Source organism: Erithacus rubecula (assembly GCF_903797595.1).
Source record: "Erithacus rubecula genome assembly, chromosome: 3".
NCBI lineage: Eukaryota > Metazoa > Chordata > Aves > Passeriformes > Muscicapidae > Erithacus > Erithacus rubecula.
Genome location: NC_136689.1, coordinates 100633815 through 100777993, shown reverse-complemented (window position 1 = coordinate 100777993; position 144179 = coordinate 100633815). Strand labels below are relative to the sequence as shown.

The 144179-nt window shown below is 37.1% G+C and overlaps 3 protein-coding genes across 8 annotated transcripts; 2 read left to right on the top strand and 1 right to left on the bottom strand.

Moving 5' to 3' along the window:
• Nucleotides 1–16525: 16525 nt before the first annotated feature.
• On the bottom strand, nt 16526–47798 carry METTL4 (methyltransferase 4, N6-adenosine). 3 transcript variants are annotated; one of them, XM_079300773.1, is made up of 9 exons: nt 47674–47798; nt 46472–46980; nt 45705–45767; nt 42237–42600; nt 40062–40131; nt 38074–38248; nt 37752–37858; nt 37075–37163; nt 16526–22704 (listed from the first exon to the last, which is right to left on the bottom strand). In XM_079300773.1, exons 2-9 carry the CDS (start codon nt 46892–46894, stop codon nt 22649–22651), a joined length of 1347 nt encoding a protein of 448 aa, XP_079156899.1. In that variant the 5' UTR covers nt 46895–46980; nt 47674–47798; the 3' UTR covers nt 16526–22648. The 3 variants fall into 3 exon arrangements, with proteins under 3 accessions (XP_079156899.1, XP_079156897.1, XP_079156898.1); XM_079300771.1 differs by lacking the exon at nt 16526–22704 and adding an exon at nt 30654–30913; XM_079300772.1 differs by lacking the exon at nt 16526–22704 and adding an exon at nt 30654–30910.
• A 76-nt stretch (nt 47799–47874) lies between these two features.
• NDC80 (NDC80 kinetochore complex component) lies at nt 47875–62687 on the top strand. Of its 4 annotated transcripts, none has more exons than XM_079300766.1 (17): nt 47875–47942; nt 49604–49824; nt 50212–50298; nt 51055–51184; nt 51290–51462; nt 52613–52715; nt 52877–52966; nt 54206–54299; nt 55403–55509; nt 56297–56441; nt 56742–56947; nt 58161–58313; nt 58572–58661; nt 59472–59564; nt 61034–61164; nt 61667–61769; nt 62123–62687. In XM_079300766.1, the coding sequence occupies exons 2-17, from the start codon at nt 49724–49726 to the stop codon at nt 62243–62245; spliced, it is 1929 nt and encodes a 642-aa protein (XP_079156892.1). In that variant the 5' UTR covers nt 47875–47942; nt 49604–49723; the 3' UTR covers nt 62246–62687. The 4 variants fall into 4 exon arrangements, with proteins under 4 accessions (XP_079156892.1, XP_079156893.1, XP_079156895.1 ...); XM_079300767.1 differs by having other exon boundaries at nt 47940–48088; XM_079300768.1 differs by lacking the exon at nt 47875–47942 and adding an exon at nt 47943–48034.
• A 12630-nt stretch (nt 62688–75317) lies between these two features.
• SMCHD1 (structural maintenance of chromosomes flexible hinge domain containing 1) lies at nt 75318–141892 on the top strand. The gene is made up of 48 exons (XM_079300705.1): nt 75318–75638; nt 86071–86146; nt 86570–86731; nt 89379–89461; nt 89561–89691; nt 91086–91200; nt 91348–91467; nt 94248–94414; nt 96536–96629; nt 96877–97087; nt 97982–98099; nt 98188–98371; nt 98902–99099; nt 99183–99296; nt 99748–99854; nt 100133–100215; nt 100368–100481; nt 101694–101771; nt 101852–101971; nt 107181–107325; nt 107531–107627; nt 109191–109263; nt 110877–111016; nt 111966–112100; nt 112878–113105; nt 113778–113926; nt 114665–114753; nt 115912–116030; nt 116658–116825; nt 117825–117950; nt 119795–119874; nt 121312–121469; nt 123209–123324; nt 123770–123831; nt 125784–125871; nt 126272–126403; nt 127569–127718; nt 131099–131225; nt 131391–131510; nt 132836–132921; nt 133940–134062; nt 134268–134458; nt 135174–135283; nt 136607–136677; nt 137520–137691; nt 139565–139723; nt 140423–140546; nt 141485–141892. The coding sequence occupies exons 1-48, from the start codon at nt 75459–75461 to the stop codon at nt 141585–141587; spliced, it is 6096 nt and encodes a 2031-aa protein (XP_079156831.1). The 5' UTR covers nt 75318–75458; the 3' UTR covers nt 141588–141892.
• The last annotated feature ends 2287 nt before the right edge of the window (nt 141893–144179 follow it).

The window sequence follows — 144179 nt, the reverse complement described above, 5'->3', positions numbered from 1 at the left end:
TAAGCACTGGGAATAATGAACAAGTCAACTTTAATCCCTTTTTAAGCATGGTGATCAGTGGCAGAATCCAGACCAGAACTGAATGAAGCTGAGTCAGGGTAGGCTTAGGGTGGATATTAGAAAAAAGGTTTTCCACTCAGAGAGTGGTGTGGCACTGGAACAGCTCCCCAAAAAAAGTGGTTAGAGCACCAGCCTGACAGAGTTCAAGAAGTGTTTGGGTAATGCTCTTGAGCCCATGGTGTTATTCCTGGGCCTGTCCTGTACAGGGCCAGGAGATAAATTTGATGATCCTTATGGGTCCCTTCAAACTCAGCTTATTCTGTGATTCTGTGATAACTCAGGAGGTAAGTTCTGTATGCACTCTTTTTCAGGTAACAGAATGATCTGTATTTTCTGTTCACTTTAGAATGAACAGATTTGTAGCAAAGTCATTAAACAGTCTCTTGCTAGTATTTTCATAGTAAGCAATATTTCCACATGATCTGCATTGAAATGAGCCATGTTTCCATCAAACCTTGTATCTATATCACTGCACTGACAAAAAATATTGAAATCCATTCAAGTTAAGTGAGGAAAAAAGCTTTGCCACAGGTATTGAAAGCTGTGGTCTGAATTTCCTATGATTTTATTAAATATCAGGAGGTAATGAGAAAAAGAATAGAAAAGTGAAAAGAGCAAAAATATAAATAATATATACTATAGAGACACAAATGAAAACAGAAAGATTCTTTTTCAGGAAAATTCAAACACCATGTTGAACTGGTGTGAACTCTGTAGATAAAAAGAGAGGTGGAGAGGAAAAACAGGTAACAGATAAATAAAAAATAGGTAAAGAAAACAGAAACAGCTTCAGCCAGACAGACACATCTATGGCCTCCTTGCCTCCAAGAAAGGGCTAAGTCCTTGGGGTGGTTCTCATCATACTCTCACCAGGCATGAGCAAACCTCAGCATTGGAAGGGAATCTTTGGAGCTCTCCCTGGTGCTATAACCACCTTTCAGATACCTAAAGGATTTTCACTCACAGCCCAGGAAATCAGCTGTCCAACATCCTCTGCAGTTATCTGTCAGCCTGTGAGTGTGTGACTGAAGCCAAGCAGGAAAGCCACTGCCTGAGCCTTGCCCAGGGAGACCTTGGTGTCATATCCTGTGCACAGACACCATGTACATGCCAGAGTTATCAATGGGCATTCACTTGTTCCCTAGCACCAAAATGTGGGGGTGAATTCACTGCTTTAGCATTGCACCTCATTTCACACATTCCAAGGATGATGGTGAGAGAAAGTGCTTTCTCTGCTGCAAAAAATTATCAGTATCTGGCACTCCAGTTCCTGCCAAAGCCCATGTTTTCATTATCTGCCAAATCATTGAAGAACTACTTGACAAAGAAGTGCTACTACTAAAATGAATGGTGTGGAAGAGATTAACTGGTCACCAAATGGAGTGAGTGAAGAACTCACATGATACAGAAGCCCTATCTGAGAGGCACTGTAGATGAAACTGAAATAGGATATTTCCACTCATCTTAAGGACCTTTTACAGCACATTTTCAGCACTCTAGATAAAACATTCTCACAGCTGACTGTATTCCAGCTGCAGGACTGGAGTTTGTGTGTTTATTCACACTCAGTTACTAAGAAAGGTGGAGTCTTTATATTAATGAAAACCCACTTGCCTAATGTCTTCAGTTGGGTAGCCAATGTTCCATAGATTAAAGCTAATATGTCTGTATATTGGAATATTTCACTCCAGTTCTTATAGCATCACCTCATTGTGAAATCAGTGCCATTTAATGAGTACAATTTTTTCAAACACCCTTTTTTTGAAATATTCACTTACCCCATCTCCTGAAATACCTGCTACAGGATATAGTTGCTGTTTGTGAGCATTCACAAATAATGGAAGGAGTAAGAAAATCAAAGCATAAAGATTTGGTTAGCTTTGTACAGGCCTTGAGTGATATTGTGTTGTAAGTCAAAACAGCACACCATGATACTCAGAGAAATCTATAAAACAGAGCCAAAGAGATTATTTATGTTATTTCTTCACCCTAAGGATCAACTGTCTTTCCTGACAGATTTCCCTTAAAGGCAATCTGACAGATTCCAGCATTCTCCTGGCAATCTATTTCAGCACTTCTTTGCTTTGTTAAAAGAATTTTTCTCAACCTGAAGTCAATTCCTCAACTTAGTATTCCCTGTCTTTGAAAAGCAACAGATGTAGGAAAAGTTGATCTTCCTTATTGTTTCTCACTTTTTTTTTTGCAGTTTTGAATTGGAAACCTATGGAGAGAGATTAAAAAGAAAATGGTAGAAAAGGAGACATATGCAGCCAATTCTATTATTTTATCAGGTCAATCTTACATCTTACATGATTCTACAGTTTATTTATATAATTTTAAAATTTTTTTGTCCTTCATACACTTACTAAATTTAATACCCATACAAGCCACATCTCTACAGTGGAGGCTGTGTCAGCACAGGCTGTTATTACTTTCCATAATCAGAGGGGTAGTGCACTAGTTTATATACACCATAATGTGATGATTGCTTTACCACAACACCATGACTTATGTTCATCCTGTGAACCTTTGTAACTAATAACATCCTCTGCAGTGTTCTTTCAACAAGTTTGAAATCCTCAGGAACTCTAGCTTTCATAACTTCCATGTTTAAGGACTCTTCCTGCAAAGATAAAGCTTTGCAATCCTTTCAGATCTTAGCCTCATATTCCAAAGAGTCCTCCTTCAAAAAATTCTGAGAAGGAGGAAAAAAATCCCAAACTGATGAAGTTGTGTGTGTATACCAGATGACATTCATATCATATGAAGTACAAAATTAAATATTTAGACATGCTAGAGCAGTACTTATTAATCCAGCCTTGAGAATTAAGTTAAAAGCAGATTTTGTAGATAAAGGCATATTTTGTTCAACCCAAAACTACATATAAAATCTTTCCTGGTATTTCTCAATCAAACGGTCTATCCCTGGAAGACAATCAGAAAATTGTTATTTTTATGCAGTGAATATGCTAGTGTAGTATTTGTTTGAATGCATAAGGAAAATAAAACCTCCAATTATAAAACTATGGAATGAACCTTTTTAATTCTTATGCTGATTTGTACTGAGTATGACCTCACTTTCAAACAGGAGAGGCAGGAACAGAAAATCTGATTATGAGCATTGAACAAAGCATGATCCTCTTATGGTCAAATTCTACATAAAAATGCCTTTTTTCCTTTCTTTAAAATGTATCCAAAGAACAGATGGGTATGGGGTTTTCGAACATTTAAAATGGTCTCTTAGGTGTTTAGAAGCAGTGATATATGGAAACTCGTCAACAAATCGCCTAAGGGGGTAAAGAAGCTTGACAGTAATAGAGGACCAAATATTCTTTCAAATACTTTCAGAAACAAGCAAAACATTTTTTTTTAGACACACAGGACACATAAAAGCAAACACTACATTGTATTGTTTTATATTTTAAATGTGTAGCTTTCTTAACACTGAGGAAAAGCGGATTCTTATTGGATTCTACTTCTGGTTTTCTCTAGAGATAACTTGTGCTATTCTTCCACAGTTCCTTTTCAGATATTAGCAACATCAATAGAAAGGAGAACTAGTGAGCTGAACCATTTGCTCCTCAGGCTGCAAGTAGAGGAGCCCTGCACCCAGTGCAGACAAAGTACAAGTGCTCCTGCGCGTGAATGGAATACACTCTGGAATAAAGTCCTACAAATGGACTCCAGAAGTATCCTAACCATGGCTAGTTTATTTAAAGCTACTCATTATTTCTCTTTAGTATAGTCTATCTCATCCAAAGGAATAAAATTTTCCCTGTCAACATTAGCAGTGGGATGGGCTGTTTAAGTGGATGACTTGGATGTGGTGAGGGCAAACAGGTCAAAAAGAAATTCTTAAGAGTGAAATATTTGGATATTTCTGCTTCATACATGAGTAGTGACAAAAGTGAGTTATGTGTGAATGCAATTCCTGTTGTCTCTCTACTGAAGACAAAATCCTTCTTTAGGAAATCCTTCTTTGCACTCCTGCAGTACCATCAGGACTTTTGGTGAACAGTGGTCATAAGCATGTGCACATGCTGGCAAGCTGTAGTGAAGAATAAACCTCAAATTAAATCAAAGATTCCTGACAGGGATATCTAGGAAAGTCACGAGAATCACTGAAGTTCCGTTGCTTCCTGTGCTTCCCAGAAGACACCCAAAAACCTGTTACCTTCAAGAATATCTGGAAATTACTGCATCAGTATTAATTCTGGGAACAGCTAGGAATCATTCGAGGACTTTCCCTACACTTATGACTGTCACACTGTGAGAAATATACTTGTTTAAAAAATAGTAAAAAGTAAACACAATGGGTATGAAAAAAGCAATATTCTTGTGGTACAATGAAAGTTGTTATTTGTTGGATGTATGCACCTTCTTAAAGATCCTTTTCTTTACATACTCAAGAAAAGCATACAGATGTTACCACAGAGTCATGAAAATATTTCATTGCTTTTAAGGGATTAATGGAAGGCAAAACAAAGCAGCTGTAACTTTAAATCCTGATAATTTAAAAGATGTTGCTCTGTCATTATTACAACTCATAAAAAATGTATTGTTGCCATAACAACCGCCTCATCACATGTGAGACTGCCTGAAAAACTCAAGCTTTCTTTAATCAGACATACACGGGCCCAAACCTGAAAATATTTCACCAATACCTTCATGACATTTACTGTCTTGCAAAATGGGCTTTAATGCACACAATTATTTTTTGACAATCATTATTATAATTTTTAAAAAAAATAAAAAAATAAAAAGAAATCACTCTTACCAGAAAAGTCTAACAGATTCTGCTTCTCCTCCTAGGCAGTAAATTCGTGTCAGGGAATGATTGCATTTCTTCAGATGGAATAGGGTCGATGGATGCATTCAGTGTACATTCTCTTCACTGCCATCATTTTCCTGGGGCTGCACCATATATCATTTGAGTAACACTCCACATAAATCCCAGATGGTGGCAGGACTTGCAGATGATCTAATGTGGCAGCCCCTGCCTACATGCAAGGATTCATTGGAGGGAATTGCATTTTAATGGCCGTAGAACGTACTCCACCTGGCTCCATCTGGTAAAAAGCCAAAAGAACAACCTCATTCCCCATCCTCTGGGCCTGAGACCAGTGGCTGAGCATGGGACCTGCTGCTGAAGTGGCATAGCTCAAGCAGATCCATGGAGCTGTTTGGAAGGATAGCATCCAGAGGGATGGGCAGCACGTCCCCATGCCCTAGGACAGACCATTCCAGAGCTGCTGCACAGCACAGGTGTCTGGTGGGATGGACAGCAGTGCAGTCTCACTGCTCTTGGCTGCCCAGAATCATCTCTGCAGCAGTGGCCATGTCATTCCCAGACCTCCACAGGAAGACTTTCCTCAGATGGTCTCACACTTGTGCTGAAGCCCCCTGCCTGAAGGAGACAGCAGAAGGACTTACACATGTGTTGGAACCCTGAAGCCTGGGACTTTTGAACATTCTGTGCTTGCTGACCCCCAAAAGAACACTTCTTTTCACTTAAGGCCTTGGAGAAGGCTTCCAAATTTGAGTGATGGAGTTAGAATCCCTGGTGTGTAGTTAGAATAGAAGTGTGTGATTTCACATGGTGAAGGGTTTTGAATTTAGGGTTTTAGAATATAGTAATAGGTATGGGATAAAATGGAGGTTCTTGGGCATTGTCTCTTTCTTCCTTCTTGTTCCTTCTTCTTCACGATTCCAGGTAGTAGTTTTTGGTTGGATAGAAAATCCCGCAGTGTGGGTCACAGGTGTTTGGTCATTGGGTGAAAAGTATAAATAATACAGATGTTAGCTCTTAATTGGATAGTTAGCCTTTAAAAAAAGCTTGTAACTAGCTAGATACACCTCAATTTTCTCACTTTTGAGCTTGATAGCTAGAGGTGCTGTAGAACTCTCTGTACTTTAGATAAGATTTAATAAACAACCAATTTTGAACAAGAAATTCTTCTCTCGAGCATTCAATCCTGACTCTGAGTGAAGACAGAAGAAAAAAGTTAACATTTTCACAGCTGAAGTCCCATTCCCAAGGGAGCCTAATCACCAAATTAGTAGGTATCCAGGGACATTGGCTGGGCTTAGAACAAAATTTTCAGCTTTGATGAAGCAGGGCTCTAAGTTACACTCTCCAAATTTTAGTTTCTGCGAACTGAAGTTTTCCAGCAAAGTCTTATTTTCTTGGATTTTTGTCAGTTAGGTCTCCTCCGCCACACAAATGATGTTTAATGTGCTACTTTTGATAATAAATAAAATATAGCCTTTCTTTCCATATGGCTATTTTCTTCAAGTTTTGCTAATTTTCAATCTTAATTCTTCTTAAGTGACATTCAACAAGTAGATGCAATTCTTTTTAACACATTATCATCTTGCTTAATCATGGTTTAATCTGATTTTCTGCTTTGGATTTTAGGGGTCACAGTGCTTGACTCAAATCCTATAGCAACCTTGCTTTCTGTGCTTCCTTTGCTTTTTGTTTCCCGATTTTTTTATCCAGGATATCCCAAAACATCCTCAATGTGCTCATACAGTCACTGGTGCTAAGTGCCCAGGCTAGCTGCATAAGTGGAGTGTTGTACACTTGTCATTAGTCAGGCTTCAGCAAATATCCCTCATAAAAATAAAACAGCCCAGAAAAATGTTTTAACTGAAATCCTACTGTATTCTGCTACTACATCTTTCTTTTTTTTTTTTCCCCATACTTCCACAGACTGTACTAACCTTACCTCTAGAAAGGAGGAGGAAACAAGAAAACAGCACAGAGAATTTATATGGTTCAGAGGAATATGTGTCTAATGTCAGGGAATGGTGGATTAGAGAAACCACAGGTCTGATTCATTCTGGCAGCTCCTCACTTTCCTCTGTTTTTCAGTAGAAATGCACAAATAATTGGTGAAATGCCAGTCCTTGGCATACACCTGCCTCACTGATAGCTCCCACACACACAGGGGAGGTGGGGTATACTTGGGAAAGCTTTAAAGGGAAAGAAAAAGAGGATGATAGGACAAAACCATGAGTGGATTGAACCCACAGTTTCAGGGAATGGTTAAAGGCAGAGTAGGGAAGCAAGATGCAATCCTCAGCCACCAATAAACCATTCCTCTCTCGAGTCACCGCTAGAAAACACATGCTGAGTCACGGGCTCTATATGCAGACATTTTAGGAGAAATGATTGTTAGCTAGTTGAAATACAGTGTGAAAGGTCCCTTAAAACACTAATCTGCTTTGGAAATATTTTAGTTCATTCAAGAAATACACAAAACAATCTTCCCTGAAACCCATCTGTTTGTCCAGACAGTTTTGGATGACAAAGAATTATCTGTTTATTTAGCTCATATTTCTATTAAAAGGTTATATGTTAAACTTAGTACTAATGAGAGGAAAAATAATGCCATTCAACCTCCATCCCCAAATGAAACCCTCCTAGAAGTTTTTCCTGTTAAATGTCGAGATCGTTATGCAATTATATTTCAAATTCACACACTGATGTACTGTGCTTGCATATTTAATTATGTTTTCCTATACAAGACCTGCTTTCTGTCTTACAGACTGAATCACTAGCTGAAATGTCCCTTCTGGCCACCTTTAAAATCCTGATTATAATCCTTGATGAAACAGGGAAGTGAACAATCCTTGTATTTAATCATAATAAATTAAACTAATGAGCTTTCCTGGCAGATTTATTACTTTTCCTATGGATGAAGTTCCACTGGCTGATCATATGCAAGCCAAATAAAGTCTTATATAAAGGGATGGGGTGGGGGAAGGGGTGCATAATATTTTACTTGAAAACAATACATTCCTGATATGTTCCTAAGAACAAATAGGTTTGTGATTTTTTCTTCACACTTCTCTGAGAACCAGAGAGGAAGAGTCAAAGGCAAAGTTCAGAGACTCAACAATGAGGTGGAGAGATGCAGGATAATGCCAGGAATGGCTTTAGCCAATAGCAGTTCTGTCTGACACAAGGAGATAGGCTTTAGTTCATTGCCATTGCATTCATGTAGTACAACAGAGTGACTCTTTTGGCAGCACTCTAAAATATAGACTCTAAAATTGCAGGTACTTATTTAAAGCTATACATGAAAAAAGGCAACATTTTTCACTTAACTCCAAGAAGCTGTTGAAGTACTTTTCCTTTCTCATCAGGAGAAGCGGCTTAGGATGGGATTTGGTCTTGACCCTGCAGAGATTTTTCTCTGTAATATCGAGACAAAGCTGCAAGCAGAATCAGACAGGAGGACTTTCCTCCTTGGGTTTCCTGACTCCTTTCAAAAGCAGACACAAAACAAAAAGTATGCCCTCTCTTCACATTTGTCTCAGGGCTGTGATACTGCTGCCTGATAGCAAACCAGAAGCAGGCATGCCCCAGAGTGAGGTGACACACTGCCCAAGAGAGCTGCGACCATGCATGAGCTTTGATGGGCAATTGTTAGCAGCAGGATCGCAGAGGGTGTAGCAATAAACAATGTTCAGTGCATGAAAGGACACAAAAATCTCCATATCCAAGTCATAGTAATTTGCCCTTATAATTCTTTCCCTTCTTTTTCTCCTGACAATCAGATACAGTGTGGGAGGCCATCTGTCTGCAAGAAGAAGACAATCACTGCTCTGCAGTCCCCAACAGGGTGAACTTAGTCACTGCTAGTGAGAATCACAGGTCTGAGTCAATTACTGCAGACTTTCTACACACAACACACTTGCTTCTTTACTCCACTCAGACAGAAAATTATTTTTTAAATGCAATCCTACGATTTTGTTTTCAGACCTCTTGTAATAAAGTGCTTAATGTTTCTTCTGAAATTTGGTTATTCAGACTCAGTCACTTTAGACCACCTAGCACCAATCCAGGGACATGGCTAAAATTTGTTGACATGCCTTTCAAAGACTGGTCAATTTGCAAGCACCTTGTTAAAAGAAATTAATTCTGTTGCAGATAAAAGTTGTTCCAGACACCAGCAGCAAACTTGGGCAATCAAAGAATTTCTGGTTCAGTGGAGCCCTTACAAGCCTAATCAATACTTCAATTGGACACTGCCTGGCAGGGCACTGTCTCTGTAATAATTTTGTTTTGACTTTCTTCTCACCCCATGAAATATCAGGTGAGAAAAATGTCCAATCCAGAAACAAACCCAGACATAGGGATGTATAGCAAAAACGATGGTGAGAGAGCTGGGCAGCTGCTTCATTACAGTGTTACAGGCTACTGACATTTGACTGACATTCCACAGCAAAAGACAAACAAGCCCTGGCTGCTAACATTCATTTTTCTCCTCCTGCATGCCTCTCTCAGAAATGGTAACCCTCTGATAGCTTCTGTTGGATTCTCCCCTAAGAAATGGGCAAGATGGGGCTCCAAGCACACTATGCAAAGGCAAGCACCACAGAAAGAGAAGAAAATGTATTAAATTTCAGTGTGTTTATTTTCTTCTTGTCTGTTTTTGCTGCTTCTGGGTGACTATGGATTCAGTATAGTATACATGAAGAATTTAGTTAAGGAGGGCCAATGAAAGCAAACCTTTCCCTGCTCAGCACACATACTCTGATTTCAGTTTCAGAAGCTTGCATGATTACTGCAAGAAGCAGTTATACAGAAAAGCAGATTTAGATTGTTCCTCATTCTTAAACTCTGTTTGATTACATCTGGTAAATATTGTGCCCTGAAGTCATTTAATTATTCAGCTTTTCCACTTTAAAATAATATTAGTGCGTTTTGAAAGGTTACCTGGAGGGGCCAATTTTAATGGCTGAATACACCCTGAATAAAACATTCAAAATTATTTCCAAATGTTTACCAACCCCAGCTTTAATAATATTCTTTCACAAGCATAGTTAAATTTCAGTGTGCCCATAGAACTTCATTTATTTTTCTGATTTAACTGCTGGGCTACTCCGGTTGTGGATTTCTGGATATTTTGGAAACAGGTGGCTATTAAACTAAGTTCTGGTTGAGAGGATAGTATTAATCAGTACATTGCAATTTGCAAGACACTTAAGACTTGAATTCCCCATTAAATCCAAATCTACCCTCACAAGACACTAATTATGGAAATGCATTCATATATTTCAGTGATATTAGTTATCAACATCTGCCTCAGACAGACGAATAAAAAAATACTGCTGCAAGTTAAACATGGGGCTCTTATACATATGAGAAGGGAGATGCAGCACCAGGCGACCACCTATTGCAAAAGAATTTCATTTCTATACACTTGCAGTTGTTTCAAAGATGATAGATAATTTCCAAATACAATCACAGAATAAAAACAGATGAAAATCAGAAGTTAGTTGAAACCTTTCAGTATAAAGACCTCATATTTTTACATTGATTAAAGTCTTAGACTGAGCAAATATTCATTTGGAGTCATTAGACTATACTCTCCATCATTTTACACGCTGCTATTTTGTGCAATAAAAAAGTATAGGAAGCACAGCAGTATCTGTCAAAAGTATTGGCAAAAATAAGGCACTCAATTTCAACAATTTTGCTAGTTATAGTATAAAAAATTGCCCTATTACCCAGCCTATAATAAATAATAATCATAATGAGGGTTTGAAAAAATGATATTACAGTCATGTGAATTCATAATTCTTGGGGTATCTAAATGGGAATAATAACTAAGGTAAGCAAAGCCTTCTGGAGCCTTCCCTTACAAACCACAATCATGCAATAAAGACAGTGCAAAGTTCAGCAAAGCCAGCTAGAAGGCTCCTGTGAGCCTCAGGAAGGATTGATCAGACCACGACAAAAGCACTTCAGTCAAACATAAATAGAACTCACATTCATTCAATAATGGTATTTCACTAGTTTAAAAGATGAAGAGCTTTTCTGTCTCCTAAAAAAGAACATCTGAGTTGAAAGTGTGATGTAAAAACCCTTGCAAGTAGATGAATCAAAATGGATTTTCACCATCTATTAGGTCACACATCTGTAACCCAACCCCTTGATTCCCACCAGATTTAGTGTCTCTTCCAAACCATGAGGCACTTTCTTGTTTAAATTGCTAAGGCTTTACTTTTAGCACTGTAACAATATGGGTGGTTTAGGCAAAGGTAAATTTCTTCACAGGAAAAAAGATCTGGTACAGCTTGAACCCAGAAAAAGGAAAAGAAAAAGAAAAAGAAAAAGAAAAAAAAAAAGAAAAAGAAAAAGAAAAAGAAAAAGAAAAAGAAAAAGAAAAAGAAAAAGAAAAAGAAAAAGAAAAAGAAAAAGAAAAAGAAAAAGAAAAAGAAAAAAGAGTGACTTTGACTGACAACAGCCATGTAATTTTTCAAAGTGAAAGGCAAATATTTGACAAGATTATAATAGACTCAGATAGACTTCTACAAGGAATATCATGTGCCCCTGTACCTGCATCAGGACTCTGCTCTGATGAATATATTTATTTCTTCAAGCTGGTTGGGGGTGCTGGTCTTAAGCTGAGGTCTCACCTGGGCTGGAGATCTTGTTTAGAACCACACAAAACCAGTCAATCAAAATCCACCCAGACAAAAGGGACATGTCTACCTTTTTTTTTCATCTCTGAATTGAAATTCTCTGAAGTGATTTGATGTTGTTGAGCTTTCTGAACACCACAAGAGAAGTTCCAAGTGACCAGAACACAATGTGAAATGGTCACAGACACTTCCTCCTCAACACACCTTCTCATACCATCCTCTTCAAAGTAAGGAGGAGAGAAAGAAAATCCTCAGCCACCAGAAATTCTGATGGAAAGTCTATCTGGTTTTGCAGGCATGAGAGAAGCCAAAACTTGGATCTCCTGAGGCTAATCACGGTTTGGAAACTGCATCCCAAATTCTTCACTGTGTTAACACTTCATGTCAGGAAATAAAATAATAGGGAATGAGGGTGAATGCTGTACTTTACTAGCTGAACAGTCTTGGAAGAGATTCCAAGAACTCCTTTGTATACATGAGAGTGCTGCTGGCACCAAAATCATCTTGTTTTACTGTGATATTGCTTTCACCTAGGTGGATAAATGTTCAGCTTCCAGTTTCCAAACAAATATCATCTCACTTGGGAGGTTCTTTGTCTTCCAAACAAAGCTTTAGCGTTTTTCTTTTTCCTGAAGAATTTCAGTCTGATGGATATTGTCAGTGGAAGGCATGTTAAATAATGCATGAAGAAAAGGATGGACATAAGAAGTGTCAGTTTTCCCTTTTACACCCTTTCCCCCTGCAGCCTTTGAAACACATTTTATGCAGTTTCTTTATAATTCATACAAATATATAAAGGCTAACCCTTCACATTAGGTTCTCATGAATATACTGAGCAAATTCACATGCAAAGCAGATGTAACCCTCAGGCCATTGCCACATGCCCAGCTGTAAAAGAGGTACCACCATGTCAGGCAGCATTTTGTTGTTCTTGGCAATCCCTCTGAATTTAAGTCACAAATGAAACAAAACAGAACAGACAAAGGCAGTATATTTTGCACTCCTTTACACTGGAAGAGCAAGTACAGATCAACACACTGCCTCTAACCTTGTGGGATTTTTAGCTGTCTCCAGGGTAAATAAATCAGCCTCTGCTTTTGTTCCTTTTCTTAAAAAATGCCCACGATTCTGTCAAGGATTTGAAAGTAGTGGTGCAATGATTTGAAAGTAGTGGTGTACTAAGATATTTTCTCAAAAACTGATTCTATATGTACAACAAACATCCTTTATTTCAAGCACACATATATTTGCATTGCTTGCCCAGAGCTAGACTATGACAAAACTAATGGGTGATCTCATTCAAGAAAATCTTTTTTCTAATGATATATGTTGGCATATATTTTGATGAAGAAAATACCTTAGCTTACTAAGAACCTGTCATTACACAAGTGTCAATATGGAACTGCAGAGAAATATCTGAAAATGTTTGCTTCAGCATCATTCAAAACCAACTGAAACCACTGGGAAGACTTTCACAGTCTTTCCTGACCACTCTTATCCCTTCCAGACATCACACTCTATCCTGCATTGATACTCCCAGCTAAATATATTGAAATATTTGTGCATCAAAGAACAATTAGTCTGAGAAAAGCAAGAACAAAAAATACTTTCAAATAACAGTTTCTACTAAAAATTTAATATCAGTATTTTACCACTAAGCTAAAACAGCATGATACAACCATGCATGTTGACATAAGACATCCATTAAAACCTTAATTAAAGTGCATTCTGCATAACAGCAAGTCTTGGCAGTGCAAGTCATCTACAAAACACTATGAAGTGCATTTGAAATTTGAAAAGAGCATGTGCAATTCTTTTTAAAAAATACATAATTTATCCCAAGAGATAAGGAAATTTAATAGCATTCAAATTGCCCAGTACTTTAGGTTTGCCTGAAATTACACACACCATATAATTTGGTCCTTATAAATGTTATTATTTATCCTACCCAAAGCTATCATGCTATCTAGGTTGAGGTCCCAGTAAACTGTTTTGGTTTTTTTGCAGAAAGGCTTAACACTTGTAGCTCTGATCCAACAAATTCTCTCACCATAATCTCTTTGGAATTAATAATTTATTATACTTAATGAGACTTCTAACATGCAGAAAATTAGACAAGTCGTTATGTCTTCAAAGGATCATTTCCTGCCAGGCAAAAGTAAGAGAGCAGCAGACAGTAGAGGGATGATCATTCTGGCTTAGACAAACAGCTCCCTTTTTTTAAAGGTATGAATTAATCATCTCCAGTTACCTCTTATGAAGACATTGCTGCTTGGTTTTTATATATAACTGTATGTCTCAAATGTTTATATTCAAGTGTTGCTCATCTGTCAATTAGCATTAATGTAATATAAGGCTCTGTTTGTTAGGGTTTATCAGTGCTTAAAGCAGTTAATTTCACATCAGGTTGCTCCTGAGCATTGAGCTTAACTTCAAAACTCTAAAATCTCACTTTGCTCTGTTAAAGCATCCTTCATTCATCTCTTTGTCAGCAGAAATTCTATTTCTTTTAAACAAATACTGTTGTTTATTGACACCATGACAGCCAATTTGCACAGCAGTAAAAGGTCCTTGCCCTCCACTGCCTCTTCCCTTCCTTTGGATCTCGTGCACCACACTGGATCAAGACTTAAAGGGTCTTCAGCAAAAGAGAATACCCCAAACATCTTTCCTGGGTAAGGCTGACTGGCTCAGATTGCACCCTCAGATTCAGACACACTCAGAAAATTGCTCTTGCTTGAGCCAACTCATCTCTGTAACACACAGTCAGAGGAGGAAGCAGCCCTTGCCATGCAAGAAGAGCTATTGCACCCTTGTGAAGAAGTCATTGTGCTGTCTGTGTTTGGTTATAGTTTCATTTTAGAGTGAAGGATACTCAGTAAACCTGGTAAAAGGAGGCTGTGAGAAAAATGGGAATATGCTAAACCAGGGTTGAGGTCAGCAAAAAGCAGATGCCAATATAAGAAGGTGGGCCAGATTTAGAAACAATAGGATGTGGATTTACACTAGGGAAACCAAGTATGGTAGGACTCAATAATGCAGGTGGGGATAAGGCTCTGGTGTGAGGATCTCAGATTTTCAATCCTTTCTTGTTTCCAGAAGAGATTATTTTTTAGGGTCTGATCTGGTTTCCCCTTTTCCATCCATATATGACAGATCCTGGTTTCACTTCCTTAGTCTGTGGGACCAACAAATGTGAAAGGAAAAATGTGGGAAATGAAAATGTTGTTTACCCACTGGATAGGCTAAATATTTGCTCAGAACTGGCCATTCTTTCCTTAGGGGACTTTAGAGTAAGAGACAGGAATCAAGTTGGAAGATTCATCTTGTTTGTTTCAGCCTCTTACACTACTCCAAGGTAGGAAAAGCATGCGCAGAATTAGGGAAGACCCATTGAGTCACCAACTTTCGTGACCAGCATGAAGTCAGTGTTAGTTGTTTTTAATTTGGGGCTGAAGTATGGGATTTAGCATCTGGGATGATTTTTTGGTGCTATGATTTCTTTAACTACTGCCTTTGCAATTTAGCAAAAAGAACGCAAGGGCCAATGCTTCTTGAAATTTCATCTGCCTTTACCTTTTCTTATTAGAATTTATTTTAATAATCACACATTACACCAGAGCAGTAAAAACATGCCCTTGTTTCTGTCAGAAATACGGCACTTGGTATGCAAAGTTGTTTTTAATCTTCAGATTGGTCTGCATATGTATAGATAGAGCCTTACAGCATTGTTTTTGCAGCCTTAATGGGGAAAATGTACGCACTGGGGCAAAGTAATTGGATTTCGGCTGAGAAGCAGCATTTGAATGAAATCAATAAAGATTCTGTCATCTAATATTTTAAGTTTGGTACAATGTGTATACTGCAGGTCAGCGTAAATTCATTAAAAAGATCAATGCGATGAAATTTGTCTTGGGTGTCTTGAAATATCCTAGGGTGACTTGAGAGGAAGTTGCCAAGGAAACAAGAGATGCAACTCAGAGAAACATTTAGGTGTTTTAAGTTGATGTCTGAATTCTACTGAGTTTCTGAGATAGTATAACATAGGAAGTTGTCATGGTAACAAAATTCAACAAATGGTTAATGACTAGCCAGGCTGGGCAATTACTGCAGGTGGCTGTGTCAAACAGTTTGGACCAGAACATTCTTAAAAAATGAGAACTCTCCACAAGTTGTTTTTTACACCAGATAAAAAGAGGACATTATGCTTAGGCACCAAAATGGTAGATGCATTCTCAAAACTGCTAACAGATATATCTTTATATCTGTGTTAAAATTGGATAATACAAATCATAACTCCTTAACCAGCATCTAGAAGCTCTCCTACAGGTAATCAACCTGCTTTGAAGTTCAGATATAATTCTCTAGTATTATTGTCCATATTAAATGAAACATTTCATGTAAAAATACTTTTAAAACTCAATCTTGATTGGTGTCTCTTCTCTTCCAAAGGCTTTTTGTTTGACATGGTGTTTTGGTTTTGCTCTTTTACCCTAGGTTTAGTCCCATGACTACTTTTCTTCAATAGTAAATCCTTGTCAAAGTTATTTTAATTTCTGTAATAGAACATAACAGTCCTTTTCCAAGATCATGCAAGCATCAATGTTTTACTTCTTTTATTAATCCATTTCAGCTTCCCAATTTCCTCAATTTCAGTTAGGTCTGAGGCATTTTTTAGCATGTGTACAGGGCTTTAGGATCTCAGCACTGAGGTGAAAACTCATCACTTCCTATCAAATTCAAAGGAGAAATCTAAGAACACGTACAGTAGAATGAAATCTGTATTCTTTATTAAAGCATTGAGGAAACCATGGCATTGCATTGGCAGACTCAAGGAGATTAGCTGATACAGGCTCCATAACTGAACATACAGAAGGCATTTCATTCTGTTATATTCAGAAATATATATATATGTATATCTATACATACGTATATATCCATTCTGTTCTATGCAGACAGACTACACCTAATGAATAGGTAAGACAGACAAGGTAATCAAAATTCTTCTGCATGGAAATTCCTTTCACAAAGCTACTTAAAATTCACAGTAATTTTACTTCCCCAATGGAATGCCCTCAAGTAGTTGTTCCTGGGAAGTATTTCCTATCTAACACTCATATTAAGAATATCATGCTATTTAATTTGCTAAAATGCTCCTGGCTCCTAGCTTCAACCTGTCACTTGTTTAAAAGAATGCATTTTCAGACATTTCACAAACATTTTTGCCTGCCTGAAATAGCAAGGGATTAAGATGCCAAATACTAGATGACAATATTTGTGGCTACCTTACCATTTTAAGTTATAGCTTCAATTGTAAAATTTAGAATGTGTCATTTCTGCCAGCTACACACACACACATATATTTCAAAGCATATCTGTGCTTGCACAGGAATGAGGGTAGAGAAAATTTGTGTCATTTGCTTGGCCACTAGAAATGCCACATGTCTTTAGTGAGGTTTAGCTTTTTCCTGAACATAGAAAAATCTTCCCTTTGATCCCTTCACCTACTCCTCACCACTGAGCCACAAGGATGACAGAGGCTGGTGCAGTACCCACACACCCTGTGGTCCTGTCTCCCTCTGGCTGCTGCCCCAGGCTGTTCCTCATTCAGTGCAGCTGCACTGAATGGTTCACCTGATGGTGAACAGGAGAAAAATTATGAAATCCAATACAAAAATACAGTATTTCTAGACCAGCGAGACCCCTCCAAATTGTTATGGGGTTTTTATGGGTTTTTTGATGTAAAGAAAGGGAACATAAGATGGAGTGTTACTTTCAAATATGTCTTCACATGAGCTTCACAGGGTTCAGATGGATGCTTGCATAGAAGAAAAAAGAGAATACAACTTTCACAACCTCATTAAAATTCTGGAAATATCAGCACTTCCCCAGATCTTTGAATAAAGATTTCCAGGAGAATTTCAGCTTTTATGTAAGTTTTGGACTTCATAGTCATGTAGAAAAGTGTTGAGAATGTTTAGATAGAGAGGACTGAAAGGCTGAGCCCTGTACACAATTTTTTAATGCTTTTTTTAACATCAACATATTATTGAGAGACTTAAAGTGAAATAAATGAATGATTGGGACTGCTCAAGAATCAAGACTCCAAATGTGAACCATATTTAACATGAATGCATGCCCTTGGAAACCACACACAATTTCTTTTACCATTATTCCTCCTAGCAGAAAATCAAAATTAGGATTTTACCAAGAAACAGATGATGTCCCTGAGCTGTGAAGGGTACAGTAAGATAAAGAGAGGAAAAACAAATCATTGTCATTCCCAACGAAGTAGTTGAGCCTACCTTGCCCTTAAATGTATTTTGCAACCTGTATGATTTTGTAATTGTACAGCTTTGTGCTAAAGATAATACAATAACCTTGAATAGTGTTTCATAGCAGCACAACCAATTTACTACTTACATATGGACAAACACTTGAATATATTGTATTGTGTCTGGATGCTACATTACACTTCTCTCGGAGACTGCATTCAATTAACTCAAGGCTATTGCAAGTTCCTGAGCATGCTGCAGAATAAAATCCTCCAGAGAAAGGGCATTTGCCTCCTGTGTGTCAAGATATTCAAATTTTAGACTTGAATGAATCCTCTGAAAGTTTAATTTCAACACTTTTAGTGCTAGAAAGTCTCTTTTTAAGGCCTGTTGCCGTTTAAGGCAGCTGAGGAAGCAAATCAGACTCTGGCTCACTGCTCATTGCCCAAAGATGGTGTAGTCAACCAGATAAAGGCAAAAACGCATTTTTGTTTGCTATGCAGTCAAATACCATATCTTCTCTGTATTTTTAATAGCATTTATTAGAAGTTGTCAGCTTCCTGAGATCATAAGTAAAGGGGCATGGGAATAAAGAACTTAAAGTCAGAGGTTTTTTTCTGTTCTCTACTATTTGTATTAGCTAACGAGAAAAAAAGCTGCTCCATTGTAACAGCAGTATTTTCCCAGCAACTGACTTTGCTTGGTGCTCTGAAAATACAAGCTGATAAGATATTAAAGCTGTGGCAGTCCTGGGATACAAAGTTATGCCACTTTATTAATCATCTGTCCTTCATAAATGATCACATAGGTCAGCATTTATGTAGAAATCACTGGCATCACTGGGGTCCTTGCATACTTTTTAATAACCAGTGCTTCTATGTTCACTCAAGGGTAACAAATTAAGCTTTACCTGACTAATACAATCATCATTTCACATTTTGACTACTCACAAAAAGCTATTTACATCCCATACACAAATTCAACGCTTGTGCCTGTGAAACTGCAGCAGCTCTATAAAGAAAACTGATTCCTTAAAAATGATTTTTTCAAACTGTAAATGCAAAAACTCAACCTTAAAAAAATCAACAGCCCTTTTTCCACTAATATAACTTTCAAAATGAATAGGTTGTGAGCTTTTTATTCTTGAAAAACATAGCAGAGAGAGGCCAGAGCTGTCTTCCCATGAGAAGTCTGTTAAATAATAAATATAAACCCCAATAACTTTCAGGCACTTCAAACCAAGCACAAAATACAGAAAACTCACAGTAGTTAGTCCGTACTTCAGCACCAGGGATTCAACTAATTTTTATTCACTTGCACAACTCAGGGCAGTTTGTCTCCCACTGAACTGCTGTTTACACCAAGCATTCACAGCAGAAAAACATTTTAAACATCTTGTGTACAGAACTTCCCACTAGGAAACACAGCTTGTGATATGGCAATTTAACAAAAATTAATTAAATCTATACATGACCCTCTCAAGGCAGAGCAAAGGAAGGTTGGCCAGTGCTTTGGGGAAAATTCTCCTATTGCTTCCATCCTCCTTTAGAAATGTTCAGGTCTCTTCTACTCTGCAGGCCCTCCCTGCAACTTCACAGTATGCACTCATGGGTAAACTTCAGCCTATGGCCAAAAGACCTAGCAGGGACTGAGTGAGCAAATACACATCAAAGGGTGCGGGAAATCCAGTCAGCCCCTCATTTAGCATCAAGGCAGCATCATGCACTGTGGGATGTGAGAGTGAGCCAAGCCTCTTGCAAAGCTGGTGTGGTCTGCTCTTGGGGAGCAATGAGGGGCACAGAGATAAGGCTGCTAAATGCCAGTTGTTCCTTGCTGAGGGGCTGCAGCATTTGGGGTGAACACCTCCAGCAGTGACACCTGCTTCTCCTCCAGCTGAGAAACCAGACCACCTGGTATCAAACACAGCTGGTGCAGGGTCTGCTAACCCTGACTGGGGCATCCTTCATTCCAGGTGGAGCAATCCTTGCTTTCTTTCTCACCCAGCACTTTTGAGCTATTCCCTGCATTGGACAGGCTGCATTGCTGAGTTGGGCCACCCTTCAGAAGAGACCTTGACTTCAAGCTGTGCCACTCACTGGGACAGCAAACATCTGTTCAGAGCTCATATAAGCCCAGGTGAAAAGTTTAAGTGTGCTGCTGACAGAGAGATTTGTACTAAAATGTAGGTAGGAGCCTGAGTTAAGCATGTGGTGAAGGCATGGTCTCAGTCTAGATATTCCATCACCAGAATGACAGATCCAACATGCATCAATGCACTGGCCTAAATCACACTGTTGCTAGTGTCAGGAAAGGAAAGCAAATAAAGCAAGGAGGTAAGGATAAAACATGATGAGTGAAACTATGTCTGTGCATCTGTAAGCACGTGTGCCCACCCTACACACACACTGCATAATGTGATTGCATTTCCCATGATAACAGCTTCAGGGAGATAGCTCAATTTCAGCCATGAAATATAGCTCTATTTTTTGGTTATGCCATACATTTCAACAGGCAGTTTACCAGCTGATTGTTTGAGGTTGAAGGAAACACTTTCATTCATTTCACTGAGGGTAATCATGGTGTGCAAAGCCACTGATTAAAATGACAGTCTGAAAGAGAGAGAGAAATGAAAGAAAACCTCTCTGCTCCCTCCTGCCTCTGGTCTCTTCCCACTCCTCAGCGCTGGATTCCTCAACCTTTGCCACAACTTGCTGGTAAACAGTCTGGGCTAAAATTAGGTATATAGCAAAGGGTAGGTGTTACCATCTGCTGCATGTTGTTAATTCTTGATGGCCTGATAACATCTATTTTTGTTGTTCTTTATTAGCTTTCTGGGGAGGAGAACAGAGGGATAGGGCTCTAGTGCCACCATCAGTGGTTTGCAGTATTTGCTGCTTTTCTTCAGTTAACAGCCACCTCTGCCACAACAAAGGAGTTTTAGAAGAACATGCTAGGTAAGACATGGCAATATCTGAGACACTGTCCTTCAATGAAATCATCACTGCTTTTTCTCATCTGGTTCTGAACTCTCCATGTTCATTCTCCACCGACAATCATGCTCCCAAAGATGGAGTAAACAAGCCAGACAAGTGACTTAGCACACATGACTCTCAGCCTCTTAGTAGATAGTGAGCATGTAAAAGATGGCTCTGTAAAAACAACAGCTGAAGGCATGAGTTGCCTTTCTGATCATTTACATTATACATAGCTAACTATTTTTCATCATGCTTGGCTAAGCATAGTGCAAACAAAAAATGGGAAGAGAAAGTAACTCAAAAATTAGCTCAGACCTCTCAAACTAAAGAGAATCTTCATCATAAATCACATTTTCAAGTGAAAAGTTCATGAAATATTTTAAAGGTTAGTAGTGAAGGGTCCCTTTTTAATACAAGCTTGGCATGCATTACAACTTTTCACCTGGAATCCTAAGCTTTATATTGACCCATTATTTTGGAATTCTGACTTTATGTAGACTTCTTACTCTTATCTTGCATATCCTCATAAAAGTTCCTTCATCACATGCTACCAGCCATCTCTTCCTAGAGTCCATGTTGGTCATACTCAATAATTCTCTTTCTTCTCCAAGGTGCCAGTGATTCACCATGACACCAGCTTTGACAAGTAAATGCTTCATCCTCTAATGAACCAGATGATGCAGCAGTCCAGCTCTTGATGCCATTGAGCTGCTCTCCTGGCTGGGTGCCTCTGCCATCTTGACCTGTCTGTCCAAAGCCCTTCCTGAGAAAGCTTGGCTGTCTTCTTCCAACTGCATGAAGCAGCCAACAAGTCAAGCACCACTATCAGGATTGGCAAGTATATTTGTTTTCAGCATCTCTGTGGTGAGTCAGTGAGACAGATGTACTCTTGAGGGCTAGCAAAGTCACATTGCCTTTTTATGAATAGCTGAGATATTCAAAACTGCAAAACAGCTTCCCAGAGGAGGCAAATGTGCCCCAGCCTGAGTCGGCTCAGGCCCTCCTGGAAGGCTCAGTGTCTGGAAACATTAGGAGATAAGAAATATCAACAGCAACTGTAAATGTCAGCAAAGAGAGTTACTACTCACAAGTGATACATTAAAGATCCCCATCCAGTGGGAAAGCTGTATCTGATATTAAGCTCTCCCCAGACACAGAGCTCTGCTACATGGAATACAGATGGAATACTTGTAACTGGAATAGATAAACGCTCTGGCTGCTTTTAGAAAGCCTCCTGAATTATTTGCCTTTTTCAATCTAAAGAGATTTATATCTCAACATGAGTAAGCTATACTAGGACAAGCAGTAAAAAAGGGAATATCTGCAGGTGTTACCAAACTCCAACACACCACGTGACCTAGAAGCAAGAATTGTTAGATACTTAGCTCAGTATTTCTAAAATTGTGGTCTGTGATGTTTCTAAGGGTCAATAAAAGATACAAAAGAAGTTAGAAGTGTTAGATATCAGGAGCAGCTGTTGTTATTTTCTAAAGGAGATGGGTTATGGATGTGGATTAAAACATGAAGCTACAACATTCACAAGATAGGGAACTCAAATATCCTTAGCTGCTACTAGCAGTTCAGTTCCTTCAAGGCAAAGCATTAATTAAAATCACATGTAGCTGGCAATTATAGTTTGATTTGATACCCTGTAAGACATGGAGGCAGCTATATCTGATGCAGTGAGTAAAAATGCTGGGATTACATGGAAAAAATGAGTCAAAAAATAGTCACAGATGGTTTAGAAAATACTACGCCTGTCTTATAGGGAGCTATCTGTTGTTTTCTAGTCTGAATAAGCTGAGAAATTCACAGAAGGAATGATCAGTGATGAGAAAAGTGGACACCAGAAGCTGTCAGGCAATGGCTTTGTTTGTGTAATCTAGCATCACTTGATCAGTTTCCAAGAAAATTCACAAGTTCATACCAGCTGAGGACCATCACATGTATTCCTGCTATGAAGAAATAGAAAAAAGAATAAAGGTCTTGTTAATATGAAATCATTGCCTACAGTACCCACTCAGAGAAAGAAAACTAAATAGTTGTATCCCTAAATCTCACACAATACTCCCTTCTCTCACAAACACACAGACACAGAGAGTATGCAGAAGGACAAGGACTGCTTGCTAATCCCTGGCTATTGCAAAGGAAGGTAAGTAATCCTCTGTAATCAAATCTGTATGAAGCTTTCGTTTTTTCATAATAAAGAATTCATGTTACAGATGCCCTGCCAGATTTTACCATCTTGCCATTATATTGATTCTTAAATAGGAAAGCTATCATACTTCTGACTGCTTCTCATGAGGAGACTAATTAGATTATTTCATCATCTGGTTCATCAAAGCAGGAAATACTTAAGTGTCACAGCTGGTCTCAAACTAAATATCTAGTACCAAGATTTTTAAATTAAAACTATTACATCTTCAGTGGGCAAGCATTTCATAAATGGCTAGACAGTAAAAAGTGATGAAGGTAACAGATATGATCTCACATCTTTGGGCTGCAAAGCGAGTCTTAACTCTACAAGTGCATTTGGATTTATTTTCTCTTGCTTTTGCTAGTACTATCATCAAAGAGGTTTTGCACAATGAACAGATCTGGAAAACTGAGAGAGCTATTTAGATTTCTGGCAAAGATTTATGACTGAGAATTAAAAACTCTGAGGCAACACCTTTATTTTAAGTAAATCTCCTGTCATTGATGCAACCTTTCCAATAAGAGTACTCACCACTATGGAAAGATCAACTAAAAGGAAGTGCATCCCTCTTGCAAAGGAACCATCCCACTGTCCAATCACTATTCACCAACAGACACTTAGGAAAAGGCCTAGGCTTTGAAGGTGTACTTAAGACCTCAAAAAGGGCAGCGTGATAATGGGTAAATAATTTCCTTTAAAGAGCATTCTCATGAAAATCATATGTAAAAGCAGAGTCTCCGCATTATACCAAAACCTCGGTAACTTTGTTATGGGATAATATAATCCTATTCTCTTACAGACCTATAATGTCATTATGTAAATGGCTATACAAAGCCATGATTATATCAACAAAATGAAATTGTTGTGTAAGACAGTTCCCAGTCTCTGCAAATGAGGGTTTTCAGTACTGTAAAACCAGAAAGATTCCTCCTATAATGCTAGAGCTAACGTTAACATTGTTGATTTCTGTGGCATTTTTTACTTTGAGGTTTATCACAATTAACCTTGAAGAGCACAGGACCAAAAAATAATATATATGTGGAAGTTGCATCATGCAGTGAAAATTATAATAATATTTAGACTCCTCTTATATTCTATACTTCCTTGACCTTATTAGAAATTCAGAAATCCTCATAACTTTGCCAACCAGTTTACTTGGTCAAAAATGGATCTTTGTAATCTAAACTCTCTTGGATTTTTTGAAAAACTTAAGCTGTAGGCCTCATAAAATTTTCAATAGAAGTTTTGACTGGGTCACTTTGATGTGAACAAATGTAATTTTTATGTCATAACAATATTTTTGAAGTTATATGAACCAATAGATGAACTATGAACCTCAGAAAAGGACACATACTTTCCTTCTGAAGTCAGCCTAACTGTTGGAGTGCACAGAGTAATGAAAGATACAAATTGTTTAAAATACACATAAGCTGTCTCCTGAATTATTATCATATAGCTCTTAAAAGACAGTGCTATTAAATAAACCTGTAAAATTTAGCTACAAACTTCAGGTAATGATCCTGCAAAATAATGACCCAAGATGCTGGTATTTTTAGCCTATTACATTATTAGCTATTCTTATCTTTCTAAATTATTTCTGCCTTTGTGCTGGTTTTACCTTGGATGCATTTCATTTTTTACATAGCAGCCAGCATGTGGCCATACTTTGTGCTGAAAAAAAAGGCCAGTAATGAAATTCAGATTTTTGCACAATTCTGCAGTTGACATGTAACCAGCAGTGTGCAATGTTTGTATGCTAAAAATGCTGGCCAGGGGGCTGCACCCACTCTCTGAGTTGAAAAATGTCTCCATCTCCAAAAAGGTGAAGAGATGGATCTTTACAGATCTTTACAATAAAGCCTAAAATGTGTGCATGAGCTTGTCCACAGCAATGAGCACTGCAGTGGCACTAGCTGTCACATATACAATCCTCATTATTCCATCGCATTTTGAGCACTGTTTTCCACTTTTGTCTGTTTCTTCCTCTTTACAGACCCTCACTTTCTCATACAAAATTCATTTTGTCATCTCCTAACTATATGTTACAGAAATATTCTTTAAGGAAGAACAGGGAAGGCAAAAAAGTGGAAGTCTAAGACAGGCCAAAGTGAGTATTCCACCGATCCCAGGTGCTTAAAGGACTGTAGGCTCCACAATTTGAGGTAAATGGAGGCAATGTTACAGACAAAATGAGAATGTCTGACCTCCTTCTCCCTCAGCAAAAGTTATTGTTTGGGTTTTACATGAGAAAAGGAAAACTGAATACGGGTGCCCAACATTCCAACTAGTGATAAGCAATACTTCTATTTTATTTTAAGACAAGTTACTTACTGACATGGGAAAAAAGAAGACATACCACTGCATATTGAACAATAGAGGGGGATATCTTACTCAAATACTTGTCTTCACAGCATTTTAGTAATACTATTTAAACCATTAATACTATCTCCCTAGCTGATCTGAAAAAATACTATAACAATCAAATTCAAACCACGCAATTTTACAGAGAAACCTTCCTAACAGCCAAAAGAAATCTAAAGGCACCTCCAGTAAGAAATAATTAACAAAATAAAGTTACGAATGTGTACATGAATATAAGACTGAAGAAAACCAGTTGAGAAACAGAGGAAGGAAGAAATAAGCAGCAAAAAACCAGAGCTTCTAGAAGGTCATACTTACTTCATTGTTAAGTAAATTAAAACTACTAACTGAAATAAAAAAATTCTCTGAAACAAGTAATGAAAGTTTCAGATTTTCTCATCACAGGGCCAAAATGAAAGATGACACATTTCTTAAGAAGGCACTGTGATTTCAGGCACAGTGCCTCCCAGCCCTTCTTTTCATAAGACAGGTAGCTAAAAAGCCACAAAGGTGGACCACTACAGAGCTCTGCCTGCAGTTTGGCAGCCAGAGTACTTCCAAGAATGCCTGGATGTCTCAAGACCAGAGGCATTTTGAATTTCAGCCCTCAGAGCATGGCCCATAATTCTTGAATCCCAAAACAGTCTATGTGGCAGGCTCAGACCCAGGGCTGAAAGCCCTGGCTCTGAAGCAAATCAAGAGTCCGGTAAATTGAATAAAAAATGTTTGCAAGTAAAAAAGCAACTTTCTTTAGAAAATTTTCAGTCTACTTGAAAAATAACCCTGACAAGGTGGTAACCTCAATTCCTTCATGCCAGCAATGAAATTCCTCCTAGCTAGACACAGCAAAGTGACCCAGCCTCATTGGAACAGCTCTGAAGTCGTTTTAGTGATGTCAAGGCACTTTGAAACTGCCTTGGAACCCATGGAACCACACACCTGCCCAACCCCCTTCAGGCTTCCCATGCTTTTAAGATGTGGCCAGGGTCATGGGAACACACCTTGGCAGCTGCTCTGCTGTTCACTTATCAGTGTCAATGTTATGCTTCCACAAGATTACCAAGCAAAAATACACCAGGATTTCAAACCACGTATGGTATTGGGGCATCTCTAACCAAATAAACAGTACCTTTTCCCCAGAAAATGGTAACATTAGGACACTGACTAGTAAAAATTCAGTGATATTCCATTTCTAGCAATGCATATAACATTGTTATTCAAAGCACCGTATACCACTGATTCACACTACTCCAACATGTCAGCTTTGCCTCCACACACACATACACAATTCTCTCCACAGAAAATTGGCAGACCCAGCCCTGGAAATTCAAGGTCATGTAGGAGGGTCCTCTTGGTCATCTGATCCAGACGAAGATGTCGCTGCTCATTGCAGGGAGGTTGGACTAGATGGCCTGCAAAGGTCCCTTCCAAATCAAACTATTCTGTGATTCTATGAAAAAACCCTGCCAGCTGGGATGCCACAAGACTTCTTTCAACAACTGGAACATACCTCATATCCCTTGGCTATTCTGTAGCCACCTTCCATTCTCTCCCTGTTACATCCAACTCAAAATAAGCAGTAGGCAAGTCTTTAATGGTAGTATGTTGAGGGTAATGAACACAATTATCAAGGCAGACTAGCATTTATCTCCTGTAATTTATAGTTGTTTATGTACTTTGGAAATCTATTTTAAGAAGTCAACCCTTTGCTGCTGATGATACCTATCCAAGCTGAATGCTATGAAGAAGTATGACCTCCTCACTTACCTCACCTCTTTAATAATGTTTAATCTTGCAAAAGAAGTTTTGCTGTTTCCACAGGAGTACATGCCTAGCAATCATTATTCCAAAAACATATCTTACTGGTGTAATTCTTTTTACTTCACAGAAGTTTAAAAATACAAGTAAAGGTCATATGCTAATTTGACATTTCAAAATCATACTCAAACCTGAAGATTCATGAAAGTAAGTTTGATTACGACACTTGATGTACTCTACGTATAGACAAAGCTTAAAATTACTTCTTTTTATAATGCAACTGAGTTTTTTTGCAGTAAGACATAATTTAAAAGACTTTAAGTAGTAGAGAACACCTAACCAAAGAAACATTTACCCTTGTCCTGATAAAATAACAACAGATATATCAAATAAAACACTTTCTAAAAATTCTCGAGTAATCACAATTGTCCCCTCTCTAAGCTGACACAAGAAGAATTTATGGCATTAAAAAACCATTTCATTTTGTTAATGTTGTAAGTAAAATACACACTCTACCTTTATTTCAATTTGAATGTGTGATACCAGAATACAAAAGAATAAAATCCCATTTAAAATAGGGGAAACAACCTGACCATTCCTTAGGAACACTGAAGATGCGCATAATACCCAGGCTTGCACTTATTAACACACCTTTGACATCTCATTACTATTTTGTATTCCTCCATCCTTATCTTCTCCCTTTTTCTTCCATTTCTTACCAACTCTGTAAACTTCAGAGCAAGTTTTCTTTTTTACACAAGGCTTGACACAACAGAGGGCATTCTTCCCCCTGAGGGATTGACATATATAACATAAAAGGAAACTGGATCTTAAATCCTGTTATATTAGCTGGTTTCATTCATCACTGATCTTCCAGTATGCTGCAGATTCTGCCTCAAAATAATCTTTTGACAGACACTGAATGATGGCTGGTTAGGAAGAGCTGGGGTCTTGGACAGCTGGAAAATTGTAAGGAGCTAAGAATGAATGAATGAAGCATAACAGGTAAATAATCATGTTTAAAAGAAGATCCTAAAACTATCAACTACTAATACCACCATGAGATTTCCAAGTTAGCAACAGGCTTTCTCCTCCTGAGAAAATGCAATGGTTTCAGGTTGGCTGCAGGTGTGGAACCTGTCGTATTTACAGGGTTTTCTTCATGGCTAGAGCAGTAGAAAAGCAGCAAGCAGCTGTCCAAGGTACAATTTTGTAATTATTTAGGACAGGATCAGGTATGACATAAATTCCAGCCTTTAACTTCTGACTTAGCCTGAGAAGATTAGAGTCTGACTGCACAAGTCCTCTATATACAAGCCATACTTAGGAGGCTGGATTCCCAGGTACAGGAAATAGCTGCTCAGCTGCTGTTTAGTGGTGAACACAGGGATGGTAGCTGGACTTGATCTTAGAGGTCCTTTCCAATCTTAATTATTCTAGGATTCTAGAAAGACACTATTTGCAAAGAGACTCCACAGAAAAGACAAATTAATAAGGTCACCAATTCTTAAACAGCCTAAAAAAGGTTATTCCCTTAGCTCAAAGGAGACAGGTGGTTTCCTGATCTCTGAGACTGTTCATCTTTCTTTTAGTTGTAATTAAAAAGATAATCTGGAGTTGTTCATAGCAGCGGATGTGGAACAGACAATACTGTCATTTCTTGTGCTGTTCTGTAGAAAGGGAAAACAAGGTAAGTGCAGCAGTTATCATTTATTTCACACTGGAGTCCCATACATCATTTAGTACCAGACAAGAGCATCTTGGAAGGGCAGGAGAATTCTGACTGGGAAAGCAGAAGCTCCAGGTAGGGATTGTCTTATAAAACTAAAAGCAAATAATGAGCCTTCTATTCCCTTGTAGCTAAGATTGCAGGTAAGATTACCTAAGTATTGACAGTTTAAAATGCAGACTAAATAAAATCATGCAGGAAGAAATTTTACCTGGGTAACTACTTCCACTGTTACATTATTTACTTATTTTGAGTATATGTTTTACTGTTGGGGGAGGGAGGAAGAAAGCATTTTCCTTGTTTTATTAACACCACTGCTCCAATTGGCAAAGCATGAAATTGAACAGTAATATAGAAACTGGGTCTGCAAATAAGGCACAAGTTTTCATTTTCATTTTATTATAAAATTATCAAAAATTCTCTGCTAACATTTTGAAGTTTAACTTTAAAAAATCTTCACAGCTCACCAGGCTACCAAAATGGGTCCAAAGGTAAAGAAATTAGGCAATGCATTTTGTTCTCCATTATACACAGTCAGAACTCAGGAGCCTGCCATCAGGAAAATCAGTTTGTCCAGCACCTCTGCCTCTACTGCTGCAAATGAATAAGTGGCAGAGGCCTCATTACATTTTCTTTGTATTTTTCAAAATAAATCTAAGCACAGCAAAGGATACCAAAGTGTACCATTCTTTAATTTTTTTAAAGGGATCATTTTCATGCTAGCTGAAAAATATAGCTCACTGGCATGGCTTTATAACATTTCAAAATGTAAGGAAATATTTTTTTTTAATACATATAATCTTAAAATTTCAGAATTTTTAAGATGTTGAGATTTATCATTTACAATGTTTTCAAAAATTACACCATATACACAGAGAGAATTACCAATTGTTTTAGAAGTACAATTTTACATAGAATATGGTCAGCCATGAATTCATGTGCCAATAAACATAAGCACTGCTCCTTTTATTTTCTCTGAGGCAAACACATACAAACATGTAGGAAGACACACTACCTTCGTAACTATTTTGTTCAACATCCATTGTTTAGCAAAAAACTCTTTAACATGCATCATTCAGAACTGTTTACTTCACATTGACTCTTTAAAACAATATATTATCATTCTTTAAAAATAACATAAGAGCTACAGTACAGCAGTAGAAATATGCTATCAGCTCAGATTTGATAGCTGCAGTGAAAATACTTTAAAATATCTTTCTTTTCTTGAGGTTTGAAAAAGAACAGGGATGAACTTACAGTCTAACATTGTTGGCAGATGAAGAATTGGTTGCACCTTGTGGGTTAATATGATTATTCTTCAAAAACCACATAGAAACACAAAATCCTTATTCTTTAAGGTCATGTCAAACATTGACCAAGGAGGAAAACTGCAGAGTAATCAGCCCAGTTATGCCAACTTTTTACCAGTTCACTGGATGGTCAAATATGATTTTGGGGTGGCTGACCACCAAGAACAACCAAAGAAACCTCTGAGACAGAAGAACATGTACAAAAGGGAGGGCACATATGTTAATGATTTTGGGGAAATTTTTATCATCTGTATGTTATTCAGAAAGGTCAATGAATATGTATGCAAAAAAACAATATATAAACAGGAGCTTTCTCTATAATAAGCATACACAATATTTCAGAGGAAATACTCCCTCATGCATCTGGCCAAATAAAGAATGCCTGCTTCTTAATGCTACACTGCTGTTAAGGAGGTATCTTTACTGATGTTTGGTAACAACATCAGTATTTAAATATGTTCAGATCATCAAAATATGGGACCACCTTGCACAGAGGGGAGATAGCATTGAACAGATATCTCATAACTTAAAGAATTCCAACTAAAATGCAATTGGTTTTATTTCTGTTACCTTTAGGTGCAACATCAGTAATTAAGTTAAGTTCAAGAGCCCTCTGGGAAGATGTGGAATTTCAGAAGGTATAGATAGCTAAGACCCAGCTCAGTTCTCATTCTGCAGAAGAGTGAAATAATCAATGTGCTGAAACTTCAAGACCTCATTTCCCCAGCTGGTCCAGCCAGGCTGCAGGTTGCGAGCAAACAACTCCAAGCATTCCACATCTGGCTTGATAAACTCTGCCAGAACTGCTGTGCAAGAGGAAAAAAAAAAAAATACAACAACAATGACAATGGTACAAATAACAACAGTAAACAAGTAAAACCTCCCCTGTGATACTAACAGATGAAAAAATGGATGTTTCATTAAAAAAGGGAGAGACAGCAAATTAATTTCAAAGGTTTCATCAAACAGCTGGACTATTTATAGTGAGAAAGTAATTTTAAATAAGTGCCCTTGAGATTCTGAACAATACTGTCAAGGCCTTCAATAGCCTTGATTTATTGGTTTTCATTTAGAGAAAGGGAAGGAGGATTTATTTCAGCTTCTGCATAGATGAGTTCTGAATTTTTTACTAATATCAACCAAACACCTCCTAAAGCCTCACTTAGCTCCAATAACATGGGGGCAATACTTAAAAAAATAAGAAAATAAATAAATCCTTTTCTTAATTAAGACCACACTCTTTTCCTCTGTACCTTAAAGTGGATAAAGGTATTTTTGTAATGACAACTGTTAAAAGATAGAATACAAAACACCAGTTAAATAAAAGGCTAAAAGGATTATAAAAATGCAGGAACTATTTTTTGCCCCAGTATCAACCTGGCAGCTGAAGAGGTATTTCTATAACTGTTACTGTTATTCAGTAACATAAATCTCAAATTTCTTTTACAGTTAGGCATTTTTACTGCCTAAATCCAAATAGGAAGATGCCTGTCATTAACATCAATTGTGTCACTGATCATGACTGGTATTCTTGGAGTGATAGAAAAATATCTTGCATTTTATTTGAAAAGTACTATTGCAAAGAGTTTATTGTTAAATGTGCTACTTGTCATACAGAGCCATTTAGTCTGTGGCTGGTTCAAGTAACTCCTTTGCTAGGTTTCATGAAATGGCTACAAAAATATTATTGTGTACAAAAAAATGCATGAGAAAAGCAAAGGTTTAAGGAGCACCCAACAGAGAAGGCAGAAAGACTGAAGATCTTATCTATACTAAAAATTGCATGTTAAGTTTTTTGTTTTGCTGCTGAAGATAAAAGAAGAAAAATTATAGAAACATATCGCTTTCCAAACGATACCTTGGCCATTTTTAGATCAGATCTGCCAGTAATTTCCGAATCTCTGTCACTTAAACATACAGCTCATCAATCCCACATTTTGCTGTTTCACTCAGGCTCTTCAGATATGATCATTGCAGAAAGCAAAATACGTCCAGTCAGCATACATTAAAGTATAAGAGGAAAAGTTTTTCTTTTTTTTTGGTGCAATCCAAGTACTGACTTATTGCATCAAGTTTGCAGTCACAGATGCACTATGTGAGACTCCAGCTGATCAATCATGGATTGCTCCTGCTGCAGAAAGATGAGCACCCACTCCACTTTCTAGTGTTAGCCAACCCCAGATGCATTTCCTACCTATATGATTACGTCTTCCAAAGGTACAATATATTAAAAACTTTTCTGTAGATATTTTTTAATGGGTGTTTCCAGACTTTATTGTATTTTGGCAGGGCATAAAAATCTGTTCGCCTTCTCCTGATCTTTAACAAATGTCACACGAATGTCTCAGATGGGTTATCATGAAGGCAGCTTTTAATCTAAAAAATACTGCTACCAGAAGGAATCTTATTCCAAAAATCTGCTTCTATTTTAGAGGCAAGATACAATGTTTAAACAAATCTAGCACTTGTAGAGAAGAGTCTGGGATGTTTAGAGGAAAATGTACCTTCTGACAAAAATCTCACGCAATATTTGGCATCATGGGAGTTCATCTAATTAGACATCACTTATGAGTAGCTGCTTAATACCATTTTGCAAACCCATCATAATAAAAAAAGTGGTAAAATTTATTGTTCTTTTCACAGCTCCATTAAGGAAAGAATTTCTTATGTATAATTTGCTGACAATTTGATCAGAGGGCTAAGCACCTCTCCTAGGAGGACAAGCTGAGAGTTGGGGTTATTCATCTTGGAGATGAGAAGGCTCCAGGGAGACCTGATTGTGGCTTTTCAATGCTTAAATGGGACCTATAAGAAAGAAGGCAACAAGCTTCTTTTAGCAGAGCCTGCAGCAGTAGGACAAGGGATAAAGGTTTTAAACCAAAATAAGATCAATTCAGACTAGATATAAAGAAACCATTATTTACAATGAGGGTGCTGAAACACTGAAGACATTGCCCGAGAGGTGGTAGATCTCAAAATTCATAATTAAAAATATTACCATAGCACTAGGCTCAGTATTTCAAAGCAGTTTTAATAGGCACCAAAAACTTTTATGCCTAAAATAAAAAATTTGAAAAGCACACTTCAGAGATTCAACAAACCTCAAAGACTGGTCCACCAGAAAGCAAAAAAAGGGTAGCCAAGAAACCAATCAGTTCAGTAGAAGCAGGAAATACGTGCCAGTCTTTCTACCAATTTGGTTCTAGAATTTAAAAAGGAAGTCGCAGGAATCTTCCCCTCTCCTTCTGGCAGAGAGAGCATTTTTTAAACTTAGAGGGCTTTTTATAAAAAACAAGACATAGTACATGTAATTTGAGATCACATTATAGTATGATTCTTCATTGCCAGGTTGTAGGCATTTACATAATCACATCAGGCAATAACTTGCACTGCAATGAAATTACCATATCAAAAGAGCTGAATTTTGTTGGCTTAAAATCTCATTACATTGGTTTCCTTAAAATAGGAAAAATCAGTGTTCAAGTTATGAATTATGTCTTCATTGTTAGATCTTTGCATCACCAGTAGGCTATCTAAACACATGGATCTCATCTGCAGCCCTCAAGCAAACCCTTGGGGTCTTTTCCTCTGAAAAAGCTTAGAGGATTTCCATCAGTAGAAAAATTAAGTATTGAGTTTTCCTACCACAGGAACAGATTGAAAAACAAAATCAGCACACAATTCTATCCACTTACAGATACCACTGACAGGAAACAAGCTAAATAGATGATAAACAGCCTATTCTTTATCACTTGCAGCTGTCACAAACACTATTGCAGCAACTCATACTTGAGCACCTAATGCCCTAGGACATCTGAAGTGAGCACAAAACCAGCTGGCAGACACAACAGTTCCAGAAAACCCATTTCATTCTGAAGCACAATCCAGTGGTCAGGCAGGAGACCTGCCACACCTGCATACTCCTAATCCAAATATGTATTGAAGATGCATGCTTCTAAAAATGTTTAAATGAGCAAAAGAAAGAATTCTCTTTGGAACAAGCAACAGTTTCTCCTTATTTTTTGAATTTCCACTGCCTAAAAAGTAAGCTCTGCATTGACAAATTGGATATATAAATTGAAAATAACTGTGTGCTTTTTCACCACCTGATCAGTGAGCCATGCAAAGCACAAAGCACAGTTATCTCAGTTTAAAATAATCCTTCAAAAGAGTTTGCAATGTAGAGGTCCTTATTGCCCAATTTGTCCAAACCCTGAACAGAGCAGGACCAGAAATCCAGCTCAAAGATGGCTTTAGAGCACTGCATCCTTCCTGATATTAAACCTAGATGCTGATGCATCTAGGTTAATAGATAGACTAATTAGTCTTACAGCAAGGGCTCACAAGGCATGTAAGGAAACAATAGGCATTTACTTTTTTTAGTTCCAAGAAAACCTTAATAGGATGGCCTGATAAGCCATCATTGCTACAGGAGGAGGGAGTTCCCATGACTTTTCTCACTGCACAGTTCAGCTGAATATATGCAAATTGGTTAGAACATAGCCAAGAACTAATTCCAGTGCTTTTAGGCAAACTCCTACACAACAGTATTGTTTTCTAATAATAAATGCATATACTTAAAAACTGGAAGAGCAATGGCTATAACAAGGACAATCTATAATACAGGAAAAAAGGTGATGCGAAGTTATGTAGAACTTCATACATATCTGTAACAGAGTATCTTGAGCTCTCTGAGAGCAACATTGAATTGAATTAGGAAGAAAACCTGCTGTTATTTGAATCAAAACCTGGAGTAATAAAATCTGATTTTAACACATTTGCATAAAGCAGCTTAAGTACATTTACAATGACATATTAGAGCTCTAAGCATTGAACACAGGACATGCATCACCAAAAACCCCTACAGTTGCAATTTCATGGTTAAATGCACTGTAGGAATACAAATACCTCTTTTTGATGGCTTACTTTAATTTACATCTTTCTCTTCCCCCAGAGAGATAAACTCTTATAATCACTCATTAAGTGGCTACATATGTACCAACATACAACCTTTATTGTAGTAATAAGAAACAAAGTGCCAGACAGCATCAGTAAATACTAATATTTTTGGCTTTGTTACTACTTAAACAAAGCATAAAGAATGCATGTGACTCATCAAGTGTCCTTCTCCCCCCCCTTGCCAAATCTCTGCTTCTGTTCAAATTTCTTCTGAACCCCTCTAGGATGTAGCTCAGCTGCTCTCTACTGGCTGCTTGAGAATATTGCCTGGTCATGAAAGCAACACCTTGTACAGCACAGAAGTCAAAGCATCAGCAATCAGCTTTTGCTTTATGGTCTACCTTTTCATTACACAACCATAATCTGCACAGACCTGCCAAAAAACTATAGGTATATACAGGATATGTGGATTTTCACAGAAACCTTTTCAATCATTCATATTAAATCATTCACAACAAGTCCATATTTTCAAATAAACATAAATGCTGCACGGTGGTATCAAATTCCATTACTCAAGTGAAGACTCAAGAAATACACACAAGAAATTAGAAAGGACAGTTTCTTTCAAAGACCACTCAGGGTTATAATTTAAAAAATATTCTCCAATATGGTTTCTAGATTCTGCCCTACAAAAGAATTGTTCTGAGGACCATTGTTGTACTAAAATTTTCTGTAAGACACCCAAACTACTGGTTTGCACCCTTGGATACCTCATCACAAGTTTCCTGTTTGTGTCCAAGTTTGCTGCTAAGTATTGGCTTGCTAAAGAGACCCTAGGTGACAGCCTCATAAATAACCACTCCACTGTTCATTAGCTTGAATCAACACATATACCTCCTGCTGTAGCCCTAATTCTTAAAGATGAGGCTTCAGGATAGCAAAAAGATCCTCCTAGAACTGCCCTTCTTTTTTTTCTGCTTTTAGTAAACCAAAGTATTTCCTTTCTACTAGTTTTTGAATGGGGAGTGTGTGTGTTGGTGGGTGGGTGTGTGTGCATGTATGCATATATGGTAATTTAATAAATGCAATACCCCAAACAAAGATTTTAGAGCATGTCTGGAGGTACAACAATTGTTCAGATCAAAAGTACTTTCATCCCTTGGGAAGAGAAAAAGAAAGCATATCCATGAAGTAAAGTGTGACACCTCTCCTCTCCAAGAGCATTAAACATCTCTTCTACCTGTCTTTCCTGATGTGAATACAAAACACCTGGAATATTTGCAGACTCATAGTGAGCTTCCCCATTGGTGGAGGATGAAACAGGTTTTGTGGGAGGTATTAAATGTATTTCTTACTGCAGCCTTGTAAGGTTCTAAAGTGCTGTAATGATGAAAGAAGCACCACTTCCTATTGACAAAATTAGTCAAAGTGCTCCAGAATAATTCTTTGGACTAACTCTAAAAGGTTGAATTTATACCCACACATAAAGGCTGTCTGGAATTACTGCATCAATTCCAGTGAGTGAAATACAACTCCAAAGAAACAAGCAGGGCATGCCTTATTTGTTGCCTCTTATTAGCAGTCTTAAAATAGTTACATTTTTGGACTTAAAGGCATAATTGTACTACAGGTATATAATCATTTCATGCAGATATGTAAACATTAATTTCAGGATGACATAATAAAGAAAGAGGTTTCTGCTCTCTCATTTTATGTATTCCCAAAGTTCTCTTCCTCACAAGATACTTTAGGTAATTTGTCAAAACCTCATACGTGAAGTATCTGTAAAACTGTTTTTGCAGTATTTAAAATATATATTTTCAAAAATGCAACATTTTTTTCTACATGTCTATCCAAAATGTTCACACATTACTACCTGAAATTCTAGTTTTCACATTAATTTTTGGAGACCAAGACTGAGGTGCCTCAGAACATTTTTAAAGGAACCACAAGTTCTGTTTAGTAAAATTGCATGGCAGATGGAAAATTAAGGCATTTCTAGGTACATGCCAGAAGGAGGCATTCAAAATCACTGTGCAACCATTAGACAAAAAAAACCAAAACATACCAGCAAGAGGAGGTTTATGTGAATGCAGACTGCAGGGTATGCTGACAATTAACTGATGCTCTGGAATTGGAAGAACACCTTCAGATTTCCTGTCATAAAAATCACAAAAGAAAAGAAATATGAGAATGAGTATTACCCAGTGTGATGCTACAGCTCTTGGAGAGTTATCTCAGATGGGAGAGAACACACAGAATGTTTATTCACAAACTTCAGGGAAGTCCAAGGGAAGTCAAATGTTGCTCAGACATAATATAAAAAATGACAGTTCATTAAATTATTGAAGCTTTAGACAAAACACAGTTTACAATAGCCAAGCAAAGCCACTGAGAACCATGTAGTCCTGGTATGTCTTCATGTGTGGAAAAATAACAGCATCCTCAAAATGGCATCAGCCTGGGACAAGGACTCATGGTCCAGGAGAACCTGTCAGCAAAGGAGGCCCTGTCCACAAGGCTTTTGTCCAAGACAGTTGCCCAAGACAGCAGATGCAAGAACAGACAGGGGGTTCCATTCTTTAATCTCACTAAGGGACTCTCTTATTCCAAAGCTAATAAGGCTACCTTTAGGTCCATAATCAGCCAAGTGATTTTGGGACATTATATTGCATTATGAGTAAATGAAACATACAAAGGGACTCCTAGCAAAAAAAGACATTTTCCACAAATATCCTGACGTACCTTAAGGCTTCCTTTACATCTCCTTGAACTCTGCCCAATACAAGAACTTCATAGGGTTTTTTGTGCAAAGAATCCAAAGGCAATACAAATTCTCCAGCTGTAGTAATCTGACACAAGAGAGTTAAAAACAAACAGTAGGAGATTTTAATATCTTTTATTTTTCCAAGACATTCTCCTTCATAAAAAGGAGGATACTGATGATATCATAGCTTTCAAATACAGAAACACATGGTAGTAAATAGACAAATTAGAAGAACATAAAGTGTGATAGTGCAAGTCTTCTCAGTCTCCAAGAAAGCAACAAAACAAATTGAGAACGTACTTTTACCCAGTGCCACTCAGCAAGTGTTTTCACTGACCAGTGAGGATAAAGTTCATCCTTAACAAAACGAAGGTGCTTCTGTCTGTTAGTCACCCACATGACTACAAGACAATCTGGAGCAGCTAGTGCAGGTACAGGAATCTGCTTGATTTGCCACGAAGACAAGTGGCTGTACCTATGCCAATACAGTGAGAAATCAAATTAGCATATACCAACCATAAAAATCACAAAGCAACACAAATGGGTAAAAAAATTACACAGACCAGTCACTTCAAGAATTATCTCCTGACATCTAAGTCATAAAAGTAGTTCAAGACTGACACCCAGTGGACAATTCTGAAGGATTTTATATAAAATCATTTGTGTATGTACATAAGTTTTACTCAGCAGAAGCCTGAACTACTTTCCACTATATTTCCACTATCTCTTAAAATAAAGTATTATTAGTTGTGAGTCTGAAGAATTTTAAAAGCCCATGTTTCATTTAAGAACTATCAGATGTAACTCAATATTCTCATATTTGCACCAGAACAAAGCTATTTAGTGAACTGTAGCTTCTTAGGCAATCTAATACTATTCACTTCTAATAACAAACTCTCACCTGAATGAAAATTACAAGTGAGTCACACTAATTTAAGTGACAAGCTAAGAGGTCATTAAAGATACTAACTTCTCCAATTATTTTCAGAAGTTGTTCATTTTTTTAAGTTACCAGCCACAGTAGAAGTTCTCTAGGTTATTCAAAGCCATTATGCTCTTCTCTGAGCTAATTGAATGCTACACTAGTGAATCCAGGATACTTTCCAGACCCTATCCTATTCTAGCTTTTTTTTTAATGATGTAATTCTACACCATTAATAAACTGCAGTTAGTGGAATCTACACATTGCAGCACCAAAAATACTGGCACACTGCCTAATGAAAACTGGCAGACACTATGGGGATACCCAGAACCCTACACAATGCTACAGTGAGAAACAGCAAAAAAGGATAAAATCCAAAGTAACTCCTGGACTAGACTGTCCAGAGGAAAAAAGATTCATCCAGACGAGACATGCCTCACAATGATTAGCTGCCAACAAGATAATTAAGAGCATTGATAGCTTCTCCATTTTTTGCTTTATTTTATGAGGGAGAGAGGATCTTGATGACTAACTTATGCTAGTAACTACAATTCTTCTCTGAGTACCTTATATACTCAAGCAAGACATTTGAATCAGTTTCTAGAGGTTTCTGAACAGCTTTCAAAGGAAAGCCTACTCATCAGTCTCTACATCTTCAAATTATGTCTTCATAACATAACATAACTTCAAAAGCTACAGCAAACTTTCTAGAATTAAGTTGTAAAGGCCATATATCCTGCCTACCCATCTTTCAAAGAGACACAATTCTATGGTAATCAAGAGGACTCCACTGGCATAGACATGATGTTACTCAGCAGTGAAGGAAGCCATAAAAATTTAAGTTAATAACTTCATAAACTCAGAGTTCCTATTGCACCAGAGGATTTTACTGCTGCATTATAACGTTCTTCTAAACATTAGACAGAAGCTGAAGCTACACCTCAGATTAAATAAAAATCCACTCAAACTTCTGAGCAAGATTTTAGTCCTGGAAATAGTTACACATTTATCCAGCTTTATGCCAACTGAAGTAACCCTATTAATTACAAACTAATATCTGCAATATCTAGGCCCTACAAAACAGCTAAATCCATACTTTCTTTGTAAAAGACTAACGTTCCCTCACCAGCCAGACAATTTAGGATCTACTCTTGCAAATATTTTGTATGCCAAGTATTCAACACATTTCAGTAAAATACCTAAGTCAGTCTATAGATCTGAAGGTAAGCAAGTGTCAAAATATTTACAAGGTTAAGCTACAGTCTCACAGTTATACTGGTCCTGGATTGGATCAATATACTAAAATGTTAATTATCCTTGATAAGCTACGATTGCAAAGTTCGTTTGATTTTACTATAAAACATACCTGTTACTCCTTTTAACAGACTTGTTCTCCCATGGTGGATCAATCACAATTACATCATATTTTTTCTTGTCTGGCAAGTGAAATTAAAGAAAAAAAAAGGCAGTAAATTAGCTTTAAAATATATCTATGGGTTAAAACAGATATACAGTAAAACTGCAAATTTCTTTTGTTCTTTCCAAATAAGAAGTTAAAAGACTTTTTACATGTCTAATTCAGATAATCATATCCAGAAAATTCAGTATTTTCAGGCTGATTAGCTAAGGAAAGGACTTATATGTGATCTGTGTCATATCCCTCCAATGAATTTTGAATATCTTTAGGACTTTCAGGAAAAAAAAAAAAAAATAAAAAAAGGATAACCAAGTGCAAGTCTCAAAAAAAATTTTTCAAGTTTCCCAACAGAAGCTATGTAATGAGGCACCCAGCTGAGTGAAAAGCTTAGCCTTGAATACAAAATTCCTGTCCTGTTTGATCTTTTATCAGGCCAGCAGGGACATACAGAGCTTCAAGCCAGTCCTAGAAAACTGTTTCCACTACTGGAAGTAAAGAGAGACAGATAGCTAGACAGAGAGTATCAAATGGGAATCAATGAACAAGAGTAAAACAATTGAAGGAGTTTTCATGGGAAAAGCTGAGTTTACTTTTGCTGAAGGATAGAAGATACAGAACACATCCACAAAAAACACAACTCCCCAATTCTGTTTCTCCAGAGAACATATTTGTTCTTTCATTGAGTCTGATGGTAAGAACAACAGCTTAGTATTTGATGCTCATGAAATGAACATGAAATACATCTTATTCATTTAACACTGGAGGTATTATCCTTACAGTGGACTGACCAGCAACAATTCCTTCTCTTTTGGCAGGTGAAAGGGAAGAAGAAAAATAATAATTAAAAGGGACAGCTGACTTACTCAGAAAAGAAGTCTATAGTCAGGGCATTATGTTAACATTCACTGTTGTTTATTTCAAAAGCATTTGCTCAGATTTCTTGGACTGCTCTGTAACTCCTTGGAGGATCTGACATGCTCAACTGTGCAGAGTGGTAGCAGAATGGTAATAATTTTTCCTTTCTCCAGATGAAAACAGCTAACTAGCTAGATTCTGGACTTCAAATGCAAAATTATTATTTAGATAGTAAGATTCTACCTCCTGAATATCTTCTCAATAGAAAACAAAATTTTAAAAATATAACATCTAAGTTACATATGCTTCTTCTCTTCTCATGTGCAATTTAAAAATCCAAAATTACTGATTAGAGGGTAGAGCAGTAATGCTCAGTTCTTGCTCAAAGGCAACATCTTTCCTGTAAGACTGTCTGATAAAGCCTAGCTGTGACTGATAACAATAAAAATAATAGCAATAATAATAATAGTCTGAAATTTGAAAGCTAATGGCACTGAAGACTGATGCATGCTGTCAGCTTAGGGCTGGGGACAGTGGCTTGGACAGCTTTAGATCTACTTTTGCAAAGGACTTGTTTATTCTAAAATCCCCCCCCATTTCCCTGTAACTGATTTTTCTTAAGCCAGTACTCTCAGCTGTGAAACACAGCAGCTGAAAGTAAGTCATGCTTGCTACTGGTGGTCTTGCTGAACTGGTGTTGCCCTCCAGTTGAGTGCAAAAGCCCCTCATGGGATATTGACTTTGTTCCATAACCAGCTTATCCCAATCTAAAAAGACACTGCCACTGAACAGGATGAGTCTGCAAGTGAACACTTGCTTTAAGGTGCATTATCTCACTCCTCCCTCATGGTCTAATCTAGCTAAAAATCAAGACAGCAGGACCACCACTCCAGCAGCAGCATGGACCTACATATGCTAAAGGTTCATCCTGTGGGACAGGGACCCTGCAGCACAGCTAGTCTCAAATCAAAGTGTTTACATGACTTCAATGCTGACAGTGGCTCAAAACACGCTCAGAAACCCTTGAGATTTTGGCTGAGATTTTTAAAGGAGCCTCCTGGAGACAAATAAACAATTAAGATTTCTTAACCACTCCTTTGAAAGTCCTCACCTATTTGCACAAAGTCAGAAATATCACCTTGATATTGATAAATGCAGCAGCATTTGCTATTAGTGAGATGTTGTATGTTAAATCTGTTCACTGAGCCATCTTGACATTAACAGTCCTTCTTGGGCAGGAGAAAAGAGGTAAATTCTAAAGATACTTACAGTTCAGCAGGGGCTGTAAATATGAAATATCAGATAAGAGGAAACTGCTTTTTGGTGGTACCAAGTATTTCTGCCCCATTAACACAATTATCTTCGCATGGTTTGAGTTGTTCTCCATAACACATGAAAGCAGGTCCTGCTCTGCACTGGAGGTTTCCTCTAGCACACCTACAGCTTGATGGTCACTTCCATTCCCAGCTGGAAGCTGCTTTGCCATTTCACATAATTCAGCCAACCCACAGGCAATGTGGTGAGGAACATTATTCTTCCTGCAACTGAGTTTTGCAGTAGTATGGTGAAGAAAACCACTTTTGAGTCCTTCTTGGACTAAATGCAAAGTGCCTTCCCAAATCAGCTTTCTAACCTGTACAGTCACAAAAAAAGAAAACCAAAGGAAAAATAAAAGATCTTTCAAACATCTACTTGACCAGGGAATACAACTGAAATCAAAATATTTTCAATCTGCAGGTGGGAAATGGAGACAATTACTGAGATCACTGTCTCAAAAGCTACAAAGGCATGATAATAAGGTGTGTGTCTTGGTCTAACTGCATCTAGCAACCAAGTACCACACAGTCATTCACTCACACCACATGCCTCCCACTCCCTGGTGGGGAGAAGAATCCAAGGAAAAAAGCAAGAATCGTGGGCTACAGTAAGAACAGTTTAAAAATTGAAACAAAATAAATTATCAACATAATTTTTATTATTAAAAAGCGGGAGAGAGAAAGAGACCCAAGAGAAACAACTGATGCACATGATTGCTCACCATCTACTGACTGATGTCCAGCCCATCCCTTAGCAGCAAATCCATGGCTCCTGCCAATTCCCATAATTTACACAGTGAGCATGGCATCCTATACACAGAACACCCCTTTGGCCAAATCAGGTCGCCTCTCCTGGCCATGTTCCCTCCCAGCTTCCTTTGTGCACCTGCTCACTGTCAGAGCATGGGAAACTGAAAACTCCTTGACTTAGGGTAAGCACTGCTTAACACACTGATGCTTGAATTGTTGCTGTCAACATCATCCTCGTGCTAAACCCAAAATGAGAATTTTTGATGTTTTCTGATCTATCCTGACCAGGCTGGAAAGGACAAAACAGCTGGATGTGGGTGCAGATATCTGGGCAATGTATCTACTTCAGCTTCCAGTATGCTGACCCAGGGGCTTTTTAAAAAACTTGGGTTTATTTTTCATTTGGAGCATTCCCACTCCATCAATTCTGCATTAGCTGTCCAGCTACCAGGCAGAAAACTAACTCTATCCCAGCCAAAACCAGGACACCATGCTAACCTCTGTTATTGGTTTACATTTTTTGATAAAGTTATAATAATTAGTAAACTGAAGAAAGAAAGAGTGAGAAACTACTGAATAAAACATTTCAGACAACAGACATGGAACATCATTGTTTCAACCAAACACAGCTTTCAAAGCAATTATCCGAAGTTTAATTTTAAAATTCTCATTTAATTTCAAGTGTGCCTATGAACATATTTTTAGTGGAAATGTATACCAGGATCTAAAAATCAGTCATTTTCCACATTTCAATTCACTTCATAAAACAACAGTTTATACATTTTACAGTAACACAGAAGTACAACCAGTAAATCAAATTAAAGTACCAGAATTTGATTTTTGCAACTTTTCTAAGTGGCAAACCTCTCAAATAGCCTGTTACTCAGTCCAGGATGACACGATTCTTGGATCTGTATACACTACCATTCATTTCTCTTCACAAAATTTAGAGATCCATTTTATTTCCAAATCATGGAGCCTTTAAGAGTTTTGATTGTCAGTGAGGTGGGTTTATCCATTTGTCCATTGTCAGTCACAGTGGCTTTATAAAAGGTTTCAAATTCGTATTGTAGTTTCAAAAACTTCTGATTAAGGAATCTTCAAGATTACAAGAGGAATTTACAAAACACACTTTATTACAATTCCCAGAGGGTGGCAGGGGAAGAAAAGGACTTTTTTTATAAATTAATAGTGCCACCTCTAGCTATCAGACTACAGAGTCATAATTTTTAGTACCTAGATTTCTGATAAGAGAAGTTCATATTGCTTCAACAGAATTAATAAACATATCTTTAGAAATTATACCTTCTTACAAGCATGTGTTAACTCACAGGTGGACAAAGTGGACAAAGTCTCTTGACTATGAAGCAATCAAAGCAGGAGTTTTAACAAATGGCTGCTTAAGGAATTTAGTATAGTTTGTAAAGTTTCCTATGTTGATACTGACTGAAATTCATAAATGGATTCAACAGCTGAAATTCAGAGATTCACTTGCAGAGACAAAACTGGGGTTGTTTGGTTCATTTTTGATGAGTCTACAGATATGTGTCAAAATAATCTGGGTTGACTTGCAGAGCTATAGCCTTTAACAACACAAATACAGTAAAAACCCAATGTTTTTTAATCTGTGAATGATATAAGAGGTTAAACGGGGTCACAGATTTTTCCAAACTCTGTCTTTACCACATATTCACCAAATATCATTAGAAGTTACACAAGCCTCCAAGACATCAAACTTCTTCATTTCTTTCCTCATTTCTACTGCAAAATGATTTTATTTTAGCCTTAACACTTTCATACCTCAAGTTGATGCTCCACTTCAAAGTCTCCTCCTTTAAAGTAATTCTGCACATTCACAGCTTATTCACAAAAATAATCACAGAACCTCTACACTGTATCAGCAAGCTGCACATGTTTACTACAAGACTGTTGCCATGTGAAATTAAAAAAGCACCAGGCATCTAAATGTAGTTCAAGTGAAACAGATTTAAGCAAAAAGCCCAATATGACTAACACCTTTGTCAAAAGAAAGAGAGCAAGTGTAGCTCCTAGTTCAGTTTTATAGTATTATTTGGGAAAGCAGTAAGAACACATCAAACATTACCTACAGATTGTATTTCAATGATTTCCTATGATGCTTCATTGTAATTCAGTTGTATCTTCACCAGTAGATCACTGACATAATCATAGAGACTAGAATTCCAATTAATTCATAATGCTTTAGCAGGACAATATAAAATGTCAGAGAAAGATTTTTTTTTTTAATTGCAGAATAAGAGATTTTGAAGCATATCTGATCACAAAAGCTTTGAGTAATTCCAGCACAGTGTCCTGAAATAGAGGAGTTGATCTTCAGAACAGGTTATACTGCCAATTTCAAATCAGTCACTTCCTAATATTCAACTCATCACAACATAATGTTCAGCTGTCTACAGCAGTCCAAGTTACTTCATGAATGCAGCTTGCAGCAATTTCACATACAGAGAAGATCTAGTCTGTAAGCAGGAATTCAAATAAGGATTGGAGAGACTGACCTTCCTTTCTCTTTCCTTCTTTGCATCAGTGGAACAAGCTACAAAACCAGAATTTATTTGCAACCATGCCCTCCACTCTGCACACACCCAAAGTCAAGTACTATGTACTTGCAAAAGATACATTTTTTCCAACTTACCTTTGAATGGTATTCCAAAGCATCCAGTTCACCTTGGTTGAAGACATATCTCCTCTTACGTTTCTGCAGAATTAGCAAAAACAACAACAAAAAACTGTATCATTCCACAATGAAAGAAAAGGGGAGAAAAATCAAACATACCTGAATTTAAAATTAGCTCTTTAAAAGCAGAAGAAATTTTCCACCTATCACAAGTACAAGTCAAATAACCAAAAAGATCTGAAAATACCTAACCTACTGCAGACACTCACAAAGTATATAGGCTTAAAGCTGTTTTAAACTATTAATGGCACTAGGATCCGAAGGTACCTAGTCCACAGTTTGTGCTCATGCCTCCTTTGGGCCCACATGAAAAGTTTCAGCTGCCAAGCACAGTTTACCAATAAAAGAAAAAAATTAATTGTATCTTCATGATTACATTTGTTTACACCAGTGACTTCTATTTTCTTTTGTCCACATGGAACAGTACTGAACAACACTAGAAGTAAATTCATACTGTCCTTCCTAACTCATTGATCTGCACAATCTCAACAGCTACCACAGTTTCAGGCTGTGTACCTGACCACAAGCAGTGTCAGGAGATTTTGGGAGCAATTCACTGCTTATGAGACACAGAATGCACATTACTGACATGAAGGACACAAGAATATCCTCAAAAGCTCCTGCTCTTCTGCACTATCTCAAAAGACTCAGATGTGCAAAGCAATATTAATAGTATATTATTTATCAAGGCATTACTGTAACTTACTCTGTTACAGAGTACATACCTTCCTAGCAGTGGCAAGAGAATTTCCAATGTCACTCTTTGCTCCTCCTTGGTATTCCTCTGTGTTGCTGCTGGCCTTTATTTCTGTCAGACTCACCTCAGGGCATCCCTGACACAGCTGCTCCTCAGGAGCTGCAGCTATATGGGGCTCAGAAATATCAAAGAACTCCTCCCGAAACACGTATCTCATTTTTGCTCTTTTACCTTCTGCTTCTATGGCATCTCCAGGATGGAGACCATTGCTTGATGAGGGGGTGGCAGCAAAAGTAGAAATACTGTGAGAGTCTTCAGCAGATGTGACAGAAGTACTGGGAGTGACAACGCCAGGGTGTGCAAAGGAGTCACAGATCTCATAGCCACACTGGTTGATGAAAGAGAGATGATCCACAAGCCATCCTGCTGTCAGACGATGGACCACGGACATCCTAGGTCTCCCCTTCAGGATGAAAAATCAGCTCCCCAAAACCACAGCCTTCACCAACCATCCACACTTCCTGGAGCAATCTCCTCCTATGGAAATTTTTATAAGAATTCACTTTACAGAATTATCTCTGTTTAATAAATTAGCACCTCCCTTCTAACAGACATTTCCATGCGACACATGGCACACTGCTTCTGAGTTCAGCTGGTTTCCCCCTTATGTTCATCCCTATACCACTACTTTTTTTATAGTAACCAAATTTTATATGAGTTTTTATACTTTTATACTCTATGCACTTACTCCAGCTCTTTTTAACAAGTCAGAAAACTCTATGACACTGATTATGTCTAAGAGTGTATGTGTGTATATCTATATACTATATATATACCACATATATAAGCATTTACACTATAAACATTTACTACGTTATACACACCCTGTATAGACTATGTATCTGCGCACACTATATATACACACATACGCTATATTCATACACTCACACATAAACACGAGCATATATACACACTATATACATAGGCATACATTGTATCTACACACACACACATATATATACCATAAATACAGCTAGAGACACAGATCGCTATGAGGACAGTAATACAGGCACAAGGAGAGGGGCAGCCGCGGCAGCAACGCTGCTGAGGCCAGGCGCCGACTCCCATCCCCGCGGGCACACAGGGACCGAGAGCTCGGGCTTTTCCCCAGGAAAACTCTCGGCGGATGGAGAAAAGCCCGGGGCTCGCCGTGGCCCGGCACGCACTCACCACGGGCGCCACCATGCCGGTGTAGGACCATGGCCCTTCCCCGAGCCCTTCCGGGGGCTGGGATCCTCCTCCCCTCGGGATCCTCCTCCCCTCTATTCCTTCATCCTCTCCTCTATTCTCTCCTCCCCTCCATTTCCTCCTCCCTCCCTTCCCTCCGCCCCTCCTGCCCGCTCTGCTCCGCCCCCGGCCCCGCCGTGACGCAGTTCCGTGTGACGCTGCCGACGCATCCGGGCGGGCGGATTTGAAATTGCGGGGAGGCGGCGCTGGCGGTAACGGCAGGAGGGGAGCGGGACGGGGCTCTGCGCGGAGCGGAAGAACAGCAGCAGCAATAACACCCTCACTCTCTCAACCAGCGGCACAAGTGTTCCTGCGGCGGCGGTGAGTCCCCTTCGTAAGGTTTAGACGCGGTCTCAGGGTGAGCGGGTGGAGCTGCGCCCAGCTCTGCTGCGCTCCTACCCTTTTTTTTTTTTTTTTTTTTTTACTTGCTGGCGTGTTTGCTCTGGCAAACTGCTCTTCAGTCTCTGCTCAAACTCCGCTCTTACAGCGTATGTCAGCAGCAGTGTGGCCAGCAGGAGCAGGGCAGTGCCGTGCCGCTGTGCGCGGCGCTGGCGGGGCCGCACCTCCAGCGCTGTGTCCTGTTCTGCGCCCTCGGCTCAGGAGGGACATTGAGGGGCTGGAGCGTGTCCAGAGAAAGGCAACAGAGCTGGGAGGGTCTGGAGAAAAGTCGTAGGAGCGGCTGTGGGAGCTGGGGTTGTTTAGCCTGGAGAAAAGGAGGCTCAGGGCTGACCTTATCGCTGGAACCACCTGAGAGCAGGCTGTGGCCAGCTGCGGTCGGCCTCTCCTCAAGCAACACGGGCTCAAGCCGCGCCAGGCTTTGGTGAGACAGTCGGACAAATCTGTCCACAGAAGAGGTGATTATACATTGGAATGGGCTGCTGTCATGAATGAGTGTGTTAAGCTTGCTTAAACACCAGCACGGTGGTGCAGTCAGTGTCTCTGGAGGTGTTTAAAGAAAGGCTGGAGGTAGCACAGTGCTATGGCCTAGCTTACAAGGTGGTGTTTGGTCATAAGCTGGACTTGATGATCTCGCAGGTCTTTTCCAGCCTAATTGATTTGTTATTCTAGAAGCTAATCACTTGCTATGTTTGTGAAAATTCAATCTCTCTGTGGTTGATCCTAATTAAAGTAATAGAATAATACAGCTTGTTCACCAGGCACAATGAAGTCATGAATATGATGCCCTGTACTTGAGCTTGAGCTAAACTTCTGTTGTGGTTTGTAAGCAGTGGAACTGGAAGTAAAATGAAGCAACAGTTTATATTAATAATGTGTTTTGGTAATGTTTGTAGTGGATGGGATTTTTATTAGTTATAATTCAGTCATTTAAGACCACCCCACAAATAAGATAAAACCTCTGTAGAGGGCAGAAACTGGCATTTTATTCCTGAGTTAATTCTGTTTACTACAAACTTCCCCTTAATTCTCCTGTGTGGGGGCAATGGTATTAATGTTCCAGTTTGATTTATATTCTGCATGCATGGTCTGAAGAGAGCCATCATATTATCTCAGAACAGGTTTTCCAGTAATTTATATGATACTGGGAGGTCAGTTGCAAATGAATGGGTAGGCTCAGAATGAGCAGCTCAGGAGCTGATGTATGGCTAGTGCTGTAGGCAGTACTTGTGTACTCGTGGTAGTGTGGCATTTTTTCTAGTGGACTGAACTGAAAAATTTCTCAAGCTCTTTTGCTTTTGGAACCTGTGGGTTTGAAGTAACCAAATATAAAGAAAGGCAAAACAGTAGGTTTGGAATAACTACTGACCCTTTCAACAATAAAACAGTCAATTTAAAAGTCTGTGGCTGTTCTTATGTATTTCTGGAGTCTAAACATAATCTTATTTTGTTCTTTTTTTGTTGTTCTTTTGTACAGGTCTACTTGTTTATTCTGAGCCTTTGCAAAATCATTGTGGCATTTGGAAAAGACCCTTAGATCCTGCACTTTCTTATACTGCTGGGATACTGAGGGATTGCAATTTACAGTAGAGTCACAATGAGGCGAAGCTCAAGTACTGCTGGAAGCAGCAGTCGACAATCTATGATGGCACTGAGAGTGCAGGATAACAAGAAAATGGGTCTTCAAACACCTCAGATGTAAGTCTTCCTGGTCACATTGCTAAAAATAAGCATATAAAACTAATTCTCAAGAGATTTATCATAGTATGTTAGAGTGTGTGAGTTGCAGCCAAGGGAAAGAATCTTTAAACAGTGAGAAGGCTTCGTACAGCCAAGGATGTTTGCACAAGTGCTCCAGTTTTGTAAAAATGCTTGCTTTAACCTTTTTGTGTACCCATGTCACATTTCAAATGGTAGCACTTTGTACCATGTTTCTTAGGATGTGGCTGAGTGCATCACTTGACCTTTCTAAGATGTTGCTGTGATGAAGGTGCTTAGGAATATATGAGTGCATGTACAGCTCTTGTGCAAGCAAAAGATGAATTAGTAGAAATAGTCACTTGCATCCTTCTCTCGATTTCTCAGGAAGGACAGAAGCACCTTTGGGAAGCTGAGCATGAGCAGACCTACATCTGGAACTTCAGAAAGAAAAGTCAGCTGTTTTGGGAACAGGTATAGATAGCTTTCATTCTCTGCACTATAAATTAAAACAGAAATGGTTCTACCTAATTTTGTGATTTTTCTTTCTTGACAGATTCTCAGTATAGGGAAAAATGGATCTGAGGCAAGCAGACTTTCAGGTCTGCCTTCTTCTGGTCCTTGATCACTAAACAATAATGCTGTTGAGCAGGAATTGCTTTGGGAGCTGTTTGTTGGTTTTTTGTTTTTTTTTTTCTTTTGGGAATGATGTGCACTGCAGACCATATATGTATCTCAATGCATTTTCTTGTTTAAGGAAGAATGACATCTGAAGTATACTCTGCATTGGTTTCTTCTCTGTAAGATACAAACCTTCCAAAAAACTATAATATTTGTGCTTAGCAGTAGGCTTTCTGTGTTGTAGGTATCTTCTTTCATAGGACCCCAGTGTTGCAGGGGTCTTTACCTTTTAAATATTCTTTAAATATTTTAGTGGTTTTTTTACAGTCAACATGATTTTTTCTTCATCTTTGGGGTGTTTTTCTGCTCTCTGGAAGTTTATTTCTTTCAATAAAATGAAAGAAATGGGTGCAGTAATCCCTCTGTTATACTTGTGGTATCCAGGCTGATGTTTTTGCAATCACCTTAAATTAAGAGAGAATTTCAAGTATCACTTTGTATAACAAATGCAAAGGAAAAATAAGCACAGCAATTTTTGTGATTTAAACATGGAGAGAGTTCTTCTTTCTGAGTGCTGTCACAAGACCTGTATTTATTGTCTGTCCTTAGAATGAGTGGGGCTGGAGGGTCACGCAGCAGCCAGTACGGTGCGTTCATGCTCGGGACAGAAAAGATAAAGGATCCCAGGCCCCTTCATGACAAGACATTCATCCAGCAATGTATCAAGAAGCTTTGTGAGGTAACTTATTCTGCATGCATGTTATGGGGTGTAAAATGTACTAATCAAAATAGTTCTTTCTCTTGGTTTCAACTCTAAGTTGTATTCCATATTTCTTTTGCACAGTTCCTCGCTGAGAATGGTTATGCCCACAATGTTTCCATGAAATCACTACAGTCTCCATCAATTAAGGACTTTTTAAAGATCTTCACCTTTATCTATAAATTCCTCTGCCCTTCTTATGAATTGCCTGACTCAAAATTTGAAGAGGAAATTCCCAAAGTTTTTAAAAACCTTGGGTAAGATGATTATTCTTAGTCTCCTGGGCTGAATAGATATGCTATGGCTAGAAATTTAAAAGCTAAGAATTCTACATTCTACGGGGGAGAATGGATAGATTGCTTTATTCAGATAAGACTCTGAAAGTATAATGTTCTGATTGGTTTTGTTTCACTTTTGTTTTGCTCTAGGTTTAATCTGATTTTCAGCATCTATTGTACATTTTAAATTTGAACTTGCAGAATTATAAGCTCTTGAAATCTTGCTTTGTCATGTAAAATCTAATTGTTTATTTGTATAAAACTTTGAAAGACAAAACCCAATTTTCTTTTACAGACCTTTCTGTTCATTCTGTTAGAATCTAAGAACTAAAATTTTCAGAATTTTGCATTGAGTTAGTTTAAAATGTGTTTTCCTGCAGTTTTTCTCATTCTGCTTTTAAAGTAGAATGTGGAAATAACAAAAATGACTGAGGTGAAAAAAGCACTAAGTATCTGAGTGGTTTATTGTAGAATTTGTTCAGTGTTTGAAATCTTTAATGCCCCAACATTTTCCAAGAAAAAAAATTCTCTGCCTGTTGATAATTGAGACTTTTCAGTCTCATTAAAAAAAAAAAGTCTATTTTACTCCTGTTGATTTGAACCCATTATTGTGCAAAAGTGCCAGGGCTCCTCAAATGTAGATGTAAATCTGGTTTTTTCACTTCTCAGCATTTTAATAAAATGTTGTTTTAATCTATAACATTTGAATCTGTTGACTGAGCTCGAGGTGTGGAGAAGGATTACACTCAGCTACACCAAGAATGTAATTCTGGATAAAATGACTAATTCTAACAACTCACTGAAGATTTGGGAGCTCAAGGAGCATCTGGACAACACTCTCGATCATATTGTTCAGTTGTAGACAGTCTGATGAGGAGCAGGGAGTTGGATTTGTTGATCCTTAGGGGTCCCTTTCAAACCAAAGTATTCTATGAATCACTGAAATGAGAAAGCCATGATAATTGAATAAAACAGTGCTGTAAGAACTCATTTCCTTTGAAATACAGTATAAAGTACAATTGAGTTTGCTCTTCCTTCTGTGCCTTCATCTACATATAAAAATGTGCTGCTTTATTTTCATCACTGTCTGCCACAACTTCTAAAAATGTATATTTTTTTGGCCTTACAGGTACCCCTTTCCTCTGCCAAAAAGTTCCATGTACACTGTGGGTGCACCCCACACCTGGCCTCAGATTGTGGCAGCTTTGGTTTGGTTAATTGATTGTGTCAAGGTAACATTTTTCTTAAGATAAATATTTCCACTTTCCAGGCTGAAATGTTAGTAAATATTTTCTACAAATCTGTGCTTCAATACAATACTCTGCTTCTTATCATGAGACCAATATGAAAACTAATTTCACATTTGCTGTGTGTGTGCACCTCTGCTTTTCAGCTGTACAGTGCCATCAGGGAAAATGCACCATTGTTCGATGACAGGCAGAGCTGGGAAGTAGAGACGGATGATGGAATTGTACATTATAAGGTACCATGAAAAGGAAATTAGAATCAGAATTGCTCACATGCTGCAACAACACAATTTAAATACAGTTTAGCTTCCTGTGTCATGTATTTATAGATTCTGTTCCCTTTTATATTCACAACACTTTCTAGGAAGAATAGTAGCATTATATAAAAAGCCTGATCAACTATTTCCTGAGCAGGCATCATGGCCAGTCTATTGATGAAAACTGGGTATTAAACAGAAATACCTTATTCTCCAAATATCTACTGCTTCAGTTCTCCTTTGTGAAGAAATGGAATCATTATGCTATTTATTATTTCAATACAGTTTCTGGTATATTTTGCTTTAGTACTCAAGACTTCTGAGGTTAACAGCAGTGCAGTGTAAAAGCAGTGACTTAATTCTAAATATAGTGGCTTCTGCCAATATCTACTCAGTTTACTAAGTAAAAATTGGTTGTAACATTTTATTTCTGAGCTACAAAATAGGGTGGCAGTGTAATTCAGGCTCTTAAAAATCCAACAGCTTGCTTTCTTTTTAATTTATCATGGATTATTAGTACTACTGAGATTTAACTCAGTGTAAACTCACAACAGATGTTTGGAAGGGGTTGCATTATAGCCAAAACATTTAATTAGAAAATTGCAAAAATCAACCAAAATCATCATTTTGGACTAAGGTTACAACCTGATAGTTGGCAAGTAAAAATGCTTTCAAACTAAATATGTTCTACACTGACTTTTATCCATATATATTGATACAAAATTCAGAATACTGGTGTAATTGCTTCTGAAACATCTGTAACTTAGTGTCTAGCAAATTTGTTCTGGGTTACCTTTCTTTGATTCTAGAATAGTTCTTTGACAAATGCAGATCTGAATTTTAATGGTCATATTTACTGAAGAGGTCCATTAAACAGATCTCCAGTTTCCATAAATTAGCCTGAGAGAATCATATCTGTCAAGATGAAGAATTCTTATATATTGTACCTACAATCCCAGATTGTATATATTCCAGAAAAATACAGTATTTCCAGACCTTTCATAATGTGAATTATAGGTTCCTCCTTTTGCCTGAATACAATCTGTTGACATTCTATGTTCGAAGATAGGAAAACAGTTTAATTTGACAAAAGTACAATCAAAGCATTGAAAGATAATTTTGATCACTTTAATTCCACTGATTGAGTAGCTTTAGACTATGCAGATATTTTACAGGCATTGGAATTGTTGAAATGAAATATTTTTAAATTATTTTCAGCTTTTCATGGACTACTGTATGAAGTGCTATGATCTTTTCATGAAAGGGAGAGATACATTTGAGGAGGTGGATGCTGAAGTGCAGTCAAAATTAAGTGAGTTTTAAAGTCTTAATTAAGTCTTCAATTGTGTTACTGGTTTCTTTTCTCCTAATATCAGTTTGTTCACCTTACAAGTGAAAGTAATCTTAGGAAATCTGAAATTCCTAAGTACATTTCAGTTACTTCAACTTAATGCTCTCTTATTTTATATATATTTTAGTAGTACAGATGGCTAGGTCATGATCTGCTATCAGCTGTAGCTGTATCACCTGTTTATTTTAATGGTTTTGTCACAGAAAACCAGTATACAATTCTTCAGATGTGAACTCCATCTATGCAGATGACTCTTGTTTGTCTGGCATAGCTAACAATAAAAAAAAAAAAAAAAAGAAAAGTATTTTTAAAGGAGGCACCTGTTAAGTCAGTTCAGATTTTGAAAGCTCTGAAAACAGACTCCAAGAGTTCCAAACTCTATTTTGAGGGTTCCTGTATATGATTCAGCATGCACCTGTGTTTGTCTTCAGGGAGGTGGAATTTGACTCCCTCATCTCACCACCTACAGAAATACAAACAGAATGCAAGAACAAGGAAGAAAAGGATTTATTACTTTCTTTGCTCTCCTGTGAAAAGCCAGACTAAGGGCCCTTTGTTTGGTAACTGGAGCCATCCATTGGAGAGGAAATAAGCTACCACACTGTTACTGGATATTAGGAAAAAATAATCATTCCATTGTTTGGTAAAAGCCAAGTGAAGTTAGGAAAAAGACATCTCAAGTAGCAAGGAAGTATATGGATAAAAAAGAGGTTGTTAAATAGGTTTGATCTGTCCTAGCTTCACAAGCTAATCCTGACTAACATAATCTCCTGTGGTGTGGGCTGTATGAGAGTTTGGAAACCATTACCTCTTGGGAGTGACTTTGAGGACTGAGAAACCCATTTCTTTTCTTGATGGTTTTGGGGTTTTTGCCTGGTTGCACTTTAATGAAAGTTCTTTTTGGTAAGTTTCTTGGTTGTTTTTAGTTATTTCTGTAGTGTAAAATAATTATCCAGATAATGAGTATTTATTGTGCTGAAACTAAAGTTCAGATACTCAAAATAGGTGGTGATATTAAGTGAGATTAATTTGTAACCCTACTCTCTCTTTTTGCTCTCTCTCAGAGGATTTATTTAATATAGATCCATTCCAGATGGAAAGTTTAGAAGCTGAAAACAAAAGACTTCAAGAAGAGATTGCAAGACTAGAAAAAGAAAAGGAAAGTGAGCCGGTTAGTAAATTAGGTCTCTGTTTTTACAGTGGAGTTGAATTTTATATTAATTGACCATTTCTGAAGGAAGATACTTATGATACATAACAAATGGAAATTTTCAGTGCTTTGAGATTAATTAGGCTGGGTTTTTTACAGACTCTATACAATTATAGAACAAGGCTTTTCCTGTGGAATCTTCAGTCACTATTTTTTTGATAATATGCATATATTTCCAGGTAGTAAGGTCTTGTATTGACTGAAATATTAATAAAATACCTGAACCACTTTTTTAAAATATAAATTTCAACATTGTTTTTCAAAAGTGTTAGTATGACACTGTGTTAACAATATATTTTATAGAAATTTTTTTCCTTGAAAAGCCAGATTCTGCTTTTAATACATCATGAGTTTAAAAATTGGTTAGTGGCTGCCCTGGTGGCAAATTGAGAGTCCTGCCAACTGTGCAAAATGTGCTGGGTTTGTTCCTGGCTTTCCATGCCCTAGTTTTATCTGCCCTCCTTATATAATTAGAGTTGAGTTGTAAATTACCTATAGTAAGAATTGTCTAAATGCAGTGTCAGATGCAAATGAGACTTAATGCTGAAATGTAAGAATCTTTTCAGACTTCCTTGCTGTTAATTCAAAGGCGTTTGACTTGACTCAGCTGTCACAGAGAAAAAATTATTAAAGTTCTTTAGTTTTATATTTGTGCTATTGATACTGACTAATTACTGTCTTGTCTGGAAAGTGAAGTCATTGTTTTATATTCATCTAAGAGTGGTTGTTCTTTTCACCGATTTCCTAGGATCGTAGAGTAACGCTACGAAACGTGAAATCGTCTCTTCAAGCAGATGTCCAGAAATACCAGGCTTATTTGGCCAGTCTGGAATCTCACATAGCCATCCTTGATCAAAAACTGGGAAGTCTGAATGATGAAGTTGAGACAGCAGGTAAGAAGGCCTTGATTACAGTCAGGACAGTGAAGCTAGACATGGTCTTCAAATAATTGTAGTTCTTAGCTTGAGGACAGAGTGAGATACCTGGAGTAGGATAATGCTGCAAATAAACTGTCCAGAATTGATTGCTATTAGAGATTTTTTTTTTTTTTGTCTAATAGCTCTTTATACACTAAGTAATGAAATGGTAATGATATATAATAATTGCATTACTTACGCATAAAATACAGAGGTGAGGTTTATGTATATAGGCTGGTATTTTATGTCCATTTCACAAATATTTTGCGAACTTAGAAACGGAAGTAGAAGCAATGAAGCAGGAGAATGCCCGGCTCCGACACATCTTGGATAACCAAAAATACTCAGCTGTGGATGTTGAGAGAATAAAACACGAGAGAAGTGAACTGCAGCAAACCATTAACAAGCTGACTAAGCAACTGGAAGCAGAAGAACATCAGCTGTGGAATGAAGAGCTAAAATATGCTAGGAATAAAGAGGCGGTATGTGAAAACCCCACTATACTCAGAGATGGCTGTCAGTTTTCATCATTCAACCTTAAAATTGGAGTCTTGATAATTTCGTTTCTAAATAATCTAACAACACTGTACATGTATCTAACCAGGCAAAACTGACAAGAATGGCCTCTGTTTACAAATCTCTGAAAAATGTTCCTTTACCCCCGCCTTTTTTTCTGTTTTGTAATAATGGGAATGTTTGGTTTTTTTCTGCATCATAAGAGATGTAGCCAGAATATGAAGCACTGTCAGCTCTCACTGCTATAGCATTAAGAGCTTTGGTAAAATTAGCATGCCATTGCTTTGATAACACAAGAAATTTCAGGCTAATGTTAATATTTCAGAGCAAGGAAGTAAGGCAAAACTAGGTAATTTTAATCAATAGCTTTGCATGCATTTAGGGCCTGATCAGTTCTTCGTATAGAAGTTGTGATATCTTTCAAGGGCCAAGTTCAATCCCTTCAAATAGAATGTAGAGATATAGTGTGTGTATATATATATATATATATATATAGATATAAAAATGATGGGATTTAAAAGATTCTGCTTTGCCAGTTGGAGAACTAAAGAAAAAATTTTCAAATATGTGATGGGTTACCCTTTATTAAGCACCTGTATTAACTTAAATTATCATGTGCAAGTGTGAAGCACATAAAACTGGGAAAAAAACCTAGGTTCTTTAATGTTTGCATATAAATAGCACTCATTAATTAGAAATTAGAGCATTTTAATAAACTTTGTTTAGGGGCATGCTCAAGTTAGTTTGTAATAAGAATGTAGCCGTGTGGAATTTCCTGTCAAAACTAATGAGAAAAGCCATATTGACATGATGACTGGCCATTGGTTTAGTATTATTTTCCAGCATGCTTTTGGTTACCTATCAGCTAATTCTCCAAAACTTGGGGCAGGAAAAATTATGGCAGATGAATATGGAAAACCACAGGTGAAACTGTTCAGCGTCAGCCACATACCTTGAGAAACCTGGCTGAGCAAACTCTGAAAGAATCACAAAACAGTACCTAATGCAGCAATCTGCTGGACTGGCATTACATACAGCTCTTGAATACTGTGGTGTAACAAGAACTCATGTCTATAGAGAGCAACTCAGGAACTTGTTTAAAGTACTATATGAATACTTCTTGCAAAGGTTTTCACTTGTATCACTTCTATGATTTCTGCCCTTTTCTCCTCTGAGCAGATTGAAACACAACTGGCAGAGTATCATAAACTGGCTCGAAAGCTGAAATTAATTCCAGTAAGTGCTGAGAATTCAAAAGGCCACGACTTCGAGATTTGGTTTAATCCTGAGGCAGGACCAAATTGCCTAATCAAATACAGAGCTCAGATCAAGGTAAGTAGAGTCAACACTGAAGACTTTAGTTACCACTCACAAAAAAGATGTTTCTTTGGAAATGCTGGAAAGGTCTCTCAATCTCACAATGAAATGTCATTAAAAACCTTGTGTGATGAGTCACTGTAATAACATTGTAATATATGAAATAGATTTGGTATTGGAGAATACAGTAGCCTAAAAAAAAAAGAAGGAAAAGATGTACTGGGGTGTATCTTGGTTCAAATAATGTCATATCTTCTTGTATGCATATTATAGGCTCCCCTCATGGAGATCATCAACGAGACTGAGGAAGAAATTAGTAAAGCTACTCAACGGAAAATGTCTTTGGAAGATACTTTGGAACAGGTGTGTTGGTTAATGAACATTAGGACTAAGATACCAACCCTAAAACCTTATCTGCTGCTTTCATTCAACCTTTTGCATGGGTGAAGCATGGTGTGGTGGGTTGATTTTTTGGATTGGTTGGGGTTTTTCTGAGGACAAGCAGAGGGGGAGAAGCTGTGAGAAAATTGCTTTAATTGTGATGGAACCTAGAAGTTTTTCTAAGAATTGGGGTCTTCGGTTGAAATATTGTGTATTCTCTGAATTCAAGTTTATGTTGCTTACATATAGTTGACTATAAACATTGGAAATACTTGTTTTTAATAAGTTGCCTATTCCAGTTAATTGTGTGGCTTACCATTGCTGACAAATTGTCATCAGGAAGATTTTTGGCAATATTGGGTTTGGGATGGATTGAAAGAAGGAAAATTTTATTTCCCTATTCTTCTATCTTTACCTCAGTTTTTATTGCTAAGCATGATCTTATGTAGCATGGAATGTCCTCTTGCGCAGCTGGCTGGTCTATGTACCTTCCTAGTCCCTTGCCCATCCCCATCCTACTCAGTGAGGAGCTCTATGAGGGATAGAAAGCCTTGGAATGCTGTGCTAGCCCTATTCAGCAGCAGCCAAAACATTGGTGTGTTACCAGCACCATATTAGCCCTTATCCAAACAAAGCATAATACAGGCTGCTATAAAGAAAGGTAATGCCATCCCAGCATAGCCTAGTTTCTTTGTTTTTTTGGAGCTACCAGGTGTAGTTTGTGATGTCACAGATTTATATATGTTGGAATTTTTTTTAAACTGTATTTCTGTGATGATGTTTTCATCCTAGGTGAATGTAATGCTCAAGGACAAAAAACGCAGTGTGAAAATGCTGACAGAAGAAGCTGAAGAGCTGGATGATCTTTACCAGCAGAAGCTTAAGGTAGAACTTCTTACAGCTTGATGACAAATTATCCTTAATGATACTGTTAGCCTTAATGTTTGTATTTATAGATAAGTTTTTGGATTGCATTTTTTTTGGGCTTCTGCCTTTGCCTTCTTCACTTCCTCTTACAGCATTTTTTTCAGTCTTTCCAGAAAAGTGATTTGATTGCTACCTTAACTGAATCACTATTCACTTTCTTGTAAGAGAATCTGTCGTGGTAATGTAGCAGATCCTGTAAATCACAAATTACTGCATCCAGTAATAAAAGCAGCAACAATCATCTGACCTTAGCATGTCTCCAAGCATGTGCTTGAAGGAGATTTTAGGATTAACAGAATCTGCCTTGTCTAATCAATTTGTATATAATAAATACATTTGTAGTCTTTAATCAGCTTCTGTAAAACTAAGGAAAACACTGATTGACCAAAAGCACGTTAAATTGGTTTAATTATCTCCAACTGTTGCTTGCTTTAGCTTCCTTTCCCCGCATAGGAGCAGTCCCTATCCTTTTCTCCACTCACAGTTCACCAACAAAACATAGCCCTCCCTGTTAGCAACTGAGTGGCTATTTTGGTATTTCCCAACTTCTCTGACAGCACTGCTTTGGTGGGGCTGGGTGCTCTGCAGAAAAGGGTTCTTTGAACTAAGCCATGCTCCTGTAAACCCAAATTCCTGTCCTATAGCCATGAAACAGGGTTATTTCGCTGCTTATATCTGCTGAGTTGTCTAAAGGCAACTAAATTGCTTTATATTTTTTGAAACCACATGATACTTAGCTTTTGGTCTGTGCTCTTGCATAATCTTTTCTCTAAAGTTAATCCCATAAAACACACAGTTGCCACTGGATGTTTATTATAAGACACACTCATGTAATTCCTCTTGTAATTTTTAAAATGCTGTTTGTAAGTCTTAAGTATTAAAATTCTTTTTGAAGGATGATGTTCCAGTAATCTATCAGAATTGCATGTTGAGTTGATGGTAGAATTTTATTTGGTTTTGTGAATTGTATAGCATCAACAGTGCCATTCTCCTTGAAGAGATGATTACTTGGAATTGTATGCCCTTTCAGACAAAAAGGGAAAGTTGTTTTCCTACTCAAATGTGGTTATAATTTAACCTAGAAACAGTTGTTCATGATGTGGCATTCCTAAGCTATTTAGACTGTCTAAGCAACACTTTTTGAGTTTAACTCTGAATGGAAAATAGCTGCAACACAGACGTTTTAAATATGGTTAGAGGAATAAGGAGATGGTTAGGCTTATTCTGTGATGGGGATGATATAGAAAACAGCTGAGACTTTAGGTTTGGGAAGGGATGTCCTTTAGGATTTTTTTTCAGTTCTGAACTTGGAGTTACTTGTGAATTTTGAATCCAAGCATTAGGATGTAATCAGGTAATAGAAGAAAAAAAATCCAAATTATGCCTGAGCAATGCAATTTTTTTCTCTTCTTTCCTTATGACTGTAGAAGATAGAAGAGGAAGAACAAAAATGTGCAGATGAACGGGAATCATTGAAGAAGCATAAACAGTTACTTGAGAGTGGTGTCTGTGAAGGTCTCAGTGAAGCCACAAATGAATTGCATGATGTCCAACGAGAGTAAGACTCATAACCTCCATAATTGCCTCATTTATTTTGGTTTTTAGAAGAAAGATATTCTCTTGAATGTAACATAAAGTTGTTTCAGCACGTATCCATCCAGTGTGTTAATTTCGTATGAAAGATGTTTCTCCTCAACAGTATTTTGCTAAAGTATTTGTCTGCTGTATCAGATCTCCTGTCTTACATGTAACTTTTTTTATATACATGATTGGAGCAAAGAAATTAGTTTGTTTCCAAACTTATGTGACAATTACATTTTATATCTCAAGGTCTGGAAAGAGTATTGAGACTATGGTACATTGTTTCTTATCAGTTAGCTCAACAGAGTATTTTTTTTTTTTGAGTGTTAGTAATTGTAACTTAGTTCAAATCAAACCAATACTAATAGAAAAAAAAAGTATGGCTAAACATGACGATAAATCAGAGTTGAAGTGGTTGTTTTAAATGTCAGGAATTCTCTAATTATGGGCATGACTTTCTGAGTATCTTTACCTTTTAGATATCAAGTTGTTTTGCAAAAAACAACAGAAGAGAAGAGAAAACTTGAAGAAAAATTGAATCGTCTTACAGAAACAGTTGCTAATCATCTAACATCTGTAGTGGTAAGCTACAATTTGATATTCAAAATTAAATCTCTTTGAGAAATTTGCAGTTCAACACCTGGAAATAAGAACTTTCTTTCTGAGGAAGTATCAATTATTTAGCTGCTGTACTGAGTCTCTGGATTCTAGTTAAATTTTCTAACAAAACCTTTGGTATAAATAATCAGAATTGGTTAAGTTTAAGCAGTAACATCCTGTCAGGTTATCCTACCTGCTTCTGGTAGATGTCTTTTGGGAAAGTGTTTTAACTGGAATCAGTTAACCCGTGCAATGACTGCTTAAAATGCTTTAGCAGAATCAGTACAATAAAGACCATGATAGAGCTAATAAAGCTTTCTGTACCTCTTTTCTAGAAATACCTTGATGAACAGAATGCAAAAATTAACAAAGACTATGAAGAATTCATGTCTAAAGATCTACTGTCAGACTTGACCAGCATCCTAGACAGTTATAAAAAGAAGGCTGAAAGTGTCTAATCACTAGAAAGGTGAAGATAAAAATAGTGCATTTCTGAAGTGCTGGTATGGTGCTTTCCAAAAGGATGGGTACTACCTGTGTTTAGCACTGAAACTGGTTTTAAGTTAAAGGAAGTTATTATGATTGTTGTTTGTTTTGTTGATACAAACACATTAAAGAATTAAACAATATATTTGCATTTTCTTAAAAAATGCTCTGCTCAGACTGTGCTTTCAATAACATATGTATGCATTTAGGGCACACACGACAGGCAGTTCACATCCTTCCCCAAGCCTTATTTTACTAGCAAGACAAAATGTAAATATCTGTCTCCTGTTTGTTCAGTTACCTATGAAACTGCACATAGACACCTCTTACATGAGTGAAAAATCAAAACCTCATTTGAAAAGATGATTAGTAGTCTTGTATAGTAATCTTGTAAATAGGAGAATAGAAAAAGAAACAGTAGTTTGAAAATTAAGTTTTGTCTTTAGCTATCCATACTCCCACATAAAACTTCACCGAACTTCTTGAATATGTATACCAGAGAAAGCTCCAAGTAGGACATCATATGAATTCTGGCTGTATATCTAATCAGTTGTAGGTTTGGTTCATGTTAGATACATCAAAATGGTCTAAAATGTCTGTATTCTTCTTGTTAAGTCAGTTGGATAGACTCTATTTGACTTCTTCATCAGGAAAGCAACAGTATGTCCTGGTTTAGGACAAAGGTGGGAGAAAACCTCTGAATGGGGGTCCCTCTAAGAACCAGATTCATGCAGTCCCTCCCCCAACTGGTTTGGGGAAAAATATTTCCTTGGGGAGAAGTGGGAAAAAAAAAAATAACCTCTTTATTTAGCAGACAAAACACTTTCCAGCACAAAAAAAAGTGAACAATACCAAACAGCAAAACTTCTCACTGCTCCGAAGGATTTGACAGAGTCTCTTCTGTGGTATGCAGCCTGGCTCACTGAAGCTGTTCTCAGTCCCTCCAGTGCTGGGAAATGCTGCAGCCTGGGCCATGCCTAGTGGGCCACAGGTGTGAGCTTCTGGTACTCCCCCTGGGTTTTCACTCCTGAACAGGTTCAAACAATTCAAAAAAAAAAAGAGAAAAAGAAACAACACTGTCCAGGGGCCTTCTTTGTCCCAGCTAACTAACTAACTAGAAAAACTAACCAAAAGCAAAAGAGCTCTCTCCTGCTGTCCACTGCAGACAGCACAGTCTTTGTGAAGAAAAAAACAGAGAAGAGCAAGTGCAGTCTCTGATAACAAACTCTGCACCTCTTCCCTCCCCCCCCTTCACTCCTGGACTGCAGAACTCAATATTCAACAACAGCAGAACAAATGATTTTGGGATATGAGAATCATAAAGTCACCCCAAGATACAGTAAAATGAGTGTATGCACAGCTCTGGTCCAAATACTTTGAAGAAAGCAGATTGATGTTATGTGGAAGTAGTACCTTTTTAACTATCTAACTATGTTAAAAAATAAATAAATGAAACCCAGCATTTGTATCTTGGAGAGTTTATTATGGTATTTCCCAATGAAAGCTTTGACCTATTTAAGTATTTGTTTTTAAAGGTCAAACATTCAAATACAAAAATATTTTTTTTAATTTTGTGGTTGTTCAAAGGCTTTTAGCATCTGACCGATAAAGGAAACTGCTCCTTAATTCTGCAATATTTGAATGAAACACGGATCCCTAGGATGTACAACAAAACTTGAGTTAGACCATCTAAACACAGACTGCAAATAAAAACTGAATTGTCTAATTCTGGGCTATTTTTGCAAAATGAGTTTAAAACTCAGTTGTCCTTAACATAGTACATGAATCTTCCAGCCCTGGTATGAGTGTTTTGTTTCAGATATGATAATGATGACATTATTTAAGCTTCTCATTTTCTGTTCCTTTTTATAGTCCAGAATTTTAATTTGACATCTAGAAAAGACTTCTGACAGGTGGGAAGTTTTTATGCTGTCTTTTGTTGTCCTCTTTTATCTTTACAGAATCTTTCTTTTTGTTTTCTGTAACAGACTAGTCTTTACTACATCCCAGTTCCTTCTCTTTAGAAGTTTTTTCCTTTTGTGATCTGTTTAACATTTTTGTTATCTAAAGCAACATAGCAATCAAATGTAGCAAAACTATGAGCTGTATATGAGAGCCACATTCCTTTAAAGTATGTGCTTATTTAGGGGCTATGCTGTCTCTTGACTCCCCCATACCTATTTGTCTCTGCTTCTGTAACTGATCTTTCTTAGCATCTGTAGGTTCCTTGCCATGTCAGTAGTCAGCTGATTAAATGAAAGCAAAATAAATGGCATTTCCAAGGACTTTATATTAACCCTAATGTGTCAAAGAATCAAAATCATAATGCCTTTGCTTAATGCTTTGGTCAATGTAATATTCTGAAATTAAAGTAGCCCAAATAATAAAAAAAATCCATGTTAGTAACATTGGCAATGTGTTTCTATTAGCAGTCTGTATGCCAGTTAAGCCTAAACTGCCTTTAGAACCACCTCAAATATGGATCTAGGTTCTATAAAATACTATGGGGCTGTTTGCTGTAACCTAACAGTTTAATGTCAGCCAACATTTACTAAGTACTATGTCTTAGCAATTTAAAAATGAAGGGAATTTTTTAGTCTTTGTTAAACATATCTCCTCTGTGATACTGGAAGTCAGGTAGTTGTTTTTGATTTGTATTCTGGAATATGGCTTTTTAATTCAGCCAGTAGGCACTAGAACATAATTACTGCTCTTGGTTTTGTTTCTTTATCAGAATATAGAGTCTTAATGAGAAAATACCACAGCACCTGTACATTTCAGTAGTGTGAGTCTTTTGTAAATTTTGGTTTTTGTGTGGATACAGTTGCCTCATTTAGTGCTATGTACCTTTTGTACAGTTTAATGTGTCAAGTTTTTGTGTTCTTATACTTAATAAAATGTCTTATGCCAGTTTCTATAAAGGACTGATTCTTACTGCAAGTGTAGAAATATGACATAAAATCCCAATTAATCTGACTTTCCTCAAGGAACTAAACAATCATTTTAGCAGCAGATGCTAATTCTCTGGCTCTCTTGGCTGAAAAAAGAAATATAGAAACATCTTCATGTAAGTTTTAGAGGAATAAAAATTGCTTTAACCTTTTTAAAAATAGATGGCTTTTTAAAAATTCTTAGGAACATAGGGCTAAGCTGCTTTGACAATGATTTATGGGGTGTCCTTTTAGCCACCAATCAACCTTTTGCTATCTAAATATTACAAAAGTATTTCCTTTACATGACCACTCTTTAATTTTTTTTTATTATTATTTAGCTATAAAGAATAACACTTGATGCTGTAGAAACATGGCTGTAATAACTCTGTAGCTTTCTTCTTTTACCTAGGATATGTTGGGTTTTTTCATATTTTGTTGTCAGATGCTCTCATCACCATCAGGAACGTGTTAGTTCCTTTTTTAGAGTATTTCTTGAGTGCATCATGCAGATTCATTCACGTTGGAAAGGGCTTCTAATTTCATTGACTCCAACTGTTAACCTAACACTGCCCAGTCCACCACTCAACCTGTCCCAGAGTGCAACATCCTCATGATTAATAAATGCTTCCAGGGCTAGTGATTCAACCATTTCCTTGAGCAGCAGGCTGTTCCAATGCTTGACAGCTCCTGCTGTCAATAAATCTTTCCCTAATATCCAGTTTAAGCCTCTCTTGCTGCAACCTGTGCCTGCTAAGGCTTTAACTCTGCTGTTCAGCTCACTTGTATGAGGCTTCTGCAATGCCCTTCGTTGGTTTTGCCAATGTAAAGCATGGCATGCCTATGCAAGCCTGGGTAATAATTTGTGCTCTGTGGTTCTGTAATATTACCAATAGTTTGCCTGCTCTGGCCTTTTATGGCAGTTCTCATCCCTGGCTCTAACTTCTGTGCTGGAATTAAAAAACCACCCATGTTTTCTAATCTTTTGACACAACCCACCAGACCTCAGGCAGCTAGTAGCTCTTCAGTGTGGCTCACATCTAGCATTGGGTGAAGGAGGCAAGGGAGAGACTCTCCACACCCGAGATTTCAAAGGGTTTAAAAGGTTCAGAGGCAAAAAGCCCCAAACGCTCCTGCGCTCCGCATTAAACACAGGGGCAGATCAGGGGATGGATACAAACAATTGGCCAATGTAGCGTCCTTGGGGGAGGAATGGAGACAGGTTCTTACAGGGTTACAACCAATGAGGAATACAGGGGGAGGAGAAAGGGTCACATGGACCAATGGGGCATCAAGTAATAGGGGATTTCCAAAGGGGTGAAACACCTAGGGCTTGGCCCAGAGTAAGACTGAGAAGGAAGGGGCTGAACAAGGGGCAGGGTTACAATGACGGACAAGGAAGGTGGAGAATTACAAACAAGATAGTTTCAGGAGTGGATGCAACTTGGGGATAAACCAACTGGGGAAAACATAGGAGTACATAGGAACAAACCATTATAATAATAAATTGAATAAAATAAACGTGCCACAACAACCTTTTTTTTTGAAAGAGTAAGAAAAGAAAAAGACAATAGCTGAAGACACTCCCTTTTCATTAACAGGGGCAACTCCCTCAGTGCAATACTAGTCAAAAAGGAAGACTGGTCTCTCATGCTAAATGATTGTAAAGCAATGGACATTTTGTGAACAAGGGTATTGCCTATTCATTCCAAATCTACAGGTTATTTGGTATGCAAGTATTTAGTACACTGCAAACAATCTGAAAACACTGTATATATAACCTTCTCATTCCTCTTTGGGGTGCACTTGTTTGCTTTAATACTGGAAACCTTAATGTGTCCTTTAGAGCCAGTTAACCTTCCTCTTTTGGCAGTAGTACAGAACAGGGGATTTGCTTGTTTTTTCATTACATTGTGTTTACAGATTTTTGGCTGTGAAAAGATCCCCATATGATGAAATCATGTATCACTGAGACTTTTTTGCCTGCAAAGCTCTCCACCATATAGGGCTATTGAATCTTCATTGGGATTTTACATTTTAGGCACCTCTTGGAAGTTTTGATGATATTTATTCCTTTTTAAGAAATGGAAGAAGCACTGAAGATACAAAAACCTCAGTGTCTCCCACTGGATGATGGACTATCAATGCCTTAGCCAATGTCACATCTAAGGAATGTGCACTGACATCTTCAGTCCTGTAGGAGGAGATCAGGAGATTGGCAGAGACCAATCACTCAGCTTGAGGAAACTTAGTTTTGCAGGTGGTTTTGTTTGTTTGTTTTTTGGTTTTTGGAGGGGTTTTATTGGTAGAACATGATCAGTTGCCAGGATTTTTCTAGACATGACAGAGGCCAGGTCTGTTGTCCACTACTGCCCGCTGGAGAGTGGACCTCTTGTGGACCTTGGTTCATAAATGTCTACCAGTCCCAGTGTTTGTCTGAGGTAGACAAGATCACATGTCTGTCTACAGGATGATTGGCTGCACTGTCCCTCCATTAACAGAAGTTCTTATCAACAGCTTAATGATAACAACAGCCTTTGTGATGTGTGGTCTATATGTTGATTTCCCTAGCACATCATGCATGAGACCACAATTTAAATTGGCAGTGACCTGATAAGCATTTTAGTCTCAAGAACCCTTTGCAAAAGGAAAAGATTTAAAGGCATATAACATTGTATGTTACTCTAATTGCATCTCTAAAGAAACATTTATCAGTCTGGCAAGATTCCAAAGCTGAAAAAAAGACAGGTGGTGATGAAATATGCACAAATATTTTGAAACAAGTGAGATGTATGTAATTTTATTTCACTTTTCCTACTAGGATTCAGAACATGAATGCCTTTGTCTTGGTAGAAGTCATGTGGTTCTTCTGAGAACATCAAACACCAGCACAGTCATGCATGACTACTGGTATGCCCAGTTGAAAGGTAGTCACTATTCTGCCTGGAAAAGAGCATCTGGAGTTACTAGTTCTAATAATCTGGAAGGTCGTGATTAGCAATGGAAATCACATTATATTTGAAGTGCAGCATGGACACCAAATAATGGGGTCTGCCTGACTACTGCTGGGTATTGACTTACCATCCTCTTCCCCTCTCCCAAGGGTTAGACCATCACTTGTAACAAAGTCAATAAGGAAAACTGAAACAGTCAGAGGTTGCACAGTTCAGACACATTTAGTGTTTTAAGAGGAAACTAACTTGAAAGATAAAGAATTTTAAAGGTATAAGCAAGAAATGAAGGAATGACAATTCAGCATGAATGAGGATCTCTCCCAGCAACTATGGGATGGTTTGATTGCTCAAAAGCTACTTCTCAGGTGTTTTATTATGGGTGCTGAGAACATAAATCCTTAGCCTAAAAGCTCCATAAATACCATCTGTCTTTTGTGTGTGCTTGTCTTGGGTTTGCATGGCCAGGTTTTGGTGGCAGAGGAACTACAGGGGTGGCTTCTGTGAGAAGCTGCTGGAGGATTCCTCCATGTCCAGCAGAGCCAATGCTTGGCAGCTTTGAGATGGACATGCTGCTGGCCAAGGCTGAGCCAATAAGAAATGATGGCAATGCCTCCATGACAACATATTTAAGAAGAAAAAAAAAAAAAAGTTATTGGCTACTGAAACTGTAGCCAGAGAAGAGCAGAGTGAGAATATGGGACAGGAACAACTCTGTTACCAGCAAGGTCAGTGGAAAAGGAGGGGAAGGAGGTGCTCCAGGTCTGAGATTCTTCTGCAGCCCACAGTAAGAACCATGGTGAAGCAGGCTGTCCTCCTGCAGCACACCCACGGGGGTGCTGAGATCCACCTGCAGCCCATGGAAGAGACCAACACCAGAACAGGTGTTGGCCAAGACAAGGCTGTGAACCCATGGAAACCCATGCTGGAATAGGCTCCTGCCAGGAACCTGTAGAGAGAGGAGCCCACACTGCAGCAGGTTTCCTGGTACAACCAGTGACCCTGTGGGGGGCCTACACTGGAACAGGCTGTGCCTGAAGGACTGCACACAGTGAAAAGGTGACTCACATTCCAGCAGTTTGCAGAAAACTGATTCCTGTGGAATCGACCCCACACTGGAGCAGGGGAAGGACTCATCTTGCTGATCAGCATCAAGAATAATGTGTGATGAACTGACTGTAACCCCCATTCCTTGTCTCCCTGTGCCATGGAGAGGAGGAGATAGAGCTAGGAAGGAGAGAAGCATGGAGAAAAGGTGTTCTAAAGGTTTATTTTACTTCTCATTTTATTTCTTACCTGCTCTGACTCTGTGAGTAATAAATTCAATTAATATCCTAATTTGGGTGTGTTTTGCCCATGACAGTATTCGGTGAGTGATCTCTCTCGGTCCTTAGCCCAACCCATGAATTCACTGCATTTTCTCTCCCCTGCCCAGTTGCAGATGAGCGTGAGAGACTGGCTTTGGTGGATGCATGACATCCACCACAGTGCTACAGCAAAAACTGTGATACATGCTCCAAGAGTCTCTGCATGGCAAAACACACCCATAGTGACAAAGAAAGGGCAAAGAAAGGTTACTGTGTTACCATCCCAAAATCTCGAGTATGAGGCAATGCTGTGCAGAGACGTATCACAAATAAATTAGTCAACTGGGCTTGCCAGGGCTTGCTTGGAGTCCATGGTGCCACTGCTACTGAAGCTGGTGATAAAATCACTCCTTGAAGGTTCAGGAGAAAGCAGGCAGGGGAAATGGAAAGGGTAAAAAAAAGGGTGCAAAAAAAGAGCGTTTAAAGCAAGGTGATAGGAAAAGGGAGGAAGCAGCCTTCAAAAAAAAAAAAAAAAAACAAAAAAAGGAAATACTAGTGATGCTCAGCTACAAAATGCTCAGAAGACACTCAGCTAAGACCATAGAATAGCAAGAGCAACTGGAATGGAAAGCATAGGGTCTTACATATAGGATCTTATATAGCAGGATCTTTTCTGTAACAATGTATTTACCAAGTTTTCCTATTTCTTAGACATTTTACAGGAGAGAATGACATATTTTATCCAAATCTTTTAACAGAATAATGTTGGAGGGACTTCTTCAGACATAAATCTTTGCAATCATAGCATCAACAGTGTTTTATTAGAATAGTAATGCTTGAAAACAAATCTCCACAGTCTTCCCACAAATTAAAAACTGTTTTCTCCCAATGTGCATTTACCAGATGCATGAGAACTCATGTATCTCATGTATTTGTTCAAGAATCATTCATGTTTCTTTGTCTACAGAGGAGGAAAGTTTCTAAGGTTTGATACATCATTATTAATTTCCCATGAGGGAGTTGACTCTGGAACTCACAAGGTTCAATGGATTGCCATCAAACTTATTTCATAACCACTGAATATTTGTCTGCATTCATTTGCCCTTGTCAAAGGTGAATGACAAGAGCTTCTTGCTGGTTCCCTTTTCAGAGAAGTTCCCTGCTATTGCCATGGTTTCCCACAAATAGTTCCATGACAATTCCTAGGAGAGCAGACCGGCTAAATCCTACAAGTATCCATCTAGTGTGGTGTCCTCCTTCCAAATACATCTTTGGAAAATAGTGCAAAAAACTACATTGATCAGATAGAGAATAACTTGTTTTCCAACTTAAACTCTTCTTATTCAGTAATATTTGGATATTTTATTCTAAGACCAAAGTATACAACTTGTATGTCTCCTGGAAATAATTTAATTCTTAATCTTTCTAGTCCCTTATCTCTTTCCTATTCATATGAAGAAAAAATTGTTTTATACTTCACTAAATTAATCATTCTCATTATGTATTTCATAGTTCAATCAAATGTTTTATGGAAAGTAGATCTTCTTGTCAGTTCTGCATGTTTCTTAATATAACTCCATGTTCCTTCTTGCTTTGTGAGATATATTAGAAGGTCCTGATTATCTTTCCTATTTTTATACTTTTAACTATAATACTTTCTTAGTTTGAAAATCCCAGTCATCTTAGGCATGCTTTCCACAATTATTTCTAGCCTATCTGCAGTCGTCAGAGCCTTTATTTCTATTGGATTTTAATGAGCATGTCACTTTGCATTTATGTTAAAGAAATACACAATGAACAGTGAGAATTTACATGAGTTTTACTCACAAAGCCTAGCTGACAGAGTTAATTTAGACCACAGGAGGTTGAAATAATGGTTTGTTGTCACTTCTCCTTCTTCACCATCTCCCTCTCAGTTGCCTTCCAATTTTTAAAATCTCTTATAACATCAGTCAAGTATTTCAGAACCATGGACTGTGTTTACAGACCTCTCAACTTGACTAAGTGGATTGTTTTTCACAAATTTAGTCACTTTATTTGCTCACTAATTTTTGCCATGTTACTGAGAAGCAAATCTAAAAAAATACTAGATAGCATTTCACTAAGGCACTTCACCATATCTACCTTAATTTTCATGTTATGATGATAATTCATTGTTTAATTCCATGGTCTGGTTTCTGTCTCTCAGATGGCTTTCTGAATATTGATGCTATTATTTCACACCTCAGTGACTCAAGTAATGAGCCACTTTTTGCTCCACACCTCAGGGGTTCTCACTAAGGTACTTCTAAGAGGCTGGGTCAAAGGTCCATAGAGCTCTAAATCCAAGATGCCACCTCTTCTTACATATAAAACATTTGTTACCTTAGGGAGGAATAGCACCTTTTCTTGGATTAATTTGAATTGGTAGCATTGCACCTGCAAGGCATAGGTAGGCAGTAGCATCCAGTATCACTCATGCCATACAACAAGCTACTAGAGAGGCTGTGCACTTTCTTCTAGTGAAGACACAGCAATTTTCATTATGTGTTTACAAAATAGTTCCTATCTAAAAATGTCCAGCACTGGAACTTAGTTAATATTTGCCCTCATGAAAAAAAGAAATCAGATATTGAACTTACTCCTTGAATGACAAAAACTAAATACACACAGGATATAACAATAAATACATCCTTGCACACACACAAACACAAAAAAAAACTTTTTTGAGCATCATCTGAAATATCAAATGGCAAGATGAACAAATTATTGGTTAGTCTACTGTTATTATTGATTTTGAAAAATAACATGATATCTGACTTTAAAATACAGTAGATAAATTTCTTTTTCCAGAAAATAAATTATTTTCCACAAAGATGATTATTCAGTTGTTCAAGAACAAAATACTTCATACTGCAAAATGAAAACTTTGCAACTGCAGGCACTCTTTAAACCAGCTTGGAGATAGGCTGAAAGGTGAGGAACTTATTTTCATGTAAATTAAGTGCCTGTATTTCAGGTAGACCCATCCCTTCCACCTTGCAATACTAATGTTGAAAGTAGATTAAATAGTTAATTGAGGGGGTTTTTTCCAAAGTACTTAGCATTCCAAAATGGAAGTACTGTCTCAAGGCTAGAAACATAAGCACACTGCAAAACAAAATTTTGTTTGATGAACTCATGAAGTAACATGGTTTGATACACTATTCCAAATTTCATCGAGTCATCATTTAGAGGGGCTCAGAGTCACAGCCTTAATAAGAACTCTCAAGAGACCCTTCCTCTCTTAACTGGTTACTACAAATGCTCTTTATTCTCACAAAACTCCACACTGCTCAGTTCCACTACACAATTTGCTTTGTAGTCTAGCTGAGCCCAGATAATGGTGGAGTTGTGTCCAGATGGTGACCAGCCCTAAGCAGTGTCCTGCAGGGCTCGGTGTTGGGGCCTGTCCTGTTTTATATCTTCATGGACAGCCCAGGTGACCAAGCGAACCCTCAGTCACTTTGCACCAAGGTGTGCAGAAGTGCTGATCTGCTGGGAAGAAGGCTCTGCAGAGAGACCTGGACAGGCTGGATCAGATTGAGGTCAGTGGTCTGAGGTTCAACAAGGACAAGTTCTGGATCCTGCCCTTGGGTCACAACAACGCCAGGCAGTGCTACAGGCTTGGGGAAGAGTCACTGGAAAGCTGCCCGGAGGAAAAGGACCTGAGGATGCTGGTGACAGTGACTGAACAAGAGCCAGGGTGTGCCCCAGTGGCCAAGAAGGCCAAAGGAATCCTGGCCTGAATCAGTAGGACAATCTACCCTGTACTGGGCACTGGTGAGGCCACACCTCAAATCCTGTGCTCACTACAAGGACATTGAGGTATTGGAGCATGTCCAGACAAGGGCAATGGAGCTGATGAACAATGTGACACACAAGTATTATTAGGAGCAGCTGAGGGTGTTTGGGTTGCTTAGCCTGAAGAAAGGAGGCTCAGGAGAGACCTTATTTCTCTCTCCAACCACCAGAAAGGAGGCTGCAGCCAGGTGGGGGTCAGTCTCTTCTCCCAGGAAACAAGTGGCAGGACAAGAGGATATTGCCTCAAGCTGTGCCAGGACAGGTTCAGGTTGAACATCAGGAAGACTGCCTTCACTGAAGAGGTGGTCAAGCATTGGAGATAGCTGTCTAAGGAAGTGGTGGAATCCCAGTCCTTAGAAGTGTTCAAAAGGCATGGGACAAGAGTTTTTTGCTACTCATTTGTCACCTCTACTGTTTTACAAACTTCCTCTATATGCCATCACAATCCTTTCCTCAAAACCAAGACTCCTTAAAACAGAAGCAGCTACACTTTTGTGAGGATTGGATGAGTGGACAGTGGGGTGGATTGAGAACTGGATGACTGGCAGATCCCAGAAGGTCATGAACAGTAGCACAGGGTCTAGTTGGAGGCCTGTCATTAGTGTTGTCCCCCAAAACTCAGTGCTGGGTCCAGTACTGTTTAACTTCTTCATCAATGACTTGGATGAAGGGAGAGAGGCCTCCTCAGCAAGTTCACTGATGACACAAAGCTGGGAGGAGTGAATGATACCACAGAGGGCTGTGCAGGTCTTCAGAAGGATCTCAACAGGGAGATATGGACAAAGAACCTTCTGAAATTCATCCAAGGTATACACAGGTTCTGGCACAGAAAGAATAACTCCCCGCACCAGCACAAACTGGGTGCTGGCCTGTTGGAAAGCAGCTCTGCAGAGAAGGGCCTGGTGGTCCTGGCGCACAAGCTGCCCATGAGCCAGCAGAGCCCTCGTGGCCAAGAAGGCCAACGGGATCCTGGAGTACATTAGGAAGAGAGCATCACTTACAGGTCAAGGAAGGTGATGCTGCCCCTCTACTCAGCCCTATTGGGCCACAATTGGCATTCTATGCACAGCTCTGGGCTCCTCAGTACAAGACAGGGAGATCCTGCAGTGGATATAGTGGAGGGCAACAAAGACAATTAAGGGACTGGAGCACCTCTCTTACACAGACAGGATGAGAGATTTGGGCCTGTTCAGCCTCAGGAAGAGACAAGTGAGAGACGACCCCATCAATGTGTTCACGTATCTGAAGGGGGTGCCAAGAGGATGGAGCCAGGCTCTCCTCGGTGGTTCCAAGCAATAGGACAGCAGGCAATGGGCAGGAACGGACACACGGGAAGCTCCACCTGAACATGAGGGAGAACTTCACTGTGTAGGTGAATGTGCACTGGACAAATTGTCCAGAGAGGGGTGGAGCCTCCCCCACTGGAGACACTCAAGAACCATCTGGGCACCAGTCTCTGCTCTGGCATGGCCCTGTTTGAGCAGAGATTTGCCCAGGTCACCCACTGCGGTCCCTTCCAACCTGACCGTTTCTGAGGTTCTGTGATTGTGTGAAGCAACAGTGTGGGCATTTGGCCGCTTTGTTTTAAGGCAGACTAAGCGGGACTTCACACCTCCGCTGCCTGCCTGGCCGCTGCCCGGGCTGGGCGGGGACGCGCCCGCGGTGACAAGAGCGCGCCCGCGGTGACAGGAGCGCGCAACGGCGGGCAGCACGCGCAACGGCGGGCGGCCACAGGCGCAGCACGCGCTCCCAACGCCCAGCCCGCTTGCGCCTCCTGCGGCGATCCCGATCCCAGTCCTGCTCCCCATCCCCACCCGGCGGCGGAAGTGCCGCGAAGCGGAGGGCTCCAACTCATTCCGAGGTCGCAGCGCCGAAGCGGCGCTTTTGTTTCCAGTCCTTTTGCATCTGCCTGCGCAGCGCCACCCCCCACGGCAGGCACCAGAGTCGTCGTCGTCGTCGCCGCCGCCGCCGCCACCCCCTCCTTCCTTCCTTCCCTCCCACCCTCTTTTTCCGGACCCCCACGGCGCCTCCTTCCCCCGTTTCCGGGCTGGCTCCGCCTTCCTCCTTCCCCGGCCGGGACGTATTTTGCCGGGCGGGGGCGCTGGCGGACCCGGCCGAGGAGCTGTAGCTGCCGCCATCGCTGCGGGACGGTTTCTGTCTTCCCGGCTCCCCAACATGGCAGCAGCGGCGGGAGGCAGCCGCACACCTCGCAGGTCGGCGCTGCTGACCCCTCGCGGCAACGGGGACCGCACCGTGTTCCTCTTCGACCGGCGCCGGGAGCAGGCGGACTCGGGCGAGAAAGTGCTCAGCTACGGCAGGGACAGCTACCGCGCTTTCCGCAGCGCCGTCTGCCAGGTACGCGGCAGGGCGGGCGCGGCGGTGGCGATGTTCCTTCGGCGAGGGTCCGTGCCCGCGGCGCCGGGGCTGGGGGGCGGCCGGGGCGGGGCGGGGGTGTCACAGCGTGCTCGGGGGCCGCGGCGCCCGCCGCCTGCTCGCCAACTTTGTTGGCGGGACAGGTGGGCGGCCATGGAGGACCGAGCGCGGCCGGCGTGCCAGCGTCGCCTTCCTCACGGCTAGAGGCCGGTGCGGGCGGCGGCGGGAGCAGCCCCTGGCGGCGGGCGGGAAGGCGGCGGGCGGCCCCGAGCGCCCCCGCGCGGGGAGCGGCGGCGGCGGCGGCGGGCGCGGTGCCGCGCTCCGGAGGCCGCTCGTGGTGCGGCGGCGCTCGGTGCTCGGTCGCGGCGCCGGCTCGGGGGCTCTGAGCTCTCTGCCAGCCTCAGTGGCTCTGTGGCTGCGTTTCTGCTGTCCGAGGTGTTGGTGATAAGCGCCGTTTCCTGTCCGCAGCGGTGGCTGCCGTTTAAATCCCGTGTCTGGCGGCGCCTTCGCCCTGTCGCGTTCGGTTCTGTTTCCTGTCGTGACGCGAAACGAAACTTAATCCATCTTCACAGCTCGGGGAGGTGGAGATTGTTTCCCGCGCACGGGCCGTTTGCTGTAGTTTGCTGGCTCCACCAGTAGGCATTGTCCGTTTCCGTCACGGTTTCGTTTTCTGAGTGCGTGATAAATGCCATAAATCTGTTAGCTGCCTGCGTATTTTACCATGTGAAATGCGCAGGAAAATCAGATCTAAATTTCTGTACTATTTTAGTCTGGTAAAAAAAAAAAAAAAAAAAAAAAAAAAAAAATCTTTAGCCGGTATGATTTGCACTTAGTTTTCTAGCATGTAAATTCTATATTTTACATATAGATGGGATATAAAAATGCCTGTACTCATAAATAAGGGGGTTATCGAGCACATCTCCTGGTCAGATTCGTGCCCCTAAAGTTGATCAGACTGGAAGAAACATGTAACAAATAAAGAAAGAAAGAAACGAGTACACTACAGTGTAACATTCTGAGAAGCTGAGCAGTGGGGTGGGTTCATGACCTTCCAAGGGTTTGTATCTCCTATGAAAAACTTATGAGTGATAATTTTTTCCATGAATTGTTTTAATGTATTCCATCACAGCTGTACCTAGCAGATGAGTTGCAAGAATACTAAATATTTTCAGTGATCAAGGCAAATATGTGCATGATGAACTCGCCTCTCATTTCTCTTAGATTTGTAATTAATTGATGGACTGAGTTTAACACTAATTTACAATTTGTTTTGAACAGAATCTGTCATTTCTGGTTTGTTTTTTTTTTTGTAATACTGCACCCTCCAGTGATGATGTTTCCATACGTCCTCATGGTGTTCAGTAATTCACAGAACTTTTGGCATATTTGTAATTTTATTAAGAAATAAGCCATCATCACCACTGTGGCAAATCTCGGGTACAAATAGCTTTAGGGATTTTTTTTACCTGAGAAATGTATTAGCATTTTGAAGTTGGTGCCTTTATGCTGTTAAGTCAGACTTCTTGCATGAGCAGCAGAGTGTTTGAGAAGCCTGGTGCTGCAGAGCAGACCTTGCTGTGTTTGAATGTGGTTCCTGTTATAGTAAAATTTTCAAGTATAGCTATTTTAGTATGTTTAGTATCACAAGCCTTGTCACCAGTCCTGGTGGCTTTTGGGGTGTTAAGGTTAATAGGGTCTGTGCTCTTACAAACTTATGCAGCAGGAACGTGTTGATATCTGTGAGTGCAGTCAGAGATGCCTCTGTCACTGCTCGTTTCAGTGTGATGACTTCACTTTGGAGCTTTCATTATCGGATGTGTGGGACACCTGACTCTGAAAGGATACTGAAACAGGTGGATTGGCATGACCTGTAAATGTTGGTACAGTGAAAACATCTCCCAGATGATTGGGAGTTTGCTGTCTCATGTCTCCCACACCAATAATATAGAAGTTATAGGACTTCTGGAAGAACATTCTGACATCTCAGTGCTCCAAGAGCTTTGTAAATTTTGTGTTTCTCTGAGTGTTGTACTCCAAAATTGTCAATTTCTGGCATTTTGAAAGTGCAACTAGTCATTTTCAGGAGGAAGTAATGAATGGGTTCACCAGCTCGGGACAGGCTTTCCTATCTTCCTGGTGCTGAAAACGCGGCAGGGAAGTGATGGAAATTCAGGAAGACCGATTCTTTTGTTAAGCAGATTTTGAGTTGGTTCAGACTGAGGTAGAATGTTGTATTCGCTTTTCCACAGTTAACGCTGTTAGGCACTGTCAGATGCTGGATTGGGCAGATACCGTGTGTGCAGCAGTGTTGTTTCCGCGGCTCTCCTGTCTGTGGCTCAGTTTCAGTTCAGGCTCAGCTTTCAGTGGACTTTGATTGGCAACTTGTCATGCAACTGAGTGATGTTACTGCAGCAGCACAGGTGCCCCCACGTGGTCGTGGCTGACAGGGCTGCCAGGAATATCAAGCTGTTGGAAGTATTTATGCTGTGAACATCCTCCTATGGCACAAGAGAATTCTTTTGGATGGAACTGGATGTGTAGGAGTCAAATCCTGCAGAAAATTATGAAATTAAACCTAACTGCAGTATGTGATGATCCTGAGTTGAAAATACTTGAGTACCTGAAGGAGCTCAAGTACTTAGGCTGCCACTTCTGAGACTTACGGTTTTTTTTCATGTCGCAGGGAGAAGATATTTTCTTGTTTGTGTAGCAAAATAACTGACTCAGCCACTTCAGAGGTTGATTTAGGAGCTCACTCATTTTGTGGCTGCTGTCATATAAATATTCCTCTATTATTACTAAAATATTCTTAACTAATTTTTGAAATTTAGTTTTTTGGGATTTTTTAAGAAAATATTTTTTTAACTGTCCCCTAAGCAGTTAATGCATGTCTGTGTAATTGGAAGTGGCTTTATATACTGATAAATTAGTCTTTCATTGTCAGTGTTGGAGGAAGAAAGATTTAGGGAAAAAATCTTTTAAAAGGGTGGAACATATATGGTCTTCATTCTTCATCTTTGTAGTGATCAGTCCTGAAGTAGAAACTTCTTAATTAAGAATAATGCTAGTTTGTATATTCCATTGTGTGCTGTGGAGCAATTGTGTAATTTCAGTCTACAGAACCATGACATTTTAAGGTGGATAGTTGGGTTCAATACTGTGTTCTGCTTCTTGGCAGTCAGTACTGTTTCTTGTGCACCTTACTGTTGCCTTCTGTTAAGTTTATGCTCCACTGCTTGTCCTGATGTCGAGAGTATAATTCAAAAATAGTGGCAATAAGCAAATGCAGCTAAACTGTTGCAACCAATCTGAGATTCCTTGCTCACGTTACACAGTGGAGCTGGAACGCTTGAGTTTGTTACTGAGATGGCAGAAATTCTTCAGGCACTTAGGTCACACGCCCTTTAAAACTGAAAGGTGTCTGTGCTGAAAGCTGCTCTGTGTGAAGGGATTTTTGAGAGGCTTTGAGGTAAAATACCAGTCTGAAGAGAGTTCATGCTACTAAGATTAGTGTTATTGCTTATATGAGAACCAAACTCATTGGTAAAACCTTCCGTAGTTCTTTTGAAACTTCTCATTGTTCTGACCTCCTTGTGTTAAAAAAAAAAAAAAAAAAAAAAGGCATAGGTCTGTAATCTGTATAAAAAGTAACCATCTGTAATTAAAGTAAATACTCAAAAAACATGAATCACAATAAAACAAAATTTTTTGCTTTTAATATTTTATCATCTCTTTTGTTGAGCTTCCCGTTGTATCCAAACCTGTCTACTTACTATTTAAATAGATTATTTGGCCTGTCCACCCAAATAAATTCCAGTGTCTCAATGAGACAAGGCAGAAAAGGATATTCATTAAGATAGTGTAGGGAAAGTAAGCATAAGTGTAGTATCAAATCAAGACAAGAAATACGTGAAATTTTTGGTGAATATTTTCTTAACAATGCCTAAGAAATAAAGTATAATCAAATTCTTTGCAGTCAAAGAATTAAATAAAAAAATACTAGAAACTTCTGCAAGTTTGTATCACCAAACATCATTCTGATAAATTCTCAATCAAGATACTTCAATTAATGATGAAATCAGTCCATCTTACAATAATTGTATTTTTGTGTTTTAATGTTTGTTTAACAATTCTGTATGACCAGAAACTGAAAACAGAGGGATTTTAAATGTGCTGTGCATATGCAGAGCAAGTTTCTCTTTGATTTTTAAAGACACTATTGGAAGTACAGTAAGATTGGTGTAAGATGCACCAATGCTTTAAGTTTTTTCCAAAACTATCACATGGTATTTAAGGCTTCATTGAAATTCTTATGTATAGCATCTTTGTTACTGATGTTTTGGTGGGGAGAAGATATGCAGTTTGCACATCTTTGTGCACTTAAGTACAACCTTATGGCGTAGCAGTTGATTTGGAGAGCTGAGAGGCTTGTAGGTTGCTGGTCAAATTTGAGTGTTGGCAATACAGTCAGAATCAGAATATCTGCAATCTTTAGGATTAGTTATCCAGGTGCAATTGTTAGATGTGACCAAATATTTTTTGGTTTGAAGAGTGGTTTCTGAATTCTTGTTTCTTTAACAAGTGGTGCTATACAAAGGTTTTTTGGTAGAAGAAGTTGGCACGAAGTTAATGTTAAAATTTTGACTGATAGCTGCACTGAGTATTTGTGATTGTGATCTTAGATGGTGGTTTGTAAAGGTCTTGTGGAATTCACTGTCTAGACTCAGACTAAGTCTAGTGATGATAACATGCTTTTTGTAGAAATTATGGGGTCCCAAAGTTCTTTCTGCTTGCTAAAAGATGCAAATCTTGAAAAGATGTCTGAGTTAACACATCATTCTGGACAAATACCCTTGTGACTTCTGTAGAGATCTTGTGTTGTACAGTTTGCCTCTTTTTCTCTCTGTTTTTCCATCAAATATTTAGTAGAAAATATGAACTCAACTGAACTTCTGAAAGTAGTAAAGCTTTTAAATACAATAGAAGGCAACGACCTTCAAGTTCTGCAGATGTTATCATCTGTAATTTGTTCTTCAGATGGAGATGGCGTTGTCAATAAAGGATTATTGGAAAGTATTCTAGAACATTAGTGTTCGCTGCTAGTTTTTGTTAGTAGATAGTATCTAAAAATCATTTGACCAGAAGATATGGGCTCCTGTGTATTCCTGTATTTCTGCAATATATAAATTTTTGCCTTGAACTTCAAGAAAAGCTTGGAAATAATTCCTAGGGGTTCTTTTGTTTGTTTGTTTTTAATTTCAGCTACTTTTCTAGAGATTTTTGGATTCCTCTTTCTGTTGGTGTCCAAAGATGTCATATATAAGTTTATGTTCTGACAGTGAAGCTCATTGGGATTATGATTAGAGATGGCTGTTATCATACTTGCCCTGCTACCATATGTGCTTGGTCCCAAGTCCTCACTAGGAGATACTCAGCAAGTTGTCATCATGTTGAGAACTGTCCTAACAGTTGATTGGAAGAGTTTATTTTATTAACATTCTTACCAGTTGCATACAGTTCTTCTTGTTTACTTCTGGCAAGGTGTTCACTTAATCTTTTTATATTTCATTTTTTTGTGTTTGCTGCTTCTATTAATTACCTTAATATTATATAGTTGTATGAATAATTGAGAGAGATAATACAAAAGACAGTTCTTGTCTTGAAAATCTGTGATTTGAGAATTAAATAGTTTCCCTTAAATGCGTACTATCATTTCATCTCCTACCATTTTCATTGATGTGAGAGATTTCTCTCAGTTTGGACTGATAATTATTCTTTAAGTGGGATAGCTAACTGATAAATGCATGTCTTTCAGATACTAATTTGGTAAGTAGTGTGGGATATTCAGTTAATCACTGCAAAATTACAGAAAGCTACAGGCTTCTCATTGTTTGAATGTGGCTCTTGTAGCTTCATTTTTTTCAGATTCCTGGGCACATTTTTGCAAAGGAGCTGCTGGATCAATTTGAAATACTGAAAAACCTATACTGCTTTTTGTCATGTTTGAAGGACAGCATTATGAAGGACAGCATTGAAAATTAACATTATCAGATTTATTTACATTTAACTGATACAGTTCAGGCTCTCCTTTAGAGGTTTGCATTGACAATACAGTTCTAGTCAGAAAAGGTACTTCTTGGCTGTGGAAGGTGGCTCCATGGATATTATGTCTCTGTTATCTGTTGGCTGCATCACCAAGCTCTGAGGCCATTTATTGTCATAATTCTCATGCACTGTCAGCTTGGATTAGTTACAGTAGGAGGATACAGTATTTTAAGAGTACAGAAGTTATATATTCTAGAGAATAACTGTGTTGGAAAGGTTTGAATTCGTGGAGGTTAAATGTCTTTTCTAAAGATACTGTAATTTTGGCTTCACTGTTCTACCTTTGTCATGTTGGAAGGTGTTCCATTCCTTCAGTTTTAAAAGTAACCACCAAAAGTTCTTATTTTATGGTAATAGACTGATGGACCAAAGGAAGCAAGCCAATGACTCTGTCCTTACAATGTGTTATTTCCCCTTCACTTACCACCTCAAGCCTATTCATGTGACCACAAGCGGTGGTGGTACACACACAAAGTTAAATATTTGCTTGTTGAGCACCTTATCCAAGGCAGGTAGTAAATCCAGAGGCAAAATCTATGTTGACTTCATGCTGAGTGTTTTAGTTGGCTCAGTAGCCAGGTAAGCCTTGCTGTGCATGTGCAGATCAAGTAGCAGTACAATTTTTGAGCTTTTGTGCTGGTACATGAAAGAAAATAAACAGAAGCCTGTTTGAAGGAGTGTAAGCTGCTGAGGAGTTATCTGTGGTTTGAGGGATTGTGTTTGTTTTGAGGTTTGTGGGGTTTCTAAGTTTATAAAGAAAACCAGTGACTGAACCTAATACATAAACTGAACCTTGCTTCTTAATTCAGATTTAAAAGTTAAACATACCACAATTCATGCACACTTGCACATGCCATACCTGTAAATGCTCTGCTAAAAGCTTCTTGGGCATGTGACATTGTCTCAAGCTCCTTTGGCATTGTATTAATCTCATGTCATAAACATCTACCAGCAAACTGAGAGTTATTAACTTTATTTGTCATGAAGCATAGGTTTTTATTTGTCATGAAGCATACTGGTGCTCCAGAACCATCCTCCAGTTCATAAAGAGGGCATTTCTCTTGTTTGTACTGGCAGTTTTTTTTGCTTCTGTATCATTCTGTGGGTTTAAGGACTGATACCCCGCTGTGTGCAAAGCAGACTCAACTCAGGGTTTTTGTTTTTCTTAATTTAACTTATTGCCTGGTAACACAAACTTCTCATGACTGATTGGGGGGAAGATTAATCACTTAGAGGAATGCCTTTCCTTCCCCTTTTCCAAACTCATCTGTCATGCACTGTTTTTTCCCTATTCCTAGTCTAATCTATCCTTGTTCTCCCAATGCACACTGCATGGTCAATCCCAATTCCTTTGGTTAGACTACAGGTGGTGTGAGATAGCAGGGCATGTACAGCATTTTATTCTGTTGCTCTTACTGTATTTATTCCTGCTATGATGAATTTGCCATAGGTCACAGTTCCATAGGAATAGGAGGAAAGAGAGGAAATTCTATGCCTGTCATGGGTTCTCCAGTATATTTGGGGCCATCCCTGCTCTGGTGTGGAGAAGGTAATTTCAGACAGAATGTGTCTGTCCCTGGCAGCATCTCCTAATGCATCTCCTCTGTTCCTTCTCATTTGTCTCTTCTATTTTTTCCATGATAAGTTTGAGCAGAACCACCATGCACCCTTCTGGGTGAAGAGTGAGTTGTTTCATGGATTTGAGGGCTATCTGGAGCTGGCTATGGCTGTCTCAGGCAATTAGTTGCCTCTTCTCACATGGGTCACCCCTACAGCTCTCTGACATCAAAGCCTGGCAGCATACGCTCAGCACACTTCCAAATGTGGTTTAGCAAATAATTTGGTTTCCAATCAACAGCTATGGTTGCTTTCCCAGAATATTAAAAATCTGGTTTGTTGACATAATCTATACTTTTAAGGCTTTAGGTGTCATTTTTATCTTCTCTGTGCACATAACTGTTCATCTTTGTAGCATTTTAGCTCTTGCATTTGCATGTAGCAATAATATGTAATCAGCTGTTTAGGGATCCTTGCTTATTCACATTTCTGCATTTTCTAGCTTGTGGATTTATTTGAAGCTTGTCTCTTTTTTTTTTTTTTTTTCATCAACATCTCTTGTATACAAAAAGATAAAAGCTTTCCACTTAGTAGTTTGAACACAATAACCTCCAAATGTGCTTTCAGTATGGATGTTCAGAGGCATTTCTGAGCATAGCAATTGTACTCTTGAAGATTTTGATGACATGACTAACTTCATCATGGTTGTGTGTCTGGATTATCACAGAATAACTCACAGATTTATCATATGAAAGTGTTTCTGGGCTGTCTTGTGAATTTTATCAAATTAAGTTGTGTCATCTTCAGTATGTACTTGGAAAAGGGCACCATGCTGGGCTGAAAAAGACATAGCAGTGAAACCTGAACTTGTTACTAACAAGAGATGTCATATCTCTTACATGCACAAATCTTACCAAGAAATGAAACATTTGACTGAACATTGTCTGTCAGAACTGAATGAAAATCACTGACTGCACAAGTAAATTGGCCAGTAGGTTCACTTTAATTCAGGAATGACCAGCAGTTTCTTGTTCTGGAAATCACATCCACATACTGACACAGCTGGACTATGGCATGGACAAGAAAAAGCAGTTATCTGCAACTCAGATGGCCAAGCTTGGTGTACCTGCCTAGTAGCTTGTGAAGTGGAAAGGACCTGCTGCCAGTGGACACAGCAATGCTGGGTTCACCCAGGCAATTAGAGCGTGGCGTGCCAGGCTGTTGTGGTTACTTTAGTTGAAGTTCACCCATGGAATGGGGGAGAGGACCAAAAAGATGAGGCTGCTGCCCTGCTGCCATAGCAGGCTGCTGTCTTGTACTTGCACTAGCTGATCCTAACTTCTTGCTGCCTTAAAGTAAATACTGCACTCTTCATTAGGGTTTGACAGCAGAAGAGCCTTTGGGAGATTGAGAAAACGGGGAAGCTGTAATTAGAGCTGGAGGGAGAGATGCTTATCTGTGCTTTCAAATGTAAAACCACAGTTACTCTGCATTAACCACTGACCTCAAATGGCACAGTAGGGTGTTAGCTTTCTAAAATCCATATATTTTAATGCTTACTTTTCTTGCTCTGAGCAATTTTACTGTTTTTCCTGCACAGATTTGCTATGTGGAGTTTTGTGTAATGTGAGAAGTAAAATTGATCTGAATGTAGAAGAGTTAAAAAGTATTACTCCAGGTTCTTATGTCAGAATATCAGTCTATCATTTGCATTTGTTTTACTTGCACCAAGTGCTATGAGAAATTCATAATTTTTTCTAATTTTACTGATGGATAATAACTATGCTTTTACTGTGGTCACAGAGAGAAAGTAACTGAAATATGGAAAGTAGGCTTCTAATGAAACCATAAGTAGTGTTTAAAAATATTTTCATGAGTTTGAGTAATAGGGGTGTAAAGAGATGTGGGAAATGATGAGGGCAAGCTGCTGCAGAGAATGCTACAGCTTCTTTCAGGGAAGAATCTGGTTAAAAGTGCATAAAGCACCTATCTGAGGTGTTACTGCTAGACAAACCAGGGTTGACTTTTACTTGAGTTTCAGAGACCTGGAAAGGCAGGAGAAAATACAGATATTTATTTTATTATTTTGGGACCAAGATTAGTGTTGGACATTAGGGTGCAAAAGTAAGGGCAAAAGTAGAGGCATTTAAGTGCACGTAGAAAGAAGGATAAAAAGTCTAAAGCTGCAGTAAACACATTCAAAAGAAGGCATCAAACTGACAAAGATTGTTTAGGTTCAATCAGTCTTTTAACAGTAAAGAATTTTTCTGAAAAATCTTTATTATTTTTGTAGATGTATGATGTATTTGAAGAACAAAGACTTTAATATCCAACGTTAAGAAATACTTGGTTGATTTGGTATCTCAAGAGTGCAGTTAAACATGGGACACATTCCAGATCATAACTATTGATGTTGTAGTTGTTGTAGTCAGAAGTAGAGCTGTTCAGTCTCATTCCTCTGCCCTCAAAGGGATTATCTATAAGACAATTCTTCCTCCTTAAAACTCCTGTTGCTCAGTAGAGTGTATTTTTATTTTATGCAGGTAGAAAAACAAACTACTCTAGTCTGGACAGATTTGGCTAAGTTGAAAAAACAAGTGATGCTAAGTTCAGCTGTGTTCTAAGAGGTTGTGTGATTACTCATCACTAGTAAATAGACTGCACCTTTTTTTTTTCTTTTTTTTTTTTAATGAATCTGAATGGTTTTTGGACTACTGTGTTACCATAACTAAATAACCTTCAATTTTTGTAGGCATTTAACATATCTTCTGATGAAACCTTTGTTATCACGACGACAAATAGGAAGGAAATTACAGAAGATAACTTCAGTAAGTATCTTAGATGGCAAAATAATTACAGCTGTTTCTTATATTAATCATAAAGGCCACATGATAATTATTTATGACGTGCAATAATTAACTGAAAGTACATATCCTGTAATAGTTTGCAAAAAATTGTTTAAAAATTACTTTCACAAACATGTTTTTGACCAGTTAGTGTGATGACAATTATACTTAGTATATCTTCTGTCACAGATTCTATAAATGATAGGAAAAATTGTATGGCCATAGATGTTACCTGAGCTTGGAAATGTGAAAAGATATTAATTTAAATGTTGTTGTTAAATGCTGAATAGGCAGTGCCTGGGAAAATAGAGAGATTACCTGCGGTTAAACCTGTACTTGTTTAGAGAGCAGAAGTTGCCTGATGCAGTGCTCTTCAATGTACTTTGTATTTCATCTTCCCTGCAGGGGACCTTGTTCAGGATGGAGTTACTTTATATGTGCTACAGTCAGTTGATCAAATGTTGCTTTCAGCAACCAAGGAACGAATTGACTTTCTTCCCCACTATGATACACTTGTCAAAAGTGGCATGTACGAGTACTATGCCAGCGAGGGCCAAAATCCTTTGCGTAAGTACCTGCAGAAGTAATCTTGTGTAAATGATGTTTATATTAATATAATGTGGTTATGAGCAATTCAACTTATAATTATAGCTGCTAAAAATAGTTTTAACTGTAAAAGAAAAATTAACTATGTTCTTCATACAATTTTTTCTTTTAAAAATGATTGCAAGTAGCCACCTAAGACTCCAGATTTTTAGAGGTACCTTCTCAAATAATTGTTCAAGAATTTTGAATATTTTAGAAGCAAAATAACTTTAGGCTGAATAGTCTTGTGCATGTCATTCAGACAGGTCAGTATTTGTGTTATCACGTTTTTGTCTCCTGTACTAAACTGTCGACTTTGTGTTTGAATTTCATAAATGGTTTTTGTGTGAGCTACTGTAGAATTGTGTGCCCTCCAATCTGGGGTGCTACAGGGCTTAATTTAGCAACAAGAACAAGTATTTTTTCAATATAAAGATGCTGCTTTAATTAGTTTTTATCTAAGTGGTGCATGAAATATGTAACCAGCATTTAGTGTTGTTTTATTGAATAAATTGCTTTCTGTTTAGGGCTCTCTTAAAAATTATGTTTGTGTCTGTGATTACCTTCTCAGTACTATGACTTCTTAGGTACAGCAGGTTCAAAACTGCACAGAAAAAAATGCAAAACAAATCAAGACTCGGGCATGATACCATTCCCATTGTTTTAAAACAACATCAAAAATGTCTGTAAATAGCAGCTGTAATTTTAAGGGCCAGTCTTTCCCCTTTTCTCTTTGTGCACATCATTTGTTCTGAGCCCCAGTGGGCACTGTTTGGTTTGGGTTTGGTGTTACTGTGCTCAAAGTGCAGCAATAGTTGAGTTGGTGTTGCATGTGCACAGGAATTGCTGTGTGAGGCCACACAGAGCATTCTGTGGAGATGTGTGATTTATTCCTGCCAGCAGCTATTAGTGGACCAACACAGAGGAACTGACTGGAATGGCCAAGCTGGGCCTCTTCTATAGTGACCATACCCTGGTGGAATTTGATTAAATAGGCAAAGTGTAAAGTATTGTAAGGACTCTAAACCTTAGAAAAAGACCTTTCAGTTGTTTAAGGGTGGTGGATCAAATACAGAGGGGCAACAGCACTTTTGGGAATAAAGGAGTAGAAGAGTCTTTGCAGTTATTTAAATTACCTTTTAGAGCGCAAGAACTGTTGATTTTTATGTGGAAGAAATTTGGCTTAGGAAGCAGGAGAAGAGCATGGCTGAGTAAAGACCTCCTGGCCAAACTAAAACACGAGGGAGTTGCATAGGTGGTGAAAGCATGGGCATGAATACTGAGAATAATATGGGGATATTGCCTGGGAATGTACGGATGAGATCAGGAATGCTAAGGCACAGCTGGAGCAAATTGACAAGGGATGTGAGGAGGAATAATAAGGGTTTCTACAGATACATTAGAAAAAGATGACAAAAGAACCCTAAATAAATTAAACATGAGGGGGTCTATTGGCAGTTGACATGGAGAAGACTGAAGTACTAAACAATTTTTTCCGTAAGTTTTCACTGGCAGGAAGTTGTTGCGTTGAGCCTGTGTAAGTGTAATGCAGCTGATGCTCCTTATTTGCAACATCTCTAAGGGCGATGCCTCACCAATTTTGAATGTTGATGAAGGGCCATTGTTTTTTGATATCAAATACTAAATATGGATCACATAACTGATTCTCAACTACTCTGCAATGAGGAAAGTTGCAAAAAAGTGCAGAACTGTTTTTATACTTTGATAGCAGCTTGAGGGAAAATGCCAATTGCTTCAATGTTGCTGTGTTACACTAATACTTGGCGTTTTCTTTTACATGTCTGATATATGAGGCCAGTGTAAATTGCACTGTAGCATTCTGAAGAACTCTGCAAATTATGGGAAATAAAAAAATCTTTTTAGAGAGATTGAATGGAAATGTCTATTTACTAAAGCTGGTCAGTCAGATTGAATTAATTAAAACTTGATGAGCTTTTTTTAGATTAAATGCAATTTTCCAGTAAACTTAGGCAATTTTACTTTAAATAGGTAAGAACTCCAAGTATTAATGGTTAGAAACAAAAAATTTCTGCATGCAGTTTGCCTGACTATTTCTGCTGTGCATTGCCATGGATCTGATAGAACATTGGTTGTATTTACCATTCAGTGAAATCCTTCAACCATTTCTACAATTTTCTTTGTTTTTTCTATAAACAATTAATATTGTCATTTTAGATGTTTCATAAAAATACAGTTCAGGTTTCTTCAGTTAATTCATTCTTCCCTCAGTATTTTAACAAGTTAAAATCCATTTTTTATGTACTTTTTATGTACACTCATGTGACTCATAAAAATTAATTCCTAATTGTGTAAAGGACCAGTCTGTCTTTTGGTAAGGAGACAGTTAGTTTATCATTGCACTTTCAAGTAATTGTGTTCTTACCACTAAGAGACATGAGAAATTCGGTGATGAGACAAATCATAAGGTACATATACAAAAGCTATTTTATTTTTTAACAAGATGTTACGTGCTTTTGATTGTTCTGACAGGTCTTAGGTTTTGTCTGTGTTTAGGTAATGTGTTATCCTAATTGCTTGGAAGAAACTGTTGTAAGTAGATGTCTCTTTTCTGAGTGCTAATAGGGTTATTTTTCTTCATTTTCTTTAGCATTTGCCCTTGCTGAATTGATTGACAATTCTCTGTCAGCTACATCTCAAAATACTGGTATTCGGAGTATTCAGATAAAATTGGTAAGATAGAAATACTTTAATTTTTTTAGCCATAGTTTGCATTATCCTTTTTTTCTTGTTGCTCCTTGTTGATTTGTGCTGTTTGCCTTTCCCCAACAGTTGTTTGATGATTCCCAAGGAAAACCAGCTGTTGCTGTGATTGATAATGGAAGTGGAATGACTTCTAAACAGCTTAACAACTGGGCTGTATATAGACTGTCAAAGTTTACAAGACAAGGTGACTTCGAAAGGTTAGCAAGCTCTGTGAATGTCCACAAAATATGCCCTTAAGACAGCTGCATGCCAATACTTAGCTAAACCCTGTCATTTTATGATTACATAAATAGACCCATACTTTTTCTAGGTAGGAAATAGAGAAGCTTCATAACACAAAACTGCTCTTCAATTATTGTGGCACCAACTGCTTTTTTGTTCTTGTGACTTTTTCTAAACTGTCTTTGCTTGCCTGTGTACAGTTAGGGGTATGCTATGTGCTGCAGAAGATTTTTGTACTGTGTTCATCTGTTACCTGAAAACCTTTAGTAGTGGTGCATTAAATAATGCATGCATTAACTGTTGAGCTACTAGAATAACAGATAAACAGATACATGGTTTTAGTTTCAGTTTTCTTTTTTTTTTATTTAAACCTTAATTCTGTAATTATATTGCAAATTATACATGAAGATGTCTATTTTTTGATGCAGGCTGCACAAGGCTAAATGCTAGTGTACAAAATTCCACAGAATTAGTTATGTACAGTTTTTGAGCTTCAGTCACATTTTAAATACTTTAAGCCTAGCATTGTAAATGTGAAGATGAAAATTAGAGCCTCAGTCATAACTAATTTGTCATATGAGCAGGTAGTGTAAAAAGTAATGGGGCTGTGGGAAGTGGTAGTATAGCTGGGGGAAGTTTTTTTGCATTGAAAGCATGTCCACATAGAAAGTCAATGTCTTTTAAATATCTGGAGATAATTGCATAAAAAGTGATTCTGGGTCATTTGTAAAGAAATTCACTGCGTTTTGAAATTGCTGTAGGTGAGTTTAGTAATAGAAATATGTAGGATTCCTAAAATGCAGATTTAAACTGGATTACTACCACTTAATGGGAGCATAGGTGTAAATTATAGCAGGATACTATCTACACCTTATTTTTATTTGGGACTGCTGTGATTTAAAAATAAATGCTTGTCCTAAACTAGATAAGACTGTTCAAGGTGACTTAAAAGACATGGAATTTCACTACTGATAGCATATATTGTCTCTCCAAGTCTTCATTTAATAATTGGTTGGCATTATTTCCCACTCTGACTTCAAAGTATTTTTAGGAAAGGATGCTGTCAGAAAGATCAGGTTTGCTTTATAAGCCATTTTCATTTTAAGATTTTGTTTGTGAGAAGGGTCAAAAAATTTTATAAGATGACTTAGGAAAATACATACTATGTCATGATCCATTTAAAAAGAGTACATCAAGAATTTCAGACACGTGTAGTTTAATGGTGCAGTTTTAAAAGGTATAAAGTGAAGAATATTTTAACAAAATTCCAGGAGGAATAATTTAATAGAAGATCTAGATCAGAAGTATCTTTGAGTTTTTAAATTACTTTTGTCTTGAAAAAATTTATTAACGACACTTTTATTCTCAGTGATCACTCAGGATACGTGCGCCCTTTGCCAGTGCCTCGTAGTTTAAATAGCGACATCTCATATTTTGGAGTTGGAGGCAAGCAAGCAGTGTTCTTCGTGGGACAGTCTGCCAGAGTAAGTCAATGTCAGACTTTCATTTTAGAACATTTGCACACAATCAGATTGTTACTTCCTAACTTTTAATCACAGCACTAAAGTATTTTACAATGTTTATTTTAAGTCTTATTTTGATTTTAAATGCTGTTTCTTTAATAAAATTAGATGATAAGCAAACCTGCGACATCTCAGGATGTTCATGAACTTGTCCTTTCTAAAGAGGATTTTGAAAAGAAGGAGAAAAACAAAGAAGCAATATATACTGGATTCATTCAAAACAGAAAGGTAAATAGCTGTAAGAATCTCTCATTTATAAATAAAAGCCTTTCTGAGGTTAATGTGATTTAACTGTGTAATATTCTTGTAATGCTTATCTGGGGATATCTTCATTTTATTCAATCATTTGCACCCTGGAGTGTAAAAGGGAGTAACCAAGAACTTGAAGACAGTGTATCAAATTGCCTATTTTTATGTGATGCTTTTTCCTCTTTTCAGTTAAGGTTAAATGACAGAAATGCTTTACAGTTTTACATGTCAGATTGAGAAAATATTTAAAAATACTTGTCTAAGCACAGGAAAGTTTTTCAGTGTGTATGAAACTAAAATTAATTTTCTCTGAAGCGGTAAGGAATATATTAGGGAACCAAATTCTACTTTGTTAGAAATATGAAATACTACCCTGCATGTGGGAGAAAAGTCCAGCCAGACCAACAAAACCCAGTTGGTCTTTATTTTGTAAAATAAATGAGCTGTTTAGCTGAAAACTGAACTCAACAGTCCTGATGCTTTTCATGAAAAAAAAGAGCCTCAGTAAAAAAGCTTTAAGATAAGGAGGAAGACTGAAAGTAACTGTTCTTTGGAATTTTTTGGACTAGGAAGGAAATTTGTAGCTAAGGGTGTGGATGGGAGGAAAAAGGGGGGGTGTGTATGACAAGGTAGTCAGACCGTGAGCTGATATCTAGTGGGTTATATCAGTGTTCTTGGTGTTTTGTATGGATGAGAAAGGAGCAGGAGGTAAACAAGATTTTTATCATGCCAATCTTGGTCAGTGAGTTGCAACAAAATATGAATTGCCAGAGTTTTGTTTTTATTCTCTGTACAACATTGTTAGGAATGTCGACTCACAAAAATAGAAACTGAAAATAAATGCAGACAAAATCGGCTTTATTGTAAAGGGTACAAATGCTTTCCCTCCCTGTTTGACATCAAAGAGAAAGGGTGGATGATATAAAGTAGAAGACAAAGTAGCAGGCATAAGTTGGAGGAAAGTAGCTGAATGAGATACATAGAGTTCAGGAAGGTGATGCAATCAACTCTTTGCAAGTTGTGGTAATAATATAAAATTAACATTAAACTGACACTGTTAAAAATTCAAGTAAAGTTCTATTAGAGGTAAAAGATAACTTATAACTATCCAAGAGGGAATAAATGATGTGAAAAAATCAAGTAACAGAAGTGAAGTGTGGGTTTAGGAATTTTTTTTGCAAATCACTGAAATACCTAGGCCAATTCATTATATTGGTGTGAAATAAAATGTATGAATTCATCTTGTTAACGACTTGAAAAATTATCTGCATGGCCCATACATCAAGAGAATGCTGTGGCAGAAATAGAAGTTGTAAATTGATTGCTAGTGTAAGAAGAATAATTGAGCCTTTGAGCCATTCAGTTGGTGAAAGAAGTTACTTTTGTAAAGAAATTGAGATATAATTAGTGTGAAACAAGAGGCACTATAGAACAAGGCCACACTGAAGAGAAGTGGCATTAATGGTGTCCCTGCTGGTCATCTTTCCTTGATGTAGTATAGGCTCCTATCTCCACTGCAGTCACTTCTCTGGACCATTTAATATTGCAAAGAAGTAAATAGGATTTTTCTAGTTGAGATAGATGCTAGGAATGTAGGGCAAGGTGCCATGGGTAGTTTGTCCTCTGGGAAGACAGCCACAGAGTATGGGAGTGATGATTTTGGAGGATCTTTCACACTGTAAGTTTCTTCCATGCTGTGCAGAGTGGCACTTGTTCAGCATCAGTGTGCAGCTTGTAGGTTTGTCAGGTCACATGGGCATGAGGTGCAAGCAGCTCTGGCTTTTCTTTATTATCAGTGATGCCATCACTAGCATAAAATAGTCTCTTGTTTGCATTAAATCAGCAGGACACTTATGTTCAAAAGAGGCTATGCTGTGGGCAGGAAAGAGAGATGTAGTCTTCTTTGATGAAAGGTCTCAAAATGGGTTAAATTATCCTGTTGATTAAGGAGAACTCTGATTCCCTGGGGAAAGTAAGTCTTGATAGAACAGTCTTGATTAACTATTTCATCTAACTGTGGTTAGGTAGAACATGTCTCCTTTCATGCCTTGGTGATGTGGGGTTTTTCTGCTTTCCTGCAAAATAAGGCATGTAGCTGCATTTACTACAACATATCTTCTCAGTTGTAGCAATTGTTTACATTCACTAGAAAGATCTTAATCTTTGTTTTAAAAATAGCTTTTTTCTGGATGTACCAAATATAAGGGATTACCACTGATCCAGTGTAAAGCATGACATCAACCACTGTCTCTCTTCAGTTTAAAAATCTGACAAAAGAATAAAGTTCATCCAGTCAGGAAAAGACAATCAGTAGTTTCTGGAATCTGGAATCTCTCTCTCTGTTGAGATACATTTGGGTTTCTGTTATAGAAAGCAGGCTATCCCTTTAAAACCAGTCAATTTTCTGGCTTTGTTTTCTTAAGAGGACTTAATGTCTTGCACACTTAGTGCTTCCACCTGATGGATGAAAACATGCATATCACACAGTGCTACATGAAACATGATTAAATATATTTCTAGACTGCACACTTCAAGCACTGTAATGAAGTGAGTTGAAAATGAACTGGATGAGTGGTGTCACATTCTCAGCTTGTTGACTTTATTTTGGAAGCTTTTATTTTAAGCTTTAATCCTTTGTGATACTTAGCATCATGTGTTCTGTATTACTTTTCTGTTATGTTTTTTAATCCCTTTCTAGTTGATGGGGGTTCAGAAATTCAGTTTACATCCCTGCTCTTATTATTTTACTTTTTTTGTAGCCATCTGATTCTACTCACATCACAAGTGATGATGAAAGATTTCTTCATAATCTAATATCAGAAGAAAGGGATAAAGAGAGTTTCACAGCAGTTGTCATTACAGGTGTACAACCAGATCACATGCAGTACTTGAAAAACAACTTTCATCTTTGGACAAGGCAGCTGGCGTAAGTTGGTGATTTAAAAGATTTGATTTAAAAGTGGGCTAATATCAAAGTCAGATAATTATGAGCTCCTTCCTTTTTGGACTTTGACATTGGCCTTATTCCTGTTAACTCTGTTGATACTACATTTAGTCTCCTAACCGATTTTGCAGAAACTAACATAACTGAATGGGGCACCCCCAACCAAAAATGGGACTTGATGATTCATACATATTTATCCACTCTAATTTTAGTAGCCTATTCAGCCTAACAGTCTATTACTAATGTAATAAGTTATTCATCTAATTGCTAATAACTTCATCAGTTACTTTGTTCCACAGCTGTGCTCCTGACCTTGGTACCTTAGCTTTGTATTTACAGTTTTAGGGGATCTTTTGGTTGGTTGATTTTTTAAACAATAAAAGAAAGTACTGCTGCTTCATCCCAGTTTAAGAGAAAGATATATGACACTGTCTGCTCTGTACTGTAAAAATGTCATCAGTGGGCCAGCAGAGCCTGGAGATACCTGTGAATAGTTTGGGCTTACCTGTTAAGATGATGGATCCATCTGTGAATGTTAACTGAAATACAAAGTCATAGACCAGTTTTGCTTGCAAACTATGATCTTATTTTTGTGATACTATAATCTTATAATAATAGATATACTTAAAAAGAGGATTAATGTAAGTATTACATAATATCTTATTATGGGAAATATCATTCAGTGTTGCACACAAACTTGTTGCTGAAACCATTTTTAACCTCATGAAAATATAGGGTACATCCACATGCAGAGAATAACTTAGGTTTGTCATTAGCTTCCATGTGCTCGTCAAGTGAACGCTCATGTTTAAGTGTGTGTTAGTTCTTTCCAATCATCTCTTGAAGTGAAAGAGCTGCCTTTATTTGAGATGGAGCGCAGGTGCAATTATTCAAATACATACCTTGTAGCTGTTACAATAAAACCTGTCATTTAGCCTTTGGGTGCTACACAGTTATGTGTCACTGTTTCAGCTGTAATGGCCCTTTTCCCCTGGAGCACCTCCCCATTCCCTTCGGCCATGGCTTTTGCCACACGTGCACGATACAAGTTTCGTTCTGCTTTAATGCGCTGCAGCACAGCCCTCATTATTTTGGATGCTTTGAAGTGGGGATGAACCCCTAAAATAACCATGTCTTAAGGCTAGGAGAATACCTTTTGAAGTCTGGAAGAAATGCAGACAAAATACTAAGCAATTTGGACATACCATAAAGTCCTGAGCAATGAGACCATGAGCTTTTTTTCTGGGAACCAGGATTTCTCTTTGGAGGACATTTAGTGCAGTGGATGTCAAAAGCAAAGCAGTTACAAACTTGCAGGTGCATTTGGCTTATGTTATGCATTAAGTCCCCTTGACTGTACAATCCCATTTTTCTCCAAACCATCCCCTGGAGGTTTAAGCATTCAGTAATTGAAGTTGGAAGAACTAACTAGCTTGCTGAAAAGTGGACGTAAATGGAGTGAAGTTCCTCAGTTTTCACAGATTGCATATCTCTATGAAATTATTTAATCTATCTGGCTATGTGGATTTTTTGAAGTTTCTTAAATGAGGAAAAATGCCTATTACAAAGCAAGGTTTATAACAGAAGACTTGTTTATATTATGCAGATCACATCCATGACTCCTACCTATATTCAAATTTTTGTAAATCATGTAAAGACAGTGATTGATTGTTACAGGTTTCTATTAGATGACTGATATAAAATTGGTATCAGTGACAAAATGTGGAAAGATTTGTGGCTCTAGTTCTTTCTGATTCCCAGAGTGCAGAACAATTTACAGTAGCTTTATTAGTTTACCCTTTGATGTAAAGGATCTGTAGCCATGTAACAATTTTTTTTCACTTATGCATGTTTTTTCAAATTTGTTTCCAATTATTTTACCCAAAAATTGGTCCTCATGTGATTGTGCATGACAGAGATGAGAGAAGTCACTCAGTTGAGTAAATCTTTTGTGCCATATATGTTGTCAAGGATTTGATTTATAACAAATAAACACTTAATAAAAATAAAAGCATATTTAGAAATTTTTAAGATTATAATGTGCAATTTTTTAAAATTTCACTTTCTAGTTTGATTTTTTTTTTTCCCTGAATTGTGTTTTAGACATATCTATCACTATTATATTCACGGACCAAAAGGAAATGAAACTAATGCTGTAACAAAAGAAATAAGCCCTTTCAACAACATCGACATTCAGGTAAGAGATTTTATACATGTCAGTCAAAAGTCCTCTTAGGTAGCACTTTATACCATCATGTGCCTGTTTCTCTGTAATCATGCATTTTAAAATACAGCATTCAAGATTGTATGTAGTTTAATTTTTTGAATAATTCTGTTGATCATTGCAGTGTAGGAACTAATTCCTTTGCTAACAGTCAATTGCCAAAGTGCTTAATACTGGCTTTTGCTCTAAGGAGAATCAACTTGTTTTCCTTTTTTTCCAGATTTCTATGTTTGAAAAGGGAAAAGTACCAAAGATTGTCAATCTGAGGGAGATCAAAGATGACATGCAGACTTTGTATATAAATACTGCAGCTGATAGTTTTGAATTTAAGGCACATGTTGAAGAAGAGGGTATAGTTGAAGGCATCATTCGATACCATCCCTTCCTTTATGATAAAGAAACATACCCTGATGATCCTTCTTTTCCATCAAGTAAGTAAAATGTTTTGCTGCTTGCCAGTCTTATCATCAGCAGTTCTACTACTCTAAATATTTTAATGAAATAAAAAATAGAACAATTTTAAGTTGAAGTGCAAATTATTATCTGATTTTGGTTGTGTCAAAACAGAAAATTTTGCATTCTTTTGGATGAACAGATCCTGTGAATAAATTTGCTTTTACATGTAACTCATTTCCATAAACCTGATCTTTGGCATAATATCACTTGATTTCGAATTATAAACTCTTAAAGGAATGTTGTACAGTTGAAATTTCACTTCCCTGACTGCATGTTTGCCCCAACACAGTAATAAAATATGTGCAGTTAGATCCAAGAGATTCTAGTATTAAAAGACTTCAAAGGATAATATGTAGTCTGAAGTCTTTAATTTTAAATTTGTTTTACTCAGTTGTGGTGAGTTTTCAAATGCTGGGAGTTTTAAATTACTTTGTGCTGGTATTTTTTTTCCCCCTTTTTTTTTTTTTTTAATTTTTTTTTTTTCCCCCCCACCTTTTTTTTTCTATTCTTGACAAAACAAATCCTGAGTTAATTGGGACAAGATTTCATTATACTAGAAGAACATCAGTTGAAACTAAGGAAAAAGTAATGATCAAATTTGAAATTTTCAAATTTGGTAGATTTGGTAATATTGGTAATATTCTGAACTTCTGTTTAGAATTTTTCTTTGCCTTTCTTGGTATTTTCAAAACAGGACAAAACCCTCTAATATTGTATAAAATGAGCTTGATATAATGTGCATTGCTGCTGTGCTGAACTTAATAACAATAGCAATCTTAATTAAGAAGGGCTATGGGTTTTGCTATGATATTATTCTTTTAAGCAAATATATTCAAGGAGACTGTCTCTTTTTTTCTTTTTAAATCAAGGATTAAGTGATGATGATGATGACGACTGCTTTATAGTAGAAAAAGGTGCCAGAGGAAAAAGACCCATTTTTGAATGTTTTTGGAATGGAAGATTAATACCATACACAACTGTGGAAGAGTAAGTGGTAATCTGTTTGTACAGTCTCTTTCTATAATGTAAACCTCTCTGTATAAAAAAGGATTTTAATTACTTTCTCCTTTTTAAGTTTTGACTGGTGTGCTCCTCCAAAAAAGAGAGGATTGGCACCGATGGAGTGCTACAACAGAATTTCTGGTGCGTTGTTTACCAATGATAAGTTCCAGGTCAGCACAAACAAACTCACTTTCATGGATCTGGAGCTGAAGCTGAAGGATAAGAATACTCTGTTCACAAGAATCTTCAATGGACAGGTAATTACTGCATGTTAAATGTTTCTTCTTGGTGAAGTTGAATGCATGTAATACAGAAGCCTTTGCTCACTGGTTATTTGTTCACGTCTCTCTGGTTTAGTGAGTAGTAAAGCTGAATATTTAAATCTGAAAAATTAAAACTCAGTGTTTTTCTTTTTATTTTCATAAACAATTACTGTGTTTAGTTGCTGTATGACAGTTTTTGTGGAAAGGTCCTCTTCCTAGAGGAGTATGGCTGTTGGGAGAACCACTGTTTTTTTAAATTTGATTTGAAATGTTGTTTTCCTAGAATTTTTGATGGTTTCAAGCTGTAGAATCCTTTTTTTCTTTGTTTCTGTTTCTTTATTTCTTTTTTTTTTCTTTTCTCTTGGTTCTTTTTTTCTTTTTTTTGTGTGTGTTTTTTTGTCATTTGGCTTTTTTATGTTTGAGTACAGTATCTCTGTACTCTTAGAATTGTTCAGGCTTCTAATGGAGTCAGATTTAAATTTTGTAATACATTAAAATGTACTTACTTTGTAATCACTTTTTAGGAACAGAGAATGAAAATTGACAGGGAATTTGCTCTGTGGCTCAAAGACTGTCATGAAAAATATGACAAACAGATAAAATTCACAGTCTTTAAAGGAATAACTGTACGTCCTGATATACCATCCAAAAGAATGCAGAGCCCTTGGACAATGTATGCTGCAATAGAGTGGGATGGAAAAACATACAAAACTGGACAGTTGGTAAGTTAGTTGAAGCCTATAAAAGGTAGATACTGTGCATTTGATGCAGGAATAATGTATTAATTGGTGTCTTCTGCTTATAGGTTAAAACAGTTAAGACTCATCCAATACTCTATGGAAGCATTGAGAAATTTTACTTGTATGGAGACCACGATGGGGATATATTTGCTACTGGGGGAGAAGTTCAGATTGCTTTGGTAAGAACAAATACAGAAAGGATTCACACAGCTAGTCTATATATTATATATTTAAACATAATCCCTTGTCCGACCTGATTGAATTCTATTTAAATAAGAGTCGAAAATTATGTAATTTTTGACAATCAGCAGTCTAGAAATAATCAATTTTAGCTTTAATATATTAATTAACATATTAAAATTATTACTCATTATGAGCAGTCTGATTTATTAAGATTTGTGTATGAAATAAAGTATCACAGTTAGTATCATTAGTATGTTGTGCATCCATTTGTGTATCCCTTTTGATTTCAGCAAATTTTAACACAGTGTGTTGTGGTTTCACCAGGTAATATTCATTAGTATATTGCATTATGTCTGTTGACTTGTCTAGTCCCTTGACTGGGAGGTCTTTCTTCTCTGACATATTATAAAGTCTGCCATTTATAACTGCCCTGAATTTTTATTTCAGGAACCACAGGCATTGTATGCTGAAATGAAAATTATTCCAATCTCAAAACTTGACAGAACAGTGTCTGACAAAGTTGTTAAAAAATACATCGAGGATGAAATGGCAAGGTAAGTACTAAGTAATTACATAATTGTGGCGTTCTTAATTACAGTTTTTGTATTTAATCAAAGTTCCATTTTATTCCCAAATGGAAAAGCAGTCAGCTGTTTCAGTAGAAGCAGAAAATATAAACCAAGAAAAATAGCTTGGGATTTGGATTTGGTTTTTCTTTCTCTACTGCTAAAGTAGCTTAATGTCTGTTTAACTAAAGAAGAATTGCCCTTTATTTTAACTTACTGAGGAAATGTTCACCTTTTTTTTTTTTTTTTTTTTTTATTATTATTAGACTTCCTGACAAGTTATCAGTAACATGGCCTGAAGGAGATGAGTTGTTACCAAATGAAACAAGATTTGCTGGTACACCAATAGGTATGTTCTTTTCTTCCAAATATTAAAACATTAAATGCCAATTTAAAAATACATCATGCACTCCTCTTAAAAAGACAAGTATACAGACATCTCTGATCACTTTTAATCCGCAACATATTTTAAAAGTCTGTCATTTTTCATTTTAAATTCAGGAGCATTAAGAATAGAAATTTTAAATAAAAAAGGAGAAGCAATGCAAAAACTTCCAGGTACAAGCCATGGAGGTTCAAAGAAACTTCTTGTTGAACTCAAGGTTATTCTGCATTGTGAGTATTTCATTATATTTAATTGCATCTTTATTATTTTTGAAGTGCATAATAAATAATAAGATATTTCATTGTATAATATATATATATATATCTAAAATACATATTCGAATTGGATAAATGGATGTGGTAGTTAGACAATACTCCATAATTTGCCATAAGTTTCTCTTCTCTTTTGAAGAGTGGAATACTTGGCAGACTGTACTATGGTCTACCAAGAGAGCTGAGCTATGAAAAATCTGGTCAGTTACTGGGGAGTCTTACATAGTAAGATTTGATTCAAAATTAAGGTTTGAATTAGGGTTAAGAGAATGATAAAGTCAAGTTGACAGCTCTTACTTTGTCTTATGCATGCCATTTAGTGCATTTCAAGAACAGGATCTTGAAACAGTTTTGGTTAGCTATAGAACAATTTGTATTTGTACTGTATTTCTTTTTATTCTGTGAAGTCTTGTTACAGTTACATTCTATATTCTGAAGTATATTTTGGGAGAAATAAAGTATTAATACTTTTTGACGCTTCCAACAATAAGTCTTCTATATTTATCTTAGGTTATAGAACCAGTCACTAAAACTGCCTCAGAGTTTGTGTGTTCTGTTTTTGTACATGTCTTAATTCTGCAAAGGTTTATAAAGATGTATAAAACAATTTGGAGGAAAACAGGAATGTTCTTTTTTTTTTTTCAGTTATATGTTCTGTCAACTGCACATTTTTATCATTGCTCCCATTTAAGCAGTTTTGCTGGGGTCATTTGTCAGGTTGATCCATTGCCAGCATGGAGTGCAGAATGCTCATACTTAACAGGGAACACACAATCAAAGAGCTAATAAAATTAAGCTTTACAAACCTGCTGCTTTCAGTGCAGTGTGCCTGAGGCTAGCAAGTTTTAATTAAAATGGGATTAGACAGGGAACTCTTTTTGGTTTTTTTTTTTTTTTTTTTTACCTCTGATCAATGTGTTTAGTTGTAAAGCTGAATTGATGTTTATTAAATGCAGAAGTGATAGTAATCACTTAATAAGTGATACCAGTGCTTGAAAAAGTTAAGAATTATGGTGTTATTATTAAATTTAAATACATATAGTGAAATGTTTGTTTTGCAGCACCTACTGAGAATAAAGAAATAATTTCCCATATTAGTGCTTGAAAAAGTTAAGAATTATGGTGTTATTATTAAATTTAAATACATATAGTGAAATGTTTGTTTTGCAGCACCTACTGAGAATAAAGAAATAATTTCCCATATTAGTCAGCATGGAGGCAAGTGGCCATACTGGTTTAAAAAAATGGGTAAGTTTGCATATTCAATATCTTCTGTTTATTTATTTATTTTATTTTTTCTTTCTAATTGTACTTTTATATCTGTCTAGAAAATCTTCAGAAACTTGGTAACTACTCCTTGAAACTGCAAGTAGTATTGAATGAAAGTAATGCAGACACTTATGCAGGAAGGCCTCTGCCATCTAAAGTATTTAAATTTACTATTGTAGGTAAGAATTCTAATATTTTTTCCTACTTTTAGTGTTTCTGTTTGATCATATATATCAAAATTTGTCATGTTCTAGTTGAGGTGGTTTTCATAACTAAAATGTAGCATTTGTACAACAAATTTGAAGCATTTCCAGGAAAAAATGTTTTCTTGTTGCAGGCTTTGTAATCACATGTAGTGTGTTGGCTCTGCAGCAGGTAGTTTTACCTAAAAAATAAAGTTTTGATGGAATCTAAAGGTTCCTGATGTGAACTTTCCCCAATGTACTTCAAAAAATAAACTTCATTAGAATCACCCACTTTCCTCATGCCATTGACATAAATATTCTTTCATAAAACTAGTATTCATTAGGCCAACTTCTACGCATAAACCAAAGAAACTCATTAAAAAACAGGTTATACATTTAAAATAAACATGTTGAGATTAAAGTATTTTTTAATTTATTAAGGTGGGATGCTTTGCAAAAGTAAATTATCATTTGGTTGTAATGGATATGTCTCTTTGGATTTATGATCATAAAATTCTTACTAGAATACTCACTTGAGAAAGGATCTGTGTGAAAGGAGAGGTGGTGGGGTAGGCTGGGGGTGTTCAGACTTTTTGGAGCTTGGTGATGGTGACAATGTTGAGTGTCTGTGGCTAAGAGAGTGGGAAGGCCAACGAGGCAGAATACTGTGGTGGGAGTCTGTTACACACCACCCAGTCAGGATGCAGATTAAATACACAAACAGCTGGGAGAAGTGTCACAATCACTAGCCCTTGTTCTTGTGGGGAGCTTTACCTTACCAGATGTCTGCTGGAAACATAACACAGCAGAGAGGAAATGGTCTAGGATGTTCCTGGAGTGTGTGGAAGAGAACTTGCTGACTCAAGCTGGTGAGGGAGCCTCATCTCCTTTGTGACTTTCTCTTTGTGAACAGAGAAGGACTGGTGGGTGGTTGGAGGCTGTCTTGATCCTCAATCACAGAATGAAAGTTTACTGTGTTTGCTGTTCTTGATGTAAGCAGAACTGCTGCCTTGGACTTCAGAGGGTAAAATTTGGCCTGTTTAGGTGAGTGGTTGAAAGAGTCCCTTGGGAAATTGTTCTGAAGGGCAGAGAAATTCAGAAAAGCTGGAGGAAGAAGAGCAAAAAGGAAGCTCACAAGCTGAACTTTAGGAGAAGACTCTGGCCTCTTCATAGATCTGCCTGGTAGAGTTGGAAATGGAAAGAGGCCCTGAACAGTCTGAAGCCCAAGCAAGTTTGTTAATATTCACAGGTCACCTCCAAGCTCAGTTCTGGTTCATCTCAGTGAATAGGAAGCCAGACAAAAATTCCTAGAGGCCTGCATGGATGAACAAGGAGCTACTGACAAAACTCAACACAAGGAAGCATACAGAGGGTGGAAATGGGAACAGGGAGCCATGGAGGAATACAGAAACACTATCCAAGCGTGCAGGGATGGGGTTTAGGAAAACCAAAGTCCCATTGGAATTGAAAATGGAATCACTAGCAAGTGATATCAAAGTTAACAAGATAGGCTTGTTTACATACATAGGATGTGGAAAAGGCTGAGATACTGAAATAGTCTGCCTTAGTATTTGCTGGTAAGACAGACCTCAGGAATCCTAGGCCCTGAAGACTGGTGGATGCTCTGGGGCAAGGAAGATACACCCTTGGTGGGAGATGATCAGGCAAGGGAAAATCTAAGCAAACTGGTGATGCATAAGTCCATGGGCCATGATAGGATGTACTCATGAGCCAGAGAGATGTCCTGGCTGATGTCCTTGTGAGGCCACTCACGCTAATTGAATAATCATGGCAATTGAGAGAACTGCCTGTTTTGAGGAAAGCATCAGTCCCATCTACAGAAAGCAGAAGGAAACACAGAGCTATGGGCCAGTCAACTTCATCTCAATTTGTGGGAAGGTGATAGAGCAACTAAGCCTAAAAACCATTTTCAGGTATGTGAAGGACAAGAAGATCATCAGGAGTAGTTAGCATGGATCCACCTTCTATGGTAAAAGGACTGGCTTTGTAAATGATATCTAGCTAGACTTCAGCACGGTTCTGATCAGTAAGGTCCCATAAGATCCTCACGGAGAAACTCATGAAGTTTGGACTGGATGAAAAGACTGAGGTGAATTAATGAACAGCTGAGCCCAGAGAGTGTGGCTCTAAGTCTAGTTGGAGGGCAGCAAGTAGGGGTTACTCCAGGGGTCAATATAGGGTTTGATCCTGCTCAGTGATCTGGATAACAAGTCAGAATGTACCTTCAGCAGGATTTCCTGATAGCACAAAACTGGGAAAAGCAGCTGATACACCTGAGAGTTTGCCACCATCCAGAGGGACCTAAACTGGCTGTCAGGAGCCTTATGGAATTCAGCATGAAGGGGCAAGTCCTGCACCTGCAGAACAACCCCCCATCTGCTACCCAAGTATCTGGAAAGCAGCTTTCCAGGAAAGTCCTGATGGGCAGCAGATGAACACAAACCAACAATATGCCCTCACAGCAACAAGCAGCAACAACCTCTTGGGCTGTATTAGAAACAGGTTGAGGGAGGTAATCCTTTCTCTCTACTTAGAATTGATACAGCCAGCTGGAGTACTGTGCCCAGAACTGGACACATTACATTACAACAAAGAGAGGTGGATGTGCTGGGGAGAGTCTAGCACAGGCCTGTGAAAATGATAGACTGGAGCGTGCTGAGGCAGTGAAACAATTTGCCCAGAGAAGTTGTGGTTGCCCCATCCCTGGAAGTGTTCAAGGCCAGGTAGGATGGAGCTCTGAGCAGCCTTGTCTAGTGAAAGGTATCCCTGTCCACAGCAGGGGAGGTTGAACTGGATGATGTTTCAAGTTCTTTCTGACTCAAACCATTCTGTGATGCCATGATCTTTTACCTGAAGAAATCTGGGGTCAAAGTGACCGCTCTACCTAGTGAAGACTCACAGGGATCTTCCCAATGTCTATAAACAAGTGAAGGGAGTATAAAGAAGGTTGACCCAGGCTCTTTCCAGTGGGACAGGACCAGAGCCAATGGGCACACACTGAAGCACAGGAGGTTCTCTCCAAACATTAGGAAACAGGTTTTTTTCACTATAAGGGTGACACAGTGCTGGCACAAGTTGCCCAAGAAGTTGTGGAGTTTCCTTTCTTGGGGATATCAAAAGTTCTCCAAACATATTCCTGGGCAACTGACTCTAGGTGCTCTCACTTGAACCAGGGGCATTGGATAGGATGACCTCCAGAAAACCCTTCTGACCTCAACCATTCTGTAAACTTTATCTGCAAGGGGGGTGGGAAGCGGGAAAGTAAAAAAAATGCTAATTTCTTTGCATGTAATATTAAAATGGATATTTTTGTCACAATTTTGGGAGGTACAGCTAACATCTGTTTTCAGAAGACCAAGGGAAAAAAAAATCAATGTTTTCTGTAGCCTGCCATTTCTTGCAAAAATGAGAGGCTTTAAATGCAAATTCTTGAGGCAGAGAAGAGTTCTTTGTATGTAGTATATTCTTTTAAAAGCATCTGCTTATTGGCAGAGTAGAAAGAGGTATTCTTTTATGATAATAAAGGAAAAAAAATGTTTGGCACTACTTGAAAAGAGTAGTTATTTAAATATATGTTTGAAAACATGCCATTGAAGGCTCAAGACATTTTTGTGGACTTGTAAGAAGGGAAAAAAAAAGTCTTATTTTCTGGACAAAAATGAACCTTGACTCCTCTTTTATCTCTTTATCAAAGTGAAAAGAGAATCTTACTACTGTACAATACTGGCTTCCCCCAGTATGGCAACACTCAATTAAAGATTCCTTCAGCTATAACAATTGAAATTAACAAATCTCATTGGAAAGGAATAAAAATTTGAAAAATCTATTCAGCTAATAGTATAATACTTTTATCACAAGGGATTTCAAAATCAACTTTAGCTATTTTTTTATTTAATCAGGAGATAATTCAACATTTTTAACATTTTCAATTTTTAAAGGTAAATATTTCAATTCTTTATTTTTGCAATTGTGTGTTGTATTTTCTCAGAGTCACCCATAAAGCTTCACGCTTGTTACTCCAAAATATTAGCATTTGTGTTAACAAACATTACCATTTATGATGTAGATTCCAAAAATCCAGAAAAGAACAGTCTAAACTGAAAAAGCATTTTTGGCTGAGAAACAAATTATTCTATTTCTCTAACAGCAGGTTGTCACTGGGTGTTTATAGTTGTTCTCGGTAAGCTAAAAAATTACCAGAAATGCTGGTTAAAACTGAGACTCCTAGGTCAATCTACAAGGTTTGTGGTTTTACTTCAGACATGTCCTTTTAGTAGTTACTCACTTTAATATTGCAGATGTTTTTCTACTGTTATTTTCTGAAATCAGTTTTACCATTTTATCCATTTACAGATTTATCATTCAATTATAATGATAAATAAAGTTGTGGACACTGTAAGGTTCAGGTCTTTTTCTTGTTATAAACAATAATTTTGGCCAATACAAGGTATCTCTCACCTCTTATGCAAAGGAAGCTCTCTGACAATAGATACCCTTAGGATTTGAAAATAGTTTTTGAGTTCAGAATTGTTTGGTAGGATATTAATTTGCCATTTAGCTTAGCTTACATTGCTTCTTTTTTTCAAAGGCCACTTGGTCAAGACCTTTTGTTAACACAAAAACATGATTATTGATTTCCATGCTCCACTTGATACACACTCCACTTGTTACCACTGTTTGGTCTTGTTTGCCAGTGCCTAATTGGAGGCAGTCTGATGGGGCCAGGTTTCACAGGAAAGTTACACTCACATTTCCTTTTCTAGTACTTGTCATTACATATCTTTATCTCTCAGATTTGGGGCAGTTGTAGAACAAAAATGTTCTGTTGCATGAATTACTTATTTTACCAGAATTAAAGCAATTAAATATTTAGGAAAAGCTGTCCACACAGAACTTGTTCACTTTCAGGTACTGTATTGGTGTCTTGAATACTTTGGAAATTTTGACTCTCATGTTTCTTATACTGTAGTCTCCTGTTGCTTTATTATTACCATTGTTTTTATTTTAGTGTAAGTTAAAAAAGGAACATAAATCAAAAAGCATAACTTTGTTTATAACAATATTCTGAACAACCTGTTTACTTTGCATCTGAAAACCACTTGATTTAATTGCAGCCGTAATCAAGAAAAAGCCAAGGAGTACACATAATTATTTCTGAAAATGTATTATTCTTTTCTCTTAGAGGGAAAACCAGACAAATTTTTGGTGGGTCTCTTGGAGCTTCCTTTTCGAATTGGAGTACCTTTTAGTATTCCTTTGGAACTGCAGGATGAATTTGGTCATTCAACACACTTGACAAATCGCATTAGACCAATTCTGGAAGCTAGGTAATTCATCTATTTTTTTTCTTTTTTTTGTCCTTTCTTCATGTGACAGTAGGATTTATCTCAATGATATTCTAGGGATTTCTCACATAAATTAGCTGATATTTGTCCTTTTATTTTCATAAGAATATCTGAAAGTATCTTGTATATTAAAACACTGCATTTGTTTTTAAATTGATTCTCTTGTGTTTTCTGTGTATTTTTCTAGTGGATTAACATTGAAGCATGATGACATACCTGTGGCAGCAAAGTGTGTCATTAAGGGTGTTATTGCTAGAGGCTGTGTAAATAGTTGCCAGGGCAAGGTAAGCTAATAAATTTAAACTTTTGAAGTAACATTAAAAAAAAAAATACAGAGAAAATAATTTTTGTGTAAAATGGTGTCACATAGTGTTAGTTTGAGTTTGGTCTACACTAATGACTACAGATATTTCTAAATTATCTTTTAGAGCTCTGCATGGAGCAATTTGAATTTCCCATAGCTGCACTCTCTTCAGCTGATGGGACTGGAGCTGGATGGGCTGAGCAGCACATGGGTGTGTGATAGTGTACCCAGCACACCAAATCAGCCTAGTTTGAACTGGTGCTGAGATTGGTTTAAGCCAAATCATCCTGGTGACTTCTGCACTGAAAGATGATAGGGAGCTAAAGAAAATGGAATCTTTCATTCTTAGTTGAGATGATGAATAGTAATAGCTAATATGCAGGGTGTCTACTTGAGCTTCCTTAAATGTTGCCACTATTCTGGTTGCACTTCCACAGTGACTGTGTTATCCAAATCCAGGCTATTACTGGTGAATTCTCAGCAGCCTGTCACGCTTCTACTTTACTGTAAAACCCAAAAAATACATTGCATGCTAAAAAGATTTTTTTAAAAAATAAAACAGGTCTTAATGCTTTTGATTAATACAGATTTAAAGATTTTTTAAAAATAATTTTAAAATTATTTAAAAGGCATATTTACACAGTATTTTAGCCAGGTCGCTATCCTTTAATTTTGTCTCGTAGTCTAGCATTGTGAAGACAAAGCTAGGAGATGAGGTACCCCATCATACTGTTGATATTATTGCTTAGAAATTAGCAAATAATGTTGCTGGTGGAAGAGGAGAAAGAACATATACCTGCTTATTGAAAATTAAAGGGTGTTCACTATAGTAGGTTTTTGTAGGCAAAGTTCAGAATTTAAGATGAAGGGCAAGAACAATGACATAAGATGGAGTGGATTATGAGAAATAAAGTGTATAGGAGCAAATGTGCCAGACTTTAGCAAGAGATAAATTTGGGGAGGGGCAAGACCAAGAATAATTTAAGGAACTTGCAATACAGAAATAATATTGTACGATAATAATTTTAAAAGGGTGTTACTTTTTTATTACTATTTTTATTACTATTTTTCATTCTCTGATTTTTAATGTGAAAATTTGTTTTAGTGATGCAGTTTACAGCAGTTACTTTTCTTACATCCTTAATCAAAGACAAGATGAATGGTGGTAGTGGTGCCTTGCTAAGGATTAACAAACACAAAACTTGAGGGCCCTTTCTTTAAAACCACTGGGATTTTTTAAACTGCTCTATTTTTCCCTATTAAAACAGCCTCTGAGCAGGACACCAAAAGTTATTATAGCTCCTTTTTCTAGTTTCAGAATCATGTCATTTAACATACAAATCCTAAATTGAATGTCTCTGGTTATAATAACATGGAAAAGACAGATTTCAGTACAGGGGGGCAAATTTTCTTTATGTTGTGTAGCATTGCAAGGCAATTTCTAGAGACTTCTTAAATTGACATATATATGAATTGACATAATTATGTGACACTATTATATGGTTTTGTTTAAGGTTAATAATTAAAATACTCTTTTCATTAGAACTTTAATCTGAAGATTACTCTTCCTGGTTTGAAAGAAGATACACAAGTCATTAAAATAAGATTGCAGCCTGGTAAGTGTCCTTAAAGTACTTAGTGAAATTCTGTTTAATTTTATTCTGACACTATTAACTAAAGCTTCTCCCAAGAAGGTAAAATATTTAGTGAGGCATGAAAAAGGATCCAGGTGATGACTAGAATGGAAATAAAGCCAAGAGTATGTAATTCTTGGCAGGAATATCATTGTATTCACAGACCAATCTTACCTACTATTCTAGGAGCTGGAATTTTTGTCTGCTTATTTGAGACACATTTTTCTCTTTTAATTGCTTTAAATATTTTTTCTAATCTAGCATCACTGAACAAATGAATTTCTTATCTTTTTGTTTTTCTTTAGCATTAAGACTTTTAACGTGTGCTTATCTGCATTGACCTATTCTCCCTGCATAAAACATCTTGTAAATGAATAAAGTGCCCATTCAGTTACTTACCTCAGGAAAGGGGGATGCTTTGCAATTGAACTGTGTCTGAAATTTTAATGTTACATGTTGAATTTATCATAATGCAAGACAGACATAGAGGTCTGTAAGGACTGCCCTTACCAGAATTCTATGTTTTGTGAAGGTCGTGATTCTGAAGATACCTTTACATGAGATCTGTTATCCCTTGTTATCTGGGTTTGTCTGGATTTAGGATATAAGCATGAAAGCTAAGTTTTGGCCTCCCAGATTCCCAAACTTCAATCTTGCCCATTTTATTTTGCAGAGATATTATCTACTACTTTGTAAGACCAACAGTGCACAGTTTAGTCCATTATCTTTTGAGGAGTTAAGGGTTTATGTAGAAAACAGTGAAATGATTGGACTTGAGACAGACTGTGTTGTGTATTTACCTTGGACTGAGGGCAGCTTCATCCTTCATTTTGCTTTTGGGATTGTAGAGATGCTTCCCTACCTCTTTCTTCTCACTTGAGTATATCCTTGGCTTCGTAAGCTGTTTTTTGAGAAGGGAAAAATGAAGCTGTTTCAGTCTCATTCTTTAACCAGTGAGTTTAAAATAGAAGCTGTAATAAATCATGCATAAAGGATGTTTCTGAAAAATTGCAATCTTTGTTCCTTCAGAGCCTGTGTTTTAAGAGTAATCTGTTACTTCCTTCTCTTTTTAAAAACTGATAAAATAATTACGTGTTCTAGAAAATAGACTTATTTTAATAGTTTCACTTTAGTATCTAAGTAACGACACCAAAATTTTCTTTCACATTTCTTTGCATGCAGATTGTAGCTATGATAGCTTTGGCAATTAATTGGATATCTCAACATTAATATTTTTGGGTTTATCATGTCAGAAGAAAGCTCCAAGTTTCTTCTTTGATGAATGTGAATCCATATAGTATGTAAATAGAGCTATATCATGTGTTTACACCTTACATGTTCTGTATTTCGTCTTGTTTGTCTAAGTGTTCTCTACTAAAATAATTTAAAGATGGTATGTATTGAAGGACAGAAAGTGTCTAGAACTTTTCAGTACAAGCCAATATGTATACATAAATTGTTTGAAATGGTTTGTTACCACATATATTTTGGTAGCTTGGCTTTAAAAACTCTTTGAGATAGCAAAAATTGAAATTCAGTGTCTCACAAGTTATCTAAAATATAACTATTGTTCTGCAATTGTGCATTTTTTACAGGCCCTCCTTGTCAATTGAAAGTAAAACCAGATTCGGAAATTCTAAAGATTGAAAATGGTACAGCTTTTCCCTTTCAGGTTGAAGTACTGGATGAATCAGGAAATATAACAGCACAGCCAGAGTTGATTGTTCATTGTAAGGTAAACTGCATTTCATAGTGTGCCATAAGGATTTTGATTCTTGCTTTTTAAAGGGCTGGAAAAAGAATCTGTTTTGGAATCTGTGTAGAATTTAATATCTTTAGCAATGCTTTTGAAGTTTCTACAGCTTACTAGCCTTAACTGTGACTCTCTTACCTCTTATGAGCCATTCAGTAAGTTTTAGAATCTGTGGAACCTGGTCTTAGAAATGGAAGAGAAAATTGTGTGAGGGATCTATAGGTTCAATTTTAAGGTATTTTAGGCCATATTTATATGCAATGCTAAAATTTATTCAGAAAAATAACTTCAGGAAGCTTACTTCTGGTATTTTTTAAGTTGAAACTTCAAGTCTAGTGCCTAAAAATAATCTTAGATAAGACTATTATCATAAGCACTGATACAAGCTCAGAATGGAATGTATATCTTGACTTTAGGAAGTAAAAAACTTCTCCTTTTGGCCCTCTTTTTTGACTCAAGCAATTCTAGTGAAATCAACAAGGATATATGAAAGTGTTTTCCTACTGCAATGTAGTTTGCATTCCATTTGCACTTTACACGTGTGAATGCTCTTCCTGTAGTCTGGGTCTGCAGTAATATCATGATGTGTCGAATGTGATGTTTAAATTCCTTTAATGTATCGTGTTGGAATGGAAGTTTACTTCACAAGTTAATTGAATTTATTGCATAATGGCAAAAGAGTCTAATTAATGTGTGTTATTAAAGCAAGTGAATAGATAGAATATTTTATTTCTATAACTTGCCTCTTTCGCCCACACATCTCTTATCACCTGCAGAAAAATACAGGTGGTGTTCTTACAGTTGTTGGAAATACATTAATTTTTCTGTATATAATTATATATATATTTGGACTTGTGCAAATAATAATTTCTGAAATAATCATGGTAGTTCCCTAAGAGAAACTTGATGTTTAATCTTGCATTTTAAATAGTTTTTAGGTGCTTCAGACCTTCCTGTGTATTCTGTGGACTGCAGTAATGGAGGAACAAACATTTTAACTGGTCCAGTTATACATGTACAGAATATCAAGAAAGACCAGATACTGAAAGCAAGGTTTGAAGTACTTGTAAGTATTGGTTAGAATGTTTGGATTAAAAAGATTGAAAAGTTTGTTGTACTGTCCTGCCACCTCATAATCAGATGGTTATGCTTTTTATCACCAGAAAATCATAAAAAGGCAAAGAGTTTTTTCCATTTTTTTCCCTTTACTTCTTACTCTATTTGTTAAATCCCTGAGGTGCTTCAGAAATATGCATGTTTTCTGGGATTTTTCTTCCTCTTTTTAATTACTATATTATTTTGACAAATTGCCCTCATTGCATAAACATTTAATGTAAGAATAGGTATGGCAATAAATAGGTTTTTTTGTAGCATTTCAGTTTCAAAACTCACAAAGTATGAATTTTTTAAAATGCTATTGAATATTCCAGTTTTTTGGTGGTCATAAGAGTCACAGTGCTGGAGAAAATAAGACCCGTGTGTTTTTTATCCTGGAAAAATGTGTGAATAAATACTAATATGGCAAGATTAATTATATGAAAGGATTTTTTAGGATTATTGTTAAAAAAGTATTTTGTAAATTTTATAACCTACTATTTCTGGAATAGGAAAAAATCTAAACAGCTAGCATCAATTCTAGTATCTGTTAGAAGTTGTAATTATATTGGCATATCCTTTTGTTTTACTTTTGACAAGTCAAGCTGATTTTGTATTTGGACACCTGGTCATAGCTGGTAATCCTGAGTAGAGCCATAGGATATTATGGCATTGTGTATGGGTAGCTAAGTTTAATATCCTAATTATATGTTGTCCTTTTTTTATTTTTTTCCCCACCCATGAATAGAATTGCAAAGATGTGCCACCAGTGGAAAAGATTATAAAACTTCTCCCTAGCAGTCATGTTGCAAGACTACAGGTCTTAAGTATGAATGGACAAAAAGCTCTTCAGATTAAACATCAAGATGAAATCAGTTGTGTTGCTGGCCAAGTCATGAACAAACTTATATTTCAGATGTATGATGAAGCAGAAAGGGAAATACCCATAACTGCAGCTGCTGCAGAAAAAATCAAGGCAAGTGCTTTTGAGTAAACAGCAGTGTAATATGGGGAAAAGACACGCAGCTGATACCCTTAAAATCCATAAATGTCAGACTACGAAATAATATTCCTCGAAACTGTGTTAATAAACATGGAAACTTAATTTTCCTCTCAATTATATTTTTTAATATTTTTATTAATTAAATGTTAAGTAATGCTTCAGGGTAATATTACAAAAACAAGTTAGTATTTCTATTGCTTTTCCTAAACACATAAAATAATTATGACATAGTTATGATTCCTCAGATCCAGGGTCTTCCCAGCATTTAGGAACTTTGAATAGGCATGTTCCCAATGAAGGCTTGCTTGCCTATCTTATCCACCTGTCTGTGTACTTACCTGGAGCCTAAGGCAAGCATAGAGATTCACCAAATATATCAGACTTGTATCTTTCCTAACTCAAGTTCAGTGAGGGAAATCTAATGTGTGTTTTGATCTGCTTGGGGGTTTTTGGGTTTTTTTTCAAGTAATTGACTGTATTTCAACAGGATAGCACTGATTACTTCTGGGAAATGTCCAGACTTTCCATTGAAAACTGCTGTTGTCTGTATGTTACACCAGCATATTTAGAATGGCTACAAGGTGTATTATGTAGCTAGTAATTTATAATTTAGCTTCTGATTAATTTATAAAATATTAATTTTAGGTTAACTGGACGCCTCAAATTGACAGAGAGCTGTTGATGCAGGGATTATTACCTGATGTAAAAGTACCAACTTCAGTAAAGGATGTACGTTACTGTCTAATTACTTACCTTGATGAGCATGTGTCTTTGGAGAGTGCATTCACTGTCAGGTCTGTTCCTTTGATATATTTCTATATTAATCATGTTATTGGCATAGCATTGTAGATATCATTACTGTGGGGTAAAACAAAAGTCTTTCTACAGAAGCTGAAATAATGAAAGTGGTTAGCAAATTAACAGGAGAATGTAAGCTTGGGAAGTGGGAAGGGTTTGTGTAAATTTATTCTGTGTGAGAACATTACCTGTGAAAGACTCCATTGTGATTACTGGCTTGCATCCAGTCCTGTAATCACTTGTGTAAGTATACATACAGCGAGTGAAGAAGATTATTGATGTTTTTGTGAACTTGCAGTAAACATTAGCTCACAGAAGAACTAGTTTTACCGAAGTGTTTACTGATGCCTGAGGAGAACGAAATATCACTGCAGTTAGTTCTCATCTAGTTTCTCAGTCAAAACTGTCAGGCTGTAAATTGAACTTAAGTATTACCTATTTATTGCTCTTAGTGAATTTAAGACTTGTATCTTACAAAATTTATTAAGAGTAATCTGATTCTAAATTGCTTTTGTGTATTTCATGTGATTTTAATAGGTTAAAATCAACTAATTAATTCACAGCACTCTGATGCCAGGGTAAATTTGCAGCAATTAGTAATTTCACAGATCTGTAGTAGGAAAATAAAATACACTACATGACCAAACGTTAAGATTCTTCAAGATATTTATCATGCCTATTATTATGTTGTATTTACCTTGATGAGAGAATTAAGTCAATTTTCATGTGTTCAGACCAGTTCCTGATGAACCCAAACACATTAAATGTAAACTAAAAGGCTCAAACATACTGCAAATGGGTGAAGAACTGCAGAGTGAAATCGGTGAGTGTTTGCAAATTCTTCATTTTCTTCTAAGATACATTTCTTTTTCTTGACAGTTTAAGACTGTTATATATACAGTTGTCATCAAGAGTAAATTACCTTTAACTATTTTAATATAAAGAACAGGTTTACATTCTCATTCACAGAAAGATGATCAGTCTTCTGAATTGCCATTTTACAGTTCTGGAGTTAAATGCTGGCAGAATTTGCCTCTTTCTTTGTACATCAGGACCTTGCTCACATTTAGTTCAGATTGTTCATAAATTTTTGTTTAGTTCATGTATTCTGAAATCTTAAAGGCCATAACAGCATTCAGACTATTGCCAAGACATGGATTTCAAAGTGGCACATTTTAAGGTTAACTTGAACCTAAGAGGAAGGCATGTTAAGGATCAGTCTTCTCATTCTCCTTTGGTTTCTGTATGCAGTTGCTGCATGACATAGGGAGAAATTCAAAATTCTTATATGATTATGGGACTTTAAAAGTTTTTGTGTGACTGAAGAAAGCACATAGAGCAAACTAAGAGGTTGAAAAAGAACTTTCAATTTTAAGAGGTTTTTTAAACTTTTTGGTAAGAAGTAATTGTTTTATTCAAAAAAGTGGGAAGCACAGATATGGGATATAACTATATAGATGCATTTGGTTTATACCCACAAAACAGAGGGTTCTTATCAATGTATATAAAAACCTGAAGAGAGTGTAAAGAAGTTGGAGCTCGGCTTTCCCTAGGTGTGTTCAGAAACAGTAAATAGAGGCAGTGGGCACCAAGTGAAGCACAGGATGTGCCCCAGGAAACATCAGGAAACACTTTTCCACTGTGAGGATGGCTGAGCACTGGCACAGATTGCCCAGAGTTTGTGGAGTCTCCCTCCTAGGAGATACTCTGAAGCTGCATGTCTGCAACTGGCTCAAGGTTGCCCTACTTGAGCAGGGGATTTGAACCAGGTGACATCCAGAATACCATTCAACCTCAGGCAGTCTGTGATTCAGTGATAGTTATTCAGATTTTCTCTATATTGCATCAGTGTTGTGTATGTTTATATTCCATATGTTTAATATTATACATTATTATACATTCCATATATATAATGTTTCATTAAAACAGCTGCTGAGGTAGTCATCCTCATAATTGTGTTAATCATCATCTTTTTTAACAGATGTAATGATTACAGATCAGTTTGGAAATCAGGTTCAGACAATGACATCTGCATGTGTAAATTCCCTAGGAGTTTCTGGTCCTGGACTTGATAAATCAAATCTGAAAATAACTTGGCAGGTATTTATAAGATGTCATATAGTTTGTTTCTTTGTGGCATTTGTGTGGTAATTGTCTTCATTCTGTTACACAGAATTGAACCAAAATTGTGCAAAGGTAGTAAAATTACACAGAAGTTAGTTGCTTAAAGCATTAAAATGGCATGATTCTGTTCTAAGGAACACAGCTGCATCTGTTGAAAACCTTATCACTGCTGCAACTATACAATGTGGAGGCTAGTTCCCTTTGTGCTTGAGTCAGGTTTGCTTTGTTTCTAGTTCATTGATTATGTTTTTTCTATCTTGCTTTTAGTCTACTGTGGTTGGTACAGTTGATTTTAAGATCTTTTGAAGAACCTTGTAGAACAGACTAGTATCTATGCCTTTTAAAATATGCTGGATATAATCTAAAAAACAAGTTTCTGAGAAGTTCTTGAGTTTTAAATGGGTCACCTCTTATTCATGAGGTTCATTTAAATGTAACAGAAGGAATAGAACTTGTAGTTTAATTTTTAGTCCGCTGGTCTCACAGTAAAAACACCAAATAGTATTTATAGCATAACTGATAAATGCTGTATTGAAAAAATACCAATAAATTGTACTTGGCTTTATTTGTTCTTGATAAAATCTTCTCTTTGTTTCTCAACAGGAAAGTACTCAAACAATCAAAGTAAAAGGTATTCGGTATAAACCCTGTTTACTCGGAAACAAAGAACTGTGCTTTGCTTGGCGTGAATTTTCTGACTTCATCAGAGTGAATTTAGTAGCAGGATCCCCAGCTAAATTGCAGTTTGTGGATTGGCCAGAGTTAGAAAAGGTAATTTGAACAATTTTGGTTTGAAAAAAAGGCAACGTGGTCTCTAGTGAGGTATTTTTATTCCGTTTTTTGTACAATAGCTAGCTACATTAGGCTTTTAAAGATGAACTTATTTTGGAGTAATCTAACTCATATGTGTATGTTTACAACCTTAAGTATTGTTAGATTTATACTGCCCCATTTGACTTTCTGCAGAAAAAGTGTAACTTTTCTTTGGTGCAGTAATTTTCCTGTGGGCTGGATCCTCACACCCGTCTTTCACTGCTGTTTTCCAAAGATACAATCCTTAATGGTAGTAATGGCTGGCAGCTCATCTCCCCATCTCTTGCTGAGATTTTTTGATGTTCAGGATGTAGGATGGCAGTCCCAAATTTACTTCATTTTACAAGTGTTTACTGTCAGAAAATAAACACTTAAAGGAAATGGCTAGAGATTTTTGGTACATCCATTTGCCTAGGGATTTTAAAATTAGTTTTCAATGATTACTCTGGCTATTCCAGTAATAGTGCTTAACTTGCTGCAGAAACCAGAATAGAAAATTGAAGGCAGGAAAAAGAAAATTGTATCTCTCAATAGAGTACAGGAATCAAGATTAGTGTTTTGGGAAAATGGAGAAGGAAAATGAGACAAAAGTGAGTTGCATTAATATTTTTGTTCTCTAGACAGCAGTTTAAGTATATCAGAAAATAAAAGTTTTAGGCCATAGCTCTTTCTACAACAAAGACATGGATAAGGCCTTCAGAATCGTGTCCTTCCTTTTAGTCACATCAACATGAGTAACCCATGCCATGTAATTCAAGTAGTGCATTTTAGTCTATCAAAAGAATATCAACAAATTCTAGAAATACATTCCTGCCTACCATCCAATCACAGTCTAGCTGTTCTAGGAGACAGATAGTGTAGAAAAAGTGGGCACTGTTGTTCTGGGGATTCCTGAACTGCCATGAATGTCCGAGATATGTAGAATTGAATGTTATCATGCATTTGTTTCTCTTCCAGCCTGTTGCAGTGATTAATGGTAGAGAATTGCAGAGGCCCCTTATTGTTCAGTTGTGCGATCAGTGGGGAAATCCAACTCCTGAACCTAATGTCAAAATCAGCCTTATAAAGAGTAACAACTTAAAGGTAAGCATTGGCCTTACTAGGTGAACTTTGTTTAACACAAATTTTGTTGTTGTGTCTGCAGTATCTTAATTTTCAGGACATTTTTGGAAACATTAATAAAATACTGTAAGAGCACAAAAGACTAATTAAATCTATAAGAATAGTGGCAACAAACAGGTCTCAGGACAACAACCACAAATATAACAAAATTACTATAGGACAGTGTCTGAGTATAATTTGAATACATTCCAAATCTTCTATGGAACTTTTTTCCAAATTTTGCATGCACATCACACCAGCACATCCTTCGTGTTATCAAAGGTAATTTACTGAATGATGATGATACAGTCTCAACTAGCAACCAAATAATTTTTATCTGATGATTCTTCAATTTTGATTCCTGAATGTATGACTTACTGGTCTGTTTGTAAAGCTGGACAGCAGGTTTGGGCCCTATTTGATTATCCTGTGAAAATCATTGGCAGGATAAATGAAATCTAAACAATAACGATGCAAATCTAGCCCAAATTTAAGTGGTTACTGTCTGTTCCATAAGTGATATATGACTATCAGATGGTTTTCACATCGGTCTGTACAAAGGAAGGACTTTGACCAAATACTCCCTTCATTAAATTTTTTATTCCTGTTTTTGGAGAAAAGAAAGGAAAGTCAAGCTGTCAAACATTCCTACCTGTTAGTACAGAGAATGTTACATTGAATATATATATTATCAGCACAGGATATATTCATCCACCTCTGGACATAACATTTTTTCATCCAGGCTGGTCCTGTTCCCTTTTTGTTCCTGCTTGCAGTGCATTTGTGCATTTGCTAAGAACCTTCTTTTACTCACTCCTCCAGAGCTGTGCCACAACCTTAGCTTTTGCCCAATTTAACTATGCTGTTATTACTTTTTAAATTGGATATTTTTGAAATAGATTTCTTGATATCGTGAACATTTTTATTCTGTATTTTACTCTCTTTTCATAGAAGCCTGCCTCACAGTTGGGGTTTTTTTTCTTGGCCCCAAGTGCTGCCTTTATGGTGTCGGCTGAAACTCACTGTGGGCTCTATTTATGTTCTTGAGGGAAGACACAATCTTGGCAGTAGCACTGTGTGGTTGTGCTCCATGGTCAAAGAGATGTTGTGGTGGCATGCTTTGTCTCTTCAGATTTTTTGCCTTCTTCCATGGAGCACCAGCAGCATGTCTTAGTCTTTATGTTCTTTATCTTAATGGGATGTGTCCAGGAGAAAATGTTCTGAAAGCCAAGGTGGATCATTGTTATAAAGAGTTTATTACAGCATGGTCTGCCTTGGTATTTACAGTAGGTTGTATGCACAGTCTCTCAAAAGAAATGAGAAGATTTTGGGAACTGAAATTGTCAAAGAATATGTTCTCTATATTTCACATTCCACCCTCCAAGTCTCCAAAGCCTGATACCATGCAGCTGCAGCATACATTTCCTGTACTCCTTTATCTTAAGATCCAAAACTAAAGGGGAACTGGGGGAGCACTGCAACAGGCACTAAATAGTTTGTGGAAGGTTCTGGATCTGACACTCAGATTAACATCTGTTATGGTTATGATAGCATCAGTAGCAATTTAAAAAATAACATTTATAAAATATTTGAACATATTAATGAAGAAAAATATCCTAATTCAGATGAAGTGATTGCTTTTAAAAACAGGCAGAGAATTTGAAAACTCTTGTTAATATTGTCTTCATACATCTTTCTCTAATTTACAGTGCAAAAATTTAGCTACAACTCAAATCACTGGATAGTATGCAGGCAAATGAGATAACATTTTATCCTATGACTTGATACTATTTCTGAATCATTGAAAGAATTTTATTTTTTGACAGCTTGTTCCTTCAAACCAGCAACATAAAACAGATGACACTGGTAGGGCTAACCTGGGAGTTTTTACTATTCATGCACCTAGGTAAGTAGTGAAAACCAGATGGATTTCATAAAGTACTACCAAGTAGTAATCTAGAGCTAAGATCAAACATTTATTTTTCATATGCAGGTGGATGGACAGATACAGTAAGTTCTTAACTAAATTAAATCAGTAGCTGCTTCTTTTGGCCTCCTGAGAAGCTGCTGTGTATTTTTGTGAATCTTGGTTTTTTTCTGGTTATGGTGAACCTCATTATTGACAATCTGCACCAAGTGCAAGTGGTCATATAAACCACTATGAGTTTTGGAATGTACCGTCTTAAAGTGGCCAGTTCCAGACACTATGCTTTTAAAGTAGGAACACATTCTAAGAGGGTTTAAATACCACTTTCTCTGTGTGTCTCTGGCATTGTTTTAAAGGATTAGTGGAGTGTCCAAAGGAATTTTAAATATATATATATTTCATTTTTCCTGTTTGCAATTGAACTGCTGAAGTCTCATTTCCAGCAGATGTGTGTCCTTTGGCTCCTGCTTCTTCATGTTGTGTTTATTCATGTTTACTTCATGTATAGCTTCCCTTGCACACTGATATCCCATATGGCTTTTCAAATTCATAATTTCTATATCTTAATATTCACAGTCCTGCAACTCACTCCCTGTATCCCTGAGTTTCCTGTGTAAGACTGGGTTGGCTTTAGATTATCTTGAAACTAGCAGTAAGGGCTTGTTCTTTGATTTCTTTTTATTTCTTTGCATTCAAATATGGAGGATTTGACCATAACACTTTTGCATTTTGAAGGAAATTGTTTTACATGCTGTTGATGGTGCTCAATGTGTTTATAATGCCTGTGACTTGATAAAAGGATGATGAATATTAGTTGTCAGTTTTCTAACTGGAGGTTAGAAACAGGTGTGACATCATACTGTTTATAGCATAATTAAAACTGGCTGGGAAGTACATCCTCTGTACAGTTAAATACTATACACTATATATAAATACCAGTTATGTTTGAAAACTTGAAATTTATGTTTTTAATACTGTAAAGAAAATTAGTTATTTGATAGCATTGAAGTCATGATATACTTACAGTGTACTATGCTTGATGTGAATGGTACATGGATTCACTCTTTGGAAACTTTTATCAAAACAATGCTCCTCACTGTTTTAATTGCTTTCTACTTTACTGTCTTCTGCTACTTGAAGTTGTAGTTACTAGTGTCTTACGGGCAATGCACTATGATCAAAATAATTAAATACTAACACAAAATTAAATTTAATAAGTTAATATCTTAAGAATAACTTAAACTCATGATTTTACTTGTCTAAGTGCATTGTGTTCCACATTTTTCTTCTTTCCTACTATACTATTAGATATTGTTTAGCATGCTTTCATGTACATTATTCAGACTTGAAGCCTGTTGAAAATTGTCTTTTCAGAAGAGTTTTTACATCCATTTTTATGATCTCTGTATATTGCAGGGGAGAGCACATTTTGCAGCTTAAAGCCTCACACTACAAGACTGTATTAGATTGTCTTGTAATCAAAATAAATGTCCTCCCTGATCCTGAGAAACCTGTGCACTTGAATGTTAAATATGACAAAAGTCCTTCTTTTCCAGCAGGAGGTACCTTCCCTGGTAAGTATATGAATCTTTGGTGGAAATCAGTCACTAAAGGGCTTTGAAGGCCTGTGAAAAACTACTTTGGTGATTTCCTACTGTATATTTTTGCTTTTTCTGGTCTGTTTCTCTGTTCTTTGTAACAGCTATGTCTGAGATGTAACATTTGGACAGAAGAGATTATGTAGGTCATCTTTGGAAGGCATTTCAAAAGACCTCTTATTTATTTGTTCCAAATTGCTCCTTTTATCCATCTGTAAATGGTAAAACTACAAAATCTCTTTTCTGTCTTATTAAAATATGATCTGAGCTAGTTAATGTATGTTTTTCTTCATCTCTTTCTGTGGAATAGTAACAAAGGAAGTAGCTATGAAATTCTAGGCCAACTGTGAGCCAGGACAAACCAAAAAGTAATCAGCAGGAGGACAACACAAAATATTCTTGTCTCCTGCTGTATTCTCTCACAAAAGGGTTTGTTTCTTGGCTGTCATAAATTGATCAGTCAGCATTTTTATGACAAGAGCTTTTTTGTTTTTGAAGTACTCCATACAATGTTATGACCTTGATTAAATTCAGAAGGTATTTTAGTTTTGTCCAGAGGAATCGTAGAATGACGGAATGGTTCAGGTTGGAAGGACCTGTAAAGATCATTTTTCCAACCTCCTGCCAAATAGACCTTTATCAAATGTAGTGTGTAGTGTAAATCAACCAGGTTTTGAGTTTAAAAGAGAATTAAATAGGACAATATAATGCATATAATATATATGGCATTAAGTTTTTAAATAAAATTAGATAATAAATTATGTATTAACAGCCTCATATTATTAAATAAATAAAATACTGTAACATCCTAATTATTTGATTTATTGGTGATCTGAGGTGTATGCAAGGGCAGGCACTGTAATCTTGGAGGGGGTCATGCCTGAATTCATCATGCACATCAAAGAATAGTCCTTCCTTAAAGTGCAGAATTCATTCCTGCATGAGCAGTGCAAGTTCATTTACATGCATTAAATCCATGTGCTTTGTTCATGTTTTGAACTAGAAGGAGGATAGCTTTGTTCTAGTTTGGATTCCATTATGGGACATACAGGAAAAGTGAAATTTCTCATATTAGGTTATAAAATGGCTGGTATTTTGATTGCAGAACCACTCAACAAAGTGAAATATCTCCCTATAGTCTTATTTCTTACAGATACAACCATGTGATTGTAGTCTGTAAGAAGCAGCCAAACTCAGCTTCAGATCCCTTTGGAAAATGGTTGTGATGTTGGTACAGTCTTTTACAGCTTCTGTGCCTTTCTATCCAGTAGTTCAAAGGCTAAAGTACTTTTGAAGGAAGAGGGGGATTTGGATTTCCTGTCCTTGAAGGAAGGAATTGCCTACTTAACTTAGCTAATGGTACTCATTCCTGAGAGCAAAAAGCAGCCTGGTGTGCTGTTTTGATAAGAATGATAATTTCAGAAAGGCAAAAAAAGAAAATTAAAATTTTAGAATTGTTTTTAAAGCTGTCATTGGATAAAGTAAATGTTGGGTTTTTCCCTTAGTATTGTTACCTGGTCTCATTGCAGGGATAAAGAGAGAGGGTTTTTCTTATCTGGTTTGAAATTCTTAATGGTTTTGGCTCTTTTTGAAATACTTGTTTTGTAAGGTTTTTTTTTTTCTCTTAAGTGTGATGGAGACACAGAAATTAATGAATTTTGAGCTTCTTAATTCTGAATAAAAATAATCATCAAAACATGTTTTTCATCCTACAGATTTTATGGTTAGTGTTCTTTCTGAAGATGACACCATTATTAAAAATATTAATCCAGCACGAATTTCTATGAAAATGTGGGGAGCACAGAACAGCCGGATTAGGACACCAATTGATGTAAGTCATCAAAATGCATTTTCAAAATGGGTGTGAAAATGCCAGCATAGGACAAACATACTTAGAGTAGAAGCTGTCTTTCATTTGGCTTAGATCTGCATCCTGTTTTAGATTTTAAGTAACAAGTATTGCAGATCAACCCTCTGTGTTTATCTGTGTCTGTCCTATTACAAGTTGTCAGACTGGTCAAACATCAGTACTACAGTAATGACAAAAATATTCTGCAGAAGCTAACTCATAGCAAGGAGAGTATTAGAAGCAGCCACATTGAATTTTGCAAAGAAAAGACTGAGAATTAAGAACATGAAATTATTGTCTAAAATATAGGCAGTCTCATTTACTCGCTGTGGGCTATCAGTCCTGAAAATAATTAAGTCTTGGTAGCATGTTACAAGTTAAGTACATTCAGTATATTGCATTAAATTGTTTGCATCTTACTTTACAGGTTGCAACATTTAGCTGTAGTAAAGTGAAGGATGACAAGGAAGACAGCTTCTTCTTCTTCAGGTATGAAAACATTTGTTCTACAATTACTCATGGAACTTACTATACAAAATACATAGTTTGAAATAGAAAGAAGAGTTTTATGGTTTGATAATAATAGTCATCACAGAATTAGTATGATACAGAAAAGGTGCAATACTAGCAAGATTCATTGAGGTGAAGATTGAATTCTTTACTAGATACTTCTGATATTTGTATAATCTGAGAGTAGAGAAGAAAAGAGTCTAAGGTAATATGTTAGAATACATTTTGAGAAATGCTAGGAAGAGGGAACTGCATCATCAGTTTGTAACTTATGTGGTAACATTCTTTAATTCTTTTCAATATTGCTTCAACTACTGTAGAATTGCAGGCTGGACAAAGCAGACTTAACTCTGTTTTTTTACTACCTTCTGTAGCTGTGCATCAATCCTGAACTATGACCTTGGTCCTATCAGTTTAGTAATTGTTCCTTGGGTGCCTGACTGCCACATTCTTTCTGCATCTATTTCTAGTAGACATTCTATGGGATTAGCTAAATAGTATGGTACTGGCTGTTGATTCAGTTTTTGCCTCCTGGGAGTGGGCTTTTTTACATAGGTGCCTGTTGTTTAGTAGTTGTCCACAAATGTCCAGAATTAAAACTCCCGATCTTAACTGAAAAATTTGAAAGGAGAGTAGGCACTGCCCATTAGCAGGCCTTGTAGAAAAATATGTTTTGCTTGTTGCTGCCAGTGCCTGTAGCATCACTGTCTACCAAGTGACTTCCTCTTATTTTCCTGGTCTTGGCACACTCTCAGATGGTTTTCATCATGTTTATTGCCAGTCAATAACATAGATGCTGCTTTGAAGTCTTAACTTCTATAGCAACTCTGCTATTTCTTCGTTTTCTAAAGCCTGTGTCTATCTAGCCATGAGATCCTTAGTTGATTATATAGTGATTATTAATTAGTGTTTTAATGCATCCTGACAAAGCAGATGCTACTGTCAGTCTTAAGCTAGGTAAAATTCAGAAAAGAATTGTTACTTCTGTATGTGAAATCTAGAAAAGGAAAAGTCATGGCCTGTTCTAGAAATATTTAAGCTTTTGGATTTTGTTTTTTCCAAGTTAAGCATTCCAGGAAATCTTGCATATTGCTCCTTCCCAAATAAATTCATAAAAAATAAATTACTTAATGTTGAAAAAACAGTTAAAATGCTGTATGTTGAAAACAAGAATTTCATTAATCAGTTCAAGAGTGCCACATGTCATCCTTGGAGAAATACCTGAATCTTGTCTTGCATCTCCTCAAAAGTTTATAAGCATTTGTAAGTCACTGCTATCCCTTGCTAAACACTGCATAGGTAACCTGGATGCCATGTGGCCTTCCTTGCTGGGTGAAATTATAGCAGCAGAACCTCAGGTGTCTGGGCTTTTCTTTGTGTTTCGATGGTGGGGTTCTTTGCCAGTAGTCTACACTCTGGAATGCTGTAAGGTAGAATGAAAACTTTTTTTCTCTCTCACTATACTGAACCTTGACAAGTGGTCCAAGTTACTCAACTTTGTACAATCTAACTAAGAAAGGAATTAGCTACTAGGATTTTATGAAAATTTTATTGAAATTAGAGAGAAATGCTTGTTCTTCCACATCTAGACATCTAGATGTTTTGTTCCAGTAGTTTTATGAAAATTCTCAATAGGAAATGAAATTATGTAGACTTGCAGATTTCTGAACAATAGGGCCATAACAAACTTCCTGTCATGTAGAAGAGACAAGCTCTTGGAGGAGACTTTGCTCATTCAAACTTTGAAAAGCCTTACTCCCTTTCTCAAGGAACTTTGATGGCTTTCTTGCTGACAGAGGAGCATTATGCCTTAGAAGGGCTTTCTAGCTAGTTTGGAGTACTACTCAGAGTTTGAATTGCTTGCATACTTACATACTTATGACTTCAATATTGACTCATGTTTTCTTGGGTTTTGTTTTTGGTTTTTTTAGGGATAAAATGGTTCCGGAGAGAGTGGGCACTTACGTTATCCAGTTTACCTTTGCAATGGATAAGACAAATATGCTCAACAGTGAACAGGTTTGAATCTATAATTAATTGCAGGTAGCCAAGACTACATAACACAGAATAATCTGGGTGAAGTGTTATGATATTTTGTAGGTTCAGAATGCTAACACTTTCACCTACAAGTTTTGAAAAAAATTTTATTTTTGGCAGTTATTGATTTCAAATTTTTGATGATCAAAATATGTTTTCATTAATTTCTGTAACCAACAATTTGATGGTATAACAGATGTGCATCATTTGCAACCTAACAGAACTGCATTATGGTTGTGCTAATTTATTTCAGGTTTGTCCATAAATTTCACATATATTAGTTTCAGTATTTTTTGAGTAACCCAAGTGTGCAGATGATTTGCAGTTAATTATATCAGTATTTTATTTTGTTTTATTTTATTTTTCCTCCTTTTTCTGCTAGATTATAGTTGAAGTTGTACCTAATGACCCTGTACGCTTGTTACCCGATTCTTTACCAGCTACTCCAACAGTTTCCAATGTTCGAGCTCTTACCAGCCGTACACTGGTCAAGGATTTGTACCTCCATTTAATGGTAACTATACTTCCATACCAAATCATAATTAGAGAAATGCAAAAGACTGCTAAAATTATGTTGAATTTTGCTGTAAGGAAGTGCTACTGTTTCTTTGCTGATTCACTTTATAAAATAAAATGCTAATCAGTGATTTTTCAGCATATGACAGGTCCATCTTATTTCATTTACATACAGATTACCAAAATGGAAATGTTTGGTCCTTGCTGTCAGGTATCTCAGTTTGAAATCTATGTCTTGTTGCCACAGGAAGAGTTGTTCCAAGAATATATTGTAGTGGGGAAACACTTACATGTACAGCAAATGTTTCCCTCCAGGATTTTTCTTCCCAGGGGCAGTTTCTCTTAGAAATCTTGTATTGCAAAATATAGGGTTTCTTGAACTTTGAGTGTTCACAGGCATAAAAGGAAATCACAGCTTACTCACCACAATAGCAAAGCAGACTCAGCTTGTGGGTAAGTAATTTAATTTAATCACCAGTTAAAAAAGATTTCTGTAATAAGAAACAAAGACCAAAAAACTAAAGCAACACCTTCTCCCCCACCCTTTTCTAGGCTCATCTTTGTTCCAGATTCTTATACCCTTCCCTGGGCAATGCAGGTGGATGGGGAATGGGGGTCCTAGTCAACCCATAACAGCTCCTCAGCTCTTTCCTGCCAGTGCTCTTTCCTCACAGTTTTCCTGTTCTAGTATGGGTCCATTTGTGGGTCACAGTCCTTCATAAACTGCTCCAGTGTGAGCCCTTGCTACAGGCTGCAGTCTAGGAATTATCAACATGTCTTAGCATGGGCTCCACCATGGTCCTCCATGGGCCACAGGGAAGTACCTGCTCCAGTGTGGTTTCCCTGTGAGCTGCAGGGGAATTTCTGCCGTGGTGCTGTGGTTCCTTCTCTCACTCTCTGCTGTTTGCTCCATTTTTTTCCCTACCATTCTCACTTGCCTGTGCATTTTTGCCCATTATTAAATATAAAGAAACACCATTTTGGCTGAGAGGCTCAGTTGTCCCTGCAGTTGATCAGGTGGAGCACTGGCCATGTCCAGCCTCTCCTCACAGAGGCTGCCTCTGCAGAGACTGCTAGCACCTTGCCATATAAATCCAGGGCAGTATATAAATGGATTATTTAATTCCGTCCCACACTAACTTAAATTTCTTTTTTGCTTACAGGATGAATACAACAACCATACTGGATTTGATCTAGTTGGCAGAGTAATAGCAAAAATTAAAAGCCCCAATGAAGAAGATATAGAGCTCCCTCAGTTTCAGGGGAAAGTCAATACAGTAGAGTTTCCATTGGAGAGTGGATCAGTTGAAATTGTAAGTGTGACAAACACACAGCTCCATGAAAAGTGTGGTTTATTTTCCTGTAATTTTAAAGTTATCTCAGACCTCGTTGGGTTCTGTGGAGATTTAGTTTCTATTGTAGCTTTCCCTTAGAAATAAGTAGATAAATTATGTCTTCTGTTTGGTTGCTGATTTTCAGAAAATCTGAAGGAAGAACATTCTTTAAACTGTTTATCCTTGCCAAGTGAGGGAAATGTACAGGTACTTTGTGTTAGCAAAGAGGACGTTCAGGAAGATCCAGGAAAAATATTTTCTTCATTTGAATAACACTAAACCAATTTGTAGTTAAATCATTAACATTACTGGTATTATACATTTCTGTTTGTAATACTCTCGGGCTGTAATATCTTAAGATCATCTGAACTGACTTCTTCATTTATTTATAATTAAATTTTGCCGGGCTCTCTTCACATCTTGTCTAAGATTTGGGTCTATATATGCTTTGTAGAAAGGCATCCTACTCCTCATTAGAAGAAGATAAAACTACCATTTCTCTTTATGCTTTGTTTCACTCATTAATGCACTTGACTGTTAAAAGTGCTTTCCTTATTTTGGTTTGAATCTCTGGCATCATGCATACTCTGAAAGTGCTGCATATTGTAGTCACATCACTGCAATCACTTTTTCTTCAACAAATACAGATTGAATTTTTAAAACCTGTAAGTTCCATCTGTCACAGTCGCTACAAAATTTGATACAAAGACACAATGGAAAAAGAGCACATGCACAAAACCAAGAACTGTTCGAAACACACCAAAGAAAATCCAGCTGAATGTGGAGTTTCTTCTGAGTGGAATGGTCATAATCTCTCTCTTAAAAGCCTACCAATTGAGTCAGTAATATTCCTGTGGTGAAAAAGTTGCATATTGATTTTTTTGTTTTGTTTTTGTTTTCAACTTGAAATATCCTATAAGAATAGCAGAACAAAATTATACCCCTACTCCATTTGGTTGTCACATATTTTTAAAGTCTGTCTGATGTCTAAAGAAGTCTTTAAACAGTTAGAAGATGTTCTAAAGGAGAGTCCAGGTTTCTTAAGGACATTTTCTCAGCCACCTTTTCTAGCTTGCTCTTTGGAAGCAGCTTTATGACAGACTGGCATCAGTGTGTGCCAAGTGGAGACAGACACTGCATAGCAGCCAAGATAAATTCTCCAAATACATCTTGGAAATCACCACCATAAAACCATAGTAGAATCCTAAAATCTACAGATCCTACATAGAAACTTCTTCATAATATATTTTATTCAGTACATTGACTGATTTTATGGAGCTACATATGTGAAACTGAATGACACATCCTAAGTTATTCTCTATCAATAGTAGTCAAGGAAAGAAACATCTAGTTAACATGGCCACATGTTATTAATCTGCCTAATTCTGGTCTGCTCTAATCCATACAGAAAAGAGACAGAATATGTATGAAGAACAACCTAGTAAAATAAACTGCAGGGACTGAATACTGGTATCAGATAAAATTAATAAACTGATTGATTTATGTTCTACTCTTGGGTTTCTGTGGTTTCCCTACCATGTTTCAGGAGTGATGCATTAACTGGTTTGTGAAAACTTTTTTCCTCAGGCAGGTGGAGTTAAGAAAAGGTCCAAAAGTATAGCTAAAGGATCAGCTAAAACCACTGGTCTACAAACCACTCTGCAAATCTTGCATATACCCTTATGGTAACAAGGTTTAAATTGAATACCTTTATATAGGTAATAATAACCTCATATATGGCCTGTGACATTTCAGATAAAATTACTGGAAAATTTCTAAGACTCCTTGCTAATGCAGAAATATATTTTTATTTTTGTTTATCTTCGTGTAGTAGTAACCTGCTGTTGCATAATTGTGACCTAAATTCTCCAGTCTTCCATCAGTGACAAAGATAACCTATGTAATGGAAGAGGAGTGTGCTGAGTTTTATGGTGTTTGGGGAGTTGTTTGTTTGACTTGTTTTGTCCTGCCCCACCGCTTTTTTTTTTTTTTTTTTTTTTTTTTTGTAAGCAGATGGGTTTTTCTTTTTCTGCTTAGCTATTCCTGGTTTGGTAGGAAGTGGGGAGTCTTGCATGCTTCTTCCTTTTATTACTATGTTCTAAAGAGATCCTGCTGCTTTTGACAGTAACTTGTTTTTTTCCCCAGTCATCCATGGGGACTAATTGCATTTCAGTGAACCTCTCCCCCTCTTCAGGCAGTTGTCAGGCATCTGGTTTATACTGACTTCACAAAACCCATGTGGAAAGGATTTGTTGGTTGTGATGCACTATCCTTTTCATATGACTTGTAATGGGGAGAGGGGTAGGGACATAGTCATATTCTTCAGGTGTTTTGAAATTGCTCCATCTTGTTTATAAAGACAGTTACGTGCAATTAGCACAAATAATTAAAGTGATAATTTGACATGTTTACCCTTAGTCACAAGTTCAGGAATACTAAACTTGTTTAATGAAGAAAAATGTTTAGATTTTTTTGTTAGCATATATTTTCTAAGGAAAAGATATTTCCATTACAGACTTCCCCTGATAAAATATGTAGCTGCAGTATTTTTGAAAGCCTTGAAGACTATCTTTGAAGGTTATATCTATCTCTTCTTTTAGGCTGCAACCACCTCTCTCTTCATTTGGCCAGTTGAGTAGCAATTTCTACATGTTAAAGGTGGAAACTGTATGAGTTTTATTATAAGCATTATTCATTTTATGCATGATACCTTTTCCAAAGTAACAGCACATTTAGATATTACCTTTACTGATTTTATTTCTGTTTACCTTTATGGTTTTATAATATTTTTCATGTTTATAAAGAAAAGCAAAGGATTTAGTATAACTTTTCAATAAGTAGTGGATAAGAAAATAAATGCTTATGATAGTGTTTGGACAGATATTGTTAATTCATTTGGGATCTGCTGTCTACTTCCGTGGTAACAGCAGTAACTTTAATTTAGCTCTGGGAATAGTTTGTTTTCCTTCTCTGCGTTTATTCATTGGGTCTTTCATTTTAATGATCTGTTTGCATTTCACATACTGAATGAAGTACACCTGAGGATATCTTGCTTATGAGACAGCACAGAGGACCTTTTTTCTGAGTATGTGTCTCTGAAATAAAATATATAGCCAAAAATAATAAGACTTTTTGAACAGGTAGAATGACAATCTTAATTCTTAAACTATAAAATAGTTATGTCTTTGTATTTTACTTTTGTTTAATTGTTATAAAAGGATTTTCCAAGCCAGTACTTAACACTGTAGTAATACTGTATAGACATTATATAACTTTAAAGATTTAGTAGCTGAAGAATGGTTGTTTGGTGTGTAACCTCAAGCATGGGTATAAATTTGTTTGTTTGCTTATTTTCATAGAATTTAGTGCTGGCTGAAGACAGTCCTGGAAGAGATAGCACTGAATATATTCTTGTCTTTGAGCCACATCTGCCAGCTTTGAAAAAACCTTTGGAACCATATTGTCTCTCATTTATGTTTTACAATGGTATGTTTTAAGTGCTCTAAAATACTTGCTTTTCCTTAAAATCAGTTATATTTAGATCTAGAATATGTTTTCAGAACTATGTAATAGCTTGAGATTTTTGCTGATGCTTAAACCAATTAAGTATGTTGCTGTATGTTCTAAAAGTGTGTATGCTTATTTCTGCAGATTTCAAGAAGCAGCAGCTGATGGCAACGCTGACCAGGGAGAAAGACCAATTATCTAAGTCCATAGATCTTTACAAAAAGATGTTTGATACTACAAATCAGCTCGTAGCTGAAATGAAATGTAAGTTCAATTAAATATGTAAATAATTTTTCTGTGAATTAAATTTCTCATTTAATGAGTTTGAGAATATAGAGAAGGGGAGAAAAATCAATATTGAAATCATGAGAGATAGTAATTAGAGGGTAGCAGAAGGGGCTTATATATTGCAGGGAATCATCTAATTACTATGATGTACCTATATACCTATAAAGTTATTGATTTGAAATAGAATGTTTTATGTCAGAATTATCAAAAGGAGAAAAGAAACATTGAAGTTGGTGTACTTTTTATCCATGACTGCCTTTTGCCCCCATGTTTGCATACTCATACATCTGGAAATTCAATAGTAGCCTAAAAACAATTTAAGGAGAATGGACTATAGATAGTCCTCTTTTTAAAAGTTAATTTTATGTTTTCAAAATGTTCCTTTTCCCCCTCACATTTGACCCCGTGTACATTATTCAGAAGTGTTGTCATTGTTTGTGTTCTTCAGCAAGTGTAATCCTTTATAAAAGTTCTGATAAACTGTAGAGTAGTGTGAGGGCACTGGTTTATGGGAATGAGAGAAATGAAAGAAATGTTTTCTTTGCTTTTTTTTGTTTGAATCATCCTGCCTGTTGACTAAAAGTTTGTTTCAATAATTGTGTTTTGAATTTTTATTTTAAATAATCGCCAAGTGTAAATAAAGCAGATGGGCATAGAAGATGACACTGTTTCTTTTAATTTTAATACTGTATATTTCCATTATCAATGAAAAATCGTGAATTCCAGTGTGAAAGGCATAAAATTTTTGTTTCATACATGCACATCTGTAGAGAGTAAGTTATAGTACAGCATTACACTTTATGCTTAAGTAACATTTTGAAATATAAACACATTTTAAATAGAGGGTAGAAAGCAACTCACCTGTTTACTCATTTGTTTTTTAAATTAGTTCAGATATGAGAGCTGAGGAAATAGTGTCCAGAAAGTGGTGTCCCATATAAGATACAAAAGAAGGTAGTGCCAGCCACTATTCCTCTCTTCTGTCTTGCCTTTTCACCTGTTGGAGAGCCACTTACAATCATAACTGAGGAGGAAAACTAAAACCAGCTGACGTTCTCAGACTGATATAAAACATCTAGGTCCCTTTTCTTCTTGATGCTGAAGGTGTGGCATATGCTGAAATTATTTAGAATCTGGACAAAATTGCAAGATCTTTGTGAAAAAAATATGATCTTCTGTGCTGAAATAAAGAGGTGGATAGGGTTAGTTGCAGCTGGCATAATTCTGAAGAGTTGTAAGAAATTCTGTAAGTGTTCCATTGCTTTCTATCATTTCTGCACTGTGTTTGGATTTTGTTTCAGGTCAGGTTAAAGAAGCTGAAGCAAGAGAAACTGTCCTGAAGAATGAACTGAAAAAGCACCAAATTGAATTACCACAGACAAACATAGTACGACTTATTTTTTACCCAACTCTATTAACATCTCTAAAATTGATATCCATAATATATCAGTACTGCTGAATCACACCTGTTACCAAAACAATGGAAATCTAAACTGTAGGAAAATTTATGGATTGATATTAAACTTAAGATTTTTTTTTTTTTTTTTATTGTTCTGTTAGTGTGATCTTTTAAAAAAACTGCTAAAGAACTAACAAAATCCTTCTCTTTCATATCCTAGTCTTGTTTTTCTGCTGCTCATGTTTCTGATAAGGTTACCAGTGTTGCTGGTGCTGCTAGATGTTACAGTGGGTTTTTGGAGATTGATCAATACATATTGGATGTATTCTGCCATAAGTAAGCCAAAGGAAACCACTTTTTTTCAGAGAATGAGAGAATTGCATATGTTACCACCAAAGTTTATGTAAAAATAAGTTTGAACATATTCAGGGCAATGTACCCTATTGCTAATTTCCCTGGAAGATCCAGTTATATTTTAAGGAAACTTTTTTAAGATTTTCAAACTACTAACATTTGGGGGAAAAAAACACCTATGTAAACAATTATCCTTAGATGAGATAAGATCAAGTTATAATCATTAATCACAAATCAGTAGAATTAAATTGCAGTATTAGTACTGAAATTCCCCCTGCTGGCTAAATTTTTCTAGTTTGGGCATAGTCTCCTGAAATGGTCATTTTTTGTACATTCATTATTGTCTCTTCCTGCTGTTTTAAACTTTCTTCACTTTTGTCTCTTATCAAGCACTGATACTTCTTTGAAATGCTCCTTGAAGTCCTTAAAAATTAAAAACAAAACAAAAAAGGGAGTAATGAAAAAGTTTGGTCACAATTGCAGTGAGCTTTCCCTTTGCTCTTTTTTGGGATTGTGCAGTGTGGTCTCTTATACATTAAAAGTCTGTTTCAGGTTATTGAATGTTTGTTAGAAAGTTAATTGATGACAGATAACTGCTTCTGCTGTTAAGTCCACTGCTATATGATTGCTGATATTGAATTTTCATTCTCAGCTTCAGTATGTGGATTCTCTGATTAAAAAAAAGATGTTGGAACAAGAAGGAGTAATGAAGCAGCCAAGGAGAACTTGTACCCTCCCAAACTATCCAAAAGGCAACCAGGATATTCTAGGCAAGGTGAGTTTTCTTGCAGGGAGCTTACTAATGAATTCTGTTCCAGAAAGCAGCACTGATGAGAAATTATCCAATTGCCAGCTCCCCTAGCAGAGCCATCAAGAGGGGAATTAAATGTCTGTCTCAAGTTGCAGGATTATTGTAATTACTACGAAAAGGGGACATGGTCTTGGTTTCTGTTCTGACTGTTGTAACTTCTGTGGTACAGATTGCACATCTAGCTCAAATCGAGGATAATGAAGCAGCAAAAGTTATTTCTTGGCACCTGGCAAGTGACATGGACTGTGTGGTCACACTGACCACAGAAGCTGCTCGTTCTATCTTTGATGAAACTCAAGGTCGACAACAAGTCTTACCCCTTGATTCTATTTACAAGAAGACACTTCCAGATTGGAGCAGGTAGGGAAAAAACAATGAAAGTTCTGCAGTTGTATTACATACTTCAACTCTTTTTTTCTTGTCTAATTTGATTTTTAAACTTCAATTAAAGATTTGAAGTAATGTGTTAGCTGAAGTCTCAGTGTTACATCTTTAACTGCTGTATAATGTTCTTTATTTAATAAGGTGCTTAAATTAAAAAATAAGACAATTTTTTTCATTGTCTCCATGTTTCCTAGAGAGCAGGAATTTATTTTAAATATAGTGCTTCTTATCAGATTATAACTTTCAAAAATCCAGTTTCACAATACATTCCTAAAATCATCTGTAGTAGTAGAAATTAATTTTGCTATTTTGGTTGCCTGAAAAAATAAAGAAAAACACAGTATTTCTCCTGAGAATAATTTGTTTATGAAGATAACTGCTAATATAATAAGAATGGCCTTTAGAAAAGATCTGATGTATAAATTGATTTGTAAGGTTCAAATCCTCAGTTTGCATAATACAGTACATTAAAACTTGTCATAAATTGTTGGAAATAATGTCTCATAACAAATCAGTGTTTCACTAAAAAGAAAAATCCTTAATATAACTGGCATTTCAGATAATGGTGGGATCATTTACCTAATGTGGAAGTGTTAAGATGCATTCAATTCAGTTTGAGATTCCTGATTAGAGTAAGGACAAATTGCTTTCTTCTTTTTCTTTTCCCTCACTCTTCCCTTTCTTTAACCAGACCTTTACCTCATTTGAAAAATGGAAGAACCTTCTTCAAACCTATTGGAAATCCTGTATTTGCCAGAGATCTATTAACATTTCCAGATAACATAGAGTATTGTCAAACAGGTAATTGATAAGAAATCATTATGAACTTCTTTCTTTTAAAAAATTAAATACATCACAAATTATAATCCATTCAATACTCTGCACTGATATGTTCGCAAATACCAGCATATATTCCTCCTGAGTTCTTTTGGTAAAAACAGGTGGGCATTACCATTAATTATTTTTAAACAAAAGTTGTGAAAATTTCAACAATGACCACTTTCTTCTGCTTGTTGTCTTAGTTTCATTTTCTCTGCTTAGAATATAGCAGGTTTTTTCTTGTTTAAATTCCTGCAACATTATCTTATTCCTAAAATCTTTAAAACAGAAGCTGACCATCACAAGATTAATTTTTTAATCTCGTATTGCAGAAGTTACTCCTTTTGTTAGGCTTTGTTTCCAGTTCTGTTCCTCTCAGAAATGTATAATGCATAGATTTAAGTACACAGCAGACTGAAATGTACATGACTGTCTGTGTTATGCTTCAACAGTTTAATAGTTGTAAGAAATCTTTCCATTTTCTTAGATTTCAGTTGAGGAAACTATCATCTTGCTTTTTCTAACAAAGTAGCAATCCATACCTTTTCTTACACGTTGTTAATTAAATGGACCTGCTCCTTTATATGGAGAGTTGGAGTCTGTGGTTACTTCAGTAATTTTTGCATTTTACTTCATGACCTCCCACTATTAAATATTCCTTTCTACTGTTAATGAAGACCAATTTTTAGTCCTGTGCATTTTCAGATAGTTAGATACTGACAGACTTTTAACTATAAATTCTTCGTTATGCCCCTTGGGGGAATTGAAAAACCACATTGCTTGACATATCTCATGCATGACTACAGTGGTAGATTTTGGATGGAACAGACTTTTATTAGCAGGAGAGTCTTAAGCTCAGTTGGATCATTGGCCAGTGAATGTTTTTTTTCCTTGATAAACTATTGAATATGAAGAAACATATTAAGAAACTGAGAAAAGAATTCAGCATTCCAGGATGATTTCTAAGAAGTTATCATTTATATAACTTAATGAAACTTTGGATTTTATTATGTGTCTTGATAAATGTAAAATATCAAGAGAGCATTTTATTGGAAAATAATCTCAATTATGCCAAAATGCAATTAAATGTACTATTTTCTTTTCTTTATGAATTCTCTGATGAAAGCAGAAGATTGCATATCTATCTCAACCTCAAGAGAATTTTGTTGAAACAAATGATTTACATGCTATTTCCCTTGCACTTATCTTAGAAGATGTAATAATGATGCCTCAGAATTGACTTTTCAAAACTCAAGTTATCTTGCTCCGGAGAAATATCATAGTTCAAAAATTTATATTTTTCAGTGTTTGGTATGCTCTTGGGTGATACTATCATTATAGATAACTTGGATGCTGCCAACCACTACAGAAAAGAGGTATGTTTCAATTTTTCTTTAAATTTTATGATAGGGATGTATTGCAGAGCTACATATTTAGTACATTAAAAACTTAGAGTAACTGCCAAGTTTAATGCTGTGTTAGCTGTCAGTGTGCTTACTGCATGTGGGTCTCAAAGCACTTAACAATGAATGAAATTTCTATTTTTGGCACTGACAAAATTACCCCCATTCAACACATTCCATTGTGTGAGTGTTGCCATGGTGCATGGGACCATGTTTCCAGAGATAAGCATCTTCAGTTTTGCTGTGAGTGTTAAATACAAGTTCTTCTGTACTTTCCTAGTCACTTAATGTGTAATAAAACACAGGATGAAATTTCAGGTCCACTTGACTAAAAACTTGATGTGAAACTTACTGGATCTCTTTGGAACCCATTTCATTAGGTTTAATGGTACATGTTTTAGCAGGCAAGAGTCTCTGAGGAAGTCTTGACACTGGACACTTTTCCTTTCAGCTTATGAGCGTGCTAGAATCAAAATATTGAGTGAGCATAAATGTGTAGAACTGTACTGATTGCCACTGCTTCCTTCAGCTTTTTCTGGGTATAGATCTATATTCTGCCTTCAGAGTTCTGGTAAAATGTGAGAACACAAACCCAAAAAAAACAGTCTTTGTAATTATTGACAATAGTGCTTAATTTTAATATATGTATTCTACTGCTTGAAAGCAAAGTCATGACATAATTTCATAAAATATGTTTTCATTAGGGAACAAAGTTGCATTGCAGTTGAAAAATACAAAGGCTCATGACAGCATTGCTGAAAACTTAGATTTTGTATGGAGTTACTAATCTATTATCAATTCTTATACCTGTGCAGGTTGTAAAAATTACACACTGCCCTACCTTGCTGACTAGGGAAGGAGACAGGATTCGCAGCAATGGAAAATTTGGAGGCCTGCAGAATAAAGCTCCTCCAATGGACAAACTCAGAGGAATGGTTTTTGGAGCACCAATGCCAAAACTTTACTCTACTTTCTCTGGACAAATAGGTGGGTTAATGAAGTCATAAAAATGCAAAACTTACAAAATTATATTGTTTGTCTATGTTTTTTGATTCTCTGATATAATACAGAAAGGAAAACTCCAGTTTAGCGTAAAGTTATGTTTAGAAGTAGAAGCTGTATAGTGTTCTAAATTTGCCTTTTCTTAAAAGCTTATAGCTGTTTTACAGTTCCTGAAATAAAAAATAATAATGACATAATTCCCTTTTTCTTAGTCTTAATAAAGAAGGAGTACAAGGAGTAATAATCATTCAAACAGCAGGCATGAGAAGATTGAGCTGATTGAATTCTGGCATCACTGAAAAACAAGTTTTAGATCTTTCTACTCTGGAAGCACCATAATCAATTTAGAATTTCTTATGTGCAAGTGAGCTCTATGAAACAGTGATTGAAAAATTCCTTTTCTCAAGAGAGAATATCTCACAGGCTACCCTGTTTCCTATGGGATTACTTCCATTTCTTTATGTGCTTGGATTCTTCATTTCAGAATAAAGATTAGAAAGTAGGTTAGAAGGTGCATTTTCTGATATATAACAACTGACCTGACTGATGGGTAAAACACAGAAGTCTTACAAACAAGATTATTCTTAAATGCTTAATTTTAAAAAGAAAGGACATGAAATTTATCCATGACAGTGCATTGGAGAGGTGTAGGGAGAGAACACATGTACCTATTAAAGTAGCCATATATATGAGGAAACTACTTAGCACTGACCAGTTGAGTAGTGAAAAGAAATTACTAAAAAGATCTTTCCTTGGGATTTTAAGTTTAATATGTGTAGGAAAAACATAGTAAGTATGTCAGTCACAGACTTTTGTTGAACTCAATTATTACCTAATACAAATTAAACTGGAATTTTCTTAAATTTAGTACTGGAGCAGTCATGGTAGAAGACAAAGGGCATGTTTAATTTCACTTAGATAGATACTAGACATTTAAAGGAAAATTGTAGTAAAATTCCATTTAAAGGACAGCATCTCATTACACAGGGCTTGTTTTGAACTTAATTTTACACTTAGCATTAGTTCTGACATGCTGCTTTTCAATGTTTGTAGGATATAAAAGTTGCTTAGTGTGTTACTACACGGGCAAGGTATTTACAAAATAAGCTGTACTAAGAGTTTGCAGTGCCTTTTGTTAGTCTGCAGCAGCTCTCTGTGAGAGAGCTTTCACCCCATGGCAAAGTTAAAGTTTTAGTGTTCAGTTAAGCTTTGTGCAAGATAACCTTGTACTCACCTCAAAGTAAAATGAATGAGCCCAGGCTAACATGCTTGAACTCTTCCTTTATTACTTTGATGTATTTATTCAATGCCTGGATGTGGAAAATTTTTTCATCTTGTATGTTTAAAGAGGAAAAAGGATTGTCAACAAAATATACCTTTGTTTATCCGAGTCAACTGGTTAGATTTTCATAGTGAGACAGAGTGAAACTCAGTAAATGTTCACTTGGTCCACAAGGTGGAATACAATTCAAGTCAGTAATACAAGCTTCTGCTTTGTAGTACTGAAAACACAGTATGCTACAAGCACTTAATGCCATCAGAGGTGGAGAATTTCCCTTGGAACACATAGGCAACAAGATGTGTACAGTGATACCAGTTTCCCACATAATTTTCAGAACTTGCAGGTACTCCACTGTCATCTAAGATACAGACTCGAAAAGAGGAGTCAAAATATTGGATATGATTTTTTTTAACAGCTGTTTTAAGAACAACCTCCAAACCATTATAAGTTTGCATGGTTTTTTAAGTATAGTTTTTGAAAGATATATTTTCTTGTGGATTTCTACATTGCCTAGGTTGTATTGGTAGCATTCTAAATCAAAATGATCATTTACTTATTGTTTTATTCCTTAATTAGATCTTCTTCAGCAGTACCGTGCAGCAGTGATTAAACTTGATAATGTGAATAAGGACCTTGACTTACATTTGCAGTCACTGAACACTCCAGAAATGCAAAAGAAAAAACAGGAACTTGCTGAACAAGAGAAAAGCCTCAAGATAGTAAAACAAAAATTGGGTAGGTTATTGTATTATAATTTTGGTGTCCTGTAGGAGGAGAACAGTTAACTGCAACCAGATGTATTCTGCTCTTACAAACTACAAAGTTCAAGCTATGAATGAAAATTGTTAACATTAATAGCTTAGAGATGTCACATTTTAAGGAAAGAATAGAAAGACTGTATGTAGCAGAGTGATGCTGTGGATATTGCCTAGAGCAGCACTGCCCTGTATTGTGTTCAGATAATTGTGGTCAGTGTGTGTCTTGTGAACATGAAACTATGATCTCACTAACAAGAGATTATATAACTATTAGTGTGGCTGGCTTCATGCTACAGAACATTGGCATGCTTTTTGAAATGACTGTGTAGTAAAGAGCTGAATTGCTTTTGCTAAGGAAACACAATCAAAACATTGAGCTATAAAAAGAAACACCCCAAAGTCTGCAAGAATTGTCTGAGTTACCAATATTTTTTTAATGTCAAATAAAATATTTACCAAAAAATCAACATTTACTCTGCAACAGTTATAAATAAAGCAAATAGTTTTAACTGTCATCTTTGAACTCTGTTTCAGATATAAGCTAACCATAAAATTTATGAAGTAAGACATTTCTAAAGTCTTACTTCAAAGGTTTAACTCTGTTGTTATAGGACCCATTTATAACCAGCAGGTTAAATTATTTTGCTGTTTGTTCTTTCTTGCAACTTTTTCATAGGTATGACTCCTGCTTTATCAGATAAAGGTGCTGAATCATTACTTCAGCCTACCATGTTAGATATGTCTGACACCCCTGTTCCTCCCAAAAGAATGCGAAGAGACACAGTGAAAAAGTTGTATAAGTAAGTATTTTCTGAATCTAATCATTATATTCTCATAATCTGAGTTCAAAAGAAAAACTAATTTATTCTGCATATTTTTAATTCGTATTTGTATCCAATAAGCAACAATGAATAGAGTTTGCATAAAGCTGATTTTCAAAATAGTTTTTAATTTCAAGTTTCTGGTGCTATTTAAGAGTCATAAAGATTTGCTTACTAATTCTAATTCTGTTTCTCTTTATGAACTGATTGATTGATTGATTGATTGATTGGCATCTTTGTGCATCACATTCTCCATATTTTCTGGTATATTCCACACTGTTACACCCAGAACTATTTGTTATGGCTTGGTGTGTAAACTCTTTTAAGATCTGCTGTTACATACTGGATAGATGTGAACTGGTGGTAAAGTGTTTAATACAGTTATCTCTTTACCCATGGTATCTGTTCTCATTCTCTCCGTGCTGATGGGCTTTTGAACACACACACACACACAAAAATTCGGGAAATCTGTTTGTCTGTATCTTTAAAGTGACATGAAACTGTGTTTGTCATTTCTCATGTCTCTCCGCATGACTACATCATTATCTCTGCTGAACTATGGTCATTTTTCTGAGACTATTTAAATCTTACCAGTACTGTTCTGTGGATCTCAGAACAAGAACAGTCTCACTATATTACTATGTCTCTATCTTTTATACTTGTTAGTATTTTAATTTTTATCTACATATAGAACTAAAGGGATTATGTAGTTAAACTATCTAATATTATAGCCTGATGCTATTTTTCATTTCAGCAAAATAAATACAATAATAAGAGGCTGTGTACAAACATGGGGTTTGTATTGTTCATACTTGTGGGAGCTCTGTGCTATATATATAATATATTTGTGTATATGTATATATATATATAAAAGAAAAGCTTTGTTTATAAGCCACTGTGCTATGTGTTTTGTTTAGCTCAGAAGAATGGATCTCCTCTCCTGCAAAACAGCAGCAACAGCAAGCACTGCAAATGACTCCTTCAGAACTTAATGGAACTCCACGAAAAAGAAAGGCATAGACTGATGAGATTTGCTGGGAAAAGCTGTGTATTGAAAATGTGAATACATTTAGTTAAAGGAAATACTCATGTGGTATTACCATTACTCAGAAGATTTTTATACGGATAGAAGATACAAGTATTTCAGTTAGTAGGAATAAAAGCTTAAGTATTTAACATTGATAACCCAATTTTTGTATAGTTAATTTTCATTTCTAAAAGCTTTCAGAGTTTTTATGTTCGTGTGTGAAAAAAAGTTTAAAATATATTCTTTTTTATTTATGAAAGAAAAGATCTTTTCAATAAAACTGCTTCAGTACAAAGCACTGACTGTACAATCATTTGTTAAAAAGATTGTGTTGTGAAATGAGATTTTAGTTTAAAAAGCATCCCAAGTTGTCTTGAGGAGGATAGTCAAAGGTCACCTTTAGTGATCTGCATCACAAAGATTTTATTGATGAAAAGGACCAGCCATGATTAAAGATAAATTTCAGCCAGGGTAAGAACAAGCACCTGAAAACAGACTTGATTGAAAAAAAAAGATAGGGCAAGAGTAGGAAGCTAACTTGGAAAGTATAAAACATAGGCAACAGTGTTCAGGGGTGTGGATGTGTGGATTCACATGTGCCTCAAAGGATTTCTGCCTCAGAGTGAGTGTTGACACCAGATCTACTGATTTGTACTCTCAGCAACATGCATTTTATATACATGCTCCTTTTCTGAAAAGATACTTTAAAAGATAGGTGACCTCCTGCTAGCAGTTTGCTAGAAGAATGCTGGTCACTGGTGCACATCTCTGTGACAGTTCTAATAAATGGGAATTCCTCCAAAATGAGGAGAAATAAAGCAGTGCAATTTGTAGTTGAAGGTTTTCCAGAGCTTCATGTTATAAAGACAGGATAACATGTAATACCAGCAGGAAACTAAGACAGCCCTACCTCAGCCCATTTTCCTGTTTTTTCTCTCTAAATTTAGACATCAACACTTGAATCAGGCAGTGAAGGGTTTGCCATGTAACAATTTGTCCCACCACACCAAGTTATTTTCTAGTAGTTCTTTTAAATGCATTTTTTTAAATTCTGACATCGGCCTAGCCTCAGCCTCTGGATAACCTTGACTCTTACTGGATTAGATATGTATTCCATCAGAAATATTTCCTTTTGGAATTCACCTCTTGCCCTTGGTAGTCAGCGTGGGCACTACTAGCATCGTATCTCCCTCGTGGGAGATGCAAACAGAAAATTAAGGATGGTTTCCAGCACTGTGCAATAGCTATCACAGATTTCAGGAAATTTCACCAGGGAACTTTCAGATTTTCCAGAAGAGTGATGACAAGTTATTAGAGTGCAAGTTACTGCTTTGCAAAGCTGTTGAGGGCAGCTGCTTTGGTCCTGACAACAAGCGGGAGCTCTGAAGGTGTCAGTTTTTTTCCTTTACCCACTCTTCACTCTGTAACAGAGCAGAGCGTGTTCCTCAGCCATGCTGGGCAGTGTGTGCTGTCCTCTCTGAATCCAGGCAGGAAACTGGGAGAATGTGGTTGTGGTTTTGGTCTGGGCCTGCCTTTTGACTAGCACCCAGGGGTGCAGAGACTGCCTGTCAGGTGAGTGGGGATGGATGCCCCATGTAACCCAGTGAGTCCTTTCTGCCAAACCACGCTTACAGTGTTACAGCCCCATTATGCGTATCATGGCCCTGACTCCACATCTCTACAATCCCAGTATCAGCAGTACCTCTCTTGTATCTTCTCCATGTATCTCATCTGGGACTTCCTCTGCCTCCTCTAGGGCCAGAGTCCCCTTGTCAGCCAGAGCTGCAGCTCAGGGAAAGAGGAGTGAGAGGGAAGGGAAAGGCTGATGCCCAGGGGAGCAAAAGGGAGGCAGGGGACCCCTCCCTGCAGGATGCTGCTGTGTTACTGCTACAGCAGTAGCCTGGATGAAGAACACACATTCCAAATGTCCATTGAGACACTGTGAGACTGTTGGAGCAGTGTAAGTACTGGAGGTTTTCTGCTAAAGCCTCCAGAGTAGGTGCATATTTGATTAAATTAGCTTTATTGTTTGCTATCCTGAGCTCTGTTCCAACGAAGCCTTTAAAGAGATTTGCAGTCACCTTTGGGGAATGGTTCATACTTCAGTTGGCCATAATGGGAAAAAAGAGAAGTAAGTTGCTTGCTCTTTAACAGCAAAAGTATCAGCTGTTTAAAGATGATGATTATAGTACATTTCTGTGGTTGTGGTAGTGTCATTTTGTGGATATCTAATAAAGCATTATTAACTCATCAAAACATTATCTGCCTTCATGCACCAACATTTTTTCCCAGTAAATTCTGGTCCCAAATTGTTGAGTTTAGGGTTTGTTTTTTTTAATACTTAGGAAACAAAACCCATTAAAGTTGCATTTCATGGTCACATGGCAAGGATAGGCAACCATCACAGACCAGATCTGCAGTAAATTCCTTTTCACCTGCCAGAGTGTAGTACACCATAGGAGGAAGCCCAGATCACTTCTAATATTTTCTTTTTTAAAAGTCAGTTTGCTTATTGTCTAGGAACTAGAACATGTCTTACTGGTGGTAGCAGTACCAGTATCAGTAAAAAGCAGCTGTTTGCCTCC

Excerpts from the sequence above, each read along its gene's own strand:
- METTL4 (XM_079300771.1), bottom strand. The coding sequence starts at position 46,894 with ATGTCCGTGGTCCATCGTCTGACAGCAGGATGGCTTGTGGATCATCTC. Across the intron at positions 40,132-42,236 it reads TTTACAGCCCCTGCTGAACT|ACAAGAAAAAATATGATGTA; the intron begins GTAAGTATCTTT and ends TTCACTTGCCAG. Across the intron at positions 37,164-37,751 it reads GATGTAAAGGAAGCCTTAAG|GAAATCTGAAGGTGTTCTTC; the intron begins GTACGTCAGGAT and ends TTTTTATGACAG.
- NDC80 (XM_079300766.1), top strand. The coding sequence starts at position 49,724 with ATGAGGCGAAGCTCAAGTACTGCTGGAAGCAGCAGTCGACAATCTATG. Across the intron at positions 50,299-51,054 it reads GTCAGCTGTTTTGGGAACAG|AATGAGTGGGGCTGGAGGGT; the intron begins GTATAGATAGCT and ends GTCTGTCCTTAG. Across the intron at positions 52,967-54,205 it reads ATGGAATTGTACATTATAAG|CTTTTCATGGACTACTGTAT; the intron begins GTACCATGAAAA and ends AATTATTTTCAG.
- SMCHD1 (XM_079300705.1), top strand. The coding sequence starts at position 75,459 with ATGGCAGCAGCGGCGGGAGGCAGCCGCACACCTCGCAGGTCGGCGCTG. Across the intron at positions 99,297-99,747 it reads GAGAAGTTCAGATTGCTTTG|GAACCACAGGCATTGTATGC; the intron begins GTAAGAACAAAT and ends TTTTTATTTCAG. Across the intron at positions 111,017-111,965 it reads AGTTGATTGTTCATTGTAAG|TTTTTAGGTGCTTCAGACCT; the intron begins GTAAACTGCATT and ends CATTTTAAATAG.